Source organism: Pleurodeles waltl, chromosome 2_2 (genome assembly GCF_031143425.1).
Source record: "Pleurodeles waltl isolate 20211129_DDA chromosome 2_2, aPleWal1.hap1.20221129, whole genome shotgun sequence".
In the NCBI taxonomy this organism is placed as follows: Eukaryota; Metazoa; Chordata; class Amphibia; order Caudata; family Salamandridae; genus Pleurodeles; species Pleurodeles waltl.
Window position 1 is genome coordinate 338,113,265 of NC_090439.1, and position 144,179 is coordinate 338,257,443.

At 44.9% G+C, this 144,179-nt stretch overlaps 1 protein-coding gene across 1 annotated transcript; it reads right to left on the reverse strand.

Moving 5' to 3' along the window:
• Positions 1–8,608: 8,608 nt before the first annotated feature.
• Positions 8,609–118,068, reverse strand: ZBTB14 (zinc finger and BTB domain containing 14). Its single transcript, XM_069219807.1, has 4 exons — positions 117,921–118,068; positions 56,174–56,292; positions 30,010–30,109; positions 8,609–10,961 (listed from the first exon to the last, which is right to left on the reverse strand). The coding sequence occupies exons 3-4, from the start codon at positions 30,040–30,042 to the stop codon at positions 9,609–9,611; spliced, it is 1,386 nt and encodes a 461-aa protein (XP_069075908.1). The 5' UTR covers positions 30,043–30,109; positions 56,174–56,292; positions 117,921–118,068; the 3' UTR covers positions 8,609–9,608.
• Positions 118,069–144,179: the final 26,111 nt, after the last annotated feature.

Sequence of the window (144,179 nt, forward strand, 5' to 3'; positions counted from 1 at the left end):
ATCCACTCAGCCCCTCCTTCCCAGGATGAAGCACACTGGGCACAAGGCCCACTCCAGAACCAGTGGAGAAGCTATCCACTTGAGAGACTGTGGCTTTGCACTCCCCAGGACCAAGCAGTGGGCAAACAACCCACTTGAGAGACTGTGGCCTTTCACGACCCAGGAGCAAGTAGTAGGCAAACCACCTACTTGAGGGACTGTGGCCTTGCACTCCCCAGGACCAAGCAGTGGGCAAACCACCCCCTTGAGAGACTGTGGCTTTGCACTCCCCAGGAGCAAGCAGTGGGCAAACCACCCACTTGAGAGACTGTGGATTTGCACTCCCCAGGAGCAAGCAGTGGGCAAACCACCCACTTAAGAGACTGTGGCCTTGCACTCCCCAGGACCAAGCAGTGGGCATGGAGCCACCTCCAGGAGCAGTGGCGCTGTACCATCTTCCGGCTGAGGTGCCCCCCATTCCCCACCTCCCTGAGGTGCCTGTGTGCTTTCGACCTGATGCTCCTGCAGTGCTCTCTCCGTATTGAGGCAGGAGTCAAGTGTGGCCTTGGCCTATGTGTTTTGGCCCAGTGGGCCACGGACAATTTTTGAGTGGGCATTGTACCGCCTTTTGTATATATTGTACATACTGTTTTTTCTTCATGAACGTATGTCTAAGAATTACTAATGTTACACTCATTTTACTCCATTCCTTTTGTCCTTGCTTTATTCCAGAGGGTTACGGGGTGTATATGTAATGTTGTTGCATGTGTTTGTGTGTATAGTGTTGGGAGTGAGGGTGGGGGTGGGTGTGTTGCATGTGTCACTCTATTTTTCCTCCCCCCTCCCCTGTGTGCTAGGTGCAGTACTCACCATGGTCGTCGTCGCCGGTGTTCATGTTCCTGGTGTATGAGGAGATGCACCAGCATGGGGAAACACCTGCAGCTCGGGCTCCATGGTGTCCTGGTTCTTCCTTGAATGTTGAGAGGTGAGTCGTTTCCCTTCTGTGTTCTGTTTCTGCCGTGCTTTTGATGGCATTGGTACCGCCCCAGAAAAGCTGGTGGATGGGCATGTTGTAATGCAGTGGGGGGTACGTTGTCTTCCGCCTGGCTGTTGGTGGTTACCGCCGCGGTGTTTGTTGCTACCGCTGTGGTCATGATTCCATTTTTTTTCCCGCCGCTTTATCACCGACCGACAGGGTTGTAATGAGGGTCACAGTGTCTTGATGATGAAGCCTGATTGTCCTAAGGATCTCCAGCACAAATGAAGCAGGGCCTTTACTGCACCTGCAAAAAGATCAATGAAGTGAACTGCTAGGCTGGTACGAGAACTGGCTGTGAAGAGCATGAAGCCATCCCTCCAGTAAGTGGAGATGGCTATGACCCAGGCAGCCAGAATGAAAGAGGGGTGGGAAACCACGCTGCTCCACTACTTGCAACATAGCGACCTCAATGATCACGCAGAACCTGCCACTTTCAAGACAGTGCTGGGACAATTCTCAGGCCTCTTCTCCATGACTTGTGGATTGACAAAGGGGTGGACACACAACATCAACAATTAATGAATACATTCTGAATCGACAAGCACAATGCTATTGTAAGGTGTCCTGCTACAAAGGATAGATCTTCTTTGAAGAGCAGAATTTACAGGAAGTCAGACAAGGTCCATGATTGCATAAAGGCAACAATAAATTGCACCCAATCTATATAAACTTAGGGTAACACTCAAACTGGTTCTTGCACTGCAGTCCTTGCAACAGGGTAAAACCTTTGAATTACCTGCTTCCTGTAACTTAGTTTTACTGATCTGAAATGTAGGAGTGTATATATATATATATATATATATATATATGGTGGCACCAGGCAGCATTAGATTATATGGAGGTTGTCTTTTTGTACTTCCTTTCCAGATTTTGCATCTTTCCTAATAGTTGATTCTTCTGTGTTATTTTGGTTTTTTTCTGCCTCTTTGCTCTGCAGAGTTAGATCCTCCAGACAATGCCAAATCATAGTTTTTGTATTCTTTTCAGCCTTTGGAAAATGGGTCATATCCCGTTACTACGCATGTACATTGGTTCCCAATCAACATTTTGAGTTCTGGGTGGTTTGGAAGCCCATTCACAGTGTTGCCTCTCTGAACTTGCTAAATCCCATTTTTGCTTCATCGACTGGGTTTTTGACCTTTAGAGTTAAAAGCACTTATGGGGTAACGTACATTGAATTACTGTCTATTTCTTTCCAAATTGCTTTGATCTTTGACTGTTATATGAATGTTCTGTTTTGTATATTAATTGCGAGTTTCATAGAATAACAAGTTACTTACCTTCGGTAACAATTTATCTGGTAGAGACATATTCTAGTTGTAGATTCCTTACCTTAGAATTTCCCCAGGCGTCAGACAGGATTCAGAGATTTTTTCTTTGAGCAGTACCCTTGCGCGCCGTCAGGTAGTTGGTCGACTCCACATCCGTCTCTGGCATCGTGGGCACCGTGATGATGTTGGGGTCGAATATAGACGCTGCCTCAGTGCAGTGACGTCAGTTTCTTTTCACGACTTTCCAAGCCAAAGCGCAGAGCCATGAAGAACACTAAAATGGTGCACCAGAGCTAAGGCCCTTAAAGGGGAATCCCTGTCCCTAGAAATCAGTTTGCAAGGGGGGAGGATGTGGCGGGTCGGTAAGAAATTTGCAACTAGAATATGCGTCTACTGGTTCATCTGATAGAGACTTCTAGTTGCAGATTCCTTACCTTAGAATTGATAACCAAGCAATGCAATCCTCTGAAGTGGGCTACGAACCAAAATCATACTAAAATGTCCTGCAGGACTTAACGACCCAAGTAGCTGTCTCTGCGGACCTAACTGTCCAGGCAAAAATGTTAAGCAAACGTGTGCAATGATGCCCACGTTGCTACCCGGCAGATGTCCAAGACAGGAACACCGCATGCTAACGCCATGGTAGCAGCAGTTTCTCTGGAGGTTGCTTCTTCGCCAAAGTGTAGCACATGTTGATGCAGAGAATCACCCATTGTGAGATGGTACGCTTCTGCACTGCCTTTCCTTTATTCACATCCACATACCCAACAAAAAGTTGATGGGCCACCGGAAATCTTTAGTGCAACTAAGATAGAATGCCAATGCTCTTTTTGGATCCAGACAGTGGAGTCTCTCCTCCTCATGAGAAGGATGTGGGGTTGCATAAAAAAGTAGACAAAGTGATGGATTGGCCTACGTGAAAAGGTGTGACAACCTTGGGAAAAAAGAAGGCCCTTGTGCATAGCACTACATTGTCAGGATGTACAGACAAGAATTGAGGTTTGGAAGAAAGAGTCTGAAGCTCACTCACTCTGCAAGCAGAAGTGATAGCCACCAGGAAGACAGTCTAGAGGGTAAGGAGCCGCAAGGGACAATTGTGTAACGGCTTAATGGGAGCACACATCAAATAAGTGAGGACAGGATTGAGATTCCACTGAGGCATGATAAATGGAGTGGGAGGATACAAGTGGGTTAGAACTTTAAGAAATCTACCAACAATAGGGGATTTGAAAAGAGAAGGTTGATCTGGCAATCTAAGAAAAGCCAAGTAGCATTTAAGAGGGCCCAAAGCAAAACCTTACTGGGCTAGTGAAAGAATGAACAAAAGAACCTCAGAAAGAGGGGCAGATAGAGGATCAACAGACTTGTCGTGCACCATGCCACAAATTTGTGCCAACGACAGGTGTATTCCATCTTGGTGGAGAGACGCCTGGCTGGCAAGATAACATCGCAGACTTTGGGCGGAAGGTCAAACGCTGTCAATTGCACTCCCTTAACCTCCATGCAAGAAGACAGAGACTGGACAGGTTTGGGTGAAGAACCATCCCCTGCTGCTGTGACAGAAGATCCTCCCGAAGAGGCAGACTGATTGGAGGATCCCTGGCCATGTTCAGTAGCACTGGGTACCAAACTCTTCATGCCCAGTCCGAAGCCACAAGAATGACTTGGGCCCGGTCGTTCTTGATCTTCTTGAGAACTCTGGGCAGAAGTGGTATTGGTGCGAAGGCCTACTGGAGGCCGGAGCTCCACTCGAGACAAAAGGCGTCGCCGAGCAAGAACTGCCATGGAAACTCCAATGCGCAAAACTCAGACATTGCATGTTCTCTGCGAAGGCGAACAGATCTAACCAAGGGTATCCCCACTGTTGAAAGAGACCTTGCGCCACCTCTGGATTGAGACGCCGTTCGTGATTGTCTAAGCATTGACAGCTGCGTTTGTCTGCTCTGACGTTCAGAGAGCCAGCCAGATGTTGAACCACCAGGGAAATGCCCTGATGTTCCAGCCATGTCCAAAAGTCTTTGAAGAGCCTTTTGACAAAGGGTCCATGACCCCACTCCGTCCTGTTTCTTGCAATACCACATGGCAGTGGTGTTGTCGGTTAACACCTGCACCGCTTTCCCTTTGAGAGAGGGAAGGAATGCTTTTAATGCAATTTGAATCGACCGGAGCTCCAAAAGACTGATGTGGAGCTCAGACTCGGCCTCTCCCATGTGGCCGCCTCATCCCAGAAGTGACGCATTTGTCACGACTGTGATATCTGGTTGGGGAAGGGAGAGGGATCTGCTGTTGACCCAATCCTGATTCAAAAGCCTCCACTGCAGATCTTTTGCAGTCCCCTTCGAGATCTGGACCATGTCGACGAGAGTCCCCTGGTGCTGCACCCACTGGCACTTCAGGTCCCACTGCAGAGCCAGCATATGCCATCTGTCATTTGGTACTAATAGGATGCAGAAGGCCATGAGGCCCAGCAGCCTCAGAGTCATTCTCACCAAAACCCGGGCTAGAGGTTGAAATATCGGAATCATAGCCCGAATATCCCAGACTAGCTGATCAGGAGAATAGGTCCAAAACTGCACTGTTTCCAGAAGGGTCCGATGAAAGGGAGCACCTGAGAGAGAGTCAGGTGTGACTTCGGCATGTTTATAGTGAACCCCAGTGAATGCCGGAGGTTCACCAAAGTCTGAAGGTGGGAGACGACTTTCTGAGGCGTGTCTGCCTTCAACAGCCAGTGTCAAGGTAGGGAAAGACTTAAATTCCCGACCTGCGCAGATGAGCTGCAACCACCGCCATCACTTTTGTGAACATCCGAGGGGCACTGGTAAAGCTGAAGGGGAGCACAGTAAACTGAAAGTGCTTGTGACCTACCCGTGGGCAGGCAAGACTGGGATATGAAAATAAGTGTCTTCCAAATCCAATGCCACCATTCAGTATCATTGGGGCCAAGGCAGAAAGGACCTGAGCCAACATCAGCATTTTGAACTTCTCCTTCCTGAGGAAGAGATTGAGGGTTCTGAGGTTGAGGATAGGACGCAGACCCTTATCTTTCTTGGGCACGGTTAAGTAGCGGGAATAGCAACCACGGCCTACTTCTGATGCAGGAACCCTCTCTATGGCACCCTTGGCCAAAACAGCTATAATTTCCTCACGGAGAAGTGCCAAATGATCCTCTGTTAGAGGGCCAAATGACAGCGACATGGCAGAAGGGGAAGTCTCGAAGGGGAGGGAGTAGCCCCTTCGGACGATCTCCAAAACCCAACTGTCCGTCGCAATGGATTCCCAGTGGGGCAGGTGATGGCTTATCCTGCCTCCAACTGATCTAAGGTGGGGGGACGGACTAGGAAGGTTTGGAGGCTGCAGCCGTGGTGGGGGTGGACTGGGAAGATCTCTGGTTCCATGTCCCACAAGCCCGTGGGATTCCACGCAGGGACTGTACAGCATGCGTGGCATGGTGGCCAGGGAGGGGCGTGACAGGGAGCCCTTTCTGTGTCCACAAAAGGAGCGTAAGGCGGACTAGTGGGGTTAAGGGGCAGTGGAAAGTCTAAGGGACCGGGCCATAGCCAGGGAGTCCTTGAATCTCTTGAATCTCTCCAGTGCCAAGTTTGCTTAATCACCAAAGAGATGAGCGGCATCAAAGGGCATGTTCATGAAGGTCTGTTGGACATGCCCCAAAAAACCACAAGTTCTTCACCAGGCGTCACGTCGTAATGCCCCTGTCAACACGATGGATCTGCCCAGAGAGTGGGTCATATCCAGCCCACATTTTATAATGAACTTGGCCGCATCTCCCCTATTGACAGCAGCCTGGGAGACAATTGCACGGGCCTCCTCCAGGATCTGCGGAAAAACTTGTGCGACTATTTCCCACAAGGAGTGGGTATAACAGCCTAAAAGGCAAGCGGTATTCACCGACCGCAACACCAGACTGGAGGAAGAAAACATCTTCTTCTCAATATTATCCAGCCTTTTTGATTCGCTATACGGGGGAGTGTAAGGGAATGCACCAGATGATGAGGATGCCTGAATGACCAAGCTCTCACGTGTGGGATGTTGGGTAAGGAATTTAGGGTCGTGTTGGGCGGGCCGATGGCGGCGAGCGACTTCCTATCCACAGGAGCCCCCTGTTCTTGTTCTGGACCAGGTACCCAGTAGGACATCAGTAAGGGCTTTGTTAAATGGGGTCGTGGTCGTGCTCCAGACACCACAAACAGACCCGATGCAAATCAGTCACTGACATCATTCGGTGACAATCCTTGCAAGGCTTGAACCCGGTCTTCGGGGGCATCCTAGATGCGCCAAAAGTAACCAGATAATTCAACAAAAGTGTTGCAGCTGGTCAAAAAGTGGCCAAGGTAGCTCTTCCCCAGGGAAGCGAGTGGTGCGGGGAGAAAATAACTGATGTCACAGTGCCAAGGTGACCCCCAACGTCATCACAGCGACCACAACGCTAACGACGGATGCGGAGTCAACCAACACCACCTAACGGCATGCAAGGGTACTGTTTGAAGAAAAAGTCTCCGGATCCAGTCTGACGCCTGGGGAAATTCTAAGGTAAGGAATCTGCAACTAGAAGTCTCTATCAGATGGCCTTATTCATTTCTGCTATGGTTTGAATAAAGGTAGTTGTGTCACTGCCTTGAAAATGGACTGGACCAGAAATGCTGTGTGATATAAAGCAATAAATAAATCAATCAAATGTCACCCTGGGAGTTTCAGGCTGGGATACCACTTTCTTAACTGGTTCAAGTTGCTGTATGCTGACATCACTGCATTTATTCACAGTGACTCCAAAGCATTTGTTCATACCAACACCACAACCTTTGAGTCACTTCAGACACAAGGAATAACCAGATAATGTTATCTACTTTGTCCCACTTGTTCTATCTTGGTGTTAGATCCATTTTCCAGTTTAATTAGATGATATTTATGCTAATAGGTTTAATTGCCATGGAGAGATGCATTTTATGACTCAGTAAACGAACTACATTTTGTTACACCTGACTGAGCTAGCCAGGGTCTTCACCCAAAACCTCAAATTACCTGAGGATTTTATCTTGGTAACTTGGTCGTTGGTTTAATTTGGTAGACATCATTTATTTACTCCCTCTCATGATCTCAGTCAAATGGACAGCATGAGCCATCAATATCAGTTCCTAGTTCGTCTTCTAAGCCCACATGCATAAAGATAAGCAAAGGATTAAGAGGCATGTACCAACATTTTTAGAAAGGGCTCTAAAGAAGGTCACTAAATATACAAAGCATTTCTTCAGATTGTCAATCATCGTAGGGGTAGCATGAACTGAAATAATATAGCTACTTCTATTTTTGTATAGTAAGCAAATAATGCCAGAAGAAGCCCTACAACCATATTAAGGAGCTGGAAATACAGAACCTCACTTTATACTGAAATGGGGCAACTGCTATAATAGCTTTTTGAAAATTACAACTTCTCTCTGAAGAGGGTGGGCATGTGCAGTGCATTGAATATAACTAATATACTACCACACTGAAACATGCAGTGGAATGGTTTGGGAATAACTCAAGGCACCAAGCTTAAGGGGATGTTGAGTCCGTCCTTGGTGGTTTTGAGCTGGTAAAATGTTCCCATATTTGGTTCAAGGGATGCCAAGAACTGCGTGACCCTATTATCAGGTTACAGGATGTCTGGAATAAAGTGACTTTCCGATCAGGACAACAAAGTACTGTACATCCTGGTTTTCCCAATTGAAGTACATTATTTGTCCATTAACATGAGCACAATGTGCGAGGGGCAATAAAAAAAACCTTGAACCAAGATTGCTGGGCAAAGAAAATGTAACATATCAAGAGAACGTGGGTCGTTTGAGGCATCTGGAAAATATATCTGGGATTTGCATATCCCAGATACTGTATGAAATCTTCACTCTCGAATTATCAATACAGATGTGCTTCATCATCCAGTCCAACCACGGAACTGAATCAATCCGCGCTACCACCCCATGCTCAGTCCACATAGAAAAGAAAGAAATATTTTACCATCCAATCCCCAGTAAATATTTGTACCACCAGTAAATATTTGTAACACCCCCTTCCCCGCCCCACCCAAAACCACTCCTAAAGTCTCTGAAAGTTGCCTTGATATGAATTCAAAACTTTAAAATCAATAATTTAGTGTGTGACACTATGAATGACCCCGGGAAAATTTACATTTGCTTATTTTCAGGCCAACAATTTGCTTACGTATAAATAGTATATTCAATCGTCATGTTTCCCATACTGACTAGCACTGAACCATCAGATGAACTGTGCAGTCCTTATCTGTAATAAAACAATTTAGTAAGTATTTAATAATAAATATATGGGGACATTTATTAACAAATGTGCACACGCACACATACATACAGCATACAGAATATCAGGACCTTATATACATATTTTATTAAACTATTATGAAATGACTAACACCCAGCAGAGGGTGTATCACAAACAACTGTTTTACCGTAGTGACTGAAAAATCATTACAGTAAAGCAACCAGTTACCATTTGTGGAACATGAAAATGCATATAGTTGGAACATGAAAACGACGGTGTTCAGCTTACTTTAAAAAACGTAAAAATTGCTGTGTTTCTGGAACACATGGTTGACAAATCGTGCAAATACTCAGTTATGGTCAAGTAGTGTGGTAAGAGAATGTATAACTGTCTCAAGTCAAGAAATGGGGAATTGTAAGATCAGTCACATAAATGTAGACAGTAAACTAATGTTAGTTTACCAAAAGGGCTTTGAGGGATAAATAAGGAAATACATTTAAAACAGTTTCGTTGTTTTAAAAAGAAAGTATTTTTCTCGTTGTTTTTCTGTGGCTGTAGAACTAGTACATTGATTTATCCAAAGTTAGTATCTTACCAAAAATGTTCTTCTCTTAAATAAAATACAGTCTGTGTACACATATGATTTGATATCTTTAAAAAAAGGTTACAAAGTTAGTTTTCTATGAATAAGAGCACTGTCACTGCCTACATTTTAAGCCTTGATTTTATATTTCACGTAAAACAAATTCACCGAGTGCCTGACGTTTATTTAATTGTAATTAAATAAAGTTATTGTCTTGATGGTGAAGAAAAGTAAACGAGGAACACTCTCGACTCCTTTTTAAGAAAGCATTTTCTTATAAAATGGAACACGTCTGCAGCAAAGTTTATAAAGTATTTATCAAAATTCATCAGCCCAGTAAAAAAGAAAAATGCTGAAACCCATCAACTTACTGGCATATTTTACATATTTTTAAATGGAATTTAGCTTTGTAAGCTACAAGGCAATGTTTGAAAGACATTCTGACATATTAACTGCAAGCTATACTTTCGAGTTGCTGCTCAGCTTCCGCAGCCATTGCTGCTGCTTGCAGCTGCTCTGTTTCACTCTGAATGACACCAGAGACTTGCTTTCTCTCACTATGCATATTGTTCTCGTGACGCTTTAGGTCTGAGGCTTTAGCAAAGGCTTTAGTACAAGAAGCACAGATGAAAGGTTTCTCTCCTCTATGCCTCCTTTCGTGATCCTTCAGATGAGACTTGTGCTTAAAGGCTTTGTCACACATATGGCAGGCAAAGGGTCTTTCATTGCTATGTACTCTTTCGTGCTTCTTCAAGTCTGGCGCCCGAATAAAAGACTTTCCGCACACTTCACAACTATAAGGTTTGTAACCTGTGTGGATTTTCAAATGTTCTTTCAGATGAGCCTGTGTTGTAAAGGCTTTGGTGCACATTTGACACACAAATGGCCTGTCTGCAGTGTGGAGTTTTTCGTGCTTTCTCAGCCGTGCTTCGTCAGTGAATGTTTTTCCACATGCTTGACAGGCAAATTGTTCCCTATGACCGTAAAGCAAATACTCAAATTTCATGTCAGTGGCAGCCGTTGTCCATCCTGGTGTTTGCTCATCTTTTACTTCACTCATACTGTCATTAAATGTCAACGTCTGAGGGGTTGGGGATCCTAAATCCTTAGGCTCTGTGGTGTCCATTGCTTCCACATCCTGACCATAGCAGTTTACTTTCCGTACCTCTTCACTTCCGAGTTCTTTCAAAATGGCCTCTTGTACCCTCAGTGTGGAAGTAGGTGATTTCTCCTCTTCATGACTAGGGGTGGTTCCGTCAACTGTGTCATCTGATGGACTATCATCCGGATCACCAATTTCTTCTACATCATCATCTTGGGTGTCATTAGACTCTACAACAGAACTATTAATTTTTAAGCTTGTGTCATATGAATACTTGTTCTTTGGATCAGTCGTGTTTTCTTCAGAACTTGAAAGGTCACGTTTCTGAGAGCAGAGTTTATCCAAAAATCGTATTCCAAGTATCTGTCCAGAAGACATCATCAGATTTACATCTTCTTTTTTTACAGCAATCTTTGAAGTGTACATATAATTTAGAACCTCTTCAAAAATGTCAGAACGGAGGAAATCTATTTCTATCACTGAAGAACTGTCCACCTCCAGTTTCTTGAAGAGCTTCTTGAAGTATGTACTGCAGGCTGCAAGTACACACCGGTGTGCTCTAAATTTGACATCTTCCACCACAATAGCAATGTCACAAAACTCTCCTTCAAGGCGTTGCTCATTCAATGTTTTCAAGAAGATAGTTTTATGGTCATCGTCATTATATTTTATAGTTTCAGTCATACTGATGAAGAAATCCTGAAGAAAAAAGGCAAGTAAAATAGTTGAGTAAAACAAGTGATAAGTAATAACGTACAGTAAAAAAACACATGACATCCAAAACACAAAAACACTTTGAAAGTGAGCAATATATAATAAAGAGAAACAGATTGATTACAAGATTAAGGACCATATGTACGTAGGTTCAGGTTTGAGATTACCAAATAGCAAATTTTTGCAATTCGCTATTTGGTAATCGCAAAACCCATGTATCAACATTTTTAAAACACTGCACGAGTCGCATTGGGTCGCAAATATACCTACCTCATGAATATTCATGAGGTAGGTCTTGCATTGCGACCCATTAGGAATCGCTAAAATTACAGGGTGGTGGTCTGCTGGGGTCCGCAGACCACCATGTCTGTGGTTGCATTTCAATAAAGCATTTTTTTTTAAATGCAGCCCGTTTAAAAAAAAAATTACCACTGAGACCACTGTCTGCTCCTAACATTTTTTTACAAACATTCTCAAGGTCCCATTTACGAATGGGTTACTACCTACTTGATGTAGGTAGTAATATGCAAATATTTTGCAACCATTTCGGTTGCAAAACATTCACACATAACACTGCGATTCGGTGTTAGGAGGGGATGCCCTAGCCACGCCAGTTACTAATACCGAATCTCAATTTGCGATTCGATATCAGGCTATCGAATTGCATTTAGGACCTTTGTACATTTAAAAATGCCTTTTTTTCTGCATAGAGGACCTTCTGCGACCTAAAAGAAGCTTTGTACATCTGGCCCCTAAACACAGGAGTACAAGACAAAGGGATAAAGAGAGTAAATGAAAGACAGGAGAAAAGAAGGTATTGTTTAGGAAGAAAGTCATTCCCATGCCACAGAAAATACCAAATGATGTGCAACAGGGAGAAATGCCTGACTGGTTACTACCCAGTTCTGTAATAAATGCTGCAATGAGAAAAACAAACCCATATATCAGTCAGCTATGAAACAAAGCTCACTTAAACTAAGGAACTATACTGATGGTCAGTGTCACCAATACTAGATTCAATCGCTGAAATGTGTAAATTCCTAGTGGCATGTAGCATAAAATGATGCAAAAGTGTAAAGAGAGACCAAAACAATATCTGTATTATAGCAACAGTCCTACATACAGAAAATTCAGACCACACACAGCAAAGTCAATGAGTCTATCAGCTTGAAATACTACTAAAAGCAGGTTCGGATAGAACAGCTCCTACCATTAATCATAGTTCTAACCTGAACATCTTCATCTATGGTACTACAAGAGTCAGGACCAGATTAAGGTCTCTATGGGGCATCACAAAAGGAGAGGTGGAAATATATGTTAGAGCCCTTTTAAAAATTGCACCACAATAGGCGACTTGAAAAGAGAGGGCTGACCTGGCCAACATAGTAAGTCCAAAGATGACCCTTAATTGCGCCCAAAGTAAAGCCTTGCTAGGCAAAAGGCAGATAGAATAACAGAATGTCATATAACTAGGACTGAAGGGGGTCAATCTGGCAAGACCCACACCCAGCCACAAACTTGTCTCAACAACAGAGGTGGTCAGTTTTCATCAGGGGGTGTCTGGCTGCTAAGATGATATCAACCACCTCGACAGATCGAAGGTGTTCAGCTGTCTCCACTCAAACTCCAAGTATGAAGGTGGAGATTAAGAAAGCCCAGGTGCAGAACCATGCCCTGTCGCTGTAACTGCAAGCTATCCCAAAAAGGCAGCATGATTGAAGGATATATGCGCAAGCCCAAGAGTTCCAGATACCAAACTCTCCATGCCCAATTTTGAGCCACTAGGATGATTTAGGCCCAGTCTGCCATGATCTTCTTGATACCTCTGGGCAGAGATAGTACCTGCGGCTAGGCATACAGAGGTCCTGTGTTCCACTCAAGGCAGAATGAGTCTCTGAGCGATAGTCACCTTGGAAACTCCAAAGAGCAGTAGTGCTGATATTGGGCATGCTTGGCCATGGCAAATAGATTGAGCTGAGGTTCTTCCTATTCGCAGAAGAGACCTTGCTCCAGCTTAAGAGTGTAGCTTCCTATCGGGATCCACTAGGTGGCGGAGGCTGAGCGTGTCCACCCTGGTATTCAAAGGCCCTGCCAGATGGTTAGCTACCAGAAAAATCTATTTCCAGAAGCCCAAGGCCTTCTGGCACAGGTTCTGTGACCCCCTAACCCACCCTGTTTGTTGTAACACCAAATGGCGGTGGTGTAGTTCATAAGCACATTTACCAGCTTCCATTTGGTGGGCGGCAGGAAGGCTTTCAGTGCCAAGCAGTTGGCCATTAGCTCCGGAATGTTGATGTGGAACCATCTCTGCCAGAGATGAGAAGCCTCTGATCTCCACATCTCCTAAATGGACACCTCAACCTAGAAGCGATGTATCAGTGGCCACTGTTAGCTCTGGGTGGGAAGGAAGAGGGGTCTGCCGCGGACCCAATTGCAGGCCAGCAACTCCACTGCAGATCTCCTGCAGTCCCTTCTGAAATTTGAACATGGCTGGAGACGCCCCCATGATGTTGAGCATTGCTAGGGTTTCAGATTTCACTGCAGAGCCTGCAAACGCCACCTGGCGTGCTAGACCTGCACGTCGCAGGAGGCCATCAGTCACAGCAGTCTCCAAGTCGCCCACACTGAAAGGCAGGACTGATGGTGAAAGATAGACATCATAGCCTGAATGTCCTGGACTCTTTTCCTGTGAAAAGGCACAAAAACAAACCATGTCTGGATTGGCTCCGAGAAAGGGGAGAGTCTGAGAAGGAGTCAGGTACGAACTTAGCACGTTGATAGTGAAACCTAAGGGTGACATGAGGTTCGCCATAGTGTGGGGGTGGTTGACGACTGCATCGGGCGAGACCGCCTTCAACAGCCAGTCATCAAGGTAGGGGCAGATTGATACCCCAGACCTTTAAAGATGAGCTGCCACCACCGCCATCACTTTTGTGAATACCTGAGTTGCACTAGTGGGACGAAAGGGGAGCCGAGTGAACCACAGGCAGCACTGATGGGCCGTCACAACAGGAATATGAAAATAGGCATCCTGCTGGTCCAACGTCACCATCCAGTCTCCAGGTCAGGGGCAGACAATACCTAGGCCAGGGTGAGCATCTTAAACTTCTCCTTTTGGAAGAAGGCGATGAGAGGGTGCAGGTCTAATATAGGTCTCAAGCCTTGGGCACCAGAAAGTAGCAGGAATAGCAACTACACCCTGCTTCTGGCACCATCTCAATAGCCCCTTTTGGCCGAAAGAGCTTGCACTTCCTAGCAGTAAATGCAGAGATGATCTTTCATCTGTTGTGGGAGGTGAGGCACAGTGGAAGGTACGATGGGGAATAAAGGAATAGGAGACCATACCCCCTACCAACTATCTGCAGAACCCACCTGTCAGACGTGATGTGCTGCCAATCTAGAAAGAATCATCAAATTCTGCCTTCAACAGGCTGTGCTCAACCAAGGGCAGGCTAAAGAGATTTGGCAGGTGGAGCTGTGGGGTGGTGGACTGATTGGCACGTGGGTGGGTAGACCTCAATGGCGAAACTGCAGGGTCCCCTGAGGGGCTTGGACAGGGGGGCTATAAGGATGCCTCATCAAAAACCACAAAAGGAGTGTTGAAAGTGGTGCAACTGGTGAGGAGGGGACGAGAAGCCTAGAGTGCGAGCTGTACCTCTGCTCTCTATAAAATGCTTGAGGGAGGAGTGCGCCTTGTCCCCAAACAGGCATGTCCTATCAAAGGACATGTCCATTAGTCAGGACTCGACACTGCGAGAGAACCCAGTAGATCACAGCCACATGTGAATGGAAACACTGATACTGACAACTCACCCAATGGAATCAGTGGTGTCTAAGCCACAAAGTACTGTGAACTTGGCCGCATCATGACCATTGTGAACTGCTTGCGTCAAGACAGGGCTAGGGGCATAATAAACACCTGGGAGGATTTGAGCTATCAAATCTTAAAGGGCATGGGATTAATGGTTTGACAAACAGATGAAGCTGTCAGAATAGAGGGCTAGGCTGGTGGACAAAAAGACTATGGGCCTGATTAACACCTTCCTCCAAAGTTGTAATCTGTTCCAAAAGTGACGGATATACCACCAACCGTATTACGAGTCCATTACATCCTATGGAACTCGTAATACGGCTGGTGGTATATCCGTCACATTTGGGACGGATTAACACCTCCTCCAAAGTTGTAATCAGGCCCTATCTTTCCAAATTTTCCATACGTTTAGATTCCTGGTAAGGAGGAGTGGAGGGAAACATGTTTGAAATAGACAGACTTGTGGAAGCCTGAACAACAAGGCTGTCCGGTCATGGATGCTGTGAGAGAAAAGCAGCAGCACCCTGAGTAGGATGTTGGCACCTGCCAATTTGTTGGCTGACAGAGGGCACAGAGCAAGGTTGGGCACAGGCCCCTAATAGAGTGACCGTCAAAGCCTCGTTAAATGGTAGACGAGGCTCAGCAGATGTCTATTCAGGTTGTAGGGCCTCAGTGAAACCATTAGTTTTGATCTCCATAGTGGGAAGATGGAGGTCAAGAACTTTGGCTGCCTATGCATAAACAGCTTAGAAAGCGGATTCCTCTGTGGCAGGTCCAGGAAGAGGAAAAAGGGCTGTCTCAGAGAGAGGTGTTGAGGCCATTAACCTTCTGCGAGCCTTCATACTGATTGTCACTGGTACAGGGCTGAGCGAGCTCAACACCTTACTCATAGTTGTCAAAACCAATGCAAAAAAGGGAGTGCAAGGTGGGTTCCTCCATTGAGGAAAAGGAACGTTCAGTAGAGGAAGTGGCGCCTCAATCTGATTCGGGCTCGACATAGACAGGTATTGACTCAACGTCAGAGAGAATGATAGGTCCTCCTCCTCTGGCGCCAACAGAGTCAGCATGGGCATTAAGGAACCCAGTGCCAGCACAGGTCTCAGGCTAGAAGTAGGGTCAGAAGCGGAGAGGAAGGCAAAACAGGCTTGGAGGGTCCAATGCAAGGACAAATCTGCTGGTAGTATCCTAAATAGAGGGCTTTGCAACTCCTTGGAAACTGGAGGCACGCCAGAGGGAGTTGGAAGGGATCCAAAGAACCCAATCATAGCCACCCGGAACTCTTCGATCTGACACAGTGTGACATTAAGCCCAGGAAACTCAGTTGTGCCGGCATGAAATGCGTGATCGGCTTCAAAGTAGGCTGGCTTTGGGAGCATGATTGAGAAGATTGACACCGTCCCCGCACCTACTCAGGCTAATGCGAGTGGCGTGAGGGAAAGGAATGCCGCATTACCTTCTTGTGTTTCTTTTTAGATTAAACTGAAGATTTGGAACATGACAAAGACCGCCCTCTAGAGCGGCTCCGATGACTCTGGGAACAAGAGTGGGAACAATCTTGGACACAAGCTGCAACAGGAGCGTCCCGGATGCATTTTCTTTATGCTTGGTGATGTAGAGTTTCGCCTTGCAGTCCCTGATAGCCTTAAGGTACATCGATGTGCAACGGGTTCAGGCCTTGGAGTCGTGACTCGACCCCAGGCCTCACAAGCACGCTTAATGGGGATCCATCACAGACATCTGTTTGCAACACTCCTAAAACAGTTTGAAGCCTGCAGTTTTGACGGCAGGGAGATAAAACACCCTTTGTACACTGGTAAATTTTTGAGGTACAAGTCTCAATGCGATAAAGAATGCGCTCAGGATCCATTTTTGGTCGCACAAAAAGAAAGAAACTGACTTTAGCGAGTGGGAGTTGCGCCTCCATAGGCCCTGCATACCATTTCCAAGGGGGAACAGCTTCAGTGAGAAGCCACAAGGTGCGACCTTTTGGCAAGCACTGTTACTGCTGAAAAGTTTCTGGATGAAGTCCTGACTCCTGGGGAATATTCAAAAGGCGAGAAATCAGCAGCTAGCAGTCCCTATCAGAAATAAAGCGTTAATTTACCTAATCTCAAAAGACTGAGTGAACACTAAAAAAAAGATTTGCAGTAAACTGTTAGTACTTTATTCACAAAGTGAAAGAATATTACAGAACATGTAGCCAGAGTTTGTGCATCGTAGTCTAAATGTAGATTACAGACAACTGGTGTGACCGAACTGTTGGGCCTTTGTGGTTCGAAGGTCACACATGTTTGCCCAACGCCAGTCTGGATGTATTTGATTTAGCATAAAGTTGTTAAAATTCAGTTTGGGCACTTTCTGTAAATATTGTAAGTAAGCTGCCAGTAACAGTCCAGAGTTCTGCCTTTCATTTTCATATAAGCAATCCTAAATCCTGACACTTATTCATTTTTTTAAATTACAATACTAATCAGTTAGATTGAGGCGAACAACTATGGCAAGTGATTTAGTGATGAAGACATTGAGAACTTAAAGCAGAGAATCAGAATATGCTATGTGAGAGTACAGAGTAATGAAATGGAAGTCTCTTTTCAATTTCCTCAGTTTGCTAACTAGACAGCAATAAACAATAGCTAGCTACCATGACAGAGTGGGAGCGGAAATGACATTTCATCACATGGACTGATCGGACCACACCTGAAGGATCAGTGTGGGTGTGTGAAAGCTAACATTAATATTTGGTCTGATGGAACAAAGAGACTTTCCTTGAAACAGCTGCCATAGTCCTTTCACTTTAGTAACAATGGTCAACTGCTCGCTGGGATACAAAACTGTATGCTACAGTACCTTATTAGCAGATTCTTCTAGGTCTGTAATTGAAGTTATAATACCATGTCTATTTATTTATTTGACAGTTCAGATGCTTAAAATCCATCAACAACACACATACAATTTCATAGTACGTGTTAAAAATATAAAAACAGCTAAAATTTACATAATACGTTAATTAAATAGAGCTCAGTTGTGTCCAGTCTTTGTGCAAATTACATCAGATATGTCTCATTTTGTCAATGTAACATTTGGTGTTTGTGCACGTATTAATGCAAAGGGCGCTAATTGCTTACTGTTTACAATACTTTTGTTCTCATATACCACACTACTTAAAGGAATTTCTACACTCCAAATACTATGCTGTAGCTGGTTTTCCATTTGCATATCTATAGGAGGCTGGCCTGGCTTGTAGTGGGTATCAGAGGTACTTACACCTTGTGCCAGGTCCAGTTATCCCTTATTAGTGTAGAAGAGGTGTTTCTAGCAGCTTAGGCTGATAGAAGGTAGCTATGGCAAAGCAGCGTAGGCTGAACTAGGAGACATGTAAAGCTCCTACTATACCACTTATATCATATGCACAATATCATAAGAAAACACAATACACAGAGTTACTCAAAATAAAGGTACTTTATTTTTATGACAATATGCCAAAAGTATCTCAGTGAGTAGCCTCAGTAAGAAGATAAGTTATATACACAAGTTATATGTACACAAACCAAAATTAGGTCAGTAAGGGCAAGAAAAGTAATGCAAACAGTGTAGAATTACAATAGATTGCAATAGGAGCACATAGGTATAGGGGCAACACAAACCATATACTCCAAAAGTGGAATGCGAACCACGAATGGACCCCAAACCTGTGAGCTTGTAGAGGGTCGCTGGGACTGTAAGAAAACAGTGAGGGTTAGAAAAATACCCCACCCCAAGACCCTGAAAAGTAGGAGTAAAGTACACCTACTACCCCCAGAGAGCACAGAAGTCGTGATAGGGGGATTCTGCAGGAAGAACAAACACCAGCCATGCACTGACAACAGATTTCCGGACCTGAGTACCTATAAGACAAGGGGACCAAGTCCAATAGGCGCGACAGTGTCGAGAGTGGGCAGGAGCCCAGGAAATGCCAGCTGAAGGTGCAAGGAAGCTGCCACCGGTTGGAAGAAGCTTGGAGTTCTGCAAGAAAGAAGAGGACTAGGAACTTCTCCTTTGTAAGACGGATGTCCCACGTCGCGATGAAGCTTGCAGAGGTGTTCCCATGCAGAAAGACCGCAAACAAGCCTTGCTAGCTGCAAGGGTCGCAGTAGAGGTTTTTGGGTACTGCTGTGGCCCAGGAGGGACCAGGATGTCGCCACTTGGAGGAGGCGACAGAGGGGGCGCTCAGCAACTCAGAGAGCCTTCACAGAAGCAGGCAGCACCCGCAGAAGTACCCCAACAGGCACTTAGAAGAAAAGTGAACCAGAGTCCACACGAAGTCACAAAAGGGGGTCCCACGACGCCGGAGTACAACTCAGAATGTTGTGCACTGCGGGATGGAGTGTCGGGGACCCAGGCTTGGCTGTGCACAAAGGAAATCCTGGAAGAGTGCACAGGAGCCGGAGCAGCTGCAAATCACGTGGTACACAGCTTTGCAGTCTAGCGTGGGAAGGCAAGGACTTACCTCCACCAAACTTGGACTGAAGAGTCACTGAACTGTGGGAGTCACTTGGACAGAGTTGCTGTGTTCCAGGGACCTCGCTCGTGAGGACTCATCCTCTCAAGGGGACCGAGAGGACCAGTGTTGCAGTCTTTTGGTGCTTGCGTTAGCAGAGGGAAGATTCTATCGACCCACAGGAGATTTCTTCGGAGCTTCTGGTGCAGGGTGAAGGCAGGTTACCCCCAGAGCATGCACCACCTGGAAACAGTCGAGAAAGCCGGCACGATTAGGCGCTACAATGTTGCTGGTAGTCATCTTGCTACTTTGTTGCGGTTTTGCAGGCGTCTTGGAGCAGTCAGCGGTCGATCCTTTGGTAGAAGAGGGAGATGCAGAGGAACTCTGGTGAGCTCTTGCATTCGTTATCTGAAGAATTCCCCAAAGCAGAGACCCTAAATAGCCAGAAAAGGAGGTTTGGCTACCAGGTTAGGAGGATTGGCTACCAAGAGATGTAAGAGCCTATCAGAAGGAGCCTCTGACATCACCTGCTGGCACTGGCCACTCAGAGCAGTCCAGTGTGCCCCCAACACCTCTGTTTCCAAGATGGCAGAGGTCTGGGACACACTGGAGGAGCTCTGGGCACCTCCCCTGGGAGGTACTGGTCAGGGGAGCGGTCACTCCCCTTTCCTTTGTCCAGTTTCGCGCCAGAGCAGGGCTGGGGGATCCCTGAACCGGTGTAGACTGGCTTATGCAGAGATGGGCACCATCTGTGCCCATCAAAACATTTCCAGAGGCTGGGGGAGGCTACCCCTCCTCAGCCCTTCACACCTATTTCCAAAGGGAGAGGGTGTAACACCCTCTCTCAGAGGAAATCCTTTGTTCTGCCTTCCTGGGCCAGGGCTGCCTGGACCCCAGGAGGGCAGAAACCTGTCTGAGGGGTTGGCAGCAGCAGCAGCTGCAGTGGAGACCCCGGAAAGGCAGTTTGGCAGTACCCAGGTTCTGTGCTAGAGACCCGGGGGATCATGGAATTGTCCCCCCAATACCAGAATGGTATTGGGGTGACAATTCCATGATCTTAGACATGTTACATGGCCATGTTCGGAGTTACCATTGTGACGCCATACATAGGTAGTGGCCTATGTATAGTGCACGCGTGTAATGGTGTCCCCGCACTCACAAAGTCCGGGGAATTTGCCCTGAACAATGTGGGGGCACCTTGGCTAGTGCCAGGGGGCCCATACACTAAGTAACTTTGCACCCAACCTTCACCAGGTGAAGGTTAGACATATAGGTGACTTATAAGTTACTAATGTGCAGTGGTAAATGGCTGTGAAATAACGTGGACGTTATTTCACTCAGGCTGCAGTGGCAGGCCTGTGTAAGAATTGTCAGAGGTCCCTATGGGTAGCAAAAGAAATGCTGCAGCCCATAGGGATCTCCTGGAACCCCAATACCCTGGGTACCGCAATACCATATTCAAGGGAATTATATGGGTGTACCAGTATGCCAATGTGAATTGGTAAATTTAGTCACTAGCCTGTTAGTGACACATTTGGAAAGCAGAGAGAGCATAACCACTGAGGTTCGGGTTAGCAGAGCCTCAGTGAGACAGTTAGGCATCACACAGGGAACACATACAGGGCACATACTTATGAGCACTGGGGCCCTGCCTGGCAGGGTCCCAGTGACACATAGACTAAAACAACATATATACAGTGAAATATGGGGGTAACATGCCAGGCAAGATGGTACTTTCCTACAATATCCTTAACACTTTGTGGTACTGCCTTACTTCCAAATTTAAGTAGAGGTTTAATCCATCTGGCTCTGGGCTCCTTAGATACTGGGCAAAAGAACAACACATGTTCTTCAGTTTCATCAGCGATATTACAGATAGGGCATGTTCCAGATCGACGAACAGATGTCAGCCAGGGCTTGCAAAAGATGCCAGATAAAGCATTCCCAGGCTGAACTTCAATAAGCTTTCTTCAAAGTTATAATCATTTTTCATGTTTAAAAAAGTACTAGTGAATTTTCCAAATGAGGCAGAGTTTGTTTGTAAGTCCTGAACACGGTGCCAGAATCGCCTCTTCACAATGAGAGGAACATCTGATGGAACAGACACAGTGTTTGACCAATAACCCCCTACTCTCAGGTCAGCCAGTGAAGATTTGACATACCTCAGCCAAGAGATATTGGTCGTAGGTGATCTGCTGATGACATGACATAAACACATTCTAATATGATACAGTTCTTTTGTGGGACACATTTTTATACAGTACAAGATAGGTTTTAGCCTAGCATATTCAGGTTTTGGCTTTAAGGCTAGATCTAATAGCAGTGGCATGAGAGGTGAACTCCATGGCAGTCTCAACAAAGACCTTATAAAGTGTGTTCTCACCTCTCCCAAGGTTTTCAGCTCCAAAGTGATCCCATAGTTCTGCACTGTATAGGGCAGCACTAAGAGCCTGTGCTCTGTAGATCTCTAGATCCGGGGATGCAGGATAAGTTGAGGCTCATCTAACAAACTTAGTTATGGCAGCTGCCCTGTGATTTAACAGAAGCCTGCTCTTTGCAATTTGTTCATGCCACAAGTTGGTGTAAAATAATCTTAAACCCAGGTAGTCAAATTAATGTACTCTTTCAAGGGTGTTACCATCCAATGTCATGCTGCATCGTGACTTCCTGTTAGAGTTGAATTCCAAAAGTTTGTTTTTTGGTTATGTATCTCCAGCTCCTGTTAGCTACACAAGAAACCAAACTTCGTGAATAATATCTGGAGACATTTCTGCGTTTTGGAGATCAATAAAGTGCTGTCTGCAAAGAAGAGCACTGGTACCTTCAGCCCTGCCGATATGGATGAATCATTCTCGCAATCTGCCAGGAAGTCTACACAGTCATTAATGAAAAAAAGAAAATGTGTTGGAGCTAGAATGCATCCCTAGCAAACCCCGTTTTCAAAATCTATTGTTCCTGGAAGTCCGCCATTTGGACAACAACAGACCAGTGCTAAATTAAAAGTGCACATACGGCTGATTGGTTTTAAAACATCAGATGGAATTCTCAGCTCAGAAAGCACCTGCCACCGTTTAGCTCTTAGGTCTGTGTAGAAAGTTGCTCACATGTCAACAGAAGATATGTATAAGCTACCCCGACTCATGTCTACAACCTTCCACCTGATCAAAAAAATAAAAATGTCTTGTTGATGGTGCTTTTCTTCAGTCTAAATCCTGTCTGGAATGATTCTCCATCATCAAGGCAGTAAGCTTATCAAGTACCTGTCTGCAGAATATTTTTTGCACGTTATCCATCAGGCTTATTGGTAGTAGTTGCTTGTTGCATTACGAGATCTCTTTTTAAATATGGGAACGATCTCTGCTCCATTCAATGTGGTTGGTATAGTGACGCCCGCTAGTACAGCATTAGCTGGAACATTTAATTTTGCCACCCATTTGTAAAGTTGGGAGCAAAAAATAATGGCTGAGAACTCGCCTGGGCTTGGAGCTTTACCTGGTGTCTGGGTCATAACTGCCAATAGTGTTTCAGAGAGAGAAGGTAGTCATACATTTCGGGATGAAATCATTCTGGTGAGGGAAAGGTTTGGTAATGATAGCAGTGGCTGTTTCATCTATGTCTGCAAAATGAAAGGCACTAAAGGAAGCAACCCATTTTCTCACAAGAATGTGTTCCTCAAGTCTTGTAAGTTCTTTCCAAACCCTGTGGAGCACTCGGTGCATAAAAAACTCATATCATTGCTTTTCACCACTTTTGAAATCTTCTGCTAGCTTGCATTTTCCATTCATTTTTTTGCCATTTGCAAAGCAAAGTTTTTCTATCGGAGACCCTCATCGCCTTTATTATATCTCGGTCACCCAACTTGCTAGTGTATATAAGATTGGTCTTTCCAGACCGGTTGTTAGAGTTGAACCATTCTTGGGCTCTCTGAGGTCCCAGCCCACAGTGGTATTCTTCATAAAAATCCCCCTAAGGTCATTGAACAGCTTTTCATGGATGTCTAGTAGTCTGGCTAGAAAATTCGTATTAACTTTAAAGAGGTCTAACGCTGAAGTGATGGTTTCATAGATTAATTTTAGTGCTGCTTCGTTGGTCCGGATGGGGCCCCATTTAACATTTTTCTTATTGTTTTTAATAATGAAATCATTGCTCCTATAATTGGTCCAGGAAATAAACCATTCATCAATGGGCCAGAAATGTAGAGGACCAAGCGATCATGAACACACACGTCTCGGCACCACCATCATGTCAACCATCTCATCCACAGTCCAACATTGATAAATATATAATCTGTGTTGCTCCCATAAGATCTCTGTTTAAAGTTGGAGCAGGGTTTCTATCTGAAACAAAACGTCAGTTGCAAAGGACAGCGATAAAGGCGTCTATAAACCGTATTTTAGTGATGCCCATAATTGTGCAACTACATCTGACAATCAGCTCATGGGCATCGAGTGAATGTTTATGGCCCAAGGAACTACAATTTTACTCGAACAGGGAGAGTTCTCAAATGCTCATGGGAGTTTTATTCTGGCTGAGTTTAATAAGGGGATGTTTTCTAACTTCATACCTTTGGTGGTAGCAGTGCATGGGAAAATAGATTCACCTTTTCCTGTTCTAACACTCTTGAGTATTACTTATATCTCTTTAAAGTTCCTCTGAATCCTGTCCCATAGATGACTCACGACTGGTTATTATTGTAGACGTTGCTTGTATATTAATTAATGTTAAATGGTGTTCTGGGCACTATGGTATACACCTGTTTCAGTCTCCATTTAGACTTGGACCCCAATTGGAGTTTGGTAGACTAGTTACTCAGTCACAAACATCCTTATAGATATATACATGTTCTATGGCACTCTTAGAACACAGACGGAATATCCATCATATTTCTGACAGAGTAACCTGTTCGCCAAACTTAAAATGAGGCACTTGGTTTTTTTGATGTGAGGAACCCCTGAAGTGTGTCCTGGTAGGTCAGCTGGGTTTCCTTCAAACACCATTAGTCAGGTAAAAAAGAGTCTACAAAGAGCATTTACAGTTTCCAGAGCCGCCTTTTTAAAAATAATGTAATTGTTGATTTGTTAGAATGGTTAATGGCTTTCTGATTCTAAGGATCTTAGCACGAGGCTATGTGCGCTATTCCTCACTGAAACACCAACTTTTCAACAAAGCAAGCCACCTATCATGAATATTGTGATATTTCTTCCATATTATCTAGGTCTACTTCCCCATCGCTGATATTGTCCACAACCTGAAATGGATTAGCCCTTACTTATCTGTTAGCCTTGCCATTTCCTCTGTTTTAGTTGGTACTTTGATGTTCTGGGCCCTCAACTACATGACTCGCAAGCTGCACAACTCTGTCTTCCTTGTAGCACACTACAAATGTTGTTAACACCATCCTTTCCACTTCCTCAGTCAGCCTTTCTTTGGTTGATGTCGTTTCTGATATTATGTGTCTTTCAGGAGGGACTGCCTTATGTATCTGCGCTCTCATTGTTTTTCCCTCATTGCTCTATCCTACTCCCTACAAAGAAGCATTAAATAAGTTGATCATGGGTTGTGTAGTCTATTCCAATATATCCATCACTCTTTTTTTTTTAACCAAGAAAGCAAAGACGTTAATTCACGCATTTTGTAACCTTTGTAAAAAGCTGAAAGGCCCCTCTTTTAAGCTCTTACTGTCAATAATGGCTGACGAATTTCTTCCAGCAATAGTATACACAAGTGCCGCCCTGCATGGGAAAGATGCATTGATCCTGGACAATTGGCAAATTAATAAAGTACATGATAGTGTTTGGTCTCCAAAAAAATGCCTTGCCAGCACAGGTTTGCTTGGAATTTGGTCTTACACTCCAGCTTCTGGGAAAAATATATACCACTATAAAATCTTGGTATAAAATTAGAGTGGCCCAGGGCAATTCATTCACCAACACTCTAGTCTGCCATGGATAGTGATCCTTCTTCCGGTCACCATAAATATCTCTACACGTCGCTAAAACAAAACGAATACGGTGGAACTCTGTGATAAGAATTTGCCTTTTCAGCATTTAATCAAGTGGTAAATAGAGCAGCAAAATTTAATTTCATCATGGATGATAAAAATACCTCCAGTGACCGATCGCACGCTTGGATGGTAATTAACAACTATGATAGGATGAAACAGCTACATATTTAACCCAGTCATTTTCAATTCACGTCACGCGAAGGCTGTGATGGTGATACTTTTTGGTCAGCTCCCAGCATCAGTAGAACCACTGCCCTCGAAATATAAGGGACCAATAATACCTATGCGGATCAGAAAAAGAAAACTTTATACACTTAATCTATATCTGCCCCATGCTAATGCAGACCAGTGTGACGTTACTTGAAAAAAGCTTCTTGGAAAGAGACATACGCACGTGAAGGCTTGCAATAATCAGAAGCCTCGACCTGGATGACACTCAAATAAACTCTTAACTGATCAAATTACTGTTGGTATGAGAGAGTGTAGTTAAAATATTACATATACTAGAAGTAGTGCTTATATCAATGCTTAACAAAGCCGCATAGAAAACGACAATAAACAGTGATTTGCTTAACGTGCATTTGAATTATAACGTACAGTTATTATTGCGTACACAAACTAATGACGGTTATAAGAAATGATTGTTTGCATTATGATTAGTCAAGTATACATTAGCGCTTTTACCATATTGCATTTGTACTAAAACCTATAGGCCTTAAGTTAGCGTGAGCTGTGGATTTAGCTGCCTAGCTCTCATATTAAAAGCATTTTTCTCTGTTTTTCAGTGTGCTGACTCACAAAGGGCCATGACCCTGCATTTGTTCCTTTTTCTCCATATCATGTATCTATACCAATTCTGTTCCCATCCGCATACTAGCTGTCTTAGTATGAGTTTTATACAATGTTGAAACAAAAGTAGATTAAAGAAACGTACAAGGACATTTGACCATGGACAAAGGAACTTACGACCCGAGGAACGTGCCAAAAACGATGAAGTAACCCCGGATGTGCCACCTCCGAAGACGTCAATTATGAAGACCAATCAAAGTGTTTTGAATTATCGTGGGGTGACAATTGGAATTACCTAATGTATAATTTGATAGGTTAAAGATAGTGGGGTATAGTGAATATCCAATAGAATTTTGGGGGAAGGCATTATGAAGAAGGGATAAAATCCCATGTCACAGAAGAGACGTTGGAACTAGGTAGGGAATGCTATTGATTTCATCCAGAAACTCTGTCGCTCTGTTTGGTGATTGGAGACTTATTAAACCATCCTCACCTATATACTGCCCCTTGAACTTCACCTCCTTATGAGGGAAGTGTCCCCTGCCTTTGGTGAAGTTAGACTGAAGGCGATTTTGACTGATGTCCTGAAGACGAAGACTGATCCTGTGTGCTGACCTATTCCTGGAGGGTAATTATGACAATGCAAATTATAATTTGTCTGTTTGCTTTTCCTTTCTAGGTACCAACTGCTGTATTTTGAATAGAGGCCATAGCTAGATGGTTTATCCAAATTTGTGTTCTAAATTGTTTTGCATGAAGCCCAACATGCTGATGCTAATTAGGGGTTAGGTTAGGAGTTCACTCTTGACTGACGCAATAAACAAATGACAGCCTTGCTGAACTAAGATATAATTGACTCTTACTGTGTTCTGATCTATGTTTACGCCGTGCTATGTTCTTATGTTTGTGATCCTCGCATTAATGAAATCTTATCATAGTTGCCATATTGTGACTATACTCTTATGCTTCTTAGTTTTGAGATTGACTCTGCTGCTCGTAGATTGTAATCAATAGGGAATAAAATTCATAAAAATTCTATCAACAGGTGTGGTTTTTCATGACTGAAAGGTCATGGTTGCGTCGATAATTTGATTAATGCCTTACTCCAAAGTGAAGTACATTGTGGTGATAAATATTGATGAAATTATTGATATATTGCTTGACATATTGATCAGTTATCTCAGTGGTTCCCAAACTTTTTCGATCCCCGGCTCCTTTGACCTATTGGCCGTGTTGGCCACGGCTCCCCATTATGTAACTTTTTTTTGGCAGGTGGGGGAACGTAATCCCAGCCTGTACCTGTACCTACACTATTTACAGTTTGTCTTCTTTATTCTCTCCTTCAGGTTGCTGAAACCCATTTATTGGAAACTATTTTTGTTCTTTGGTCATAGGGATATTATTAATGGTACTTTGGCGCCCTCCGCTGGTCACAATAATTAATGCAGGGGGTTTTGTTTCCAATACCACGATGAAAAGCTGCCGATTCAAAGCACCTCCGAGTGGTTTCCAGACTGTGTGCGGCGCCCCTGGCTAGTTTTGAGGGCGCACCAGGGAGCCACGGCGCACAGTTTGGGAACCACTGAGTTATCTCGTCCTACAGTGTCTCTCCACTGGGTCACAAGATTCATTGGCCTAAAACGAGTCCTAATGTGTATAAAATTGACATAAAAGGACGCGTTATCAGATGCACAAAAAGGCAGTGAAAAGCATGCAGGAATAATTTAATTTGAAAAGAACTGCTCAAACAGCTTTTATGGTGGACTTAGGCAAATCGATCAAACTTTAGCTGTTCAACGAATTGTACATGAAAAGCAAGTTGAAACAATGCAAACTGGAAAAGGTGGATTCAGGCAGCTCTGATGTCAACTAATTGTCTCTTTTTTATACTGCGAAGATAAGAGAAACGATAAGTAAGATAATTATGAATGATCTGTTTTGACCTAAGGACGGTTTGAATCCTTTTAACGGGTGATTTTAGATGTCTTTTATGATAGATGAGCTAGTAGCAATGGCTTTAAAGAATATTACTGACTTTTGTAACATAATTCTAGTTTTAATTAACTAAACAAAGATTTCCTTCCACCATCACTCATGCTTTCTGGTTCCTTTCATAGGCGGTAAATATGCCTACTTGTGGAGAACAATGAGTATTTACTGATTTTGCCATGTACTGGCGTTTCTCTTTATTTATTTTGTATCTCTCTTTCAGTCATCATTTCAGTGTAATTTAATGGAAACATATGTCTTTTCATCTTTCTTTTGTAAAGGCTCACTTTTGAATGATTTGTCAGTTTTGGGACTGTAACTTTTTGGAACGAGTAGGCCTGAAGTGGATATTTCTAGTGGGGTAGGTTCTTCCACTCTATCTGCAATTAAGATTTCCTAGTCTATGTGTGATTACACTCACTACAAACTTTACATCAAGGCTACAGCCGGCATACTTGTAAATGAGAGACAGAGGTGACCTCACTTTGAGAAGTCCATCCACTTCGGTTTCACTCAGTTCAAACACTATCTGCAGATATGATTTTTCTATTTCTCTGTAACTTCACCTGGTGACCCCCTATTCAATATAGTTACTTAACAACACATCACATGAGTGATACATACAGTGAGGCAAGTTGCACAGCTAGCACTAAAAAGGGGATGATGGTATGCCTATAAAGCATGACTGTCACCTTTCCTCATGACCTGGAGTATGACTTTTAACTCAGGAGGGGCAGGAGTGTCCTGCTACAATTCTGTTGATGAGTTACGAGATGCCAAAAAGTGGGGTGCAGCACTGGCTTTGCTGACATGCAAAATGCCTAGTGTAAGCAGAAAGTCTTGCAACTTTGTTGGTTCATCTCCCAATAACGTCAGCAATAAGGAATGTGCTAGTTCTTTCAGGTCTGATCTTGGGAATACTTTACCAGGCCTAATTTTGGGGTTGTAGGTTGCACTTTCGATAAAAGGTGCAGGCAACAGTTTCATTCCTCGGAGGCTAGTGTGGAAACATTTCGTGACCTCCAGTACCAGCTAGGAAAGAAGCAAAAGCTCCCTCTAAGCCAGAAAAACAGCTTAGTGAGTGAAGCATAACATGTAATATGGCTCTGCAAATTAAGAGCTCAATGCTCGCATTTGGTTTACAAATACTTTGAATCCCGTTGGGGACAAATCACAATTGTAGCCTTAAAATGCTGAGAAACTATGAATAATTACACTGAGTTATAGTAACACCTGTTGTTTACATTGCTAAGAAACAGCAAAAAACACCACGATATAAAGCAGGATATGAAAAACAAGTTATTGTTGTTATCAAAGCACAGGCCTTAGTGGGAAGTTCCATATCCATACTAAGTGACAGAACAATAGTGCATTACGTTATTAATCATCATTTAAAGTGGTAAAGTAGGATAAAATGAACGGCTAGCAATAAAAAAGGACTCATTATATATTTACAAAGCACGACTTATCAATCATTTGTGTTACTGCAAGGCCTTGAACAATATTACAGGAGCCTATTTGTTATTCTGTGTCATAATTTGTCATTTTCAGCATCTTTTGTGCACAAGCAACTTAGGCCTGTGCGTATTACTGATATTTATTTTCTTGTTGATAGCATTCAGTATCAAATACATACCAATCTATTTTTGAATACTGGTTTAAATTACACAAGATAACAGCTTAAATTCTAGCTTAGAGATGCGGAAAGAGTTACCTAAGAAAGAGCTAGAAACATATAGGGAAGGTTTAAAGAAAACTTTCTGTTAGACAGACAAAAGCTAATCCCAGGCCCAGAAAAAGTTCTGGTTACAGCATTTTTTGACTCTAAAGATTTGATCTTTCAACCCTGGAAACAGCAAATATTTCATTAGGAAGGGTCTCAAGAGTGTGGGCATGTCACTTTCTAGCAAATACCAAAGTCAATGCCAACATGAGGACGGCATCAGTGCCAGATCTAACTCACCTCTGCAATGGTAGGAGAATTCCATGGATTCATGAGGGATCGGGTTGTGTAAATGTTTCCTCACACAAATGATCCGATTCCGAAGAGAACATCCGGCAATCTGAGAATACAAAGTACACCTGGAAATGAGTTCTCCTTGTTTCCCATCTTTCTTTGCCAAATATCCCCACTCCCCAAGCGAACAGATCCTAATGTTTAAAACAACCCACATGCATAAAACCTTGTAAACTCCCCTATCACATAATTTATGTAGTGCATGTTTCTAATTCCTAGTATAAATCACTGGGGCCACAACATCCGAGTTCACTTGCTGGCCAATAACATTGTCTCCTTGTTTTTGACGAGGGAGGGCAGTTTTAAGATCCGGACAAATGCCTGGTACATATAACATTTTTAAGCTGAAGTATTTTGACAAAGTTTAATGTTCCAAAGAGAGACTATACTTCAATCCTGTAGGAGGCTGGACTGGCTTGTAGTGAGTACCAAGGGGTACTTGCACCTTGCACCAGGCCCAGTTATCCCTTATTAGTGTATAGGGTGTCTAGCAGCTTAGGCTGATAGATAATGGTAGCTTAGCAGAGCAGCTTAGGCTGAACTAGGAGACGTGTGAAGCTACTACAGTACCACTTAGTGTCATATGCACAATATCATAAGAAAACACAATACACAGTTATACTAAAAATAAAGGTACTTTATTTTTATGACAATATGCCAAAGTATCTTAGAGTGTACCCTCAGTGAGAGGATAGAAAATATACACAAGATATATATACACAATAGCAAAAATATGCAGTATAGTCTTAGAAAACAGTGCAAACAATGTATAGTTACAATAGGATGCAATGGGGAAACATAGAGATAGGGGCAACACAAACCATATACTCCAAAAGTGGAATGCGAACCACGAATGGACCCCAAACCTATGTGACCTTGTAGAGGGTCGCTGGGACTATTAGAAAATAGTGAGAGTTAGAAAAATAACCCTCCCCAAGACCCTGAAAAGTGAGTGCAAAGTGCACTAAAGTTCCCCTAAGGACAAAAGAGTCGTGTTAGAGGAATAATGCAGGAAAGACACAAACCAGCAATGCAACAACTGTGGATTTCCAATCTAGGGTACCTGTGGAACAAGGGGACCAAGTCCAAAAGTCACAAGCAAGTCGTAGATGGGCAGATGCCCAGGAAATGCCAGCTGCGGGTGCAAAGAAGCTTCGACTGGACAGAAGAAGCTGAGGTTTCTGCAGGAACGAAAAGGGTTAGAGACTTCCCCTTTGGTGGACGGATCCCTCTCGCCTTGGAGAGTCGTGCAGAAGTGTTTTCCCGCCGGAAGGACGCCAACAAGCCTTGCTACACGCAAATCGTGCGTTTGGCGTTTTTGGACGCTGCTGGGGCCCAGGAGGGACCAGGAGGTCGCAAATTGGACCTGCAGAGAGAGGGGACGTCGAGCAAGACAAAGAGCCCTCACTGAAGCAGGTAGCACCCGGAGAAGTGCCAGAAACAGGCACTACGAGGATGCGTGAAACGGTGCTCGCCGAAGTTGCACAAAGGAGTCCCACGTCGCCGGAGACCAACTTAGAAAGTCGTGCAATGCAGGTTAGAGTGCCGTGGACCGAGGCTTGGCTGTGCACGAAGGATTTCCGCCGGAAGTGCACAGGGGCCGGAGTAGCTGCAAAGTCGCGGTTCCCAGCAATGCAGCCCAGCGAGGTGAGACAAGGACTTACCTCCACCAAACTTGGGCTGAAGAGTCACTGGACTGTGGGGGTCACTTGGACAGAGTCGCTGGATTCGAGGGACCTCGCTCGTCGTGCTGAGAGGAGACACAAGGGACCGGTGATGCAGCTTTTTGGTGCCTGCGGTTGCAGGGGGAAGATTCCGTCGACCCACGGGAGATTTCTTTGGAGCTTCTGGTGCAGAGAGGAGGCAGGCTACCCCCACAGCATGCACAAGCAGGAAAACAGTCGAGAAGGCGGCAGGATCAGCGTTACAGAGTTGCAGTAGTCGTCTTTGCTACTATGTTGCAGGTTTGCAGGCTTCCAGCGTGGTCAGCGGTCGTTTCCTTATCAGAAGGTGAAGAGAGAGATGCAGAGGAACTCGGCTGAGCTCGTGCATTCGTTATCTAAAGTTTCCCCAGAGACAGAGACCCTAAATAGCCAGAAAAGAGGGTTTGGCTACCTAGGAGAGAGGAAAGGCTACTAACACCTGAAGGAGCCTATCAGCAGGAGTCTCTGACGTCACCTGGTGGCACTGGCCACTCAGAGCAGTCCAGTGTGCCAGCAGCACCTCTGTTTCCAAGATGGCAGAGGTCTGGAGCACACTGGAGGAGCTCTGGACACCTCCCAGGGGAGGTGCAGGTCAGGGGAGTGGTCACTCCCCTTTCCTTTGTCCAGTTTCGCGCCAGAGCAGGGGCTAAGGGGTCCCTGAACCGGTGTAGACTGGCTTATGCAGAATTGGGCACATCTGTGCCCAACAAAGCATTTCCAGAGGCTGGGAGAGGCTACTCCTCCCCTGCCTTCACACCATTTTCCAAAGGGAGAGGGTGTCACACCCTCTCTCAGAGGAAGTTCTTTGTTCTGCCATCCTGGGCCAGGCCTGGCTGGACCCCAGGAGGGCAGCTGCCTGTCTGAGGGGTTGGCAGCAGCAGCAGCTGCAGTGAAACCCCAGGAAGGGCAGTCTGGCAGTACCAGGGTCTGTGCTACAGACCACTGGGATCATGGAATTGTACCAACAATGCCAGGATGGCATAGAGGGGGCAATTCCATGATCATAGACATGTTACATGGCCATATTCGGAGTTACCATTGTGAAGCTACATATAGGTAGTGACCTATATGTAGTGCACGCGTGTAATGGTGTCCCCGCACTCACAAAGTTCAGGGAATTGGCTCTGAACAATGTGGGGGCACCTTGGCTAGTGCCAGGGTGCCCTCACACTAAGTAACTTTGCACCTAACCTTTACCAGGTAAAGGTTAGACATATAGGTGACTTATAAGTTACTTAAGTGCAGTGTAAAATGGCTGTGAAATAACGTGGACGTTATTTCACTCAGGCTGCAGTGGCAGGCCTGTGTAAGAATTGTCAGAGCTCCCTATGGGTGGCAAAAGAAATGCTGCAGCCCATAGGGATCTCCTGGAACCCCAATACCCTGGGTACCTCAGTACCATATACTAGGGAATTATAAGGGTGTTCCAGTAAGCCAATGTAAATTGGTAAAATTGGTCACTAGCCTGTTAGTGACAATTTGAAAGTAATGAGAGAGCATAACCACTGAGGTTCTGGTTAGCAGAGCCTCAGTGAGACAGTTAGGCACCACACAGGGAACATATACATGCACACCTATGAGCACTGGGGCCCTGTGTGACAGGGTCCCAGTGACACATACATATAGGCCACAAACCTATGAGCACTGGGGTCCTGCCAAGCAGGATCCCAGTGACACATAACAAACATACTGAAAACATAGTGTTTTCACTATGAGCACTGAGGCCTGGCTATCAGGATCCCAGTGAGACAGTGAAAACAGTGACAAACACCCTGACATACACTCACAAACAGGCCAAAAGTGGGGGTAACAAGGCTAGAAAGAGGCTACCTTCTCACACAACCCCCCCCCAAACGAAGGACAATAAGGCTAACCTTGGCCAGTTGAGACTTTATTGTCTAAGTGTTGATAAGTAGAGAGTAGCTCTGCAATAGACTGGTTACTCCCTTTATCATCCACTATATGGTCACTTCCCTGTGGGGATGTAAACCACCCTGTTTGAAGTTTTTTTAGCTAACCAACAATGTGAAGATGTATTTTCAGAGTTTCTATCAGTAAGTTTTAGTTTAGAGCAGTGGGAATTATCCACTGAACCTATTTGTAATGATGGAAATGCCAGACAGGGATGCTGTCTCAGAAAAGCCATGGCTGGGCAAAAACTTTGTCCATATGGCTGGAAGAGAGAACAGGGATGCTGTTTCTCTTGAGTTGGAGCAGGGCAGGGATGCTGTCCTATGAGCTCCACACTAGGGCAGGGATGCTGTCCTAAGTGTTGTGAGGCAGTGCAGAGTTTCTGCACTAAAGTTTCTCTGGGAGGGTTGGAGGGATGCTCCATGTTAACTAAAATGGTGCTCTTTTTCTCACCAATGTTAGTTATCCCACAGAGAGGTACTTCCACCTCAGGGAGTACAGTTTTGCCAACTGATTCCCTTGGAACAGGTGCCACCCCAGGAGAGGTTTCTCCCACCACAGGAATGGTATCCTGAATGGCAGGGTGGTTAGGGAATACTGTGATACCCTTTTTACCTGTTGATGGAGAGGGATCCTGAGTTTTCAGGCCTTCTCTCCTTTGCTTTTTCATTTCACTTGAAATGAGAGGGAACAATTCCTCAGGGATGCCCAGCATGGCTGCATGGGCATAAAACTCTACATCAGCCCAACCTGAGGCCTCTAGGTCATTACCTAAGAGACAGTCTACAGGTAAGCTAGGTGATACCACCACCTGCTTAGGGCCAGTAACTCCACCCCAACTAAACTGAATTATAGCTAAGGGAAGAAACTTAGTGGAGTTATGGACATCAATAATCTTATACTGTTGTCCAATGATGTGTTGTTCAGGAGGCACTAGGTTTTCAGTCACCAAAGTGAAACTGGCACCTGTGTCCCTGTAGGCCAAGGCCTCAACACCATTTATTGAAACTGTCTGCCTGTACTTATCCATTGTAAGGGGACAAGCAGCCAGTGTGGCAAGGCCAATGCCACTAGGTGTGACAGAAACTGTCTTGGGAGTGACTACCCCAGTTTCTACTATGGACCCAAAAGTGAACCCAACTACACCCTTAACTTGACTGTTGCCAGCAGTCCCACCACTAGTACCACTACTGCTAGGGGCACTAGAGCTTGATGTATTAGTGGTGGTAGGCTCAGGGGGTTTACCTGGACAGGACTTATCCCCTGGCCTATGGCCTCTATTTTTACACACAAAGCACCAAGGCTTTTTAATGTGTGCAGGTTGGGAAGAAGAGGAAGAATTAGTTTTATCCCCACCCTCTGAAGAGTGTTTAAGATTTGAAGTGGGATCTTTGGTTTTACCCTTATCCCCATGCTTATCTTGAGATTTTTCACCATCTTTCTTCTTATTGCCATCTTTGTCACCCCCTGTATGAACTTTTCTGTTCACCCTTGTTCTGACCCATTTGTCTGCCTTCTTTCCCAATTCTTGGGGAGAGGTCAGATCAGAGTCTACCAGGTACTGGTGCAACAAATCAGACACACAATTATTAAGTATATGCTCTCTCAGGATTGTGTTATACAGGCTTTCATAATCAGTAACTTTACTGCCATGTAACCACCCCTCCAAGGCCTTCACTGAATGGTCAATGAAATCAACCCAGTCTTGTGAAGACTCCTTTTTGGTCTCTCTGAACTTTATCCTGTACTGTTCAGTGGTTAAGCCATAACCATCCAGGAGTGCATTCTTAAGAACTGTAAAATTATTGGCATCATTTTCTTTCACAGTAAGGAGCCTATCCCTACCTTTTCCACTAAATGATAGCCATAGGATAGCAGCCCACTGCCTTTGAGGGACATCCTGTACAACACAGGCCCTCTCAAGTGCAGCAAACCACTTGTTAATGTCATCCCCCTCCTTATAAGGGGGAACTATCTTGTGCAGATTCCTGGAATCATGCTCTTTTGCAGGATGACTATGGGGAATACTGCTGCTGCCACCATGGGTATCTAAACCCAACTTCTGTCTTTCCTTCTCTAATTCTAAAGACTGTCTATCCAAATCCAGCTGTTGCTTCTTGAGCTTCAGTCTGGTTTGTTCCACTCTCAATCTATTGAGCTCCCTTTCTAACAATCTGTCATCAGGGTGGGTGGGAGGGACATTTCTAGATACAGAGGTATGATGGGAATGAACAGAAGGAGACCTGTCCCTTACAGAGGGCACCCTAACAGCTTGGCTACCAGCATAATGTGAGAGCACACCATCAGTATGGTGTGATTCAATTTCTGTACCAACTATGCTAGACTGTCTAGTAATGGGCAGGCTGAAAAGTTTCTTTCCTGAACCTTTTCCTGGGGGAGTCCCTGGATCAGATTGAGAACCATTAGCTACTTTTTCACCAGATTGGGCACTTATGGCCTTATCCTGTACTCTAAGCATATTAATTAACAGTTCTAAGGAAGGATTCTTCCCTACACTCAAACCTCTCTCTATGCAGAGACTCCTTGCTCCTTTCCAGCTAAGGTGATCATATGCAATTTTGGACAGTTCAACATTTTGGCCTGCACCAGACATTTTTTAGAGAGAGTTAAAGTGATAGAAAAAGAGAAAAAAGTTTTCAGAACTTTTTGGAAAGACAGAAAAAAACTTTTTAAACTTTTAAGAACTTTTTGAAAGTTTAGGAGTACTTTTCAGCACTTAGAAAAGAGTGAAAAGAGGAAATGCAAAACTTTTTGGCTATGTGTATATACACTGACCTTGTTTTGTATATTTTTCTCTTATGAAAAGTACAATGACAAGAGTGGTAAGTAGTCTCAAGCACTTATCCCACCACTGCACAACCAATGTAGGAGGCTGGACTGGCTTGTAGTGAGTACCAAGGGGTACTTGCACCTTGCACCAGGCCCAGTTATCCCTTATTAGTGTATAGGGTGTCTAGCAGCTTAGGCTGATAGATAATGGTAGCTTAGCAGAGCAGCTTAGGCTGAACTAGGAGACGTGTGAAGCTACTACAGTACCACTTAGTGTCATATGCACAATATCATAAGAAAACACAATACACAGTTATACTAAAAATAAAGGTACTTTATTTTTATGACAATATGCCAAAGTATCTTAGAGTGTACCCTCAGTGAGAGGATAGGAAATATACACAAGATATATATACACAATAGCAAAAATATGCAGTATAGTCTTAGAAAACAGTGCAAACAATGTATAGTTACAATAGGATGCAATGGGGAAACATAGAGATAGGGGCAACACAAACCATATACTCCAAAAGTGGAATGCGAATCACGAATGGACCCCAAACCTATGTGACCTTGTAGAGGGTCGCTGGGACTATTAGAAAATAGTGAGAGTTAGAAAAATAACCCTCCCCAAGACCCTGAAAAGTGAGTGCAAAGTGCACTAAAGTTCCCCTAAGGACAAAAGAGTCGTGTTAGAGGAATAATGCAGGAAAGACACAAACCAGCAATGCAACAACTGTGGATTTCCAATCTAGGGTACCTGTGGAACAAGGGGACCAAGTCCAAAAGTCACAAGCAAGTCGTAGATGGGCAGATGCCCAGGAAATGCCAGCTGCGGGTGCAAAGAAGCTTCGACTGGACAGAAGAAGCTGAGGTTTCTGCAGGAACGAAAAGGGTTAGAGACTTCCCCTTTGGTGGACGGATCCCTCTCGCCTTGGAGAGTCGTGCAGAAGTGTTTTCCCGCCGGAAGGACGCCAACAAGCCTTGCTACACGCAAATCGTGCGTTTGGCGTTTTTGGACGCTGCTGGGGCCCAGGAGGGACCAGGAGGTCGCAAATTGGACCTGCAGAGAGAGGGGACGTCGAGCAAGACAAAGAGCCCTCACTGAAGCAGGTAGCACCCGGAGAAGTGCCAGAAACAGGCACTACGAGGATGTGTGAAACGGTGCTCGCCGAAGTTGCACAAAGGAGTCCCACGTCGCCGGAGACCAACTTAGAAAGTCGTGCAATGCAGGTTAGAGTGCCGTGGACCCAGGCTTGGCTGTGCACGAAGGATTTCCGCCGGAAGTGCACAGGGGCCGGAGTAGCTGCAAAGTCGCGGTTCCCAGCAATGCAGCCCAGCGAGGTGAGGCAAGGACTTACCTCCACCAAACTTGGGCTGAAGAGTCACTGGACTGTGGGGGTCACTTGGACAGAGTCGCTGGATTCGAGGGACCTCGCTCGTCGTGCTGAGAGGAGACCCAAGGGACCGGTGATGCAGCTTTTTGGTGCCTGCGGTTGCAGGGGGAAGATTCCGTCGACCCACGGGAGATTTCTTCGGAGCTTCTGGTGCAGAGAGGAGGCAGGCTACCCCCACAGCATGCACAAGCAGGAAAACAGTCGAGAAGGCGGCAGGATCAGCGTTACAGAGTTGCAGTAGTCGTCTTTGCTACTATGTTGCAGGTTTGCAGGCTTCCAGCGCGGTCAGCGGTCGTTTCCTTATCAGAAGGTGAAGAGAGAGATGCAGAGGAACTCGGCTGAGCTCGTGCATTCGTTATCTAAAGTTTCCCCAGAGACAGAGACCCTAAATAGCCAGAAAAGAGGGTTTGGCTACCTAGGAGAGAGGAAAGGCTACTAACACCTGAAGGAGCCTATCAGCAGGAGTCTCTGACGTCACCTGGTGGCACTGGCCACTCAGAGCAGTCCAGTGTGCCAGCAGCACCTCTGTTTCCAAGATGGCAGAGGTCTGGAGCACACTGGAGGAGCTCTGGACACCTCCCAGGGGAGGTGCAGGTCAGGGGAGTGGTCACTCCCCTTTCCTTTGTCCAGTTTTGCGCCAGAGCAGGGGCTAAGGGGTCCCTGAACCGGTGTAGACTGGCTTATGCAGAATTGGGCACATCTGTGCCCAACAAAGCATTTCCAGAGGCTGGGGGAGGCTACTCCTCCCCTGCCTTCACACCATTTTCCAAAGAGAGAGGGTGTCACACCCTCTCTCAGAGGAAGTTCTTTGTTCTGCCATCCTGGGCCAGGCCTGGCTGGACCCCAGGAGGGCAGCTGCCTGTCTGAGGGGTTGGCAGCAGCAGCAGCTGCAGTGAAACCCCAGGAAGGGCAGTCTGGCAGTACCAGGGTCTGTGCTACAGACCACTGGGATCATGGAATTGTACCAACAATGCCAGGATGGCATAGAGGGGGCAATTCCATGATCATAGACATGTTACATGGCCATATTCGGAGTTACCATTGTGAAGCTACATATAGGTAGTGACCTATATGTAGTGCACGCGTGTAATGGTGTCCCCGCACTCACAAAGTTCAGGGAATTGGCTCTGAACAATGTGGGGGCACCTTGGCTAGTGCCAGGGTGCCCTCACACTAAGTAACTTTGCACCTAACCTTTACCAGGTAAAGGTTAGACATATAGGTGACTTATAAGTTACTTAAGTGCAGTGTAAAATGGCTGTGAAATAACGTGGACGTTATTTCACTCAGGCTGCAGTGGCAGGCCTGTGTAAGAATTGTCAGAGCTCCCTATGGGTGGCAAAAGAAATGCTGCAGCCCATAGGGATCTCCTGGAACCCCAATACCCTGGGTACCTCAGTACCATATACTAGGGAATTATAAGGGTGTTCCAGTAAGCCAATGTAAATTGGTAAAATTGGTCACTAGCCTGTTAGTGACAATTTGAAAGTAATGAGAGAGCATAACCACTGAGGTTCTGGTTAGCAGAGCCTCAGTGAGACAGTTAGGCACCACACAGGGAACATATACATGCACACCTATGAGCACTGGGGCCCTGTGTGACAGGGTCCCAGTGACACATACATATAGGCCACAAACCTATGAGCACTGGGGTCCTGCCAAGCAGGATCCCAGTGACACATAACAAACATACTGAAAACATAGTGTTTTCACTATGAGCACTGAGGCCTGGCTATCAGGATCCCAGTGAGACAGTGAAAACAGTGACAAACACCCTGACATACACTCACAAACAGGCCAAAAGTGGGGGTAACAAGGCTAGAAAGAGGCTACCTTCTCACAAATCCCAAAGATCCAATAAGACCCTAAAACCTCCCTCATCTTTTATCACACCGTATGACACAGCTGCAAAGCCAGTATTTTTCCTGAACCAGGGCTGCACCATAGATGTACAAACTCACAAACACAAACAGAAGTATCCTCATTTGCACAATCCCTAAACCAGAAGTGTCGCCGTTTCCCATTACCGTTCCAGAAGTTCCACCTCTAGCCCTAAGAGGGCCAATTATCTTCTGCCAAGGACACTAACTGCATAAATCCGGTTCGCCAATGTACCAGATCGCTCATGCTGCAGTGCTGTAAATTAGAACTGGGATTATAACAGCAAGTATCAACAAAATAAGCCAGGGAAAGTCCTGCAAACTTTTGACTCAACCACAGGTAAGTGTCATGCCTTATCATGATTTAAAAATCGTTTTAGTGGTTTTAAAAGTAATAAAAAGTATTCAGCAATAAGCATCAGTAAATATGTCTACATATATACGTCTTATGCATCGAAACAGAAGAACACTATTCTTTTCACTGGTCCAAATAAAGCGGTTCTGCTGTATCTGTATGTCGTAGCTTCCCAGTCTCTCTTAACTTCATGGTACTGTGCCCCAGTCCAGGCCCATTGCATCTTCTCGCCAGGTACCTGTTTGATGTCATATATGTAAGACCATAACTTTCTATTGGTTTCAATGTCACCCTGCCAACCAATTATTCAAATTTAGGATCAAGAAGTGCGTCTGAGAGTGCTCATCAGTCTTACACCGACAAATAGAACATACTTGTCTGGTCAATAATTAGGCAGCTGCCCACTTTACTATGCCATAAGGCCAATACCTGATCCAGGTCTGTCCTGTTCACCAGCTAAAATAAATTCTCAGTACATAATGCCAGAACATGGGCCTCTTTGCTAACTGTATCGTTGAATCTTAGGAGACCTTGATAAGGCCTAAAAAGACAGAGTGATGGGGTTCTTGGAAAAAGTGAAGTAGCCGACTCCACCCTCATCCTCCTCTGGGATCCCAAATGGAATGTTAATAAGTGTTTTCACAGTTCCTAAAATGGGCTGATAATAGTCTGCCAATGAAGACGTTTTCAGGGAAATTAACAATGTTACTCTTTCTCATTTCTTGCATGCGTCTCAGCTGTCAGGTCCCTTAAGGCTTCATATGCAACTGTTCTAGCCAAATTAAAAACGTCTTTGGTCAAGTACATCAAAGAACACAAGGTAAGACTAAGGTCTCATTTAGAGCATGGTTGAGTGGGAGCCCTGTAAGAACCTGACCCGAGTTCCTTCGCCTCGTTTAGAGGTGTGGAAACTGCTTTGCTTTCAACAACAGAGGCTCAGCTGGCTCCGCCGTCACACTCCTTTGATTGGTGGCCCATCTGCCACCAGGCGTGCTCTATTCTATTTTCTATGCCCTTTTATCCTGCCCGGACCACAAATGTGAAATTGTGCAGGAAAAATCAGAGCATGAACAAATTAATGCCACTCACGGGCACTGAGACATCTCCTTACACATCAGGGCTTTTGGTTTTTTTGTTCTATAAAAGAACCCTCTCCAATTTTGACAGCTTGTCTTTTTATAGAGTGTATATTTAGTTGTTGTTGAATATCATCTCAGCATACTGTCTTTAATATCAAACATATAGTGATGGTACGCAGGTTTTGGTAAAGATACAAGGGGAGAAGGCTGATTTAACACACTTTTGACAAACACACAGAAGATGAAATCCTGGATGGCTAATGGAGCTTAAATGGAGCCCTTAAAGTGACCGCTTGACATGTGGCTGAAGGCCTCCCTCCCCTGGTCTAAAACACTTGCAAGCATTGGCAAATATTGACTTTTGGATTGTGCAGAACCATCATCGGGCCTCGAGCCGCCTTTTATTTTTCTCAATGTTGGCAGCCCGTAGTTCGGCGTTGATGTTCTCGCTGTCTTCCTCTTTGAAGCTAAAGAGACTTTTTTTTTACAAATCGGTCATCACGCTTCTATGGTCTGAGCGCAACCTTTCATGTTTCGGCTTTGAAATATCTTTTCCTTGTACGAGTTCCTTGTATGAGTTTTTCCTCCTGCGGTCTCTCTTTCAAGGGTTCTGAAGAGTTCCTTGTCTAGGGTCACGGATGTGGTTGTTGAGTGTTTCGACGTCAAGGCTCCCTTTGAAGCTCTTAAGTTGGTTTTATGTGACTCAGGTATGGTTTTCGAGGTAGATGGTCCTCTTACCTCAGGCCTGAGTGTATTTTTGCCCCCCTGGCTTTTACATCAACAATCTTTAGGTTGACCTCTATTAAATCCCTTTCTGCTCCTTCGACGAAGCTCTCCTCCTTGTCACTCTTGAGGCCGAAATCTCGTAGGGGGTACGCTGTCCCTGCATGGTGTGGTGGGCTCCCCTCTGCTCTCTCTCACTCTCAGTGTCTTCAGTGTAAATGCGGGGCAGGTGTTGCAGTCCTCACTTCGATGGTCTACTGGTAGAGGTTGCAGACCCGGTGTTTGTCCTTCTGCAAGAACTTGTGATGGCAATTTTTGCAGAAATGGAAATGTGCTTCCTCCATTAGGCTGCCCACTTAGGGCATTTTCTCAAACCTTTGAGAAACTTCTTCTCCTTCCCTTGATATCCCTACTGGTTCCTTTTGTGGACTTTCGGTGCTCTTCTCCCGAACTTCAGTGAAATTCTTCTACTTCCAATTGTTGGGAGACCCTTCAGCAAGCATCCAGACCCAGAAGCGGAAAAAATGAATCTGAAGATGTCAACCAAAGGCGGGTGCTTCCGGAGGAAGTACATAGACATCCCAAGGGGCATCATTGGAGGTACATCGACAATCAACAAAACAAAAAATGAAGAAGGACTAAAACATTTCGGAGACACTTACGGATCCCACCAGTAGATGGTGGAATAATGCACAGCATGAGAATCGAGAAAAGATTCACGCTGCAAAACCTAGTGGCTCACACTTCTTGCAAACTATTCTCTATGGGATGAAACCGTTAATGATGCTATGGGGCTCCCTTCTGAAATACCTTCATACCTCTCTACAATCTGAGGTAAATTTCTTAATATTAAGACACAAACATAAATTATACCACTTCAAATTGTAAGATCAATGATTGTGTAGCCCATGCTTTGAAACAGCTTTGCTTGATAAACGTACTGCATAAGCACAATAACATAATATCAAACCAAGTGCCCTCCTTCAACGTCTAAGGCATTAGAGAACACACCAACAGCAGCTAGCTATTTGATGCAGGGAATCACTTTCCATCTGTGCAAAGATGGGCCCTAATAAAAGGTATCTTTTGGGCTAAGACCAAGAAAGACTTTGCCTTAATCATGAGGTTAAACTCTACAAGATGTCACTTGCCAAAGCAAATCCAGAAAAATACGGCCATCCCCAATCAGTCTTCCAGGCAGCCATACATGGGTATATTCCAAAATCTGAGACATTTTCCACCTACCTAAACATGGCAAAGAAATGCCTGATAAACTTACGCCAGACGAGAATTTTTTTTACTGATTACTGATCATGTACCCCTGGAGCACACCTGAGATACTCGTCACACAGTCATCACTGTGGTTCAGAGTGCACACACATTCTCCTACCACGCCACAAGTCAAATCTACACCAAAATCAATAGCACTAGGAGACATTGAGAGGGTGTGGTCATCAGAGGCGTTGAATTGATGAGGTGTAGAAAACCACATACTTGGCAAAAAAATAAATGTAGAAAATAAAAGTGTTTTCTGTTTCAACAGAAGAGCTAAAGACACCAGCTCAAGGTTACTGGGCCTGGGTGAGAAAGGCTGAAGGAGAGGAACAGGCATGATATGGGATTTCATCCCATGCTTGTCCACCAATCAGTCATCAGTCTTGGAGAGTGAGGGAGAATACTGGAATGTACTTGCCAATTTTGATTGTCGAGCTCCATATGGAGAACAGATGCAAAACATTCTCTGAAGATTTTCAGCTTCTCATCAACAAAGTCCTGAGAATGTAGAGAAATGTCCAATGACTGATGGTGGTGCAGATGACTTGTCATAACTTCAGTCAACGGTCACCCCTAAAACATCAACACTAAAGCTCTAGGTCATGCAGGACGAACTAGCATGGTCAAATTTTCAACGATTTTGATGTGCAAAATTTCCATTCCTTGAAACTAGTCTCTATGGCAGGTGTGGAATCCAGGAAATATGCAAATATGTTAATGGTAAAGGAAAATTTCCCGTTTTCTCTTCTTGAGTGAAGAAAGGGAATTGACTGGGAAGGAAACTAACAACTCGCTTGTGCTACAATGCTACCATGAGCCACAGCATCCAAATTTTACGTTATGCTTCACAAAAGGCCTCTACTCTCTGTTCTTAGCAACGACATTATCACTATTGACTAATGAGAGAGGTACTTAATCATCAAGATCTTTATAAAAACTGAACCTCACAGAGGGCCTTTTTAAGATTTTACCGATGATGTGCATTCACCAAAAAGTTATGGACGACCTATACTCCCTATTTGAAGTGTACTGGGCCTCTACGCACTCTTAATAGCGTGACATAGAGGGACAACTGCCACTTCTCCGACATTCTCCAAACTATTAATGTTGAAGATCATTTTTTCAGGAAATAACCACTACCAGAGACTGAGACTTTTAACTGTATTCTGGATAAGGAGCTTAACAAACCTGTGATGGGTGGTAGATTCGGAGGTCAGTGTACAAATATTTAATGCAGATCATAGAGGCTTAGGGTTAGTGCTGAGCTATAGGCTGCAGTACGACTATACTGAAAAAGCAACAAAAGGCTTCCTTCCACATATATTTGGTAAACACAAAGGTCTACTCTTTCCTCGCTGTTGGACCTGGCCCTTTTTGCAGGGCTATCGCCAAACTTGTTGCCTTCTTCCTCCTATTCCTTCTGCTCTGTTCTTGTTGCTAACCAGTGCTAAAGTACATTTGTTCTCTGTCTAAAATGTATTGATGATTGGTTTATCCACGACTGGCATATCTAATTTACTAGTAAGCCTCTAGTACAGTGCACTCCATGTGACCAGGGCCTGTAAATCAAATGCTGCTAGCGGGTCTGCCACCCACATGAGTAGCCTTGCAAACATGTCTCAGGCCTGCCACTGCAGTGTCTGTAAGTGCAGTTGTTATCTGCCATTTTGGCCTGGCAATCGCGCCCACTTGCCAGGCCCAAACCTTCCCTTTTACTACATATAAGCCAACCCTAAAGTAGGCCCAAGGCAGCCCCGTGGGCAATGTGCAAAGCATTTATAAGGTAGGACATATACTGGTGTGTCATGTCCTCATATGAAATACTGCTAAATTTGATTTTCACTTTTGCAAGGACTATCTCTCCTGTAGGGTAACATGGGGAATGAAATCTCTTTTAAGTGTAATTTCCCAATGGGAGCAGACAGAGATGTGGAGTTTGGAGTGTCTGTACTCACAATTTAACAATACATCTTTCAGTGAGGTTGTTTTTTGAATTGGAAGTTTGAAAATGACACTTTTAGAAAGTGGCCATATTCTTGATTAACCATTCTGTGCCTCTGCTGTCTGTGGAATACTCGTCTGGGTCAGGACGATATTTGGACAGTTTGTGCATTCACTGTAGGCAGTCACACAAAAGGAGCTGAGGTGTGCCCTGCGTACCTGATGGCCCATCACCAGGCTTATGGGTCATCCTGAGAAAGAGTGGTGGGAGGAGCTGACACGTGAACCTGGAGAGGGCTGTGCCTGTCCTCACACAAAGCAGTCTCCAACCCCCTGGTGTGTGTCTGGGGCCAGGGAAGGGATGGCAGGGTATTGTGCACTACAAAGACTTCTCTTTGAAGTTTGCCTACTTCAAAGACAGAAATGAGTATAAGTAATGGACCTCTGCCACCACATAGAACACTTTTGGAGTGAGGACATTCTGCCGAGAAGAAGAACTAGATGTTTAGTAGAGACTGCCATTCTGCCTGTAGCTTTGCTGTGCTGGCTTGCTGCTTCTGTCCTGGGAGTGAAAGGACTAGACTTTGCTTTCTACATTCTGCTTTTCAAGGTTCTCCAAGGGCTTGAACTGAGCCTGCTTCCTGTTAAGAAGTCTCAGGGCCATCAAAAACTTCACCTGCTAGCGACTGGGCTCTCTTGTTAAGAGTCCTGACTTGCCAAGTGGTGCCAAATCCAGTTCTCAGCCGTTGGAAGTGAGCTCTGGTGCAACCAAGAAGAGATTGAGCACACTGACTCCATAGCAACTTTGGAACCCACGCCACTCGCCAACGCTGTGCTGCTGCCTGGAGCTGTGAACTCAGCTGAGTGCAACTACCATAACCTGAAGCCTGTCGCAGTGCCTCCAGGTCCAGCCAAAGCCTGAGTCCTGAGTGCTGTTACACTGACGTCTCTGACACCCGACTCTGACTCCACTGCAGCACCTGTGGTGTGTCTGTGACACCGCTATGTCAACGGCTCACATCTTGACCTGCTGGATTCATCGACCTTGCCTTGTCGTAAGGAACCAACACCTCGCAACCATTGCCGCTTCACCTCCTCTACCTAGCAGTAATTAACCAATGCCTCGCCTCCCCGGTAGAGGGAACCGACGCCGCACCAGCTCCAGCAACACCTTACGTTTCCCACAATGTGCAACGCCTTTGTTTCCTCATCGTTTTCCAAGGCACTGTACCCGGTATCCATGCAACTCTGTGACCTGCTTGCATTCCCTCACCAGAGGCATTGGATTGTTGGAAGCGACTCCATCAAGACGCTGTGATAGCCCCAGCTGGAGCTATTGTGTTTCTAAGTGCTATACTAAGATTGAATCTTTGAAAATGTGTATCTTTACTTGAGTATGTTGGATTTTTGTTGTTTTGGTCTTGTTTTACTTAGATAAATATTGGTTATTTTTCTAAACTGGTGTGGAGTACTCATATGGTGTTTCCACTGTGTTACTGTGTGTGTGTGTGTGTGTACAAATACTTTACACACTGCCTCTGAGATAAGCCAGACTGCTCGTACCAAACTACCAAGGGGGTGAGCAGAGGTAAGCTTAGCTGTGTGTCTCCCTGACCCCGATTAGAGGGAGGGTCCCGACATAGACAGGGTGTAAACCACTGCCAACTAGAGACCCCATTTCTAACACTCACTCAAACTACTTGGATAGATCTGTCAATGATCATGCAACAACTTCCATGTTGAATGGACAACATAGTCAGTCTGCAGTATATACATTTTTCCTTGACATCCAGTTAGACATGCTTCATGTCTTAATCATTTGTTCAATGCTTATGGCAGGTTGGGGAAGGAATATTGCAATTATAATTGTTTTTATAGAGCACTTATTACCTCCTGACGAGCCTTTGATGCACTTTTCGGTGAGTAGCACACAACTCCAGAACCTAAAGGATTAGTGGTGGGCTAGTGTAGGGAAATATGAGTACAGTATTAGTATAGGGAAATATGAGTCTGTTAGTTAGACTGAATAGAATAATGGAGAGACAGAAGAGGGAAGAATACAGAAAGTGTTAATTGGAAGATTACAGTAGTAGGATGAGGTTTGGAATGAGTAAAGGAGAGATGGAGGAGGGATGAGTCTGCAGAAAGGGATTAGGCAGATTATACTACTAAACTGAGGTTTGGGAAGAGTCAAAGTAGAGATACATGAGGGAGAATTTAGTACTGTTGTTTTGGAGATTATAGTAGTAAACTGAGGTTTGGGGTGATCCAGGAGGGTCAGAGGAGGGAAGAGTCTAGGAAGGGTTATTTTAGAGATCACAGTAGTAGACTGTAGTTTGGGATGAGCCAGAGACTGGAAAGTGAAAGACTGAGAGAGGTATAGAGTGAGAAATAGTAGTACATTGGAGAGAGTGGGTTTTTTGGTTAAGTTCAATGAGGGTGCAGGTGGAACCCATGGTGGAACAACTCTCTTGAGCTCCTCCATGAAGGCTTTAATGACTGGTATTTTGAATAAAGAGATATGTTGTCTATAATGTAGCTAAGCAGTCATTGCAGAGGTATATAATGCTAAGGCTCTGAATGCCAGTCCAGATTTTTGTAAATGAAGAAGGTAGCAGACAATGTCTTGTACATTGGCTCTGAAAGGATCAATAGGTTTTGAATGACAATAAGGGACAAACCTTTTCCATTTTGCAGTATAGCATGCTCTGGTGGTAGGTCTACGGGCTTCATTAAGAATGGTGATGCACTCAGGTAGTAGACTGAGGTCACCAAACTATGACCTCAGGAGCCAGATCGCTAAGTTGAGAGTTTTGGGATCTGGGTGCCTGCTTTTTCCATGGTTCTGAGGGACAAAGTCTGGCCTGATGGGGAGCTTCACAAAGGGAACTACAGAGAGGTCCTGCAATAGCGTGAACCAGGGCTGACAGGCCCAAGTGGGTGCCACTGGTATCATTGTAAGAGATGTTTACTTGAGCTTCCAAACCGGAAATGGAAGGAGAGGGAGAAAGCATAGGCAAATATCCCTGACCAACTCACCCATAGTGCGTTGCCCATGAATAGTGGGTATGGGAACCTGGGTGTGAAGTTTGGGCATTTTGCGTTTTCTGCAGTTGCAAAGAGACCTATTTGAGGGAAACCCCATTTGTGGAAGTATGGGAGGAGGACTTGTGGATTGAGTTTCCACTTGTGGACTTGTTGCTGCATACTGCTGAAGAGGTCTGCAAAATCATTGTCTGTACCCGGAAGGTAAACCTCTAACAGGTGAATGTTGTGATGAAGAGCCCATCTCCAAATGGTTTGGGATAGGCAAGACAACTGGGGAGAGTGTGCCCCTCTTCCCCGCATATGTAGATAATAAATGGCTGTCAAACTATCTAGGCTAGGACAACCTTGTGAATCAGGTGAGGTAAGAATGCTTTCAATGCACAGTGAAAGGCTTCAAGCTCCAGGTAGTTGGTGGAGACCCCAGTGTTTGGTGTCCCAGAGACCCTGTACTGTGAGATCCCTCAAATGTGCACCTCATTTTGTGAGTGATGCATCCGTTGCAACAGTTAGGTGGGGAACAGGCTGCACTTTTAACAAGTTGTTGGTATCCCACTATTCTAGAGAGTGATGAGTTTGGCAGTCTATCAACACTAAATCCTCTAACTGACTCTGTGACTGAGACCACTGCCAAGGTAAATATTAACGTAACGGACACATGTTTAGTCAGGCATGGGGTACTTTGGCAATGCAGGAGGCCATCATCCCAAAGAGGCGCATGACTGTTTTCACTGTGAGTTGTTGATTTGTCTGAAATTGAGGTAAAAGTGTTTGAAAATTCTGGGCTCATGCAAAATTTGGTTGGCTAAACCTATTTATGTGTTTAGAACAGCCCCTAAAAAGAGGGTGTAGGTGAGACCTGGTAACAATGAAATGACAGTGAACCTCTAGCAGTATTGTACTTGGAGTGTGTTGCTGACACTGTTGAGGAGTGTTGACTGATAAGCCAATCATCCAGATATAGAAATAAGTGGACTTTCTGTCTGCGTCGATGGGCTTCTACCACCGCTAGGCACTTGTTGAATACCCAAGGTGCAGTAGTCACCCCAAAGGGGAGCACTTTGAACTAGTAATGTTTGAGGCCTACCACAAACCTCAGGTATTTGCGATGAGGTGTGTTTGGTATGTGGAAATAGGCATCCTTTAGGTATATTGTAGCCAAAACTCCTCTTGTTGAAGGAGTAGAATCACATCTCGCAAGGTGACCATGTGGAAGCGCTCTGATAGGATGTACTCTGTTAGTGGCCTGAGATCTAGGATTGGCCATAAAGATTTGTCTTTTTGGGGTATTAGGAAGTATAGAGAGTATACTCCTGAGCCCTGGTTTTGAAGAGGAACAGATTCTATGGCTCCTTTGAGAAGAAGAGCTTGGACTTCCTGTTTGAGCAATGTCTCATTTTCCAGTGGTAGCCTGTGAGTGCAAGGTTGAACACTGGGGAGGTTTGATAGTGAGTTTCAGACAATAGCCATGTTGGATAATGTCTAACACCTACTGGTCTGATGTAATTATTTGCAATGTGGTAGAAAATCCTGTAATCGGCATCCGACAGGTGTTATATGTTCAAGGGGTAGGAGAGGAAAGTTGTTGTTTAGTGGTGGGTGTTGCTCCACGCGGGTAGGCACCCTTACCTCTACCTTTGGCATAGTTACCTCTGTAGGAGCCACGGTAGTAGCCCCTTGAGGAGGTATTTTGGCCCTAGTGCCTAGGGACATCTGAGGAGGTTACATTTGAGCTTCCATGAGAACAGGGACGGTGAAGAGGCCCATATGTGAAAGGGTCGAAACGTGTCAACCTAATAATTGGAGAGGTTGCAACGAAAACTAATTCGACCTGTAAGGTTCTTGGTACAACATCTCTTCTTAAATAATGACAGGAAGTGAAAAAAGGAGTAAAGATGTGATTAATCAAGCAACCATCTCCGATAAGTGGATTATTATTACTACTAATGAAGATACACACATTGATCGAAAACAAGGAGATCTGTGAAGGACCTTGTATATATGGAAATTTGCCAGTTTGTATATTCGTCTTTTTGACTAGCCTTGATGTTGGAGAAAGAAAATGAAATAATTTATTGCTCAATTAAATTGCAATCTCAAGGAATGATTTATAGTTTCATTGGATGTGAATCATTGTTTGAATTTTTCCCTACTATTTGACCATTTGTCTTTATATGTCGAACATTTATTTAAGCAGTTACAATACATGCCGATTTGAAGAGGATAACATATCAACACATAAGTAGCACAATGTGTTAGTAGGGAGAAGGGCTAGACCACATTTGATGTACAATAGGTCTTAGGTATGAAACTGCCTCAAAACTAAAATTTAAAGCATTTTCACCAGTTTTTTCATTCAAGTATATACAATAAACAAAGAAACGTTATGGAGGATACAGTGACATCTGGTAAGGCAGGTGGGGTACCAAAGATGTTAGATACAAAATGGGGAATGTTTAAAGATCGGAATAGAATTGAAGATACGGTTGGCAATTAAAAATATGGTATGAAAAATACACCGATTTTTTGTTCTAGAACAGCTTATAAGTTATCTATGATGAGTTTTATTGATATCAACGAGTCAAATGGATTTACTCCTCAAAACCTTAGATGGAAGGGAAGGAATGCAGGACAGATTGATGCCTCTGGTTGTTGAATCGCACCACCACAATATTGAGCACTATATTAGTTGGAAGTCTAGTGGAGAAGATAGCAAGAGTAATCCATGAAGAACATATGCAGAACCAGGCAATCCTTTGTAGCTGGCCTTTTGCACTGCAAAATAACTTAGTGCACCAATTTTTCTCTGAATTGACCATAACACACCGTCTCTCTTTATCTAGATGTTGTGCTACTTTCTATAAAGGAATTATCAGCTAGCGCAAAGCTTCTGCCACACAGCGGGCCTTATGGTCAACTGGTGTTGGTTGATTCTGGACTCAAATGTGGCAACTGAGCCCTACACATTAACACACTTTCCACTTAAAATGTATAGTGGCGGGTTTAGGCACTTGGAGAACAAAGAGGTGTTTTTCTCATAATGTAGAGAGTGCTAAATAGGCTGGTGAAGTGCACAGAATTCTATATAACACAGACCATTCCTTGATGTGCAGGCTTGCTCTGAGACACACTGAGGTCCCATTCCTCTTCCATCATTTTGTGGTTCTGACACTGTATATGGCAACTTTTTTTTCCAAAGAGACTGAACCTCCTTATTGATAAAACTGCCAGCAGAACATGCTGTCTCTAAGGTAAATAGATGTCTAGGGCCAGAAAGTGGAAAGAGTATTTTGGAAATATAAGGGCCGACTTACAACATCAATTCCTAGTGTAACTAAGTGGGAGATATATAAAGTTCTTCGTGACTGACATATTAGAGGTGCCCTTGCTCACACACGCCAGTTTCTCAGTAGCAGCAGTTTTATACTGCCACATTACATCTCTCAAACCTGTGTAAATCACATTTCTCTGAAACACAGAATAGATCAGAATAAGGCCACTACCTTTCTAAGATGCACAGACAGAGAACTTTGTTTCTGCCTACATCGTGGATTGTGCAAAGTCCGTCCTTTCTAACAGAGTGTTCTACAAGCTAGGGATTCAGGCTGAAGAAATATTTATCCCTTCTTGGCCTTGGATTTACGACTGGTGTATTGCAGGGACGGCCAGCAGTGAAGACCAGGGGCCAGATGTCCATAATTCATGAATTGCGACTCGCAAATTGAGAGTCAAAGAGACTTGCAATTTGCAAATCGCAATTCAGTATTGTAGGAGGCTGGCCTGGCTTATAGTGGGTACCTTGTGGTACTTACACCTTGTGCCAGGTCCAGTTTTCCCTTATTAATAGATAAGAGGTGTTCTAGCGGCTTAGGCTGATAGAGGTAGCTATAGCAGAGCAGCTTAGGCTGAACTAGGAGACATGCAAAGCTCCTACTATACCACTTATATCATATAGCACTATATCATAAGAAAACACAATACTCAGAGTTACTAAAAATAAAGGTACTTTATTTTAGTGACAATATGCCAAAAGTATCTCAGAGGATATACTATCTTAGGAGGTAAGTAATATACACCAAATATATATAGACACAAACCAAAATCAGGTAAGTAATAGTTATAAAAGTAGTACAAACAATGTAGAACACAATAGAATGCAATAGGGAGAAATAGGCCTAGGGGCAACACAAACCATAAACTCCAAAAGTGGAATACGAACCACAAATGGACCCCAGGCCTAGTGTAGTGTGTAGAGGGTCGCTGGGAGTGTAAGAAAACACTAAGGCTGTCCAAGATGCCCCACCTCAAGACCTTGAAAAGTAGGAGTAAATTTACCCTACTGCCCCAGAAAGACAGTAAAGTCGAGATAGGGAATTCTGCAAGGACAACAACTGACTGCAAAACACTGAAGACGTATTCCTGGACCTGAGGACCTGTAAAGGACGGGGACCAAGTCCAAGAGCCACGCAAGTGTCCGGGGGGGCAGGAGCCCACTAAACCCCAGATGAAGGTGCAAAAGGGCTGCCTCTGGGTGGAAGAAGCCGAAGATTCTGCAACAACGGAAGGTGCCAGGAACTTCTCCTTTTGTCAGAAGATGTCCCACAGCGTGCAGGAGGATGCAGAGTTGTTTCCACGCAGAAAGACCGCAAACAAGCCTTGCTAGCTGCAAGAGTCGCGGTTCAGGATTTTGGGTGCTGCCAGGGCCCAGGAAGAACCAGGTGGTCGCCTCTTGGAGGAGGAGACATCGGGGGCGCTCAGCAACACAGAGAGCCCATGCAGAAGCAGGCAGCACCCACAGAAGCAAAGGAACAGGCACTCAGAAGATCGGAGGACAACGGTCGACTCAGAGCCACAAAAGAAGGGTCCCACAACGTCGAGTCCAACTCAGCGAGTTGGGCAATGCAGGACTGAGTGCTGGGGACCTGGGCTAGGCTGTGCACAAAGGAAGTCTTGCAAAAGTGCACAGAAGCCCGAGCAGCTGCAGTTCATGCAGTACACAGGATTACTGTCTGGCGTGGGGAGGCAAGGACTTACCTCAACCAAATTTGGACAGAAGGGCCACTGGACTGTTGAAGGCACTTGGACCCAGCTCCTGTGTTCCAGGGACCATGCTCGTCAGGATGAGAGGGGCCCCAGAGGACCGGTGATGCAGAAGTTTGGTGCCTGCGTTGGCAGGGGGAAGTTTCCGTCGACCCACGGGAGATTTCTTCTTGGCTTCCAGTGCAGGGTGAAGGCAGGCAGCCCTCAGAGCATGCACCACGAGGAAACAGTTGAGAAAGCAGGCAGGATGAGGCGCTACAATGTTGCTGGTAGTCTTCTTGCTACTTTGTGGCGGTTATGCAGGCATCCTGGAGCAGTCGATTTTTGGCAGAAGTCGAAGAGGAAAGTGCAGAGGAACTCTGGTGAGCTCTTGCATTCGTTATCTGGTGAAATACCCACAGGAGAGACCCTAAATAGCCCACAGAGGAGGATTGGCTACAGAGAAAGATAAGCACCTATCAGGAGGGGTCTCTGACGTCACCTGCTGGCACTGGCCACTCAGAGCTGTCCATTGTGCCCTCACACTTCTGCATCCAAGATGGCAGAGGTCTGGGACACACTGGAGGAGCTCTGGGCACCTCCCTTGGGAGGTGCTGGTCAGGGGAGCGGTCACTCCCCTTTCCTTTGTCCAGTTTCGCGCCAGAGCAGGGCTGGGGGATCCCTGAACCGGTGTAGACTGGCTTATGCAAGGAGGGCACCAACTGTGCCCTTCAAAGCATTTCCAGCGGCCAGGAGAGGCTACCCCTCTCAGGCCCTTCACACCTATTTCCAAAGGGAGAGGGTGTAACACTCTCTCTCTCAGAGGAAATCCTTTGTTCTGCCTTCCTGGGACTGGGCTGCCCAGGCCCCATGGGGGCAGAAACCTGTCTGAGAGTTGGCAGCAGCGGGAGCTGCGAAGAAAACCCCGGAAAGTTAGTTTGCAGTACCCGGGCTCTATGCTGGAGACCCGGGAATGCATGGAATTGTCACCCCAATACCAGAAGGGCATTGGGGTGACAATTCCATGATCCTAGACATGTTACATGGCCATGTTCGGAGTTACCATGGTGACGCTACATATAGGTATTGACCTATATGTAGTGCACACGTGTAATGGTGTCCCCGCACTCACAAAGTCCGGGGAATTTGCCCTGAACAATGTGGGGGCATCTTGGCTAGTGCCAGGGTGCCCACACACTAAGTAACTTTGCACCTAACCTTCACCAAGTGAGGGTTAGACATATGGGTGACTTATAAGTTACTTAAGTGCAGTGTAAAATGGCTGTGAAATAACTTGGACGTTATTTCACTCAGGCTGCAGTGGCAGTCCTGTGTAAGAATTGTCTGAGCTCCCCATGGGTGGCAAAAGAAATGCTGCAGCCCATAGGGATCTTCTGGAACCCCAATACCCTTGGTACCTAGGTACCATTATACTTGGGAATTATAAGGGTGTTACAGTGTGCCAATCAGAATTGGTAAAATGAGTCACTAGCCTGTAGTGACAATTTTAAAAGCAGAGAGAGCATAAACACTGAGGTTCTGGTTAGCAGAGCCTCAGTGATACAGTTAGGCACCACACAGGGAACACATATAGGCCACAAACTTATGAGCACGGGGGTCCTGGCTAGCAGGATCCCAGTGACACATATCAAACATACTGACAACATAGGGTTTTCACTATGAGCACTGGGCCCTGGCTAGCAGGATCCCAGTGAGACAGTAAAAGCACCCTGACATATACTCACGAACAGGCCAAAAGTGGGGGTAACAAGTCTAGAAAGAGGCTACCTTCCTACAAGTATGCAGGATGGTGTCCCTGACACCATCTGCGACTCGCAAGGGGGTCGCAAAGGCCCACCTCATTAATATTAATGAGGTGGGTCGTAATTTGCGACCCCCTTGAGACTCACAGCACTCACAGGGATGGTGGCCTGCTGGAGACAACAGACCACCATGTCTGTGACTGCTTTTATATAATATATATATATATACCACTGCCTGCTCTGAAAAAATGTTTTCCATGCCATTAAGGGGAAGGGGTCCCGTGGGGACCCCTTCCCTTTTGCGAATGGGTTACCACCAGTGTGACACTGGTAGTAACTGCGATTGCTTTGCGACCGCATTGCGCTGCGACTCGGGAACACCCCTTCCTAATTGCGACTCGCAGTCCCGTTTTACGAGTCGGTAACCAGGTTACCGACTCGCAAAACGGGGATTGGGTATCGCAATGTGCTTTTTGCACATCGCAAACAGTGAAATTTGCTGTTTGCTATGTGCAAAAACGTTGCTACATCTGGCCCCAGATTCCCCATGCTTTGCTGATGGGTTATGTGACCTGAAAAAATAGCTTTTTGTGGAAATGGATTTGCTGCAAACGAGGAGTGGGGAGCAAGGAGGTGAGATGGGCTTCAAAATATGGGATGAATTCAGACTAAAGGTCAAAAACAGGAACTTTCTACTCTTAGAGTAACCTGGCAGTTAGTATAACGTTAGTGTCTGAGAGCTCTGAAGATATGAGAGGTTGCAATTGTGAGAAGCAAAGTAAGAGGATATTAGTGTCTATACATGTCTATACATCTCTGTAACAGGAGAAGAAATGGTAAATTATGATTTTACTACGGTGAGACAGTTACATGGCAATAATTACATGTCTTTAGTGAATATTTTACTAGCAACCTGAAATTATCCAGTCTAACGGTTTGTAGACCCTTGTCAACCAAGTGATGTTATGATACATTTCATAACCTGTAACAATTTTGAAGCGGATTTCAGTTACCAGTGTCTTTTTTTGCATGCTTAAGTTATCTTTTTTACAACTAGATGTATTGAAAAAGTAATTGGAAAAAAATGCAGTTTATCTGAAAAATTGCATGTTGCTTTATTTATTCTAAGGTGCAGAAAACATATTTCACATATTCACTTTTAGTTGGCTTTGTATTAAATTCCATACAGTCACGAAGTAAAATGTTGTTCAAAAAATGCCGTACTATACCATGAACAATAGAGTGTCCTCTTCTCAATTATCAGCAGATTGTAAAACTTCTATCCTTGGAATATATCAGATAAATATATTCTGATGAGTCCAATACTTTGAGCTGGGCGCTGACAAATCTAGAATTGACAGAAAACAGAAATATAAAGGAAAGTCAGAAGTATCAATACATTATAATTCATATGAGTAACATCTGTGGTACAGACAGACTGCAGGATTTATCTGTGGTAGAGAAGGCAAGTTGGAGTTACCTATAAATGTATAAATGAGCATGTCTATTGCCTGTATACTATACGGTGGTGTGATTTTTGATGCTGACAAATGAATATGTATTCAGATGTTTACTCCATAATAACGAGCTTAGAAACCATGTGTCATAACATGCGGACATTTGATGGCTGCTACTCCAGATGTGTTTTGGCCGTCTGTGATTTGCAAAGTGCTAGCCTCATGAACAGGTTGCATATAAACTCTTGCTCTTCAATCATAATGTCTGAGGAAGCTGACTGCAGTATGTTCAGGAGTTGAATAAGTTAGTGATGTTAGGGAAGGCATCTGGAAAGAGACCTAAAAGATGTAAGTGATGTATCCAGTTAAAAGCTCTTCTCAAGGGTTCTGGTCTACTGCCCCTTGTTGTGAATGGAGGCATCAGGACAAAAGCTAAGACTTTGGCCTTGAATACAAGTATGGGATGAGCTCATGGTGGCTTTCAAGTTTGAGACTGCACTAAATAATAACTGATGGAAAGGTTACTGCAGCCAGTTCGCTATAAAGATCAGGCTTATGTCTGCATATTTGAAAAAGTTTGAACAAACAAACAAAGAACAAAGATTTCTGATACATTCACAAAAGGAATATTTATCTTCTACGATACATCAGTTACTTTGTCACTAGTGTGTTGCCGACTGAACCCTACTTTGCCTACAAGCCATTCATAGTATAGGTCAATGGATAAAAACAGTATGGGTAAACATATGGCAAAGAGGGGGTTAAAATACTGCTTCAAAGATGGCTTGCTAGCATGGAGAAATAGTCTAAACTTTTTACAATGGCCCAAGTGATGAAGTTCACAGTTTCAACTCAAAGACTTATTAGCCTTACTGCAAAATGTATTTACCTAAGAAAACGTGTCAGAAAGGAAGGCTAAACTTTCATCTAAAAGTGGCAACTTATCAGTATAAAGGTGAAAATGTTAACCATTTTGTAAAGTTAGGTGGTGGTATGAAGTTTTGAATTTGTGGAGGTGAATGACTGAATTGTTAAATGTTCAGGACTGATGCCATTACATTGGCATACTCTCACTATATTGCATGTTTTATATCAGATGACAATAGTAATGCATCCACTACATTGGCTTTACCACTCCACTACAGGTAAGTAGATGTAGAGGTAAGAATTGTGATGACATTGAATACACTGACCTCCATTTTGAGTTCATCACTGTCTCTACAGAGTGATACCCACAACTGAATTAACGATTCAGGCGCAGATATGCCTATGAGGTAACAGGGATTATCAGTCCCGGGAATGGGGAAAAAGCTGCCAGACCCAAAATGACCAGGACCTTTTGTGCAGATTGTTCCTGATTCCAAGGAGTTTTATGTAGGGTTTTAGAAGATTAACTGACAAAGTAATAAATATGAAAGAATGGCACTGCCACTCCCAAAGGAGAATCCTGGCGCTAAGTGGCAATGAATGCATCTACATAAAACAGGTTGACCTGAGTGGAGTGTGCATCAGAGGAATGAGTGAGTAACACAAAGCATTAGAAATACCAAAAAGCCATGTCTTGAGCTGCCTTCAAAAGATGGCTTCCGATTCGATAAATCTCAAATGCCTGGGGAGATGATTCAAAGCCTTTGTACCCTAGACTGTAAAGGATTTCCCTCCTCGTGTTTTAAGTCTGAACGTAGGAGGTTTAAAAATGTTGGCTTGTGAGCAACTAAGCGTCTGTACAGTTGGGTGGTGAGTTACTCTGTAAGCTCTGAAAGCAAATAAGATGACTTTAACAAGCATTTGCAATGCAATGGGTCTTGCATTTGCTCGAGTTAGAGCTAATAACCTTGTAAATTACTAACTGGACTTTTCTTGCCACACAAACTGAAACAAAAGTAAAACAGTTGACATAAGTGAGCTGATTTAAAGTGCCACCATTAGCGTGAATTAGACACACAAAAGGAAAAAGAAGTTTGCTCATTGTCAAAGTTATTGGCAAACGTGCAATTATCCATGTAGCAGGGTCGATGGCCAAGGCGGTAACAAAACCGCCCTATGGAGGGACAAAAGTAAAGCCGTTACCAACGAAAAGAAAGGATTTTTTAAAGGCAAGCCCACAAACGAGTGATAGTGATAGGAATGCGGTGGGCATGGTTAAAAGCCCAGATACATACCAGCATGTCAGAAAAGCAGCGCTTGTGCACTATATGCTCAACTTAAAGAGGACCCTTTTTAGGTTGAGCATAGCAGCGCACAAGCGCTGCTTTTCCAAAGTTTTGGTATCAATGTGAACGTTTAACCACGCCCACCTCATGCCTATCATTTTCACTTGTTCGTGGGCTTGCCTTTTAAAAATACTTTGTTATCCTTAGTAAAGGCTTTACGTTTGCCCCGTTTTGGGGAGGTTTGGTTAACGCCTCGGACACCCTGTTACATGGATAATTGCATGAATGCGATATGTTTGACTATGAGATAACTTTTTTTTTTCCTTTTGTGTCTCTCCTTCGCTATCATGCTTGTGGCAGCCATGGCACTTTGAATCAGCGTGCTTATGTCAACTGTTTTACTTTTCATTTTCAATTTATGTGGCAAGAAAAGTCCAGTCAGGAATTTACATTGCCAATAGCTCTACCTGGAGCAAATGCAAGACCCACTGCATTGCAACTGCTTGTTTCTTTCAAAGTTAAGGGAAGGCTGTGTTTAGTTTGCATTATTATCATCAGGCTGCAGATAGCAGGGCCTGATAAGCAGCAGTGATAGAGTAAGGTACAGAGGTGAAGAATTGAAGCCCTAAGGTATTTATCTCTTAAATAAAAATCCTTGTCAACTCAATATTGGAGGTGAGAACAAAACGTTTCTCAATGCTTTTAAATCAGAGAAAGTTAAAATGAATCATTAAGTTAACTTTTCATGTTAATATTGTTGAATCTTCTTTTCAAAGTGTTGCAATTACAAACAGCAGGCCACTTGCATCCAGTGGCCAGTAGAACACTGTGCCATATTTATTACTACAGTCATTTTTAAATGAGAGAAATTTAAAGTGCAAAAAAATGTTCGCCATTATGAACGTTTTTGCACTTTTAATTTCACCCATTTAAAGAAATGGTTGTTTCATTTGTGTTATACATGTAACGGTGCCACATATGGCGGAAGGTATGTCCTGTGCCAAAAGTGCGTACGATACAGGCACTCACTTACCCATACACATATGTCCCATTCATATTCACACATGTTCATACATCCCCAAAGCTCTCACTGACACACATAGCAGCCCTGTCATTGTGCCCCTAGTCAAGGTATTTTGTTCAGACCACAGTATCTTGCTCTATGGACATTAGGCTTATAGTCAAGGCAGGCGGGTGTGGAAGTGTCTGGTAATAATACGCATGTTGTTTAGCCTTCGGTAGTTCATGATGATTTTCACTGATCAGAATTAGATCACGCTACAGAAAAGGTTGGAGACCCCTAGCATAGATCAACTATCAAGACTTTCTTTCCAGATCAGTTTTAGTGATTAGAGGGACGTATCACAGATTACCCTTGTCTCCACTCTTGATTCTTCTCACCCTTCAACCATTTAACCAAGCTTAGCCTGCGCATATAGGCAAACTGAAGACACTTATGTGCAAATGATATCATGCTCATTATTACGTCGCTGTGAACCACAATGCTGGCTCGATGTCTTTGATACAGTTTTTCTCAGAATGCTCACAATATAAGATTAATTGGAGAAAGGGCAAAGCATTACCAATGTCATTTGCAACTACCAGAGCCAGTATGCCTGACTATGACATGAGATTGAAGTCCAAAGGTTTGAGATGTCTAGGAGTTAGTATTAACAGAGGTCTTAAAAATATGGTGAGAGATAATCTAGATCCCCTAATGACACAAATTAAAAATCACTTTACAAGGCAGTCTTAATCTTTCAATGTGGGACAGGGAACAGCGAGCTAAATATGGTTGTCACCCCAAAATATAATTGACTTCTGTAGGCAATATCCAAGTCCATGCTTTCTAATATCAATGTGGTTATGAAACAATTTGTCTGGGGAGGATCAAGGCCTAGAGTGAACACATGCAAGTTGCTGGCTCATAGCATGATTGGGGGCTCACGCTAGCCACATCTGGGTACATGCAATTTGGAACACTAACACTCAATTTGTGTACTACATGCTGCAGGCTACTTTCCCTCTGGAATGGTTGATTTTGAAGTGAGACTTACTGTCTATGTGGAGAGAGCAAGCGTGCCTAATAAGTTTATGGTTCTGCCCTAACATCTGCTACTGGTGGGGCATCTGGGATGTACAGTATGTCACCTGTACCCTTCTGATGATCCTTTTGGTGTAGCTGACACCACTGCATTTCTGGCACAGCCTATCTAACTACAGCTGCAGATGGCAGGCCTAGGCCCCTGTGGATGCCAAAACATGTATTATGAAAGACAGGAGGAAGGCTACTATCCCTGATCAGTTACAGTGGCTTACCAAAGTGATGGCGTATCTACCAGTCACTGTATGGTTTAGAAAGTGCAAGATCCAAATCAAGCCTTCACACAATTATAGGACCGTTTTTATATAATCCCTCGTGTGTGTAAATGATAAATAACTTATATGGCTACTATAGCTATATCAATAAGGACAAAGATGCGCCTCTGCTGGACACATGGGACTTTGCGCAATATACTGGCACACTAGTTCAGCAAATATTTACTGCAGAGTTGTGAATGTCAACTGAGAGTCCCCAAATACTTTATCTGTACATATATTTTCAGATTTGCATCCCTCTGCATGAAAGATTCAACATATCACCTCCACTCATTAACTTGCATACAGAGATGAAAGTCAGCTATATAATACAATGCTGTGCTGTAACATAATGGACCGGTAAAACTTTGATGAAAGCATACATTTTATGCCCCCTTATCCTTCACCTCTTTAACTCTGTCAGTAGTACACATATGCTAAATTGAAGTAATTTGTTTGATTCCGCTGATTTAGTTATCTTTGTATGTCATTTTAATTAATAATGTTATATAGATTGTATTGATATGTCCGTACAACTGCTGCAGGGTTAAATAAATGTCCTACTGTGGATGTTCATCCTTTGTATGTAGGCTCTATATCTCCATTATGTTACAGAGACACCTATCACTGTTTCTTCTGACCATGTCATCAATATTGCTTTTTTAATTAGTTCAATAAAAAATATAGCAAAAAAGAGGGTTTCAGTATAGGAGAGCGAATGTAATGGCAGAGGCAGGGTAGTTTATGACATACCTAGAACACACACTCACACACACTCCCATACTGGAGCGATGGACTCCAGTGACAAAGATGGGAACCCAGGGTCCGGTTCACAAAGCATTTTATGTGTTTAAGTTTGGCCTGAGCAAGCAAGTAGCCTCTTTTAATAGCATAAAACTACTTAGAATTAAGACTATTTTTTGTTTGAAAAGAATTTACTCACAAAAAGATTTTCATGTGAATACATTTAATTTGAGGGTCGAAGAGTAGGTGGGCGAGGGCTGGAATACCCTGCACGTTTGTGCACAAGCATAAACCTTTGAATGTTTAAAAATGGAGACTGCAAATTAGAACACTCTGGGGTTGCCCCAGTATGTATGAAATCCAAACTGCGATTCGCTAAAACACGATACTGAATCCCTATTTGAGTTTGTGAACAAATACCGATTTGGTATTTGGAAAGAGCATACCATCCAAATACTGAAAAAGAATGGTATGTATTAATGCTTTGCAACCAAATTCCGGTCGCAAACACTTAACTGAGCATAAGCACGTACTGGTGACCCATTCGCAATTGGGAAGGGGGGTCCTCCTGTGACAGCTTTCCCTTTGTGAATTTAAAAAAAAGAAAGATTGTTTAAGAGGCAGCTCTGGGACACAGGACCACTACATCTTCTTAACAAACAAACAAAATAAAGAAAACAATGCATTATTAAAAAGCATGCCATCTGCTGACCCAAGCAGGCCATCATCCAAGTGACAGAAGCAATTTTTAAAGAAGCTCAATTTGCGGTCTTACTTATTAATATCCAAGGCATAGGTCAATTTAGAAATCTCTAATTTAAAAAGAGAACTTTCATACATTTAGAATAGCACCCACCAAATAGCGAATCCAGATGCCCTGAGGCACTATCACCTGAACTGCAAAGATATCTCCTATGACAACCAGTCTGTTAACCTTCGGTGAAGTGGCATGAAGATGCAGGCACTGCACCTCCTTGCAAGACTAATCTTTTAGGCTACCGATGAGGGGATTCAGGACTACTCAAACTGAGAGCAAGATATAAAGATACTTAGCAGACAAATAATTTCAGCAGGTCATGGGTAAAATGTTTTTTATATGGGAAGAGGGGAAGTGTAAAGTAATATTATAATTAAGAGCAGTAGCCCTCATTCTTTAACTGTGAAACTGAAAAACTAAGTAAATTTTTAACTCTTAATGTGTTTGTCATCTAGCTTAGGAAGCAAGGTAAGTTGTGCCTCTCTCCAAGGGTGAGGACCAGTCCAAGAAGGCAGTATCGACTGGGTAATTATGTGTCTTCTACTTTTGTTTGCTTCATGATAGATTATACACCTGCCTCATATTCCACATACACACATATCTATGATTGCTAAAACGAGGGGTTAAACTGTTACCCTCCATTGTTACTATCCCTAATTGGTGTAATGAACAGAACGTTTGTCTCTATCATAAAAACTACCTTTTACTTTTACCTATAATTCATAAAGTGTGAAAATAAAGATTAATTCTTGGTCATGAAAATGGGTTGTTTAAATATTAGTGCAAATTTTTGTTAATCCAAAGAAATTGATCTCAGAGCAACAGTAATTTCAAAAGGCCACTCAGAGTACAACAATATACCAAACACTTTAGTTCTCTTTTTTATATCTGATATCTTGAATATTTCAATGCCTCCAACCAGGACATTTACATTATTATTATACGAAATAGACAATACTGTTTTGCAGGACTCTTTCTTAATCTAAACTTTGCTTACAAATGTTCAAGTGTGAAAAGAGACTATACCTAAATTAGAAGATCAGTTCTAAAACATAATTGGAATATGCAGACTAAAAGAGGCACACCTTATATTGGATGAAGTGTTGATATATTGAAGAGTAGTATTCCTTATTGTGAATTACTCAGAGTTAGAAGGAATTGTAGTACTCTGGAATTGTAGAAGGAGGAGGAGAGTAGGGTGATTAGGAGACTACAAGCAAGGGATTATCCTGATAAGGTATTACAAATGGCTTGTGAGAAGGTAACTAATATTAAAAGGGAAGCTCTATTGGTCAAGACCGAAAAGGAATATAATTGTATCCCTGAAATGAGGATGATTACGACTTATAACACTGCTAGTCCAATGGTTAGGAGGATAGTGATGAGACATTGGCATTTGGTAAAGCATGATCCCATAACTGGGAAAACATTGTCTCCTTGTCCTCAATTTACGTATCGTAAGGCAAAATGACTGCAAGACATTTTGGTTCATAGCTATCTACGGCAACAAGAGAATAGAAACATTGGTTGGTTCAACCAGCAGAGGGGTTTCTACAAGTGCGGTAGATGCAAGGCATGTAGGAATAGTAAAAATGTTAAGATGTATAAAACAGTCTTCGGTGAGACTAAAAGAATTAACAAAGCTATTTCATGTGTCTCGGATTACCGCATTTATGTATTACGATGTCCCTGTGGTTTACAGTATGTTGGCAGCACTATTGGCCCTGTCAAAAAGAGGATTTGGGAAAATTACAGGGCCATTAAGAATTATGACACCTCATATCCTGTGGCGAGACATTGGTCAAAGATGCATAATAGGGATGCTGATTGTTTGGTATACTTTGACATTGATAGAGTTGAGAGGAATTTACGTGGAGGGGACAGGGAGAGGCTCCTTAGGATCAGGGAATCGGAATACATTATTCTTCTTGGGTCTAAGACACCGGGGGGCCTCAATGAGGATGAGGAGCTTCATGTGCAAGTTGGACAAATGTGAACATTAATTAATGGCAATGTTTATTTTATTCTTCTCTGTTCTCTCCGGTTAGGCGCTCCCGTACTGATTATAACCTGTGACATTTAGATACCAGTATATTATTATTTTTTTATATTTGATATTCATATTATGAGGATCACTCTTGAATTTGTTATGGTATCACCCCTAAATTGTTATTTTGTATTGGAATTTCCAATTTTGTGACATTGACAATTGTATATGGTTTGGAGAGAAAATAATTATTTTGTATAAAATAGGGTGATATTGCATTAATCTTTACAAATATTTTACTTAAAATGTATTTTAGTATTTACTTTGTTGCCCCCTTTGATATAATTGTAATTATCCTATATGAAGTAGTATTTTTTCTGTGTTTAACAACAAGGGGTATTTAAGTCTAGCTGGGTAAGTGAGCAGGTTTTTTTCAATTTGGCCATGATGTGTTGAAACGCGTTGCCATCTTAGTAGTAAATATATTTTTTTTCTTTTTACATCAGTTTGCTCTTTGGAATGATTTAATATTTTGTTCAAATAAAGCTTTATGCTTGAGGAGTGGACATGTTGAGTGTGACTCTTTCTTTCTGCCTTTTAATGAAGTGGCAGAAATCTTTTTTGCATTTATAACGGGCTCCACTACCATTTGTTTGCACCAGCCTCGTTTTGTGGATGTAGCCGGTTGAAGTGGATTTTCATTTGTAAATATATATATATATATATATATATATATGGAAAATGTCACTTACCCAGTGTACATCTGTTCGTGGCATGAGACGCTGCAGATTCACATGCTTTGCACATCCCACCATCTAGTGTTGGGCTCGGAGTGTTCCAAGTTGTTTTTCTTAGAAGAAGTCTTTCGAGTCACAAGATCGAGGGACTCCTCCCCTTTCGGCTCCATTGCGCATGGGCGTCGACTCCATCTTAGATTATTTTCCCCGCAGAGGGTGTGGTAGGAGTTGTGTATTATAGTAATAGTGCCCATGCAATGGAGTAAACATGTATGTACATAATGTAGTTTAAAGTGATATATTTACAAATTTACAAATGTTCAAGATCAACTTCGAAACGGCTACAGGCTCCCGGGGAGGTGGGTGGGCGCATGTGAGTCTGCAGCGTCTCATGCCACAAACAGATGTACACTGGGTAAGTGACATTTTCCATTCGATGGCATGTGTAGCTGCAGATACACATGCTTTGCATAGACTAGTAAGCAGTTATCTCCCCAAAAGCGGTGGTTCAGCCTGTAGGAGTTGAAGTTGTTTGAAACAAAGTTCGTAGTACTGCTTGTCCTACTGGGGCTTGTTGAGCTGTTAACACATCCACACAGTAGTGCTTGGTAAACGTATGAGGCGTAGACCATGTGGCTGCCTTACATATTTCAGTCATTGGAATGTTTCCTAGAAAGGCCATGGTAGCACCTTTCTTTCTAGTTGAGTGTGCCCTTGGTGTAATAGGCAGTTCTCTTTTTGCTTTGAGATAACAGGTTTGAATGCATTTAACTATCCATCTAGCAATGCCTTGTTTGGAAATTGGATTTCCTATATGAGGTTTTTGGAAAAGCAACAAATAATTGTTTTGTTTTCCGAATTTGTTTTGTTCTGTCAATGTAGTACATTAACGCTCTTTTGATGTCTAATGTATGTAGTGCTCTCTCAGCTACAGAATCTGGCTGTGGGAAGAACACTGGTAGTTCCACTGTTTGATTCAAGTGGAACGGTGATATGACTTTTGGTAAAAAATTTGGATTTGTCAGTAGAACTACTTTATGCTTGTGTATTTGAATAAATTGTTCTTGTATGGTAAATGCTTGGATTTCCCTAACTCTTCTTAGAGATGTGATGGCAATTAGAAACGCAACTTTCCATGTTAAATATTGCATTTCACATGAGTGCATTGGCTCAAAAGGTGGCCCCATGAGTCGTGTTAAGACAATGTTGAGGTTCCATGAAGGAACTGGTGGTGTTCTTGGTGGTATAATTCTTTTTAGGCGTTCCATAAAGGCTTTTATGACTGGTATCCTAAACAGTGAAGTTGAGTGGGTAATTTGCAGGTAAGCTGAAATTGCAGTAAGATATATCTTAATGGATGAAAAAGCTGGTTTTGACTTTTGCAAATGTAGCAAGTAGCTTACGATGTCTTTAGCAGATTGTATTTGATTAATATTGCAATAATAAACAAAACTTTTCCACTTATTTGCATAGCAATGTCTAGTGGTTGGTTTTCTAGCTTGTTTTATGACTTCCATGCATTCCTGTGTAAGGTCTAAGTGTCCGAACTCTAAGACTTCAGGAGCCAAATTGCTAGATTGAGCGATGCTGGATTGGGATGTCTGATCTGTTGATTGTGTTGAGTTAACAGATCTGGTCTGTGTGGTAGTTTGATATGAGGCACTACTGAGAGGTCTAGTAGTGTCGTGTACCAAGGTTGTCTTGCCCAAGTTGGTGCTATGAGTATGAGTTTGAGTTTGTTTTGACTCAACTTGTTTACTAGATACGGAAGGAGTGGAGAGGGGGAAAAGCGTATGCAAATATCCCTGACCAACTCATCCATAACGCATTGCCCAGAGACTGATCTTGTGGGTACCTGGATGCGAAGTTTCGGCATTTTGCGTTTTCTTTTGTTGCAAACAGGTCTATTTGTGGTGTTCCCCAATTTTGGAAGTAAGTGTGTAGTACTTGGGAGTGAATCTCCCATTTGTGGATCTGTTGGTGATCCCGAGAGAGATTGTCTGCTAATTGATTCTGAATCCCTGGAATGAACTGTGCTATTAGGCGAATGTGGTTGTGTATCGCCCAATGCCATATTTTCTGTGTCAGGAGACACAACTGTGTCGAGTGTGTTCCTCCCTGTTTGTTTAGGTAATACATTGTTGTCATGTTGTCTGTTTTGACAAGAATGTGTTTGTGGCTTATTATTGGTTGAAATGCTTTTAACGCTAGAAATACTGCCAATAGTTCTAAGTGATTTATGTGAAACTGTTTTTGCCGAGAGTCCCATTGTCCCTGAATGCTGTGTTGATTGAGGTGTGCTCCCCACCCTATCATGGAGGCATCTGTAGTTATTACGTATTGAGGCACTGGGTCTTGAAAAGGCCGCCCTTGGTTTAAATTTATATTGTTCCACCATTGAAGCGAGGTGTATGTTTGGCGGTCTATCAACACTAGATCTAGAAGTTGACCCTGTGCCTGTGACCATTGTGATGCTAGGCACTGTTGTAAGGGCCGCATGTGCAATCTTGCGTTTGGGACAATGGCTATGCATGAGAACATCATGCCTAGGAGTTTCATTACTATTTTGACTTGTATTCTTTGGTTTGGATACATGACCTGTATTACATTGTAAAATGCTTGTACTCTTTGTGGACTTGGCGTGGCAATCGCTTTTGCTGTGTCGCTTGTTGCCCCTAAGTATTGCTGTGTCTGACACGGCTGAAGGTGTGACTTTGTGTAGTTGATTGAGAAACCTAGTTTGTGTAGGGTTTCTATGACGTACTTTGTGTGTTGTAAACACCGTTCTAGTGTGTTGGTTTTGATTAACCAATCGTCTAGGTACGGGAACACATGTATTTGCTGCCTTCTGATATGCGCAGCTACTACTGCCAGGCATTTTGTAAAAACTCTTGGCGCAGTTGTTATTCCGAATGGCAACACCTTGAATTGGTAATGTACCCCTTGGAATACTAATCTTAGGTACTTTCTGTGTGAAGGATGTATTGGTATATGGAAATATGCATCCTTTAGGTCTAGTGTTGTCATGTAGTCTTGTGGTTTGAGCAGTGGGATTACGTCTTGTAATGTCACCATGTGAAAGTGGTCTGATTTGATGTAGGTATTTAATGTTCTGAGATCTAATATAGGCCTCAGTGTTTTGTCCTTTTTGGGTATGAGAAAGTACAGAGAGTAAACTCCTGTTCCTTTCTGTCGAATTGGTACTAATTCTATTGCTCCTTTTTGTAGCAATGCCTGGACCTCTAGTCCTAGAACATCCATGTGTTGTTTTGACATATTGTGTGTTTTCGGTGGAACGTTTGGAGGGAATCTGAGAAATTCCATGCAATAACCATGCTGGATAATTGGCAGTACCCAAGTGTCTGTTGTTATCTCCTCCCAATGTTTGTAAAAATTGCTTAGTCTCCCCCCCACAGGTGTTATGTGTTGGGGATTTGTGACTTGGAAGTCACTGTTTGTTTTGAGGAGTTTTAGGGCTTTGGAACTTCCCTCTATTCTTTATATTGCCCCCGAAAACGTCCCCGCTGATATTGGCTTTGATAAGTGGGCCTTGTTTGTGAGGTTGTGGGTTCTGTTGCTTGTCCTCGAAACCCCCCTCTAAATTGTGTTTTGCGAAATGTGCCTCTGCTCTGTGGGGAGTAGAGTGTGCCCATGGCTTTGGCCGTATCAGTGTCTTTTTTAAGTTTTTATATAGCAGTGTCCACCTCCGACCCAAACAGCTGCTGTCCATTAAAAGGCATATTCAGCACGGCTTGTTGTATTTCCGGCTTGAGTCCTGACGTACGCAACCACGCGTGTCTCCATATTGTTACTGCAGTATTTACTGTCCTTGCAGCTGTATCTGCTGCATCCATTGCTGACCGTATCTGATTATTTGAGATACTTTGTCTTTCCTCCACCACTTGTTGTGCCCTTTCCTGGAACTCTTTGGGTAAGTGTTCTATGAAATGCTGCATTTTGTCCCAATGAGCCCTATCATATCTTGCCAGAAGTGCTTGTGAGTTGGCAATGCGCCATTGGTTTGCTGCTTGTGCTGCAACCCTTTTCCCAGCAGCGTCAAATTTGCGACTCTCCTTGTCTGGAGGTGGTGCGTCTCCCGAGGTGAGAGAGTTTGCTCTCTTGCGAGCTGCCCCTCCTACCACAGAGTCTGGTGTTAATTGCTGCGTGATATACACAGGGTCTGTAGACGCTGGTTTGTACTTTTTCTCCACCCTTGGAGTTATGGCCCTGCCCTTCACAGGCTCCTGAAACACCTGTTTGGAGTGTTTTAGCATTCCAGGTAGCATAGGTAAGCTCTGGTATTGGCTATGAGTGGAGGATAGTGTATTAAACAAAAAGTCATCCTCAATTGGTTCTGCATGCAAGGTGACAAATATGAAATGCCGCTGCCCTCGAGACCACCTGCGTGTAGGATGTACTGTCCTCAGGTGGGGACGGTCTCGCTGGGTAACAGTCTGGGCTGTTATCCGATACTGGCGCATCTTAAAGGTCCCATACGTCGGGATCGTCCTGACTCATTGCAGTATGCGTTGGGGATTGCATCAGTGGTGGAGTGACTACCGGTGATGTGTGCATTGATGGTGGTGGAGATGGTGGCGGAGTTGTCTGTCTTGCCACCTTTGCCTGTGGCTGCTTTTCCTTTTCTTGAAAGGCAAGTCTCCTTTTCATTTTAATTGGGGGAAGAGTGCTTATCCTCCCTGTGTCCTTTTGAATGTGGAGCCTCCTTTGAGTGTAGTCTGGCTCCATTGATTCTAGTTCTTGTTTGAACTTATGTCCTTGCATTTGGGAGGACAATCCCTGTTCCTCTGTGTAGGGACCTGATTTCGGTTCAGAGGCTGGATGTTTCGGAATGGAAACCTTTTCGGTAGTCTGTTTCGGCTCCGACGACACTTTCTTTATTTTCGGCGTCGTGGTCTCTCGGTGCCGACCCATTTCGGTGCTGCTGTCTCGGTGCCGAACTTGCTCGGAGCCGCTGTCTCGGGCTCGAGATTGCTATGTGCTGGTATCTCGACCGGAGTCGGATGACTTCGACACAAGCGTGCCCTTTTTCGGTGTCGATGATCAGTCACCTATTTTACGGGTTAAGCCATGGCCTGTTGGCGGTGGCGTCCCCTGGGCTTTTGTGGTCTTCTCGTGAGTTTTATGTTTCGACGTCTTACTCACGGTTTTAGGCGTTTCTTCGGGATCAAGTTCGTCCGAGTCCGACTCCTGGATGGAGAAGGTTTCCTCTTCCTCCTCCAAATGCCTTTGTCCTGTCGGCGCCGACGCCATTTGCAGTCTTCTCGCTCTTCGGTCTCTTAATGTCTTCCTCGACCGAAACGCTCGACAGGCTTCACAAGTATCTTCTTTGTGTTCTGGAGACAAACACAAGATACAGACCAGGTGCTGATCTGTATAGAGATCATTGTTGTGACATTTTGGGCAAAAGCGGAATGGGGTCTGTTCCATCAGCCTTGAAGAGACACGTGGCCGGGCCGACCAGGCCCCGACGGGGGATCGAAAAAACCCAGAAGGGCCACCGGAGCTCTTCAAAAGTCGGTGTCGATCTGTAGTAACTAACCCGATACAGGACGCAAACAATACCGTCGAATTTTCCGAGATTCTAACTAACTTTCCGAACCGAAACACGGAGCGAAAAGGAACACGTCCGTACCCGATGGCGGAAAAAAAACTATCTAAGATGGAGTCGACGCCCATGCGCAATAGAGCCGAAAGGGGAGGAGTCCCTTCGATCTCGTGACTCAAAAGACTTCTTCTAAGAAAAACAACTTGTAACACTCCGAGCCCAACACTAGATGGCGGGATGTGCAAAGCATGTGTATCTGCAGCTACACATGCCATCGAACATATATATATATATATAAGCCACATCCACATTTCTTGTAACACACACTGTTTTATTCATGAAATTTAAATGGACGGTATTGATAACAAGCATTGGCAGAGTCAATAGGACTGGAGTTGGCTACCAGATTTTGGCTTTCACAATGCTTGTTTTGTCTAGTCACTGCTTTTGTAAAACTTAATTGCTGAGGGATCTCCATGCCTGAAAACATTTTTGTGGTTTTTAAAAGCACACATTTCCATAGTAGCCTCTAGAACTAAGGGAACGACTTTGGGTCCTGGTGTGCACCTTGAGAAATAGTAGAAAGCGGTTATTCACAGTGAAGATAGTCAATGGCTGAAGCGGGCTGAACAATTAGCCCAATGCTGTATGTATTTAATTTGGGTATATATAGCACTTATTATTCCTGAGATGGAGTAAAAGCACTGAAAGAAGAGTGGCATGCTACTCCGGAACCCAAGGTTAATAGTAATCCAGATTTCTTTGATTATCATTGTTCACAGGAATTAGACAGGTGCTGCCAAGAAAATCAATCCGTATATTCACTCCAGATTCTTTGTGGTAAATTAGATTGACAGGAGTTAGGTGTGCATCTTAGTCAGGGATATGTGATTATTGTAAAAAGCAATTGCATTGGTTGGTGGGATTAATAGATAAACTAGAGGATATTAAGTATTCTTAGGTTGCACAGACATGGTGTCAAAGAAAGGCAGGTTGTGATTTATGAAATGAGGAGTAGGCAAGTTGCAGAAATACAATAAACGATTATTAAAGGAAACAAGCATGCAACACAGTAGATCATACTCAAAGAGGAGGCATACAAAGGATGGAGGTAAGGGGAGTAATTCAAAAGAAAAACAGGGACTATTGAAAGCTTTAAGTCATGGTAAGATTTTAATGCAGAGATTTAGAATACAATGGGAGGAGGCATTAAAAGATGGCATACAATCTGAGGATTTAAAATAAGAGTAAAAACTAGAATTGGGTGAAATTTAAATTGTGCCAGTGTTATTTGTGTTGGTTCAGGAACTTCTTGTTACACTTCTTATGCTAAAATACAGAAATTATGCCATTGCATTACTATGTGTAATTACATGCCATTCATGATTAAAAAAAATTACCACAAAAGCATGGGGCAGCAAACAAAGGGAGCTTCTGTTTGCAGTGCACTCTGCAATATTTTTTACAAGCACAATGTGTTTTTGCATCGAAAAATTGATGCAATGGCGCATTCTGTGCTAAAGTATAGCAAAATATGATAGATTCCCATTTTGCATTATCGTGTAGCTTTGCCGAAATTTTGTGTAAGTACATGAAAGCAACTTACGTGAATTTCACTCACCTCTTATAAGAAATTGGAGGCAGAAAACAACATTATTTGCATGTGAGATAATGTTGGATGAAGTATTTTGGTAGGCACCAGAATCAGAAGGACAGCCTTTCTGCCACTATGACAGATTTCTGCACGGTATACAGGTATGCACCCCTGTCCCGATTGCCTGACTTCATGAGCATCGGGTTACCTAACTTTTGTTTTGGCTCTGGCGTCATGCTAATGTACCCTGTGCAGAGGCTTAGATCTGTCCATGACTATACAAGATTGAGCACCTGTGTGACCTGGAGGGGTACACCAAGAGTGGACAGACGACTACTGTCCCTGTCTTTGGTTTAGCACATAAGCCATTGCTGGCAGCATATTGTGCTTTATTTTCCTATGCTGAAAAAATTATGAATGACAACAACAGACCAATGGGTGTTGGCTAAAGGAAAGCCCCTATAAATAATGTGTATATATCATTTTAGTATTATCAAAAAGTCTTGGCTAACACTAGACTTAAAAAGAGTGTTCCTGAGCTTCAATCCAAGACCAAGTCTTATTTTGTTGGTGGATAACCTTTTCAGTCGAATCTGGTGAATGTGTCAGAAACCTCAGTATTTTGCACAGTGTCTGGGTCCTTTTGTATCAATGCTTGTAAAAATGAAAATATTGTGAATACCAGAATGAGTCACATGAACTTTTTCAATTTGCCATTTCTTGATGCTTAAGTGAGTCAATCATACTGCACAAATGCAAAGAATACAAATATAACTTAGCGATCTTGAAGGATTAAATGAGTGAGGCTTTCCTTTGACAGGGCAAGGTCTTGTCCCACTGCCAGGGAGACCCTGAATCGTGCCTGCTCTAGCAGGCTCTGTGGGGCTTCTCATCTCTAAAACTTCAAACATAGGAAATGAGGCATGTGCCCGGCAACCAGCCTCAAACAGGAAAGTCAGTATCTACCAGTTCCCAACAGTGCATAATTTGTAAATAAAACATAAGTGACAGGGCCTTGGTCGGGAGACCTCTGCAGTTTACACCACTCATTGCCCCTGCCAGCGCCTCCAAAGACAGAACCAACACAACCAATAACCATCCCACCCCACCCCACAAGTGTGACAATTCAGACTACTTAGGACCCTAAAGATAGAGGAATAGCTTAAGCAGCAAGCATTAGTCATTGTTAATGTATAGTCAATTAATGAATAACTGTTGTTGTGTTCATCTGTAATTTAGACAAACAGTTCTACCATGTGGCACACTTTCCTATGTGCCGGTGCTGAGCACTGGAAACCAATGGCTCAAATTAGGAGCTAGTTCCCAGGGGTGGAACCTCCGAGTCCTGTGCCAGGTATGCCTGGCTATCAGCCTAAGACTCTTGAGGCCTTTTCTCATTGACTGGGAGTGGAAGAAGAAGCAGATAGCTGCAGACTAAGAGAAAAGACTTACCCATGAGAAAAGAACCATAACAGAGCAAACAGATTGGGCATCTGTTCACGGCAACCACAGACACTGCATACAATTAAGACTCCAGGGAAAGGTTAGCACAGTCACAACCCAACCCCTAAGCATGCTGGCGGGCATAGAAGGTAAGTTCAAGTACCAAAGCCCATACACACTACTGCTTTTTAGGAAGAAAGGCTAAGACATAGTTCCACTCCTGCTAGTCACAGTATAACCAATGTATCAAAAAAGAATCATTGGCAAAACCAATCACCTTCAAAGCTTTACTAGATCCCCTCTTAGTTTAAAAGCAAGTGCTTAGCAACTATCACAAAACTGCAGGACCTGAAGTTGTTACCTGATGTCCCTCTCGAGTCAGATGCAACTTCTTTAACTGTCCTTCACAAAGTTGAGGTGTGTAACCTTAGCATAAAACTTTGGATATACCCTTTCACTACCCTAGTTTATTGACCTTGTTTTCTAAATATGCCCAAGGGGGTCTACGATGGTGAGAGTCAGTACTGCAACTTTTAAATGTCTTTTACTATACAACATTTGTCATGAGAAACAAGGACACACAGGTACTAGTAGTCTCTGGTAAATTCATGCATAGTGTATGGGTGACTCACAGGCAGGGCCACTGGAATTATGCGGTTGTGCATCTGCAGTGTTTTTTGCATAGTTATGGATTTGACGCATTTGCCACACATTCCATCATCTACTGCAAAATATGCAGATTTCAACAAAAAAATGATTCCTAGCTCGAACAGTTCATAAATTACTAAAGACGCAGCAACACATATTGCCTTGTAGTGTAAGGCCCTTTGCAAAATTCGACTGGTCACCTTTCCATTGCTTAATGCTAAATTTAAGTGTTCAGCTGCTATTTATGAGGTGCAACCTATGTCCAGACAGTGTTAACAAGTGTAACAAGCATTGGCAAAGCCAATATGTCTTGCTTATACAAGAGCTATTGGGTTGGCAATGTGACAGGTAGTACACCAGTGTGGCGTCTGCTCAGCATGGATAAAAGTTAGGGGTGTGGCGTGTCAGAGTAAAGTTGGGGGAAGTGTTGAGGAGTTAATTTGTTGGAGCAGAATGTGCTAGGATGAGGTGAGGTAGACTGTATTGCAGTGGGGTGGATTGGACTGGATTGAGGTGGATTGGATTGGGGTAGAGAGGTTTGGGTATGGTGGGGTGGATTGGAGTGGGGGGGACTGTAGTGGACTTGATTTCAGTGGACTGGAACTGAGTGGGATGAATTGGACTGTAGAGCAGCGGGAAGGACTAAGGTGGGGTGAATTGGATTGGTGTGTAGATTGAATTGGAGTGGGGGAACATTTTGAAGTGGGGTCGATTTTTGGAGTGGGATGGATTGGAGTTAGGTGGATTGGTGAGGGGTGGATTAAATGGGGGTGGGGTGGATTGTGGTGGTTTTGAGTGTGGTGGATTGGATTGAAGTGGGTGGATTAAAGTGGACTAGATTGAGGTAGATTAAGGTGAACTGAATTGGAGTGGGAAGGGAAGGACTGGATGGGTGTGTAGGTGGTTTGGAGTTGGGTGGACTGGGTTGCAGAGAACTGGATTGGAATGAGGTGGATTGTTTTGAAATTGGGTGGAGTGGATTTGAGTATGTAGATTGGGTTGGACTGGACTGGAGTGGGTTGGATTGGACTGGAAGGAGGTGGACTGGATTGGAATGGAATGCATTGGCATGGTGTGGGGTAGACTGGTGTGGGCTATATTGGACTGGTGTGGGGTGAAATGGGATGGATTGGCATGGGGAGGTGGATTGGATTGGAGCTGGGCAGACTTGAGTGGTGAAGACTGGAGTGAGGCAGATTGGAGTAGAATATACTGTTCTGGGTTGGAGTGGGGCAGATTGGAGTGCGACGGATTGTTTTTAAATGGAGGGGAGCGGACTGGAGTGTGGCAGATTGTTTTGGACTGGAGTGGGCTGATTGGAGGGGGTCAGATTGTTTTGGATTGGCGTGGGACAGACTGGAGCGGGGAAGATTGTTTGGGATTGGAGTGCAGTAGATTTGAGATTGAGAGTAGGGCAGACTGGAGTGGGACACATACTTTTAGATTGGAGTGGGACAGACTGGAGTGGGCAGATTGTTTTGGATTGGAGTGGAGCAGATTGTTCGGGGCCGGAGTGGGGCAGATTGTTTTGGTTTGAAGCAAATTGTTTTGGATTGGATTGGGGAAGATTGTTTTGGATTGGAGTGGGACAGATTGTTTTAGATGGGAGTGGGTCAGATTAATTTAGATTGGAGTGGGGCAGATTAATTTAGATTGGAGTGGGCCACATTGGTGTTGGGCAGATTGTTTTAGATTGGAGTGGGGCAGATGTTTTAGAATGGAGTGGGGCAGATTGTTTTGGACTGGAGCAGCGCAGACTGGAGTGGGGAAGATTGTTTTGGATTGGATTGGAACAGATTTTTATGGATTGGAGTGGGGCAGATTGTTTTAAAACTGGAGTGAAGTAGAATATTTTAGATTGGTGTGGGACAGACTGGAGTAAAGCAGGCTGTTTTAGATTGGTGTGTGGCAGACTGGAGTGGGGCAGAATGTTGGGACTTGAGTGGGGCAATTTGTTTTGGATTGAATTAGGGTAGATTGTTTGGGATTTAAGTGGTTTGGGAAGACTGGGGTGTGGTGGATTGGAGTGCATTTGGGTGAGTGGTTTGACTTGAGAGTGGGGTGGACTGGATTGGTCTACGGTCAAGTGGGTTGAGTAGTGTGGTTTGTTCTGGGACTGAGGTGAGGTGGATTGGAATTTGGTGGATTGGGGTGTACTGCATGGTTATGTGCTAAAGCATAATTTTTGAAATAACACATAAGAAAGAAACAATGTTCATTTGCAATATTTAGAACAAGATAATTGTCACCTTTTGAGAACAGTGCCCACGTGCAAAAACAAAACAAAAACAGAGTGAAAAGTGAGAAAAGAAGGCTTGGCAAAGTAAAAGAAAAAAGTTAAGTATAGAAAATAAAACTTAGCAATTTTGTTTGTCCTGCAGGGCACGTTTTTGCCAGCCACAGGCTTTCTGTTTGTAGGGTCCTAGAACTTAAAAAGAAGTACCTCAATCACGTCAGTAGCAGTGGACAGGCACTAATTAAGTTGAGTCAATCAGTGCTTGGTCCCTGATGCACATACAAGAATGGAAATTATGCTTGGCCTGCAGTGACAAATTACAAGGCTTTAAAAAGAGTGCCACGCAAGCCAACAATAACGACGAGTGGGATCCGATGTCCCTTTTTACACCGCGAAATAATCTTGCATGAGAGATGCATGCACTAGCACATTCTCTCGCAGACTCGACCCTAAAAATGGCACAATAGTGAAGTAATATAATTACAGAATGTGCCACATTAAGCAGCATAATTTGCCTGTACGTAATGCATTACTTGGTGAACCTTGCTGCATAATGTCACTCTCTTCTGTCACATAATTCAAGGGGCCCTGCTTACAGGTGATGCATATCACAGTATGATTGTAAGCGATTGTAAGTCTCGTTAAAATGTTATACACCATAAAGTTCATTTCAGGAATATGTATTAGGTATTTTTACATAGTACTGAGAGTTGTCCATAGTGACTGGGAGTACATGCCTTACATGGCTAGTATATAGAAGTGAAGTCACTGACTTCAAATTCTATGTCAGAAGAGATATTTAACACACACCTCTTGAAGTTAAATAATAACCAAACTGCTTTTGAATGGTATTCAAGGTTTGAGTTGCTAATGTGACCTATGTCTAAACAGCCATTATATACCTTATGCAACTTATTGGCACTATATAAAGGAGCTATACAGGTGATTTCACACATACATTTCATATTTTGCTTTTTCTGCTTGTTGCCGAAAGATATGCCCATTAGTAGTACACATGTTATGGAATATTGGATCTGCGTGTACATTACTTTAATAACTTCCAGTATGAAAGGGATAGCAAACTGACATATATATTGGATAATGTGATCAGTGTTGTCATTTGAGATGTTATCAGAAATGTCACTTACCCAGTCATGAATGATGTAATATGTGAGGCCACAGAGAGTACACAGTGGGGATGTAAGTTATAGGTATGTTAGTAAAGTATAACTTTTGAACTTAAGTGTTTTTTTAGGTTTTTAAACGTTAGTTTTTATATTATTGCAAAACCTAACTATAATGTCATTTTAACCTTTGGTTTGTTGGGTGATTTTCAAGGTTTTTTTTTGTTTAATGGAGTGAAAATCTTATAATGAGATCTAACTATAATGTCACTTTAACTTTTGTTGTTTAGAGAATTTCTGAGGGTTTTTTAACATAAAATAAAATGTTACTTACCATACTTAACTACAACAACACTTTAACCTTTGTTTATTTTTACTGAACTTCCGGGAGATTTTGATCATATTCACCGAACTAAATATTGCATTACGCCATGGGTGGCGTATGGCCAGGCCATGTGCCCAACACCTACCCCAAGCCCCACCACTGTGTAATATATCATATTTCACTGAAAACAAAGGTTAAGGTGACATCATAGTTGAATGTTGAAATGAATGAGATTAAAGCTAATGTTTAAAATACAAAAAAAAACTTCAATATACCAGTTATAATTTACTAAGCTAAAAATAAATTGTGCCCCTGAAATACAATAATTATTTTATTTACATTTGACAATATGATATCACTCATGAAATGTTAAATGCCATCATTGACGTCAATGATAACATCTCAAATTACATAATTGATGACATCTCAGATAACACCATAATCAATTGTAGCATATACTTACTGTGAGTACACACATGGATGCATAGAACGTAAATAGTGTGAACTCTGAAGGTAAGAGCGGTTGTGCATGTTTAAACCTATATGGCGTACAGTTTACAAATCTCAGAAGTTGGGTCCAAGCAGTACTCCATGTTAAACAGGATAAAGGATGAGTGCCCTGATGTGAGTTGCACTTAATGTTTCACAGTAGGCTGTTGCTTGAAGCCAAGCATTTGCAAACAATCTGTTAGAAATGTCGATAACAGATTACCCACTACTGGATATTTGGACACATGCCCATACTGAGTAGTTGTAGTTCAGTGCTGTAGACAAATTTTATGTACCAAGGATGTTTATAAGATGCGGATGAATATTTTTTCAGAACTTTGCTTAAGATTCTGAGGCTTTTCAGATTTTTGAATAATGTAGAATGTAGGGATGCCCCAATTAAAGATAGTTCCTCTCACACAAGGCTTGTAAGCATGGCTATAAAGCTGTAGGAGATTGTGCCCATCAGAGGAATGCATGTAGCGTATTTTACCAAACTACGGAGGGTTGTCCAAAGGGCATGGAAAAAGGTGCCTGTTCAGTGGCAGATGCATACCTGGCAACCTCTTGACTTAAAAGTCCAGGTTATGTGAAGTCTTTAAGAGGGTAATGCGGTTAAGGTAAATAGGGTACGAACCCTTTTCTCAGGGGTGTTTGAGGTTTAACAATATGGTGACTCCATTAAATTCCATAGAGACACGTTGGCGGTCATTACAACATTGGCGGTAAATGCCGCTTACCGCCATGCAGAAGACCGCCAACACACCGCCGTGGCCGTGGAAATCCGCCACAGCTATTATGACCCACAACTCGGAATCCGCCAAAATTCAGGCACCCACACAAGTCCGCCACACCAAAGGTCAGTGATAAACTGGCGAAAGAAAAACCTCCACCGTCAGGCCATCAGAAATATACCCACACTATCACGACACATGAATCCACGCGGCGGTCTTTCAACCGCAGTATTCCATTGGCGGTACACACCGCCGCGCCTAAAATACACACACGTCTACAAAACACAGCCAAATTGGACAATTCAAAATACACACACCTGATAACATACACACACCACTCCCACACACCCATTACAATATAAAACACACACCCACATCACCCACAAACCCCTACGACCACAATTACAGAGAGAAGGCCAGAGAGAGACTCTACAAACAACTACCAAGCATCCACAGGCACACAATACCATCACCCACATAACTTCCACGCACCTCACACAACACACCACTAAATACCACCCCACTTATCACTACACACACACCACCCCACACATCACCCACACCACCCCATGGCACGGCAAAGACACCCCAGGTTCTTTGAGGAGGAGCTCAGGGTCATGGTGGAGGATATCGTCCGGGTAGAGCCACAGCTATTCGGATCACAGGTGCAGCACACCTCCATAGCTAGGAAGATGGAGCTATGGCAAAGATAAGTGGACAGGGTTAACGCAGTGGGACAGCACACAAGAAATAGGGATGACATCAGGAAGAGGTGGAACGACCTACGGGGGAAGGTGTATTCCATGGTCTCAAGACACCACCTTGAGGTTCAGTGGACTGGCAGCGGACTCCACACCTCCTCCCCCACAACTAACAACATGGGAGGAGCAGGTCTTGGCGATTCTGCATCGTGAGGGCCTCGCAGGAGTAGATGGAGGAATGGACTCTGGTAAGTCAAATCTTAACTATTACATCCCCCACCCTATCTGCATTCCATCACATACCCCAACCCTCACCCTCACCCCTATCACTCCAACTCCTCACAAATGTCCCAACTTCACAAAACACACATCCTAACACCAAGCCCTGCATGCATCAACAAAGCATGGACACCCATCACCAAATCATGGCCACTGCACATACCCATACACCCCCCTAAACCACCATCACACAAGGTCCCACACAGGAATGCAAGCACTGGGGTACACGGTCACCCACCTATTGCATACCATGGCGCACACAGATGTAATAAACATCCTTTTATACCCCTGCAGGACCCCTACCCAACGTCACCGGACAGGAGGGTCCACACATGTCCACACCAACAACAGAAGAGGCCCACAGTGATGACAGCAGCTCTGTCCAACTGGATCTAGATGACCAGCCCGGCCCATCGGGGACCTCGGGATAGTCGGTTCCCCTGACACAGTCACAGGCCACTACAGAGCTTCCCCCCTCTGGCAACACCAGCACAGCACCCACCGAGTGGGCCCATACCTCTGTCCCCAGGACACGTCAATCAGCAGTGTGTCCACCACTACAGGGAACCCAGGCTAACCCACCACCCCAACAACAACAGGGACCCGGGGGCAGTGGTAGTGGGCACACAGTCCAGGGGACGGAGACCCAGGAACACAGGGGAACTGGGAGGGCTGCGGTGCGACAGGGGGAGGACAGGCCAAGGGAACCCACTCTCCAAGAGGCCCTCTCCAACATCATGGGAGCCTACCACCACTCCCAGGAGACGATGGCAACGGTACTGGCCAAGTTTCAGGAGACCCAGCGCCTGCAGGAGGAACAGTATTTGGGCTTAAGGGAGGAACTCAGATCTATCAATTCCACCCTGGGCACCATCGTACGGGTACTGAAGGAAGTACTCAACACCAGGAGGGACACTGTGGCACAACAAGGGGCCCCTGACACTAGCCTGGACGATGAACTGCCCACCACCTCCTCCGGCACTAGTGGACAGGAGGCACCGCCACAGGACCACCACACCAGCACCCCACCCCCTGCAGAGGGAGAACCACCCCGCAAACGGTCCCTGAGATCCAGGACAAAGACAGAGAACGATGCCAAGACCCCCGCCAAGAAATGAGACCACCCTGATTGTCATCCTACTGTCCCACTTTGTCACCCTTTCCATGCTCAAACTGCCCCAGCTCCACTTCCTACGCCCATTTGGGCAATGCACCTGTGAGACTAATAGACTGGGCTCTGCCATGGACATTCCTCCACCATCACCCCTCACCTTTTTACAACCCCCTCCAATATTCAGCACTTAAATAAACACCCTTGAAGCACAAAACAATCTGGAGTCAGTCTGTGATTTTTAAATAGTGTATTAGCAATTACAGTGACAAAATGCTCTTTCAAATGTAATGTCAACATACCTATGTCACACAGCTCTAGTCCATGAGGAAACAAAGCAGATGACACATTGTGGGTCCCACATCTGTGAAATCGTAAGGGAAAGTGACAACTCAGTGACCATACACTGGGTGAAAACGACAGACAGTAGAGAGGTAGTAGTGTTAAAGTACATGTAGTAGGCATGTTTATATTCTTACCTGTGTCTCACTGGAAATATTGCAGGATCACCGAGTTCCTGTTGTCGATGTCCTCTTCTTGTGCTTCCTCGTCTTCACTGTCCACAGGCTCCACAGCTGCAACAACACCGCCATCTGGACCATCCTCCTGCAGAAAAGGCACCTGTCGTCGCAAACCTAAGTTGTGAAGTGTACAGCCGGCCACGATGATCTGCCACACCTTCTTTGGTGAGTAGAATAGGAATCTACCTGTCATATGGAGACACCTGAACCTGGCCTTCAGGAGGCCGAAGGTCCACTCTATTATCCGCTGAGTTCGCCCATGGGCCTCACTGTAGCGTTCCTCTGCCCTTGTCCTGGGATTCCTCACTGGGGTCAGAAGCCAAGACAGGTTGGGGTAACCAGAGTCATCTGCAAATGGCGAGGGACAACTGTTAGACACACACTAACCAGTAGGGATATCCCCAGACCCAGACAACCATTCCGACTGACTTGCTTCCAGGTGCTCACCTAATAGCCACAGACGGTGCCTCTGGAGTTGACCCATCACATAGGGGATGCTGCTATTCCGCAGGATGTAAGCCTCATGCACTGAGCCAGGGAATTTGGCATTAACATGGGAGATGTACTGGTCTGCCAAACACACCATCTGCACATTCATGGAATGATAACTCTTCCGGTTTCTGTACACCTGTTCACTCCTGCGGGGGGTACCAAAGCCACATGTGTCCCATCAATGGCACCTATGATGTTGGGGATATGTCCCAGGGCATAGAAGTCACCTTTCACTGTAGGCAAATCCTCCACCTGAGAGAAAACGATGTGGCTCCGCATGTGTTTCAGCAGGGCAGACAACACGTTGGAAAACATAGGCTGGGACATCCCTGGTGCTATGGCCACTGTAGTTCGAAAAGACTCACTTGCTAGGAAATGGAGTACTGACAGCACCTGCACTTGAGGGGGGATTCCTGTGGGATAGCGGATAGCTGACATCAGGTCTGGCTCCAACTGGGCACACAGTTCCAGGATTGTGGCACGATCAAGCCTGTAGGTGATGATCACATGTCTTTCCTCCATTTTCGACAGGTCCACCAGCGGTCTGTACACCAGAGGATGCCGCCATCTCCTCACATGTCCCAGCGGACGGTGCCTATGAAGGACAACAGCGAGCACAGAGTCAACCAACTCAGAAGAACGTACCCACAGCTTGCACAGAACAAGAATCATAATCCGAAATTTGGCCTGTATGAGTGTTGAGGCAAGGCCTAGGTATGTGTGGCGCAGTTAAAAATTAAGCCATGTGGGCCCCTGAAATGGCGGCTGCCTGACCTGTAAAGTGGGACAATGGGATGTGAGGTAACTGCGCTGGCGTTGTACACCGTCGCGGTAGGCGGTCGAAGACCGCTGCGCAATTCTGCATGGGTTAACATTGGACCCTATGGATCCCAGGAGCCAATGACGATGTACGCCAGCGGTGATGGTACGCTGCACCACGGACGTGACCGCCATTTTCTATCTGTGCAATCACTCGATACCTGATCTGCGACAGGAGAGGACCTACACTGCAAGTGCTGCTGTGACCTCGGTATGGAAGAGACAATGGCTCGTGCGTCTGGGGAAAGGGCCCCTGCCTTCACATCGGAGGAGTTGGAGAAACTCGTGGATGGGGTCCTCCCCCAGTACACGCTACTCTACGGTCCTCCAGACAAATAGGTAAGTACACTGGGAGCATGCTGTATGGACTATGCCTGTGTGGAGTGGGGTGGATGAAAGATGAGGGGGGGGGATTGAGGCGTGCATGAAACGACAGTGAGTGCGTGTGCATCATGGCAAGGGTAGGGATGGGGGCCAATTACTGTGACGGTCCATTTGGTAATAACTTTTCTTTTCCCCCTGTACAATTCATGTAGGTCAGCACCCACCAGAGAAAAGATATTTGGCGTGCCATCGCCAAGGACGTCTGGACCCTGGGGGTCTTCCACAGACGGAGCACCCACTGCCGTAAGAGATGGGAGGACATTCGCGCCTGGAGCAAGAAGATGGCAGAGGCCCAGCTGGGGATGGCCTTCCAACGTGGGAGGGGTGCCCGTCGCACCATGACCCCTCTGAGGTTCAGGATCCTGGCGGTGGCATACCCGGAGTTGGATGGGCGCTTGAGTGCATCACAGCAGCCACAAGGGGATGAGTACACTCTCATTCTGCTGAATTTGTGCGCAGTGGAGGTGTCTGGGTGGGGAAGGTGGGCTGTGGGTTTCCCTAGGCCAGGGCAAGTGTGCTAGTTAGGTCCCCTTGTTCTGGCAGACCCTGTGGCACCCCACCTCACCTGTGTACAGTGCAAAGTACACCTAGTCAGGCTCCTGTGTCATCCATGTGTGCAGATGTCGGCCATAGCCTTATAGGCCATGTCCCAGGGATTGAACAGTGGAGCCCAAGTGCGCGGCGTACTGCAGGGGGCCTCTGTGTCTGTCGTGTCCGCCATCGGTAGCGGTAATGCATACAATCAAAATGTCTTTCTTCTGTCGCCCCCCCCTTTTTTTGGTCTCCCTGTTCTTGTGTGCATTAGCATCATCAGGCGGAGGAGCAGTTGCACCGGAGCAGGAGGGAGCTGCATCCCACATGGCCCTGGAGGGCGACACTACGAACTCAGAGTTCACCAGTGGGACGGAGGACGAGGGGAGCTCCACAGCGGGGATAGAGCTGACACCAGGGACACGTTCTCTGATGGGAGCTCCCTTGTGGTGGCGGCAACATCCGTGCACCCCGCATCTACAGGAACAGTCACCACCACCCCTACCAGCACCGCCCTCCCAGCTCCCCTCAGCCTTTGCCCTGTGCCCGCTCACCTAGGAGGGTGGGCATCACCTTCGCCCCAGGCACCTCAGGCCCTGCCCCAGTCAGCCCTGCTGCCCTCAGTGAGGAGGCCATTGACCTCCTCAGGTCCCTCACTGTTGGGCAGTCTACCATTTTGAATGCCATCCAGGGTGTAGAAAAGCAGTTGCAACAAACAAATGCATTCCTGGAGGGCATTCATTCTGGTCAGGCGGCCCTTCAGCGAGCTTTTCAGACTCTGGCCTCAGCACTGATGGCAGCCATTGTCCCTGTCTCTAGCCTCCCCACTCCAACTTCCTCCACCCAGACCCAATCCCCTCTACCTCAGCCTATCCCAAGCACAACCTCAGACCAGCATGCACACACACCAACACACAAGGAAAGCTCTGGCAAACATAAGCACCACACATCCCACAGGCACTCACGCAAGCATCACACACATGCAGACACACCAACATCCACTGCCTCCACTGTGTCCCCCTCCTCTTCGTCTCCCTCCTCCCTCCCAGTCTCGTCTACACTCACACCTGCATGCACTACCTCTACAGCCACTACGTCCCTCTCCAGCACACCCACCACCACACCCTGATCATGTGCAGTCACCACCCCCACTGCCATTCACACGTCCCGTGTCCTCTCCCAGTGTGTCTGTGACGCCACCTCCCTAGATACACAAATGCAGGCACACACCCACCCAACAGCCATCCACCTCATGACAGCCTCCAGCGTATGCACCTTCACCCAAAGTCACCAAACAAACACCTCCTACAACCACAACCTCTTCCTCCACTCCCAAACCCCCTCCAGCTACCGTCCCTGTGTTCCCAGGAAACTTTTCATGTCCAACCTTGACCTCTTTCCCTCACCTCCCCAACCCGTCTGTCTCATAGGGCCCGACTCTCCAGGTCCCAACCTAGCACCTCAGCCGCAACATCTCCGGGACCAGTGGTGCCTGTAGTCACCGGAATCTGGAGTGCACCAGCCACCAGGGCAGCCAGTGTGGCACGGAGCCACAGCACGGACAGTCCCCCACCTGTGAAGCATCAAAAGTTGGCCAGTGCCTGGCGGGAGAGGGGGAAGACTCCTGCCACCAAAGCCTCTCCCAGGGGTACAGATGGGAGGGTGGAGTCAGCTGCGACACCTTCCAAGGTGGGGAAGAGCCACAAGAAAGTCAGCAAGTCTGGGAAGAGCAGCACGGCGGAGAAGACTGCCATCATCCCCGCTGCCCAGGAGGCCACAACCAGCACCAGCCCAGCTGCCCAGGAGGCGACCGCCATCATCCCCGCTGCCCAGGAGGCCACCGCCACCAGCCCTGCTGCCCAGGATGCCACCGCCACCAGCCCTGCTGCCCAGGAGGCCACCGCCATCATCCCCGCTGCCCAGGAGGCCACCGCCAGCACCAGCCCCGCTGGGCCATGAAGGACCGCCAGCACCAGCCCCGCTGGGCCAGACAGGACCGCCAGCAGCAGAGTCACTGCAAAGGACCCCGCCACCACAAGCACCGCTGAACAGGGCACCGCCGCCACAAGCACCACTGAACAGGGCACCGCTGCAACAAGCACTGCTGAACAGGGCACCGCCGCCACAAACACCACTGAACAGGGCACCGCCACGAGCTGGATGAAGCACTCTGGGCACCAAGCCCCCTCCAGAACCAGTGGAGTGTCACATCTACTACCTCAGTCCTTGGTAGGATGAAGCAGTCTGGGCACAAAGCCCCCTCCAGAACCAGTGGAGTATCACACCCACTACCTCTGTCCTTGGCAGGATGAAGCACTCTGGGCACAAAGCCCCCTCCAGAACCAGTGGAGAAAGGCATCCACTTGAGAGACTGGCTTTGCACTCTCCAGGATTGAACAGTGGGCAAACCACCCACTGTAGAGGCTTGAGAGACTGTGGCTTTGCACTCCCCAGGTTTGAACAGTGGGCAAACCACCCACTGTAGAGACTTGAGAGACTGTGGCGTTGCACTCCCCAGGATGGAACAGTGGGCAAAACACCCACTGTAGAGACTTGAGAGTCGGTGGCTTCGCACTCCCCAGGATTGAACAGTGGGCAACCCACCCACTGTAGAGGCTTGAGAGACTGTGGCTTTGCACTCCCCAGGATGGAACAGTGGGCAAACCACCCACTGTAGAGACTTGAGAGACTGTGGCTTTGCACTCCCCAAGATTGAACAGTATGCAAACCACCCACTGTAGAGACTTGAGAGACTGTGGCTTTGCACTCCCCAGGATGGAACGTGGGCATGTGACCCCTCATGGATATGGCATTGTGCACTCAACCGGCTGAGGTGCCCCCGCTTTCCCTTCCCCCTGAGGTGCCTGTTTTATTGCTATCTGATGCCCCTGCAGTGTTTTCTCCGTCATGTTCGGGGATTGAGTGTGGGCCTCGCCCATATCGTGTGGGCCCAGTGTTCCACGGACTTCAATGGAGCACTACTTTAACTAGTATTCTTGGTGTACATTTTGTTTATAGTGTATATATATATATTTGTGCGTACTGGATTTTAATATATTACAATGGTTACACTCATTTTCTTTGGTCTTTGCATTCTTCCGGGGGGCAGTGGGGGAGAGGTTGCGGGGTGTAACTGTAATGTATCATGCTGTATTAGTGTGTGTGTTGTCGTGGGTGAGGGTGGGGGTGTTGCGTATTGCGTGTGTGTGTCCCTGTTTTTTTCCCTCCCCCATCCCCTGTGTTGTAGGTGCAGTACTCACCATTGTCTTTGCCGCCGGCGTTCGTGCTTCTGGTAGAGGAGCAAGAAGATAAGGGCTGGCAGGATCTGGAGCTCGGGTTCCATGGCGTCCAGATTCCTCATGCGGTGTGTAGAGGTGAGCGTTTTCCCTTCGAAGTGCTGTTTCCGCCGTGTTTTTGTCCACAGTGAATCCGCCCCGGAAAAGGTGGCGGATTGGTAGGTTGTGATACTGTGGGCGGTACATTGTCCTTCGCCTGTCTATTGGCGGTGACCGCCAAGCTGTTTGTTTGTACCACTGTGGCGGTCTGAGTGTTAAAGTGTCTGTCTTTGTAGGCGGTTTCCGCCACGTCGTGATTAAAAAAAAATTCCGTCGGCCTGTTTGCGGTTTTATCGCCTCTTTAACACTGACCGCCAGGGTTGTAATGATCTCCTTTGTTTGTTAGATGGGTAAATGTCACTAAAGCAAGAGTAACATTTACCAAATAGGGGTGACTTGACAGATAAGCTATGTGTCCAGCATTTAGTCAAGGATTATGTTCATTATTATGTGACTTGTGATAGAAACTTTGCCACAAATACAGTATGGTAAAGGACTTCAAGTCCACGGTCCCTATTATAAGCTACCATAATGACTCCATGATGTCATCATTGATGTAAACAATGTCATTTGAAATGTCATCAATGATTGAACATGTCACGAGTGATGTAACATGTGAGTGCATGACAGGGGTGAAAGTTAAAGCTAGTTCACTTACTATAAATGGTGACTTTCAGCGATTTAAAACATTTTTAAACCTCCTTTCTATGCCTAATTATTATGTCAATTTAACCTTTGTTTTTCAATTTTTTTTTCTCACATTCAAAGTCAAAGCATAAGCCTATCACCCTCACAGAATGTGCAGCCAACATCCTGGCTGTGTGTGATTCAAGCCCCAGCTCACAGGAGGCCACCCATGTGCATCAATTGGTTGGCCGGAAGGCCTGGTATATGGCTGAACCCTACACCCAACCTGCAGTCTCCCCTTTTTTTTTCTTTCAAAAAAATATATTCTTTTGGGCCCTGCTGTACTTCCGGAGCATTGGCCATGAAAACTTCAACCTCATAGTACTGCAGTACTGTGCAAGCTTCATCAGGGAAACGTGCATGGCACCATGGGGCAGAAGCTTGTGCAATGGCTCCTGCAGTACCCCGCGGGAGATCCTGCGCCATTACACCATTAAAGGAAGTCCGAATGTATTTATTATATATATATATATAAAAAAATATATATTCACTGAAAAATCAAAGGTTACATGGACGTTATAGTTGGAATCAGATTTTACACACACAAAAATCATAGAAATTCAGGCGTATTAGTTACACTTATCTCAAGAAACTATACGGAGTGCCCTAAGGTAACTATAACTCGCACCCCCACCATGCATAGTTTTCTCATCAATACTTTTGCAGCAAATGATGCACTGATATGATCAATGATTTCATAGAATGATCTTCTGAATTTCTATGTTTTTTACCGTAATTTATATTTAATTCCATAAGTTAATTCACCGCCTGTCGAGTGCAGCCTTTGGTTGTGAACAGAGGGGGGTTTGGCACTGCCGCCAGGCCCTGCAGCCACACAGCGGGGCTCGATGGAGAGTGCGGGGTTGGCCACAGGGCCTGGCGGCCTACCTCCTACCTCAAAGGAAGTCAACACAGGTGGGGGCACGCAGCCCCCTTCCTCAGACTAATTTCAGCCCCGGAGCCACATCCCACCGTGGCCAGCCATTTTGTGTTTTGTTGGGGGTTATGTGGCTTTCCTCTTCGGCCCGTATTTGTCCCCTTGGAACCAATTACCTCATGCACCCACTCACAGAACCACTCAGAAATTTACACACCCACTCAGACCCTCATACACCCACTCACAGACCCAATCAGCACTGACGCACACACTCACAGACCCAGAGACTCAAGCACACACTTACAGACCCACTGATACTCATACACCCACTCACAGACTCACTCACACACTCATGCACCCACTCACACACCCACTCAGACTCACGCACGCACTCACAGATCCACTCAGAGACTCACACACCCACTCACAGACTCTCACACCCAGACACCTTCTCACACCCACTCACACATCCACAAACACCCTAAACACCTATTGTCACACCAAGGAAGACAGACCCTATAGCCAACTCTCATAATTACCCTAAATATTACAGTGCTCATGACAACTTTTATAATGTCAATAAAACTTTTATAACATCAATAAAAATATCAATGATACATTAGCAGTCAAATTATTGAAGAAAAACTGTGCATGACGGGGGAGCGAGTTATAATTACTTTAAATAATTCTAACTGCGGAACTTCTATGGCTTGTATGACCAAATTCAGAGCCTAACTGTAACGTCCCTGTAACCTTTTGTTCTTCATGTGAATTTCTATGATTTTATTGTTCTATTTCCTAACTTTAACATCCCTGTAACTTTTGTTTTATATATATATATATATATATATATATATATATACGTGATATATAGACATATATATATATATATATATATATATATATATATATACATATATATATATATATCATTTATCTTCAAATATCAGTTTGCTAAGAGTTAATTTGAATTTACCTGTTTTTGCTGGTGTATACTAGAATGTCATGGTGATGTTTTCGAAAAGCTCAGTACTTCAAGTGATTACTGGTGTCCCTCTGGAACAGATCTAACTGAAGTCTCTACAAACTTGCAGTTAATCAAGGGCCTCATTATGGGACTGGTAGTCTTCAGACCGCCAGACTCACTCTGGCGGTCAGACCGCCACATTATGATTGTGGCAGAAACGCCACGATCGGACCGTCGACACTGCCAGGCTGCCGCCAGCCTGGCGGTCCCAGTGGTTGTAATCCGTGAACCCCCATCCGCCAGCCTGTCCACAGGTGGTTTGCACTGCAATGGAAAAGCTGGAGGAATGGGGGTGTTGGCGGCCCCTGGGTCCCCTGCACTTGGCATGGGTAGTGCAGGGGCCGTCATGCACAGCCCCGTCGTCCATTCCACTGCCCGAATTACAGGCATTGGAATGCGCGATGGGTACTGCTGCGCCCACCCCGCCGCCACATTGCAGCCAGCTCAATTACGAGCTGGCTGCAATGTTATGGCCCTGTTCCCCGCTGGGGAACAGTGATTCCGCCTCCGGCCCAGCGGGAAACTCAAAATAGGACCGGCAGGTTTTAGCCCCCAAGGGAAGTGTAGTGGCGTTATGAGTTTGGCAGGCAGCCTCCGCCACCCGCCAAACTCATAATGAGACCCTAAGTCACTGCTAGCGGTCCCTCTAGAGTAAGAAGTCAAGGACTGAAAATTCTTTCATCAACCTTAAGGAACTCAACTGGTTACTAGGTGTCTCTCCCAAGCCAAATGCTAGTGCTTCAAATGATCTTCACACTGCTGAGGAGGTGTAGCTTCAAAATAGGAATATCATATGCTTCTGCTATTTTAATGACTTGTGTTTGTTTTCATAGGATAAATAAATATACCAAGGTGGTTTAATATAACGAGTCAACACTGCAGTTTTATGTAAATATCCTGAGTTTTATCACAGTAAGTGATGCCAAATTACTCTATAGAGGTACTAGCAGTCACTCGTAAATAGAAGTGCCTTGAAATGACCAACACTGGGGACTATTTTTGAGGTCGATACCTGCATGAGCACAAACAAAATGCAGTCACTAAAAAAGTGAATGCGCCCAGTGGCTAAAGTGAACCGACCCCTTGTCCTGTGGTGTGGTGGCTCGGAGCATTATTTGAGTCACATATGTATTTGTATTTTGTTGCTTTTTAAAAACCATGATGATAAACCTGTCCTTAGGACAGAACTAAATCACTCAACAGCAATGGGACATTGATGAAGCTGGGGAATGAGGGATTAAATACACACCTGACTGTTGGCATGAGACAATTAATGGCCCTAGTCTATGGGCTCAGGAAGTGTGACTCCTGAAGGTATGAGAGCTGGAGGACTGATAAGAGCAGACTACATGTCAGGTGGCAGAACCAATGACGGACAACACTATGGATCCTCTACAGTATATGGCTAAGCCTCAATTACACAAGGGCCCGGATCATTGAAACGGGAAGTCACTAGACCTGCCAAGTGCAGTAGAACATTTACCCAGGGGCCGAAATGCATTGTCTGGGTCGTCACTGACGGCCACACAGATGACCGCAGGCAGAGGTGGGGGGAGATTCGAGATAATGGGGGGGTGATTCAGGATTGGAGACGGGGCTAAGTTGGGCAGGACATGGCATGGAGGGGAGTTTGGTGGACAAATTGTACTAAGTGGAGAGAAAACATGTATGGAATTCACAGAAGTAGTTCTTTAAATGAACTACTACAAAGATTACGAGAATGCTCCATTGTCAAACAAAGACGTAGATAGGTTTGAAATATACCCATTCCAAAGAATGTTCACGTAAATCATAAAAAATGTGGTATAAATCAACACATTGATGTAAAATGTCTTCTATTCTGATAAAAAAAAGTAGCATTCCGATTAGGTACTTAATGCATTCTTATTATTAGGCACCACTGGTAATGTTGGAGAAACGTGAATCAAATTAGAATTCAAAGACGAAAAGTAGCTGAGGTATAATCAGTTCCTGTACATTATACATCAATATATTCAGTGAAGAAGACATGCAGAGTGCTCTCCAGTGTGCAAGACTTGCAGTGCAAATCCCCCCATCTTGATGCTGCAAAAGGACTGTTTCTCTGATTTGAAAGCCGTTTAGTGAATACAGAACAGTGTACTAAGGCACACAATGCAGGCAAGGTCTTTTCCAAGGCACAGAGTTTACACACTAATTTTACACTTGATGCCCCCAATGAATTTCCTGTACTCTGGAACCATCTCAGCTTGTGCTCTTTTCAAAGCAGGACGTTAAAGGTTCCTTGCACGAATCATCCGTGGATTTTTTACAAGCCTGAAAAGTGGAGTGAGAACTCAAAAAGGATAAGCACACAGATTGAGACTCAACAACATTTCCAGAGGTTTTTCAACCCTCTGGGTTAAAGCCTGCAACTTGGGAAAGTGTGTGAGATCATCTTCCAGCTCCTTTCAGAACAGGTCAAGTTTGCTTTCAAACGAATATATGGCAATAATCATTGAGGACATAACCTTCTGTCTACCTTTAAGAGCCAGATTGAGGGTGTTAAAATTTGAGAACATTTCATACAGAAAATGAAGCATGGTGAGCAACTGCAAGTCATACAATTCTAGGAAGGACTGTCCTCGGCTGATTAAAACATAAGTGTCCAATTTCTGGAAGCAAAGAATAAATCTTTCTAGAACTCTACCTTTGCTCAGCCACCTTACTTCAGTGTGCAACAACAGGTCTACAAATTCAGTTTCGGCATCTTTCAGCAAAAATTTGAAAAGTCTGCTTTTGCTTCAATAAAATTAACAATTCTTACTACTTGCTTCATAATAATCATTTAGTTGTCCTTGTTTTATTTTCACGCTCAATGCTTCCTGATGAATTATACCATGATAACCAATGAAAGTGAAAGGTGGAAGTTTTTTTCTTAACAGAGATAAAAAGTCCCTCTCATGTCCAATCATGGAGGGTGCCCCATCTGTGGTGATACTAACAAGATTATTAAATGTCAGGTAATGAGATTCGAAGAAATGACACATGCTGGTCAATACATTCTCTCCTCTTGTGTGACCATGCAATGGTAAAAGGCAGAGGAGCTCTTGCTTTGGAATGATTTATTGTTTCAAATGCCTAAACTATTAACTGAGCCAAATCACCTACGTCTGTTGACTCATCAACAGCAATGCTAATGTAAGGCAACAGTTTGACTACATTGATGACCTGTGCTAGAACACTATCACTAATTGACTCAGTGCTACACGTGCATGTGGAACCTGACAGTTGTAATGTCCAGATTTCCTTCATAATGTTTGATTTATTAGCTTGGTTGGGAAATAAAATGTCTGCTGCCAAAAGAAAACATTTCTTAACAGTTCTGCCTCTGTAAATGTTTTTTTTTAATGTTTTGTCAACAAGTAGCATATTTGGAAGGATGCCTCAGTTACAGCCTCAGATTCTTTCATCTGGCACAGAAAGAGCTTTTACTAGGATGGAAGGGCTTGATTCATTGATGCCACTTTCGTATAACACAGTTTTGAGGACATTGGGAAGTTTTCTGTGAAGTCAGAATGCTAGGGCTTATAGTGCCACTGCAGGTTACATCTTTTAAGAACATTAACCCTTCCTTTGCAAAGGATACAAGTAGCTTTATCTTTTGGACACTCCATAAAAAAGATATTCTGCTTCCCACAAAGCCTGGAACACCCTATGTTCACTCTGTATGAACCTGGGTCTTTTGCAAGACTATGTTACCGGCCTGTTTACCACTTCCGTTGGGTTCCCTAAGAACACTGCAGGAAAACAGGATTTGTGTTCATGACCAACGGCACGATCTGAATGGAGATGTATGGTGGAGGTAGAGCCCTGTTCCTAAGACGATCTGAACTTCCTTTAGAAAAAAGCACAACCAAAAAAAAAAAAAACGCTAATGTGTGGCTACAAAAACTGAAGAATGAAAAAAGGCCAACAAGATATGTTTAATCCCTCGTTAAACAGTAAAAATGTCGAATTTTTAAGTTAAGCATATTTTAACAGTTATAGATAATGCACATGCCTCCTTAATACCTCGTCTCTATACCCCTGCAGTTTGAATACTTGAACACTTTACTTCATTAAACCCTTCATCCACGCTCCACACTGTTTCCTGGCTGCCTCCCATCTCCTGGCAATGTTTGGCAGTCTTACTGCTGTGGCACCAGTCCCAAGAAGACTACTGAGTTGGTAGTTTTAAGCCTGACCTATTATGATGTTTCCATTGTGCCTCCAGCCTTCTGGCGGGGGTCTTCAGACAGAGGTGGACCGTTGTGCTATGGCCTCACTTTCTGTAGGTATTATTCCACAGTGCAAATACATATATGGGTATGTACACAAAGCAAGTGTGAAAATACACACACATGAATTTCACCTATTGAAAACATACCGTGTCCAACAGCATGGGTCAACAGCCATTGTAACAGTGATTAAATGTATAAGTGGATTACTTTGTGAGTTGACCCCGACAGTGTCGATTTTCTTTGTGGACAAGTGTCTGCTGCAAATGGAATGCCCTGAAGAGGGGCTCTGTGATGGGAAGATGAGTGGAAACTGGATGTAAGGTGAGTAATTACTGTATTTCTCTTGTTTTTCGACAGGTCTAGTAGGATGGTCTTCCTGCCACAGTCAGTGTGGAGGTTAGCCACATCGTAAAACCACTGGCGGGAACAGGGGCTGGACTCCAGCTGTCAGACGCTGACCATCGTTGATACGGGCAGCGAGAGACTGTCAGTGGGACCGCATCAATCTTTCATCTATGAAACTGCATGCATCGTAATAGGGTGGTTGGAACACTGACGACTCTGCAGCAATTCCAATGTTGCTGCGACAGTAGTACCAAGAACGCCAAACTCGTAATCAGGCCCCTACTTTTCAACGAGGCACTTCGACTCCAGATCTTCGAGTATGTGCCTTTTCCTTTTGCAGGCAGCTTGGCATCAGAGGGGCTGAACGAGACAACAACAATGTCTGTGGGTAAGGCAAAGCTGGCAATAGTGTGGGCAAGGTGAGGCTGAGGGCAGGTAGGTGCGCTGGGAAAGAAAGGCAACGATCTGTGTGCCCTCTTTTAAAAGCCTCTTCACCTCTGCTGCGCCGCAAGTGATGTCACAGAGGACAGGGAGCGAAGATGAGCTTGCGAAACACTGATTGTCCACACATGCCACTTCAATGCTTTCCCCAGAGAATGCAGCCCCCAGGCATCACAACATAGAGAAATGATTCCAAATCCTTGACTGTTGTTTTCCACAGTGGCCATATGGAAAGGCCTGGTGATCCGCAAGCGGTCCATGGGCCGTACTTTGAGTACTGTGGCCGTAGAGTGATGAGGTGAGTGTTAAAACGTGGTGAAGAGAATGCAGGTTTAGAATAATGAGTTTGTGGTTACATGCAGATGCATAAAGACATGTAATACATAGCTCTGTGTGTGGTGTATTCACTGGCGAATACCCAGACTGGCGAGCATGATACAACTGGCAACAAGATAAGGGATAAGCAACCCAAAGATCGACAATGCTTTCCCAGAGAGTTTGTCATGTCCAAGCAAACTGCTTGTGCGTGTCATGTGTACCTTCATCGAAATGCAGAATCAACATTAGGTGTATGTGAAGTCAAAACGCAACTCCAGCCCGCGTGAATAGTTTGAAGATAAAGAAAGCTTCACTGAGAAGTATAAGCATCATTGACCAAGAAAGAACAAGCAAGGCTATACTGAAAGATACTGCGCTATTACGCAATTTAAAGCTATACAGTGCACGTTGTAATAACACTAAAGGTAGCCACAGATATGCAAAAGAACGCTAGCTCACAGAACACTTAATAACAAAGCATACTGCAGTTACACATATCTAAGCCAAGAGAAAAAGAGCTCTGCGGCCTCAGCATCGGGTGAGGATACCCAAGAAGCAGCACTGGGGCTGTGCTTACTGAACTGTACTATACCTGAAGTGGCACACCACCAAAGCTGCCAGGAGGTGGCTCAGCACAACTCCAGAATGTGTAGGGTGCCAATGGAGAACAAGAAAGAGGTCACAGTTCCACAGACCATTCGAGATGACCCAGAGGCCAGGACGTCACAAGGTCTCAGACATGGTATGCATGAACAAATTCACCAAGATCACCAGATGGAGTCAGAGAGAGCTCCAGTCGCAGTGTCAGCCACTTCCCTGAACATTTGTAATCCTGCCACCTTGCTAGAACCACCACCACCCTTCAATACCGCTAAAAAGCAAAATATTGGCAACAGATGAAGTGCTTGGATAGAAACATTTGATGAGTTCACTGATGCCCTAGAACAAATTTAACCAAAAGGTTATAAAGTGCCTGAAGAATTTTGCTGGTAGTGGTGTAAAAGAAGTTATAAAGAAAATACTGCAAGTTATTGACGGATGCCTGTCAGATTCAGACAACGAATGCTGAGAGAAACCCTTAGTCTGGAGCGAATCTGCAGCTGATCGACAAGCTGCTGACATGGAGGCCGGAGGTGCCCACTGTGAGTCATTCAACATAAAAAGCAAGCAGAGACACAAAGCTGAAGCACACAAAGTGATGTCTCCATGGAAAAAAGAGTTGTGTTTCACATGTGGACAGTCGTTTCAACACAAACGTAAATGTCTCACGATTGTACAGATATGCAAAGGGTGTGGGTAAAGAGAAACATTTTGCGACTGTTTGCAGGGCGAAGGGAAAAGTGTGTCACGGCGAGGAGGCAACATGGCCGATCGAACATTCCAGACGCGATGCTTGATGTACGCCCATAGGCCAAGCGACATCAGTTGAGACAAATCAACTGCAAACGAAGTTGTTTCTCATCTAAATCATCTTTGGAAAGTTTGTAAATGTCAGTATCAAGTGAAAGTGAATAAGATGACGGTGCAAAGTCAATGTTTACCTCAGAAAAATGCCCATATGTTGGACTGGCCGAATATGAAGACAAATATCAGTCAAAGAAAATCCCACATGAAAAAGTGCCCGTTGTTCAAACGCTGTCCCAAGATTACACTGAAGACAAATGGTTGTTCACTGCCTTTCGTCATCGACAGTGGAGCATCGATAAACATTATGAATGAGGAGGAATATAATGAACTATCTCCACTGCCATGACTGGAGCCATCGAAAACCAAAGTGTACACATGGGCTACATCAACACCCTTGAAAATTAAAAGCTAATTCGTAGTGACTATGAAACACAAGAAAACAAAAGAGCAAAAGCCCATTCACATTGTTACGGGACACCAGGTAATGCCTATTTACTCTGTTTCAGCACAGCTGCTGATATGGGAGCAATCTCAGTGAACTACAATATGAACGCTCATCATGAAATAACAAGTCAGTACTCTTCATTGTTCCATGGATTGGGAAAACTTAAGACTATGTGTAGGAAGTTGGCTCTGTATGTGCTATTTCAAAGTAAGGAATAGCATGCACAGAGTCCAAGGGTTCCCCTTAGAGGTAAAATAGTGGTAAAAATAGATAATACTAATGCTCTATTTTGTGGTAGTGTGGTCGAGCAGTAGGCTTATCCAAGGAGTAGTGTTAAGCATTTGTTGTACATACACATAGACAATAAATGAGGTACACACACTCAGAGACAAATCCAGCCAATAGGTTTTTATATAGAAAAATAACTTTTCTTAGTTTATTTTAAGAACCACAGGTTCAAATTCTACATGTAATATCTCATTCGAAAGGTATTGCAGGTAAGTACTTTAGGAACTTCAAATCATCAAAATTGCATGTATACTTTTCAAGTTATTGACAAATAGCTGTTTTAAAAGTGGACACTTAGTGCAATTTTCACAGTTCCTAGGGGAGGTAAGTATTTGTTAGATTAACCAGGTAAGTAAGACACTTACAGGGCTCAGTTCTTGGTCCAAGGTAGCCCACCGTTGGGGGTTCAGAGCAACCCCAAAGTCACCACACCAGCAGCTCAGGGCCGGTCAGGTGCAGAGTCCAAAGTGGTGCCCAAAACACATAGGCTAGAATGGAGAGAAGGGGGTGCCCCGGTTCCGGTCTGCTTGCAGGTAAGTACCCGCGTCTTCGGAGGGCAGACCAGGGGGGTTTTGTAGGGCACCGGGGGGGACACAAGTCCACACAGAAATTTCACCCTCAGCGGCGCGGGGGCGGCCGGGTGCAGTGTAAAAACAAGCGTCGGGTTTGCAATGTTAGTCTATGAGAGATCTCGGGATCTCTTCAGCGCTGCAGGCAGGCAAGGGGGGGGTTCCTCGGGAAAACCTCCACTTGGGCAAGGGAGAGGGACTCCTGGGGGTCACTTCTCCAGTGAAAGTCCGGTCCTTCAGGTCCTGGGGGCTGCGGGTGCAGGGTCTCTCCCAGGTGTCGGGACTTTAGGTTCAAAAGAGTCGCGGTCAGGGGAAGCCTCGGGATTCCCTCTGCAGGCGGCGCTGCGGGGGCTCAGGGGGGACAGGTTTTGGTACTCACAGTATCAGAGTAGTCCTGGGGTCCCTCCTGAGGTGTTGGATCGCCACCAGTCGAGTCGGGGTCGCCGGGTGCAGTGTTGCAAGTCTCACGCTTCTTGCGGGGAGCTTGCAGGGATCTTTAAAGTTGCTGGAAACAAAGTTGCAGCTTTTCTTGGAGCAGGTCCGCTGTCCTCGGGAGTTTCTTGTCTTTTCGAAGCAGGGGCAGTCCTCAGAGGATGTCGAGGTCGCTGGTCCCTTCGGAAGGCGTCGCTGGAGCAGGATCTTTGGAAGGCAGGAGACAGGCCGGTGAGTTTCTGGAGCCAAGGCAGTTGTCGTCTTCTGGTCTTCCGCTGCAGGGGTTTTCAGCTGGGCAGTCCTTCTTCTTGTTGCAGGAATCTGATTTTCTAGGGTTCAGGGTAGCCCTTAAATACTAAATTTAAGGGCGTGTTTAGGTCTGGGGGGTTAGTAGCCAATGGCTACTAGCCCTGAGGGTGGGTACACCCTCTTTGTGCCTCCTCCCAAGGGGAGGGGGTCACAATCCTAACCCTATTGGGGGAATCCTCCATCTGCAAGATGGAGGATTTCTAAAAGTTAGAGTCACCTCAGCTCAGGACACCTTAGGGGCTGTCCTGACTGGCCAGTGACTCCTCCTTGTTATTCTCATTATTTTCTCCGGCCTTGCCGCCAAAAGTGGGGCCTGGCCGGAGGGGGCGGGCAACTCCACTAGCTGGAGTGTCCTGCTGGGTTGGCACAAAGGAGGTGAGCCTTTGAGGCTCACCGCCAGGTGTGACAATTCCTGCCTGGGAGAGGTGTTAGCATCTCCACCCAGTGCAGGCTTTGTTACTGGCCTCAGAGTGACAAAGGCACTCTCCCCATGGGGCCAGCAACATGTCTCGGTTTGTGGCAGGCTGCTAAAACTAGTCAGCCTACACAGATAGTCGGTTAAGTTTCAGGGGGCACCTCTAAGGTGCCCTCTGGGGTGTATTTTACAATAAAATGTACACTGGCATCAGTGTGCATTTATTGTGCTGAGAAGTTTGATACCAAACTTCCCAGTTTTCAGTGTAGCCATTATGGTCCTGTGGAGTTCGTGTAAAACAGACTCCCAGACCATATACTCTTATGGCTACCCTGCACTTACAATGTCTAAGGTTTTGTTTAGACACTGTAGGGGTACCATGCTCATGCACTGGTACCCTCACCTATGGTATAGTGCACCCTGCCTTAGGGCTGTAAGGCCTGCTAGAGGGGTGTCTTACCTATACTGCATAGGCAGTGAGAGGCTGGCATGGCACCCTGAGGGGAGTGCCATGTCGACTTACTCGTTTTGTCCTCACTAGCACACACAAGCTGGCAAGCAGTGTGTCTGTGCTGAGTGAGAGGTCTCCAGGGTGGCATAAGACATGCTGCAGCCCTTAGAGACCTTCCTTGGCATCAGGGCCCTTGGTACTAGAAGTACCAGTTACAAGGGACTTATCTGGATGCCAGGGTCTGCCAATTGTGGATACAAAAGTACAGGTTAGGGAAAGAACACTGGTGCTGGGGCCTGGTTAGCAGGCCTCAGCACACTTTCAATTGTAAACATAGCATCAGCAAAGGCAAAAAGTCAGGGGGCAACCATGCCAAGGAGGCATTTCCTTACACAACCCCCCCCCAAACGAAAGAGGATGAGACTAACCTTTCCCAAGAGAGTCTTCATTTTCTAAGTGGAAGAACCTGGAAAGGCCATCTGCATTGGCATGGGCAGTCCCAGGTCTGTGTTCCACTATAAAGTCCATTCCCTGTAGGGAGATGGACCACCTCAACAGTTTAGGATTTTCACCTTTCATTTGCATCAGCCATTTGAGAGGTCTGTGGTCAGTTTGAACTAGGAAGTGAGTCCCAAAGAGGTATGGTCTCAGCTTCTTCAGGGACCAAACCACAGCAAAGGCCTCCCTCTCAATGGCACTCCAACGCTGCTCCCTGGGGAGTAACCTCCTGCTAATGAAAGCAACAGGCTGGTCAAGGCCATCATCATTTGTTTGGGACAAAACTGCCCCTATCCCATGTTCAGAGGCATCAGTCTGCACAATGAACTGCTTAGAATAATCTGGAGCTTTGAGAACTGGTGCTGAGCACATTGCTTGTTTCAGGGTGTCAAAGGCCTGTTGGCAGTCCACAGTCCAGTTCACTTTCTTGGGCATTTTCTTGGAGGTGAGTTCAGTGAGGGCTGTCACAATGGATCCATATCCCTTCACAAACCTCCTGTAATACCCAGTCAAGCCAAGGAATGCCCTGACTTGAGTCTGGGTTTTTGGAGCTACCCAGTCCAGAATAGTCTGGATCTTGGGTTGGAGTGGCTGAACTTGGCCTCCACCTACAAGGTGTCCCAAGTAAACCACAGTTCCCTGCCCTATCTGGCATTTGGATGCCTTGATAGAGAGGCCTGCAGATTGCAGAGCCTTCAAAACCTTCCTCAGGTGGACCAGGTGATCCTGCCAGGTGGAGCTAAAGACAGCGATATCATCAAGATAAGCTGTGCTAAAGGACTCCAAGCCAGCAAGGACTTGATTCACCAACCTTTGGAAGGTGGCAGGGGCATTCTTTAAACCAAAGGGCATAACAGTAAACTGATAATGCCCATCAGGTGTGGAGAATGCTGTCTTTTCTTTTGCTCCAGGTGCCATTTTTATTTGCCAGTACCCTGCTGTCAAGTCAAAGGTACTTAGGAATTTGGCAGCACCTAATTTATCAATGAGCTCATCAGCTCTTGGAATTGGATGGGCATCTGTCTTGGTGACAGAATTGAGCCCTCTGTAGTCCACACAAAACCTCATCTCTTTCTTTCCATCTGTGGTGTGAGGTTTGGGGACTAAGACCACTGGGCTAGCCCAGGGGCTGTCAGAGCGCTCAATTACTCCCAATTCCAGCATCTTGTGGACTTCCACCTTGATGCTTTCCTTAACATGGTCAGACTGTCTGAAGATTTTGTTCTTGACAGGCATGCTGTCTCCTGTGTCCACATCATGGGTACACAGGTGTGTCTGACCAGGGGTTAGGGAGAAAAGCTCAGGAAACTGTTGTAGGACTCTCCTACAATCAGCCTGCTGTTGGCCAGAGAGGGTGTCTGAGTAGATCACTCCATCTACTGTGCCATCTTTTGGGTCTGATGACAGAAGATCAGGGAGAGGTTCACTCTCTGCCTCCTGATCCTCATCTGTTACCATTAACAGATTCACATCAGCCCTGTCATGGAAGAGCTTAAGGCGGTTCACATGGATCACCCTCTTGGGGCTCCTGCTTGTGCCCAGGTCCACCAGGTAGGTGACCTGACTCTTCCTCTCTAGCACTGGGTAAGGGCCACTCCATTTGTCCTGGAGTGCCCTGGGAGCCACAGGCTCCAGAACCCAGACTTTCTGCCCTGGTTGGAACTCAACCAGTGCAGCCTTTTGGTCATACCAAAACTTCTGGAGTTGTTGGCTGGCCTCAAGGTTCTTGGTTGCCTTTTCCATGTACTCTGCCATTCTAGAGCGAAGGCCAAGTACATAGTCCACTATGTCCTGTTTAGGCTCATGGAGAGGTCTCTCCCAGCCTTCTTTAACAAGGGCAAGTGGTCCCCTTACAGGATGACCAAACAGAAGTTCAAAGGGTGAGAACCCTACTCCCTTCTGTGGTACCTCCCTGTAAGCGAAAAGCAGACATGGCAGGAGGACATCCCATCTCCTTTTGAGTTTTTCTGGGAGCCCCATGATCATGCCCTTTAATGTCTTGTTGAATCTCTCAACTAAGCCATTAGTTTGTGGATGGTAAGGTGTAGTGAATTTATAAGTCACTCCACACTCATTCCACATGTGCTTTAGGTATGCTGACATGAAGTTGGTACCTCTGTCAGACACCACCTCCTTAGGGAAACCCACTCTGGTAAAGATACCAATGAGGGCCTTGGCTACTGCAGGGGCAGTAGTCGACCTAAGGGGAATAGCTTCAGGATACCTGGTAGCATGATCCACTACTACCAGGATATACATATTTCCTGAGGCTGTGGGAGGTTCTAGTGGACCAACTATGTCCACACCCACTCTTTCAAAGGGCACCCCCACCACTGGAAGTGGAATGAGGGGGGCCTTTGGATGCCCACCTGTCTTACCACTGGCTTGACAGGTGGGGCAGGAGAGGCAAAACTCCTTAACCATGTTGGACATATTGGGCCAGTAGAAGTGGTTGACTAACCTCTCCCACGTCTTGGTTTGTCCCAAATGTCCAGCAAGGGGAATGTCATGGGCCAATGTTAGGATGAACTTCCTGAACAGCTGAGGCACTACCACTCTCCTAGTGGCACCAGGTTTGGGGTCTCTGGCCTCAGAGTACAGGAGTCCATCTTCCCAATAGACCCTATGTGTTCCATTTTTCTTGCCTTTGGACTCTTCAGCAGCTTGCTGCCTAAGGCCTTCAAGAGAGGGACAGGTTTCTTGTCCCTTACACAGCTCTTCCCTGGAGGGTCCCCCTGGGCCTAAGAGCTCAACCTGATAAGGTTCAAGCTCCAAAGGCTCAGTTCCCTCAGAGGGCAGAACTTCTTCCTGAGAAGAGAGGTTCCCTTTCTTTTGCTGTGTTGCAGTTGGTTTCCCAACTGACTTTCCTGTTCTCTTGGTAGGCTGGGCCATTTTTCCAGACTCCAGCTCTACTTTTTCACCCTGTGCCTTGCATTGTGCTCTGGTTTTCACACACACCAGTTCAGGGATACCCAGCATTGCTGCATGGGTTTTTAGTTCTACCTCAGCCCATGCTGAGGACTCCAGGTCATTTCCAAGCAGACAGTCCACTGGGATATTTGAGGAGACCACCACCTGCTTCAGGCCATTGACCCCTCCCCATTCTAAAGTAACCATTGCCATGGGATGTACTTTTCTCTGATTGTCAGCGTTGGTGACTGTGTAAGTTTTTCCAGTCAGGTATTGGCCAGGGGAAACCAGTTTCTCTGTCACCATGGTGACACTGGCACCTGTATCCCTCAGGCCCTCTATTCTAGTCCCATTAATTAAGAGTTGCTGTCTGTACTTTTGCATGTTAGGCGGCCAGACAGCTAGTGTGGCTAAATCCACCCCACCCTCAGAAACTAGAGTAGCTTCAGTGTGGACCCTGATTTGCTCTGGGCACACTGTTGATCCCACTTGGAGACTAGCCATACCAGTGTTACCTGGATGGGAGTTTGGAGTGGAACCTTTCTTGGGACAGGCCTTGTCTCCAGTTTGGTGTCCATGCTGTTTACAGCTATGACACCAGGCCTTTTTGGGATCAAAGTTTTTACCCTTGTACCCATTGTTTTGTGAAGAGGCTCTGGGCCCACCCTCCTGTGCAGGTTTTTGGGGGCCTGTAGAAGACTCTTTACTATTTTTAGTTTTGGTTGTCTCATCACCCTTCTGCTGGGGAGTCTTTGTGACCCCTTTCTTTTGGTCACCCCCTGTTGAAGTCTTGGACACCCTTGTCTTGACCCAATGGTCCGCCTTCTTTCCCAATTCTTGGGGAGAAATTGGTCCTAGGTCTACCAGATGCTGATGCAGTTTATCATTGAAACAATTACTTAACAGGTGTTCTTTCACAAATAAATTGTACAGCCCATCATAATTACTTACACCACTGCCTTGAATCCAACCATCTAGTGTTTTCACTGAGTAGTCAACAAAGTCAACCCAGGTCTGGCTCGAGGATTTTTGAGCCCCCCTGAACCTAATCCTGTACTCCTCAGTGGAGAATCCAAAGCCCTCAATCAGGGTACCCTTCATGAGGTCATAAGATTCTGCATCTTGTCCAGAGAGTGTGAGGAGTCTATCCCTACACTTTCCTGTGAACATTTCCCAAAGGAGAGCACCCCAGTGAGATCTGTTCACTTTTCTGGTTACACAAGCCCTCTCAAAAGCTGTGAACCATTTGGTGATGTCATCACCCTCTTCATATTTAGTTACAATCCCTTTAGGGATTTTCAACATGTCAGGAGAATCTCTGACCCTATTTATGTTGCTGCCACCATTGATGGGTCCTAGGCCCATCTCTTGTCTTTCCCTCTCTATGGCTAGGATCTGTCTTTCCAAAGCCAATCTTTTGGCCATCCTGGCTAACTGGATGTCCTCTTCACTGGAGTTATCCTCAGTGATTTCAGAGTTGTTGGTCCCTCCTGTGAGGGAACCAGCATCTCTGACTATTATTTGTGGAGTCAGGGCTTGAGAAGCCCTGCTCTCCCTAAGTAGGACTGGAGGGGGGGAATTTCCCTCCAAGTCACTATCTTCATCCTCTGAGTTGCCATCCTCAGAGGGGTTGGCCTTTTCAAACTCTGCCAACAGCTCCTGGAGCTGTACTTTGGTAGGTTTGGGGCCCATTGCTATTTTCTTTAGTTTACAGAGTGACCTTAGCTCTCTCATCTGTAGATGGAGGTAAGGTGTGGTGTCGAGTTCCACCACATTCACATCTGTGTTAGACATTATGCTTCTAAAAGTTGGAATACTTTTTAAGAAACTAAAACTGGTTCTAGAATCTAATTCAAACTTTTACAAACTTTTAAACTCTAAAAGAAATGCTAAACAGGATCTAACCCAAGGCCCTAGCAGGTCTTTTAAGAATTTAGAAAACTTTTCAAATTGCAAAAATCAATTTCTAATGACAATTTTTGGAATTTGTCGTGTGATCAGGTATTGGCTGAGTAGTCCAGCAAATGCAAAGTCTTGTACCCCACCGCTGATCCACCAATGTAGGAAGTTGGCTCTGTATGTGCTATTTCAAAGTAAGGAATAGCATGCACAGAGTCCAAGGGTTCCCCTTAGAGGTAAAATAGTGGTAAAAATAGATAATACTAATGCTCTATTTTGTGGTAGTGTGGTCGAGCAGTAGGCTTATCCAAGGAGTAGTGTTAAGCATTTGTTGTACATACACATAGACAATAAATGAGGTACACACACTCAGAGACAAATCCAGCCAATAGGTTTTTATATAGAAAAATAACTTTTCTTAGTTTATTTTAAGAACCACAGGTTCAAATTCTACATGTAATATCTCATTCGAAAGGTATTGCAGGTAAGTACTTTAGGAACTTCAAATCATCAAAATTGCATGTATACTTTTCAAGTTATTGACAAATAGCTGTTTTAAAAGTGGACACAGTGCAATTTTCACAGTTCCTAGGGGAGGTAAGTATTTGTTAGATTAACCAGGTAAGTAAGACACTTACAGGGCTCAGTTCTTGGTCCAAGGTAGCCCACCGTTGGGGGTTCAGAGCAACCCCAAAGTCACCACACCAGCAGCTCAGGGCCGGTCAGGTGCAGAGTCCAAAGTGGTGCCCAAAACACATAGGCTAGAATGGAGAGAAGGGGGTGCCCCGGTTCCGGTCTGCTTGCAGGTAAGTACCCGCGTCTTCGGAGGGCAGACCAGGGGGGTTTTGTAGGGCACCGGGGGGGACACAAGTCCACACAGAAATTTCACCCTCAGCGGCGCGGGGGCGGCCGGGTGCAGTGTAAAAACAAGCGTCGGGTTTGCAATGTTAGTCTATGAGAGATCTCGGGATCTCTTCAGCGCTGCAGGCAGGCAAGGGGGGGGTTCCTCGGGAAAACCTCCACTTGGGCAAGGGAGAGGGACTCCTGGGGGTCACTTCTCCAGTGAAAGTCCGGTCCTTCAGGTCCTGGGGGCTGCGGGTGCAGGGTCTCTCCCAGGTGTCGGGACTTTAGGTTCAAAAGAGTCGCGGTCAGGGGAAGCCTCGGGATTCCCTCTGCAGGCGGCGCTGCGGGGGCTCAGGGGGGACAGGTTTTGGTACTCACAGTATCAGAGTAGTCCTGGGGTCCCTCCTGAGGTGTTGGATCGCCACCAGTCGAGTCGGGGTCGCCGGGTGCAGTGTTGCAAGTCTCACGCTTCTTGCGGGGAGCTTGCAGGGATCTTTAAAGTTGCTGGAAACAAAGTTGCAGCTTTTCTTGGAGCAGGTCCGCTGTCCTCGGGAGTTTCTTGTCTTTTCGAAGCAGGGGCAGTCCTCAGAGGATGTCGAGGTCGCTGGTCCCTTCGGAAGGCGTCGCTGGAGCAGGATCTTTGGAAGGCAGGAGACAGGCCGGTGAGTTTCTGGAGCCAAGGCAGTTGTCGTCTTCTGGTCTTCCGCTGCAGGGGTTTTCAGCTGGGCAGTCCTTCTTCTTGTTGCAGGAATCTGATTTTCTAGGGTTCAGGGTAGCCCTTAAATACTAAATTTAAGGGCGTGTTTAGGTCTGGGGGGTTAGTAGCCAATGGCTACTAGCCCTGAGGGTGGGTACACCCTCTTTGTGCCTCCTCCCAAGGGGAGGGGGTCACAATCCTAACCCTATTGGGGGAATCCTCCATCTGCAAGATGGAGGATTTCTAAAAGTTAGAGTCACCTCAGCTCAGGACACCTTAGGGGCTGTCCTGACTGGCCAGTGACTCCTCCTTGTTATTCTCATTATTTTCTCCGGCCTTGCCGCCAAAAGTGGGGCCTGGCCGGAGGGGGCGGGCAACTCCACTAGCTGGAGTGTCCTGCTGGGTTGGCACAAAGGAGGTGAGCCTTTGAGGCTCACCGCCAGGTGTGACAATTCCTGCCTGGGAGAGGTGTTAGCATCTCCACCCAGTGCAGGCTTTGTTACTGGCCTCAGAGTGACAAAGGCACTCTCCCCATGGGGCCAGCAACATGTCTCGGTTTGTGGCAGGCTGCTAAAACTAGTCAGCCTACACAGATAGTCGGTTAAGTTTCAGGGGGCACCTCTAAGGTGCCCTCTGGGGTGTATTTTACAATAAAATGTACACTGGCATCAGTGTGCATTTATTGTGCTGAGAAGTTTGATACCAAACTTCCCAGTTTTCAGTGTAGCCATTATGGTCCTGTGGAGTTCGTGTAAAACAGACTCCCAGACCATATACTCTTATGGCTACCCTGCACTTACAATGTCTAAGGTTTTGTTTAGACACTGTAGGGGTACCATGCTCATGCACTGGTACCCTCACCTATGGTATAGTGCACCCTGCCTTAGGGCTGTAAGGCCTGCTAGAGGGGTGTCTTACCTATACTGCATAGGCAGTGAGAGGCTGGCATGGCACCCTGAGGGGAGTGCCATGTCGACTTACTCGTTTTGTCCTCACTAGCACACACAAGCTGGCAAGCAGTGTGTCTGTGCTGAGTGAGAGGTCTCCAGGGTGGCATAAGACATGCTGCAGCCCTTAGAGACCTTCCTTGGCATCAGGGCCCTTGGTACTAGAAGTACCAGTTACAAGGGACTTATCTGGATGCCAGGGTCTGCCAATTGTGGATACAAAAGTACAGGTTAGGGAAAGAACACTGGTGCTGGGGCCTGGTTAGCAGGCCTCAGCACACTTTCAATTGTAAACATAGCATCAGCAAAGGCAAAAAGTCAGGGGGCAACCATGCCAAGGAGGCATTTCCTTACACTATGGAAGTGCAATTGCATGTTAATAAGGATGTCCATCCTGTTGCTCAAAGAAACATAAGAATTGCATTTCATTCACTAAAAGCTGTTGAAAGGGAACTCAAATCATTAACTTAAGCATGACATCATTGAACATTCTCCTGGTCTGATGCTATGGATTTCTCCCATAGTGGAGGTGTCCAAAAATTACAGTGAAAAAGCTGTACACATCTGTGTGGATAAGCACCAAATGAACAAGGCAACTGAAAGAGAACATCCAGGTCCGCACATTGCTGTCATGATAACACAGTTGAATGGTGCAAACGTTTTCTCTCAACTTCATTTGAATGAAGGATATTATTAGTAGGTACTCAAGGAGAATTGCAGGTACATTACGATCTTTTCTGTACATATTGGTCTGTTTTGATAATAAAAAGACTATGTTTCGGTGTGTCATCAGCTGCAGAGGTTTTTCAAGATGTCATTAGATGTACCATACAGCCTGTTGTGAATCATTTAAACTACAGCAATGATATATTCGTTTTCAGAGCTACGCAGAAGGAGCATGCTAAAGCCCTCAGGCAAGTGTGTTGTTTACTCACTAATACAGGCTTAACGCTAAATGCTGAGAAATGTGAATTCAATAAGACGAAGCTAAAATTCTTTGACCATATCTTTTCAGATGGGGGCATGACACCAGATCCAGCAAAAGGACAAGCTAGTCCTTCGCAAGATGTTTCCATGCTATGCTCATTCCTTGGCATGGCCAGTTATAGTTCTAGATACCTACAAGACTTTGCCACTGTGAGTGCTATATTGTAAGAGATGACAAAAAAGAATGTGTCGTGGCACTGGTCACATGTGCGAGCAAACTTTTAAGGGAATCAAACAAGCTATTGACAAGCCTACAGAAATGGCAGATTTTGATCCAAAGTTATAAACAGAAATTGTTGCTAATGCTATCTCAGTAGGGTTAGGCGTAATTCTTGCACAGCACAACAGACATACAAATGCTCAAAGACATATTGTAGCATATGCAAGCATTAGGTTGTCCCAGAATGAACATGCTTATTCACAACCTGAAAAATAAAGTTTGGCAATGGTGTGGACTTGTGAACATTTCCACATGTTCCTATACAGAAAACCTTTTAAGATTGTGACAGATCATCAAGAACTGCTGACCATCTTTGGCAATCTAAAGGCCAAGGTTCCTCCGTGCACTGAATGTTGAGCTCTACAATTACAAGAGTACAACTACACAATTGTGCATTATCCACGGAAAAATCAAAACCCTACCAACTACTTTTCCAGAGTGTCTGTACAGTGTTAACGTTTCCATCTAAGACAGCTGAGGCCCACATAAATGTAATTGTGAAATCAAACAAACCATCAGCTATTTCATTGGAACAAATTGTCAGGATAGTGGCATGACTGAAAGAGCAAATTATTACACATCAGTCATGAAACCAACATACTCACTTCTTACTAGTGACAGAGGATACCAGAAGTTTAAAAATGTCTAAATGAACTGTCCATGACACAAAAAGCCATTATCCTGAGAGGTTTGGGAATTGTCATTCCGGAAAGTCTGCAGCAACAGATAATTGAAGTAGCCCATGAAAGCCATTGTGGAATCGTTGACACAAAACAAGCTCTATGAGATCAAATCTTTTTTCCTCATCTCAATGAAAGAGTTCAAAGAGAGCTGAAGGCCTATCCTTTATGCAACTGCCTGTCATCAAACACTACTCAGCACTTAAATATCCCAAAGCATGCATGGGAAAGAACTGCTGTTGAATTTTTCGGTCCAATGAACAATGGACATCACCTGAAGAGTCATCGAGAGATTAGATGGCATTTTTGCGACATAGGGCATTCCTGTAATTTTAAAATCTGACAATGGCCCACCTTTCAATAGTCGAGAATTCAGAGAATTTCTCTATCTGGGTAATGTGAAGCATCAGAAGACCACACCTCTCAGGCAAGACTAATGGCCTCGCTGAACGTTTGATGAGTACATTAAAGAAAGCTATTCAGTGTGTTGCATTAGAAAAGCTCAACCTCAAGGATGTCTTGAAGTCTAACCTATGTGCTTACCGTTCAACTCCTCACTCGACCACTGGTGCAAGCCTGCAACTTTGATGTTCAGAATAGCAATGACGACCAAGTTACCTCAGTGGATCAACACAAGATGAAGAATAGATGAAGAGACTTATACGAAAGACTTGGATCGTAAAAAGAAAATGAAGGCCTATGCCAACAAGAGAACAACAAGCCAAAGACATTGTTTTCACAAGAGGAGATCAAGTACTTGTCCGTCAGCCGAGAAAACATACATCTGATGCTTCATTTGATACCAAGACATTGCTAAATATTAACAGCAAAGGACACATGGTGACTGTCCAATGTCTTGGGAAATCCAACACGTGAGATTCCTCGCATTTCAGACATATGACTCACTGCTTGTCAGATACCGATGTTGACACAGTGACTGGTTCCAAAAAGATGATTGGAAAACCAGACTGCTGCTCCCCCTGCATTGCCAACACAGATTATGGACATTCCTGTTGCTGATTCCCAGTTTCCGAAGACATGATTGGGACGAGTCATCAAAGCACCAAGAAGGCTTATTGAAGAGTTTTGATTGTGCAAATGTTTGTAAAAAAATGTTTTTGTTGTTTTTTTTTTGTTTTTACAGAGGGGGAGATGTAGAGCTGTGTGAGTGTGAATGACAGAAAGCTTATGGCTCCTGAAAGACTCCGTAGAGTGATGATGTGAGTGTTAGAACGCAGTGAAGTGAATGCAGATTTAGAATGCTGAATTTGCGGTTATATGCAGACGTATAATACATTGCTACTTGAGTGCATATTCATTGGTGGGTACTCAGGCTTGGGAGCATGCTACACTATCCTTTTTTGCTATTATTTGTTTTAAAAAAAATCACTATGCAAAGCTGCTATGCAGATGTATAGGGAAAGATGACATCCAAATGCCAGAAAAGTTCACCAGTGGTTTGGGCCTGGCTCCAACACATAGGCCAGCGACCATAACGGGGGCTGTAAGTATTGGCAATGATAACCACACTTATTTTTACAGATCTGCAAAATATAGCACTCTTAATCATGGCTTCCTAACTGACACAGTCCATGAGGTTGAGGTTAAGAGACTGAGCTCTATGTCAATCAGGGAGTTTTCATACTGGTCACATGAAAAGGGTGTGAATTTAAAAAAATGCTTTTTTTGCCCTGGGATGTCCCTGGACCAAGGGAGGTAGAGTAATGGTACCCTACTCCCTTTTCTTTTTTTTCATTTTTCTTTTTAGACTCAGCTGAAGCCGAGTCTCAAAATGACTGCCAAAACTTCCTGGTTGAAATGTTGGCAGCCAATCAGATCACTGCATGAGATCAGGAGGATTTGTGAACACTTTGCGGGCCCCGCCATACAATATATATATATTTTTTTAATGTTTCAAAAACTATTGAACGATTTACAGAAAATAACAAAAAGGCTTCTTCCAGGACCAAAATTTACCTTTCTGCTAAATCTGGAGTATTTCCGTTGAGCAGTTCAGACTGTATTCGTGTTCCCTATGGGAATCAACATTGGAAACACACTTTTTTTTAACACCCTCCCCACCCCCCCTTTTTTTTTCTAACCCCTGCTTGATGGATTATCTGGAAAGTTTTCATGTACAACAAAACCCAACGTGACACTTTTTTGGGGGAAAATTTCGTTAAGATTTATCAAACGCTGCCAACGATACAAGCAAGTCAAAAAATGATTTTTCTATGGAAACTAGGACCTAACTATAACTAACTACTGGCAACCGTATATATTAGAGCTCAATGTATAGTTTCTACATAAGCTGTTTGATTAGATACTTGTGAGTCTCTGTTTTATTTATCTATCACAATAGGTAACTATTATCTTAACTATCTACAAGCATTTCACAATTGAAATATTGAGGAAAAGATAAATACATTCACATACTGCAACACTTGAAAGTCTGTTTATACAATACAACTTTAAATCTCAATATATTATCTTTCTTATACATATATTCCCTTTCTATACAATCATGTAAATATATATTTAGTCCTATTGTACAAGAAATATACATATACCTCACTCTCTCCAATGCACTACTCGGTCTCCCCCTATACCTCTCCCAATCTATCCTCTATCTCCACTCTCTGACTCATCCCAAACCTCATTATACTACCATGATCTCCAAAATAACCCTTCCTAGACTATTCTCTCCTCTATCCTTCCTGGTTAACCCCAAACCTCAGTTTACTACTATGATCTCCCAAACAGACCTAATAAATCATCCTCATGTATCTCTCTTTTGACTCATCCCAAACCTCATCTTACTACTATGATCTCCCTAATCCCTTTCTACAGACTCTTCCCTTCTCCATCTCTCCTTTACTCATCCCAAACCTCATATTACTACTATGATCTCCCAATTAACTCATTCCAGATCCTTCCCTTTTCTATCCCTCCATTATTTTATTTAATCCAACAAACAGACATGCATGCCCACTGCTCAAATTAACTCATATTTCCCTATACTAATCCACCACTAATCCATTTGGGTTCTAAAGTAGTTTGCTACCTGCCGCAAAGAGTTTCAATGCCTCATCAGGGGTGGTAAGAACTATATAAATACAAAAACAATACCTTGTGCCTGCCTTTGTGTGAGGGGGATTCCCGGTCCTACCATCACACCTGGTATATTCTTCCCCTGTCAATAGCACCAGACTATCTGGATTGACAAAAAGACAGGGAAGGCCTGGTGTAAGATTCCTTTGGGTGCAGGAGGCAAAGGCTTTGAAATGTAAATGGGGCTCGGGACAGCACCTCCCTGTCATCCTGCCAGGATGGTCCATCCTGTCCACACCTATGCCCAACCCCAACAGAAAAGCTATTCGCAGTCATACATCCCTGGACACTGGCAGAAGGCACACATCTTTAGGACAAGAAAATGTCAACTTTCTAAAAGTGTCATTTTCAGAATTATGACTTAAAATCTGAACTTTGGTGTCATCCAGTTCTACCATGTTTGAAGGAATGAGCACAAGCAATTTAGCACTTGTTAGGAGTGGTAAAGTGCAAACAGTCCTAATGCCAACAAAAGCAAATTCAGCAATATAGGAGTGAAGGAAAAAAGGTACTGGGGAATACGGTGCCAATGATGCCAAGTCTAACAGGTGATAAGTCATATTTTTAGCAACATTCAATGGAATCTGAAAGTGCTAAATTTCAACTTAGTAATTTTTTGTCAATCGCTATAATTCAAAATATCTTTAAAATGCAATAAATGCACACTGAATTTAGTGTAGAGATTTGTTTTTTCCACTCATTATGCAGTTGAGACAATTACGATTTTAGTAGATTGGACTACCTCATTAAAAAAAAAACACAAGTAAATTTTTGTAGTTTCCATCAGTGTCTTTGACATTAAAAGAATGTATTTAAATGTATGCTCTACATATAGGTTTGCATTGATGCCATGAGTATTACTAGTTTGAAAAGTGAGGGCAATTGGTGGGATGCTTTCTCCATCGTTCTTAGGGCAGATTTTTTCTTCAAAATAATCTCCAGAGAACGTAACTGCAAAACATTTGGACATCTTTGGTTTATATGAGGCACTAACTCATCAAGAATTACATTGATTTTATTCAGTAATGATTGCGTCTACACCATGTTTAGACCATATAGAGAAAGAGAAATTGGACAATTCAAGAAAGAACAGAAGTCATTGGATGTGTGCTTGCACTGAATATAATTTGTATAAATTATTGCAACTCCTACATCAGATCTACCCTCCTGTTTGCAACTAATAGATTAATCAGGGCTGGTGGAAGGTAAGTCCATGATGTTGTGTGAGGATTTGAAGACGTGTCTCAGTCTTGACTAGGAGATCAAGACTGACACTATAAAAAGATAACAGTAAACTCTAATCCATGCATCAGACCTGGTGTGAATGTTTAAAGACACAGTGATGACTTGGCACTTTTAGTAAAAGTCGTAGCATGGGGCCAAGCAGGATCTGAATATGTTTTTTTAACCTTTTTTATATTATTAAATTCGTTTATTTAGCATTACATCAGCCAGATACCAACTCAGGCAACATAAGCATTGTTAAACATCCAGATGGCTTCAAATTAGATGAAAAAATAAAAATAAAAAATTGATCAGACCCAATTATAACTTTAGAACTCTAACATGCCCTCCCTAACCCATCCCACAAGCATCCAAAAACGTGTCAGCATATTCCAATACTAGATACTTAATGTAGCCATTCTCACACTGTTCCATACTGTTATCATAGTGTCTCATATATGGGTACCAAGGACAATCACCATACCCTTCTCTGTGCCCCGGAATTATTCCAGCCCTGCAAACTTGGGTTAAGGGGAGTTGGGGTGTGTGCCATTATATTCGAGCAGAGTTTTAGTCATGTCCGACCAAGCCCTTAATATGTCATGTGCCTTTTGGGATTTTCTGGTCTGTTGGATGTGGACTTCCTCAGCCCCTGCCAAATCTATTATATCTGCTTCCCAAGAAGCTCTCTTCGGTGCCCAGGGGCTTACCCAATGAATGGTGTTGCGCAGTTTTGCGACCACTAGACCCAACATCTTAAACATCCTACTGTTTTTTTGGCTGGGTTTTCTTGGATTAGATGCAGCAAGCACTGTTCAATCCCAAATGATACTACCCAACTTGTTGCTGCTTCAAGTTGCACCAGGATCTTCTCCCAAAAAGTACGTATTTTGGGGCACATCCATGCTAGATGAAGGAAGTCTGCTTCGCCTCTACCACATTTAAGACAACTATGGTCATATGCAGAGTAAATGCCATGCATACGTTTGGTGGTTAGGTATATCATGTATATTAAAGTTATAATGGACCATCTTGAATCGGGCACAGAATGCTCCCTCCCTGACCCCTTTATGTATTCTGGCCCATTCCCCTGATGTCAAGGATCTAAATACGTTTGTTGTGTTCTTTCTCCTTTGAAATTCTTCTGCTGGGCAAAAGGCCATGAAAGGCTGGCGGAGAGGGGGACTCGTAATCCCCTGGGCAGCGCTGCGCTGGAGGATTACTTCTGCCAGGACAAAAGTGGCGGAAAACCGCAGGTCCCGGCGGCGCGACCGCGGTCGGAATCCCCCATGGAAGCACCGCCAGCCTGTTGGCGGTGCTTGTAATGACCCCCATATTGTCTTAGGAAAGGTAAGATCCTGTAATTTATGGGTACAGGACAAAGAAGCTCATGGGAAATGTGTGTATTAAGATTCTAGTTGCAGCCAGGACACAAGTGATCATTCAAATGAAGAAAGGTATTAAGTTTAGACACTTCAAAGGAAAATATGATATTGATCTTGAGAGAAAGGTGACCTAAAGGGAGAGAAACATCTGTGTCTTGCTGCACAAACAATATCACTCGGTTGATAATATAAATCAACTTCAATATCCTTTACCCTTCGTACTCCCTACTAGCCCTGCAACTATTTCTGATTAGGAACTTACAACCATTTACAAACTTCTGGATACAATAGAAAAGGTTCTATAGAAAATTAAATGAATTAGGATAAACAAAGAAGAGTAGAGTCATACTTTTTGGTGAATTTCCTTGCAATGTACAGAAAGACTTGGCGACACTCACAAAGGATCCATAAAGGAACATCTGTTTTGCTTTAACTTGGGCTCCCCTACTACCTCCTAGATGTCCTTTCAATAGGTAGTATACAAAATGCATTTCCAGTAGTGAAAGGTTCTAATAATGAGCTCTCAACACTACCTAGTAGCCACACTCAGGAGGGTATCTCACGCATCTAACAAGGCTGGTTGCATAATGGTTGCCTCTTTATCACTTCACTTTGGACCCATAAATAATATGCAATAAATGGTTGTATATTGCATAGTCCTATCGATATGTTCCTATCACACCTGAGTGAATTCCTCTGGCACTTTATGTGGTGAATAGCATAAGGATTATTCCCCTAGAAGTCCACGGAGATCCATCAGAGCATATTATAAGGCTGACATCCTGTTGGTTGCATGCCACTACCTAGTGATTTTACCGCCAGTATTAGGGGGATTCTTCAGAGAATATATCCATGCTGGGTTTGTAATGCCCATTTTTATAGACTGCTTGATTGACACTGTGTAAACCTTAAAACATACATGCAAGCTGATGCAAGATGGCACCACTAAAGGTATAATCTTTCACCAATGGGCATTTTGTCTGCCCAAATTCAGTGTGGTTTAAGCTGTATGATACAAAACAATCCAAAACTGGTAGGTATCCACATGCTAACATGACTGTCTTTTCTCAATTTTATCCTAGAACAACCTCACTTTCTTAAAAACAAACTTACTGAACTCATCACCTCGGCCTCCTCTCATTTGGCACTATCTTCTGGAGGTTTCATTAACATTAGGAACAAATACTCGGAACCTACCACATCTGAACTGACATGTTTCCTCTCATCCAACGATTTTGTGCAACCCTGTAGCAAACCTACAAATGGAAAAGGCCCAATTCTGGAGCAGATAATTTGTAAACAGGGCTGATTCCAAAGATTTCCGGTCATCATGAACCATTCAACCTCCTTATTTGTACTTTTCTACTAATCTTGCTCTACCACTGGAACTCAAATTTAAATGGAACGACGGTACACCAAAGCCCTGTTTACGCATCTGACCGAATCAAGATGCTACTTATGATATTTATTGCACCTCATAATTAACGCACCCCGGGGCATATTTGTTATGTATCGGGTGCTATAAACATCCCCTATTCTGAGGTTTTGGGGAACAACAGGAGGATTTTGATGATTAACCCAACAAATTCCACAAGATATTGTAAATAAGGTATTATTACAACCTATCACGACAGAGAAACAGTGTGTTTCCATCTCCTCCACCTGCCTCTAGTGACGCTAATCTACTCCCAGAAAAAAAATATATATATATTTCCTTCTGAGCCATTGTAGCCATGTGCCTGTATGCTGTCCGTCAAGAAAAGCGCGTCAGCACCGCCTCCGAGGGCTAGGAAGCACAACATAAATGCAACTACATTTCAATAGCTAGTGTTAATTAAAATGGCAATAGTAACATTTAACCATCGCTACTTGTTATCCAAGCCCCAACAAATGTCTAAGTGCCACTGAGCATTCTAATTACTAAACTCTGATATCTAGCTATCAGAAAAAATAAGCTGTTAGTATAAGTATGAACAGCAATACAAACTTCTACAGAAAAAAAGGACACCATGAGTTCCGCTTCGCAAAAACATTACAGATACCAAGCCCCATATCTACATCTACTTTTCTGTAGAATTAAAACTACTTACTACTTCAATTTTATATTTGCCACTTACTATATATGCAAGACTGGGGCTATGTTTTATTTCGTTAAATCTTTTTCAATTTACTCGTGATATATATATATAGTTAAATTAGTAAATAGTCTCATGAAACCCGGAACTTATTTCAGCATTCGTGCGGCTAGGCATTTGTGTAGGAACATCGTATCTCAAAAAAAAAAAAAAAAAAAAGTTGATTTATGTACAGATGTAATTGAGAAAAGTGACACTATAAACTGCTCATATAGCCTTTTTGCCGCTAAAACGTCAAAAATAAACATAATTGTGCTACCAGTGTTGTACAAATGCATTGAAAATAGAAAAATTATTTTAATGTAAAAATTAGGACAATCATGGCGTATCCTGATTCAAAATGGGGGGCACTGCGCGGACCCCTTACGAGAGCAGTAAACAGACAAGCTCTGTGCTCGCGCCATGGGTCCGGACGAAACGGCCTCGCGCTTTGGAGCACAGGCACGAGAAGCTGCGGCGGCTGCAAACACCCGAGCCATGCACAGTCAGCTCCCTATTCTCGCGCTGCGCGGCGGCGGCGAAACGGCCCTGTACAGGAAGAGGCGGCAGCCACCATGCACTCTCCTCCCGATGCGTCCGCGAGAGCGCGCCACCCCTCAACAGAGACGCGCGCGTGCCGGTTCCGTCGTCGGGCCCCCACCTTATTATATTACGGCGCCTTACCTCCGGTGAAGCGATAGGCAAGTGGTAGATGCGCAGTCGGGTGCTGCACGGGATCTGATTCTTATTTTGGGGCGCTCGTACGTTTTCGGGGGTTCGGGTCGTGCACTTCTCTCGATCTATCTAGCACGAGCTTTTGCTCTTTGTGCATGCGCGGTGTAGGACGCGCAAGCACGGAACGCAGCGCAAAGGGGGAGGGAGGAGGGCACAAGTAACACATCAAGGAGTGCTGACACGTTTAATTGAAGTTTGGGTTTTGTGCTCAGATACAGAACGCTAACGATACATTTTTTACAGCCTACATATTGCCCATGTTGAAGTTACTTTATTGTGTTTTGTTATTCCTTCCTGAAAGGCGCAGTCAGGACAGTAACACAACCAAGCCCCGCCGTGCATGACGCAGCGGGCACGCCCACCGTGCACTCAGCCTCGCGACACAGCCAAAGTTGATTGTAGTCTCGCGCGCCTGCGCGTGCAGTAGTAGTAGTAAAGCGTCCTAGGGCTTTCTACTCGCGCGCCTGCGCTTGCCAAAGCTCGAGCCCGGCCGCCCACTCTCGCGCGCCTGCACAAGTAATATGGGGCTGTTGCTGGTGACGCGACATTCTGACGTCGGAGAAGCTTGCTGTGGGAGTCTCCTCTCTGTTGAAACTAGTTTTAGGCCGGGTACCGCTGCCTCCGAAGGTTTTTCTCTGTTACCGTATGTACGTACACCCATCCTAAAAGATGGCGATTCTCAATGACGTTGCGAAAACAACAGCTTTCTATGAGAGGAATGTTGTTCGCAGCCCTACGTGGTAATTATTTGTCTTTCATTATGCTGCAACATTCTGCATTCTCTTGGTTATAATATAGTACACCAGGGATCTTCAAACGGGGCGGGGGGAGCGGTATGTTATTATTGCATTTTTGAAAAGGTACTTAACTGCAATGTTTAAATACGGATAGGCATATTTAAACATTGCCATCTTTATAAAATATTTGTGCAAAATCAAGGGGGGGGTTATATTTCACAGGGGGGCGTGGCATTAAAACGTTTGGAGACCATTGACAGGTTACACAAGGACAGGAATAAAGTAGAGGGGTTGAACCTGTGGTGGAGAGAAAGAACGACGCACAGGAGGAGCACGTGTAATGGTAGCATAAAAACGATGAAAGGACGCAGGTGAGTAAGTCAAAGGATTAGTTTATTCCTTCAAATAAAAGGAGCCCTCAGAGAAATTCGTCGTCCTGTGCTCACCGATCCAAACCGTCACGGTCGTCTGGATTGGAATGCCCAGCAAGAGGAAAATCGAAGGGTAGAGTTTTAAACAACAACACAACGTGAATGACATAACTGTGAGCTGACATCATAATATAGTTAAACTCGTGACAGATAACAAATTACTCACTGCAACGTCTTTCCCCTTTTGAAAAATGATAAAGAAAGTACAATCAATAAAGAAGGAAATCTTTGTACCTAGTAGGTACAGAAACATTACGTGAAGATCTGTTTGCCTTTCCAGATGACAAGTTAACATTTCCTGTGTCAGATAATGTGTCTTGACTGGTTTGAAGTTGACTAGCAACACATGCTTGTGAATCATGATCACCGTTGATTTGCACATCAGAGAACATGTTTGGTTGAGTAACCAGTGGTTCATTAGTATCATGCAAAACATAGGGAGCATTAGAGTGACAAGGAGAAGTATCAACAGTTCTGTTATGGGAACAAGTGACATCAAAAGGCCAATTAAATAAATCACCTGAATCATTTCCTTGCAAGTTCTTGTGAGCCAAAATGCTACAAGCCTGTTCCTGAGTAAGTTTGACCAAACATCTGTTTTAAAATTCTACAAGTTTCTCCTACTCCTAAATGTCCTTCATGAGCCGCTTCAATAAGTTTATTGCACAGCAAGGTAGGTGGAATACAAACATCAGCACGCATCAAAATACCTTTAACTAAGGATAGCTCAGTAGCTACCTGTGCAAAGGGTTTTAACGGGGAGGGAAGTGAACGCTCCTTGGGCCAACCTTTTTTTTACAAAACTAATGGCTGCTTGCAGAATTTCATCCTTCTGTGTAGCCTCAAACCATTCTCTATAACGTATAACACCTAAGGATTCCACCATATCTTCAATATTAGCCACAACACATTCAACTTCATCTTGACAGTCCTCTAATGTGTTATTTTGCAAAGGCATTCTGGATAGACAATCAGCCCTGATATTACGACCTCCAGAAATGTATCTCATCACAAAATTGAATTCTTGTAAACGAGACAAGAGCCTAACCAATCTTGTAGAAGCCTTGCCTGTTCCATTGCCATTCAATAGGTGTAATAACGGTTTATGATCAGTAAAAATTTCAAAATGTGTACCCCACAAAAATGTTTTGAACTTTTCCACGGCCCAAGAACAGGCAAGGGCTTCTCTTTCAATCGTACTGTAATGAGACTCTGCTTGTTTGAGACTTCTGGAAGCAAAACCAATTGTATGTTCTTTGCCTGAAATCCATTGACATAGTACAGCACCTAAACCATGTTGGCTGGCATCAACAGTGAGGTAACATTTCTGACCTGAAGCGTAAGACGATAAACTAGGAGCATTAATAATCAATTTCTTGACATTCTGAAATGCTAAATCACAAGTGGTCTCCCAGTTGAAGGAAACACCTTTCCTAAGCAAGGAACGTAAAGGTTGAACTACTAGTGCATACCCAGGTACAAACCTGGAATAATATTCAGATAAACCAAGGAAGGATCTAAGAGCATCCTTATCTTTAGGAGGAGGAGCATCAGCTATGGCTTGTGTAAGAGAAAACTTGGGTCTGATACCTGTAGAGGTGATAGAATGACCTAAGTAGTTCAAATTATCAGATAGAAATTTGCATTTGTGATGACTCAAAGTGATCCCTACTTCTTTAAAGAGATTTAAAACCTTACGCAAAGTTACTAAGTGATCCTGAATAGTTTTAGAAAAGATAGTACATCATCTTGATAAGCTTGCACACCATCAATCCCTTTCAGAATGTGATCCATAAATTTTTGAAAAACGCTGGCTGCTGAAGCCAAACCAAAAGGTAAACGTAAAAATTTAAATGCTCCAAAAGGAGTGACAAAAGTAGTAAGATCACATGACTCTGGTGCTAAAGGAATCTGATGATATGCAGACTTTAAATCCAAAAGGCAAAAAATCTTGGCACCCCCAATGTTAGCAAGAAGATCTTGAATTTTAGGAAGCGGGTGACAATCAACTACAATGTTCTTATTCAGTGAGCGTAAGTCTGCACATAATCTGATCTCATTATTCTTCTTGCGGACAACCACAATGGGACTAACCCACTCAGAGGAATCTGTGGCCGAAATGACACCTTCCAAAACCAATTTATCCAACAATTTTTTTAGATCACCCATAACACTCAAAGGAATCGATCTAACTTTGTGTGCAATAGGAATTGCATTTTGTTTGAGTTTTATAACATGTTCAAACTTTGTAATCTTACCAATTTTGGAATCAAAGACTTCTCGGAAATTTTCTAAAAGCATTTGTAACTCTGAGTCTTCTAGTTTATCAGAAACTAAAGCAATTTGAGAATCATTCAACTGTACTGGATTTTCAGAACCAGGAACCAACTTTAACCCCATTTTTGCTAAATCTTGCCAGCCGACAATGTTTTTACCTTTCAATGCCACATAGATTTTGGTAACTACTTGTCTACCCAAACATGAAACAGATTCAATAAAATAGCCTAACATATTGATGTCATTGTCTCCATAAGCTTTTGGTGATATATCTGTTTCCAGTAAATGAACTTTGGGAAACCAGAGTTTGTAGTATAATTGATCTGAAATTATGGTGACAGGTGCACCAGAGTCTGCCATCATATTTAAAGAACAATCACCAATCATAACCTGACAAAAAGGACCTTTAACAATGACCTGGTGTTGAGGAGAAACTACAGTATCAACTGTCAAAACCATCTTCTGAAAATCATTTTGCACGCAATCAACATTGTCCTGAACTAGTACATTGCTTACTTGAAGAACATTTTTAGCTTTGCAGACTGCTTGAAAATCACCTATCTTGTGACATTTTAGGCATTTCTTACTTGCAGCCGGACATTTGGGACTATTAGCAACATGAGAATTTGAGCCACATCTATAACATACTGTGTTTGACTTCCTAAATAAAGGTTTGCTGGCCTTATTTTTAATTAAAAGAGCATTGACTGTCTCTGTTTCATGCATTGAATTCACAAAAGAACTACAAGAAGTGTCATTGGAAATGTATTTGGAAGAAATCATGGCACGTTCAATCCCTTTCGCTATATCAATAACTTCAGCAAGAGAGGGATCCCTACAACTCAAAATTCTTTCTTGTATTTTTTTAGAGTGACAGCTATAAACAAACTGATCTCTAATATAGGTGTCCAACGTTGGTCCAAAATTACAGTTTGATGCCAAATTTCTGAGAGCAGATATGTACTCTTCCACAGTTTCATCTACTTCCTGTTTTCTTTTCATGAAATTAAAACGTTCTAGCATCACATTGGGTTCTTCTAAAAATTTCTTATTGAGTCTCTGAATTGCCTCAATGTAAACAGTCCAATTATCACCATCACCAGAAGGAGGATTGAGTACAGGAAGATTGTCAAATATTTGTTGTCCCTCAGTGCCAAGATAGCTGAATAGTAATGCCAATTTTCTTTTTGGGTTGTAATTCTCTGCATCAATTGCTGTCACAAAATTCTCAAAAGAACGATACCAAATCTTCCAAGGTATTTTAGGTTTACTAGGTAATGGCAGAAAAGTAGGTAATTGTACAAACTGATGTGCAGTAGCCATGTCACAAGAAGAAAAATGTTAAAAATAAATGTTGTGAGTAGATTGCCAAGACATACAAGGCAGAGGTGAAATCCAAAATTCAAAGTATTTAAAACGAAGAGTAAGATATATATATATATATATACATATATATATATATATATATATCCCAATTCAAGATGGACGCCAAGCTTGACTTCGTGACATCACAGTTCACATGAGAAGAATCAGCATGAAGGGACTTTCCCAGGAGGGGGCTAAACAGACATGACAGGCATACCTCGAGGAGTTGACTTCCCAGGTGCTCTTTTTTTTTTTTCTGACACATCTATCACAAAGAAACAAGGAAAAAAAAAAAAAGAGAGGCTTGAAAGCACTTCAGGAAGAATCCCAGAAGCAAAGGTGCTTCAAATCCGAACAATCACTGTGCATTCTGATCCGATGGGCTCCTGCTGAAACACCATCCTCGTCATCAAATGTAATGGTAGCATAAAAACGATGAAATGACGCAGGTGAGTAAGTCAAAGGATTAGTTTATTCCTTCAAATAAAAGGAGCCCTCTGAGAAATTTGTCGTCCTGTGCTCACCGATCCAAACCGTCACAGTCGTCTGGATTGGAATGCCCAGCACGAGGAAAATCGAAGGGTAGAGTTTTAAACAACACAACGTGAATGACATAACTGTGAGCTGACATCATAATATAGTTAAACTCGTGACAGGGTGGGGCGTGGCCAAGATGGCGTTCGGAGCGGCAGCATAAACTGCAGCTCCGTCACCCAGCCCGCACAATTATCCTGCTGTTGAGCCCCCCTCCCCCGTTGCAGGGTGGGGAAACCGCTTGGGGGGCCCCGGAGGGCTGTATTGACAACCGCGACTGCGACTTCGCAGCCGCTGTATTCCCAGAGAAAAATGCATCTATAAGACTCGTGCTCGCTTTAAAGACCGCGCTGCCCAGCAGATCGGAGCTGCATGCTCGGTGAACCGGAGCTGCCGCTCAGTCCCCGGCGTTGCCACAAAGGTAGGAGCTCGTCGCTACGCCCCCGCCACGCGCGCCGGGGCTGTTCGTTGGCCCGCAGAGGGCTCCCCAGCGTGCGCAGGGCCGGCCGAGTCCTCCCGAACACAGCCCTGCTTAATCCCTTGCCGCGCCGGAGCGCGTCTGCTCGAGCCGCTACTTCCCCTCGCCCAGGCACCCATCGGACGCCCGCAGTGCGCCCGGAAGACTTGTCCCATACTTGGAACCAATTTAAATTAAGCACCGCTGCCGGCCTGAAAAACGAAGAAAAAAAAAAATGACTTAATCGGACGGCCGCATACTCGGAGTCCGCCATTTTGGGTGATTCAAAACTTTGCGGGGCCGTGATCCTCTGGCTCAGAAGTACCGTACCCATCGGCAAAGGAAACCACACTGCTTAAACACCCCCCACAGACGTTTTGTCTCATACCTGGGACCAATTTAAGCCAAGCAACGCTGCCGGCCTGGAAAATTGCCCGAAAAAGTATCCCACAATTGGAGGCCGCCATTTTGGGTGCTTTAACACTTTGTGGGGCCGCGATCCTTCGGCCCAGAAGTGACGAACTCATCGGCAAAGAGTATCACACTGCTTAAGCACCCTCCCCACAAACGCTATGCACGCCACGTGCACTGTCTGACCATATTTGTGCGACAACATCACCCCAAGCCCCACTGTGACCTCCTAAGGCACCAAGAAAGACAGAACCAGTAAAGTTGAATCATTCTGCATAGTCATTCCGAGCCCACACCAACTTTACCGCACTCCACTCCTTAGTAGTGTAGGGGTAGCTGCAGAACAAATTGCGGACGGATACCTGGGGCACAAGAGGTGCAGCCAATAACGCAAGGTGAGCCTCCTGGCGTCACTCCTCAGACCAAAATTTCATAATACGTCAAATACTCCTTTCAAAAACCCAAAAGGTCAAACACAGACACTGCTCCTATCTAGTCTAAAAGCGCCAAGTCCACGCCTCTTCAACAGCGTGGTACCCGGCTGGCACCACTAACTGCATCCTTCTTAAGCTGGTAGTCAACGCTTCTGGCTGATCCTCCCCAAGTTATTCGTCGGACGTGTGCCCAGATCGGCTGGCTTGCCACAACATCTGACCAAGCGGCTTTCACTGCAGGGACTCCAAACCCAATACTAACTCACGGACACTGCTGCAGCTCTCAAATGGTGAAACCAAAGACCACCAGAGCACCTCTCACCAAAATGGATCACACTATAACACCCCCTCCAGAAGCTCACACCACTGCGCAATCAACGTTACAGAAGCTGGAACTAACTTTACAATCACATACTTCACAATTCGAAAAAATCTTGCAAGCCATTCTAGACACTAAGACCACCTTGGAAGCCAAAATAGGCTCTGTAACAGAAGATCTCAACATCCTTCGTACGGACCAACATGCTTTAGCCGATAGAGTATCCGAACTTGAAAAAGACACGGCGTCCTTACCTGGCTTCATGAAAGACCTGCAAACACAGCTAACGCAGCTGTCAACAGAAGTTGATTTCTTGAAGCGCAGAACGGAAGATGCAGAAGGCAGGTCCCGCCGCAACAACATACGCCTGGTCGGATTCCCCGAACGCACAGAGGGCCTAAGCGCGGAACTGTTCATTGAACAATGGCTCATAGACACAATCCTTAAAAACAATATCCCGAAGTTCTTCTCGGTTGAAAGAGCACATAGGATCCCAGGTAGACCTCCAGCACCCGGCTCACAGCCACGTCCTCTTATAGTAAGACTCCTCAACTACCGAGACAGAGACCTTATCCTCCAACTATTTCGCAAATCAGGTCCAGTGTGCTACGAAAATGCTACGATAACAGCCTATCCGGACTTTACAGCAGAAGTGCAAAAAAAACGCAACTCCTTCTATCGTGTTAAAACATGCCTCCGCAAACACGATATCAAATACGCACTGATGTTCCCAGCCAGACTTCGAGTACAGGATGACTCTCGTTCTTTCTTTTTTACAACCCCAGAGGATGCCTGGACTTGGCTGCATGCTAGAGGCCTAGCGGACCCGCTGGACGCAAGTACTCAGGATGACACTAGATCTCTCTTTACGCTGAACCGCAAACAACGCAAGAGACAAGGAGCCGGACCCTCACCTGAGCAGGCAAAATCCGAGCGCTCTCGGCTCCTCCGGGCAACATCTAATTTTGTCAATGCTTCTTCCGTCGTACTACCTTTGCAAACGGAAATCGAACTGGAACAGGATACAAACTCTGACTCAACCGAGTCCACACGAGGTCCTCTCCTTACTCCACGCACGGCGGATGACATCTGCTGAATGGCCGGACTTGCTTACTCAACGTCTAAAAGCTTTCACCACAGCTTCTTCAATGCTCCTGCGCGCAGTCTTGCAACCAACGGGTGCCCCCCCCCGGCTGGCGCGCTTCGCTTTCTAAACCACAGGAAACCCGGGCAGGTAAGACCGTATTCTTGCACCAACGCTAATCGCCACCCCCCTGCTCCATATGGACAAGTATCTCACACTGGATTTTTCCGGTATTGTTTTCTATATGTTAATAGTTTATTTGTTGTATGTTGTTTTAGTGTGCACCTCTATATTAGGAGTACGGATTTACAGTAGGCGGGTTAAACATAAAAAAAGCGGCAAACACATAAGAAACGCTTACTGTAGTAACGGATGTACAGCTGACAGCTTATTACTTACTGGTCGGCCAATCACAGCGACTGGGTCCCATAACAATGTCAAAATCGGGTTGACAGATAATTATAATTCAGATTATATAATAAACAAAAAACAACTATGGCCACTCACAAGCACCAAGGGACCCTGAAATACAAAATACTCACATGGAATGTTAAGGGTATGGCAAATCCTCGGAAACGCCAAAGGATTCACGCTTTTCTTACAAGATATCAAATACACATAGCTCTGCTACAAGAGACACATTTCACCAAATCCATCCTGGACACTGCACGTTCAAAATGGAAGGGTCAATTATACGGCACCACTTTTTCGTCCTTTGCTCGCAGAGTAGCCATCTGGATAGCACCCAGTGTCCCGTTTGTACTCTCTCGCATACAATGTGATCCAAATGGTAGATATGTAATACTTGAAGGCGCCCTAGACGGGTCCCCATTAGCTCTGGTCGCACTATACTCCCCAAACGCGAACCAGCGTGACTTCTTATCCACGCTCACTACTGGCAACCTTAGCGACCCCACACTGGAATGCATATGGGGGGGTGACTTCAATAGTGTCCTGGACACTCAAATGGATCGCTCATTTCCCCCACTCATTGCAGCCCCTGCTAATCGCGCCTCAGAGACTTTGGCGCAGTGGGCATCAAACAATGGACTAAGAGATATATGGAGGGTGCACCACCCCACTCACCGCGAATATTCTTACTTCTCCCCAGTACATAAACTGCATACTAGGATAGATATATTCTTTGTATCCGCCACTATTAATCATAAAATATGCTTATCTGAATATTTGGCGCGCACAATATCAGACCACAACCCATTATGCCTAACACTGACATGGGGACACATGCACACTCGGATACCAACATGGCGTCTGCAACCAGAAACCCTCCTAGATCCTCCTTTTCAACAAGATATCTCCAAAAGTCTAACTGATTACTTTCTATCAAATAAAAACACAACCTCATCCCGAGCCATTGAATGGGACGCTCATAAAGTGGTGATAAGGGGTCACTGCCTTTCGGCCACGGTAGGTGTCAGAAAGGTACTCATTAAGGAATTACAAGACTTAGAAACAAAGCTCCGAAACGCAGAGAATGCAAACGATAACAGTGAACCCGCACTAGCAACACTACACCTGCTTAGGGCTACTCACAAGGAGACAGACAATAGATTGAGTAAACATGATTATAGACACTACATGACCAGACAACACGCTGAAGGTGACAGATCTGGTAGATTATTAGCTTGGCTGACTCGGCAGCCATCACAATCAACACCCATTGGCGCAATACGCGTAAACTCTGACACCATCGTTAATACCCAAGCAGGCATAAACGACGCCTTCTTCACATACTATCGCACCCTCTATACACCCCCTCCACAACCTCCAGAGCAATATCTTATTAACACACTATACTTGGTCCCCCAAAATCAACTTATCCTTGACAACACCGCCACCCTAGACGGCCCCATCACTATTGAAGAACTGCGGCTTGCACTATCACAAATGGCACGTAATAAAACACCCGGATCAGATGGCCTACCGATAGAATATTACAATTCCCACGCCGCCCTCTTACTACACCCACTTACAGAAGTACTCAATGAAGCACATCGTAAATTACAACTACCGGACTCAATGTGCGAAGCACTGATAGTTGTTCTTCCAAAAATGGGTCGTGACCCTCTAGATGTCAAATCATACAGGCCGCTCTCTTTGCTAAACACAGACTGCAAATTATTAGGAAAAGCACTCGCAAACAGGCTCCTCCCCTACTTATCGTCTTTAATACACCATGATCAATCTGGCTTCATTCCTGGCAGAAGCACTTTCCTGAACATTAGGAGACTCTTACATATAATACACAGCAATGCAAACTCGGAAGCAGTGGCTCTTTCCCTAGATATAGAAAAAGCATTTGACACACTCAGTTGGAATTATCTTTTACACACACTCAAAGCATTTGGTTTCGGCACTGGTTTTATTAACTGGATCAAAACGCTTTACTCCAGGCCCACTGCCCGTGTCAAAAATGGACGAGTCATCTCTGAAGCATTCCCCATAGGCAGGGGCACTAGACAAGGCTGCCCATTATCCCCATTGCTGTTCGCTATTGCCATGGAGCCACTAGCGATTAAACTACGGAGCTACGCACATATATGGGGTATCCCGGAGCCTAATACCCACCACATCGTATCTCTGTATGCAGATGATGCCTTAATATATCTGTGTGACCATTCGGCCCACATGACGGAGGTATTGCAGATACTAGACTCCTTCGCCATCGCCTCTGGACTGCACGTCAATTGGTCCAAATCAAGCATATTCCCTATTTCTCCGTCCCCGGTAGCCCACCATACGACACTACCGCAATATAAATTACCCTGGTCATATATAACCTTTAAATATCTGGGAGTGCAGATTTATCACTCCATTATAGATCTAAAAGAAGGAAACATAGGGTCCTTGCCTCCGTTCGTGGCTCAATATCCTTCTGGAGCTCACTCCCTCTATCACCAATGGGCCGAGTGGCGATAGCCAAGATGCTCATTCTTCCAAGGTTCTTGTATTACTTTACAGCCCTCCCGCTGTGCTTGCCACGTTCCTTTTTTAACAAGCTGCAATCAATGCTAACTGATTTACTCTGGGGTAAAGATAGACGCAGAGTGGCGTTGTTAATAACACAACACCCGCAGGAGATGGGTGGACTGGGAATGCCTAACTTTGAAAGATATTATGCAGCCGCTCAATTATCATGGCTGTCCACATGGTTACGAGACACCCCGTCGGTTGAAAGCAAGATGTTACAGACACATACAGCACCACAGGGGCTGCTGCTCTCGATACTAACTAACGCTCCTCACACGCCTCCCAGACTAATATTACTAGAGGCAGCCCGATTCTGCTGGCGCAGATATGTCCAAAATAAGACCACATCTCTCCCCTATTCGCCCCTGTTGCCACTGCTTCAATTGCCAGGTACCCAAACCCTGTCACTACACCACGATACACTAGAAATGAATAGGCTCCAACTAGGTGATTTATACTCTAGCTCCGTGATGCATACTTTCGCGGAACTGGTGACTGTAGGCATTATGCAAAATGGGGCCTTTCTAACATTTAATGCCATAAAGTTACTGCTCAACAATATCTGGGGCGTAGGAGACTCGGAACCTCCCGAATCCTCACTGCTCACCACTATCCTAACCATTGGCAGCTCAAAGGGCATTATTACCACACTATATAAAGCATTGCTTGAGGCAATATGCACAACACTGCCACATGCGAAAGCGCGCTGGGACTCTGTCCTTTCTACCCCACTACCGCAGAAGACCTGGGTTACTGCCCTTGCAACAATCAAATCAATATCCCGTAATCCTCGCCTACGTTACACCCAATTTAATTATCTTCACCAATCATATCTATCACCAGCTCGCATCCAAAAAATCTACCCCAATACAACACCAACATGTCCCAGATGCGCTACACCAGCAGCTGACTTCTATCATATGGTTTGGAGTTGCCATCCCATAAACTCGGCCTGGCAACGAGTGACGGAGATCACAGCAGAGATCTCATCTCACACCCTGGTACCCACGCCTGACTCCTGTTTACTCGGCATACGTCATCGTGCCAAAAAAGATAAACATATACGCACAGGTTTATAGACCTGGCATTTGTGGTGTATAAACGTTTGATAGCAACACATTGGAAAGCTCCACATGCCCCCTCCCACGCGTCATGGCTACAGGAGTTACATAGCCGATCTCAAGCTGAAGCCCAGACGCTGCACTTGCTACAACACAGAGGTCTCATTCTTTCGGGCCCGGAGGTTTGGGACACGTTTTTGGTGGCAATAGAGGCCAGAGATGACATGTATCCTCCGTGAACAGGATACAACATACAAACAACACAGTTTGAGCTGACACTGCTAATACTTTAGCCACACGGCATCAGATCTGATTGTCCTTAACTGCACTCATCGCTAATATCCTCCTTCTTTCTCAAATGACACTTCCCAGCTGTACCCATCCACACCCCACGAGCTAACACATGCATGTAACATACATTTACAACATGTAAAATATTCTTGCCCTTGAACCTGTCAATACCACAGACACTTTTTACACCCTTGAGGTGTACTCCACCTTAATTACGGATACCGTCAGAGATTGGCCAGACACTCTTAAGCCGCAATCATTTCCCACAATAGCTCTCACGCTAAATGCCACTGTACCCTCCTTTTACCCCGCCCTTAATTTCCTCGCACTCTTAGGGTTGGTTATAAATGTTCTCCCTTTCAGTTACTCTCGTTCCCCTCTTTCTATCCCCCCTTCCCCACCTTTCTCTTTGACATCTTACGGTGTAGCAATGCTGTGTAAAATTATACAATTGTACAAACATATTGCAAAATGACGTACAGCTATTGTATTGTAGTGTGAAGATTGTGTTCAATAAACAGATTTAAAAAAAAAAAAACTCGTGACAGATAACAAATTACTCACTACAGCACGGCCCTTGGCTCACAAAGCGATGCACACTAACACTAGTACACCGTCTCCCAGTTAAACGATAAACTACGATTGTCGAATGAGTTTGAACAGTTTTCTAGGGCAAAAACAACAAAAGGTAAACAAGATGACTGTTGTCCACACTGACTACTGTTAAAGATGTAAAAAGGGTCTTGAAATGCCATTAATAATGGCAGGGCCACATCTTTAATCGACTCGCAATACCACCTGGTCACATGACATCATTTCACCTATGACCTTCAGAAAATAGCACACTCAGTTCTCATATTTCTCTCTTTAGATCATCTAATGGATATCTCACTTCACCATACCCAATTCAACAGTTTCCTTCAGAAACTGTCCCCTATCATTACACTACTCACTACTCTCCACTACATTCTTATATGTAAAATCCACTTTATACACATGATCGTCAATCTAACACATTTTATCACTACGCAGTGGCAAATAAGATTAATCCAATCGCAAAACGTTTCTGGCACATATTCAGTGGTCCATTGAAACATGCAATTTTTGAAGATGGCAGCACCAATCGTTTCTACCTCCATTTGAACTCAGCACCTTACCTAATGGTTTGTATTCTGTTCCTAGACAAATTTCTTTCTCCAGTACATACATTATGTAACGTTCTGCTACACACATTGCTTCTAACAACTTGCCCTCAATCACAGAATAGTTTCAGCTGAGGATACATGATCCTTAAGATAACACTCTCATATCTCTTTTTTTCTGGGATTACACTGCTCCAATACCATATCTTCTTGCATCTACTACAGGTATACACTCCACACCCATAAGATAAGGTTTCAAACAAAGTGTAATAAAAATCAAATTTCTGTTTAATGTAAAACAGTTGCTCTGGTCCAGAGACTGTACATTTCACATGTTTCTTAAGTAACAATCTTAGTGGTGTAATTGTCTACACATCTTTCATAAAACACAGAAAGTCCTAATAAGCATTGGCAAAGCCAATAGGTCTCACTTGTAGGAGAGTGATTGGCTTTGGCAGTGTGTTTTGCCATACTGTACACCAGTGTGGCTGCTGTTTAGCATAGCTAAAAGGTAGCGGCGTGGAGTGGCATAGGGGAGTAGTGTCACAGAGTGCATTTTGTGGAGTAGGGGGAGTTGAATTCAGTGGCAGAGAGTGTCGTGGAGTGGATTGAGATAGTGGGGTAGACTGGAGTAAATTGGGGTGGATTGGATTGTGTAGAGTGGGTTGGACTGGATGGGGGATTGGATTAGGGTGGATTCGAGTGATTTGTGTTGGGTGGATTGGAGTGATAGGACTGGGGTGGATTGGATTAGGGTGGGGTGTGGATTAAATTAGAGTGGGGTGAATTAAAGTGGAGATGGGTGGATTAGACAATTTGTAGGGGTGGACTGAATAAGAGTATGGTGGATTGGAGTGGGGTGGATAGGACGGCAATGGGGAGGGCTGGATAGATTGGATTGAGTGGCATGGACCAAACTGTGGTGCGCTGGATTGCATTGGGGTAGAGCGGGATGGATTGGAGTGAAGTGGAGTAGGGGTCGAGGTAGATTGAAGTGGGGTAGTGTGCAGTAGATTGTTCTGGAGTGGAATGGTGACAATTGGAGTGGATTGGATTGAAATGGGGCCAAGTAAGTAGATTGTTTTGGATTGGAGAGGGGTTGGTTGGAGTGTGACAGATAGTGGATTGGAGTAGGGCAGATTATTTTGGATTGGAGTGGGGTAGATTGTTTTGGATAGGGCTGGGGCAGATTGGTGTGGGGTGGATTAGAGTGGGGCAGATTGTTTTGGAGTGGGGCGGATTGGAGTAGAGCAGATTGTTTTGGACTGCAGTGGGGCAGATTGGAGTGGGTAGATTGTTTTGCAATGAGTGCGGTGAATTAAAGTGTGGCAGATTATTTTGGAGTGGGATGTATTGTTTAGGATTGTATTAGGGCAGATTGGAGTGGGAAGATTGTTTTGGATTGAGCTGGGGAGGATTAGAGTGGGGCAGACTGGCATGGGATGGATTAGAGTGGGGCAGATTGTTTTGAGTTGGAGGGGAGCAGATAGTTTTGGAGTAGGGCTAGTTGTTTTGGACTGAAGTGGGGAAGATAGTTTTGGGTTGGAATGAATGGGTTTGATTGGTGTGAGGTGAGTTGGAATGGAGTAGAGTGGGGTTGGGTGGATTGTGGATTGAAATGGGGTGAATTGGGTTTGGTACACAGGGGTGGAGCAATTGTTTTGGATTGGAGTGGGATGGATTGAAGAGGGGTCAATTATTTTGGAGTTGGGCGGATTGGAGTGTGGCAGATTGTTTTGGACTGGAGTGGGGCTGATTAGTTGAGATTGGAGTGGGGCAGATTGTTTTGGATTGGAGTGTGGATGATTAGAGGGGGTGGGAGGTCTGAGGTGTGGTGGATTGGGGTGAGTGATTTAGATTGGATTTGTCTGCGCTGCATGGAATTAAGTGGGGTGGATTGGTCTGGGGTGGTTCGGAGTGCGGCGGTTTGCAGTGTACTGCATGATTATGTGTTAAAGCATAACTTCAGAAATTATACATAAGAATGAAACAATGTTGATTTGCAATATTTATAACAAGATAATCCTCATCTTTTGAGAACAGCTCCCACAAGCGGGAACAAAAGAAAACCGGAGTGCAACATGAAAAAAGAAGGCTTGGCAAAATAAAAGAAAGTTGTAATGTTGTTTGTTCTGCTATACATATTTTTTGCTCCAACCCCTTATTGATAACAACAGTATCTCGCAAGCAAGACGTTTTGGCGCATGCTTTCGGAGGCTCGACCCTAAAAACAGATGGATGAGAAGTTAGTTGTTTATAACTGAAGTATGCTGCTCCTGTTCTCTTCATAGGTACAGGACATTTCTTGAATTCTGGATCACCTCTAAATTATGTTCCTTAGAATAGCAGTGCAGACCCTTGTGTGTGAAGGAGTGAAGGCAGGGTGCCAGCTGCTCCAGTAGCACTTACCTGCCTTTTCATGGCAAAATGCTGGAAATATTGGGTGGGTTGCCAACTCTGCCTCTGGTATAAAAGTGCTAGTCTGTCTTAAATTGACAGATGTGATGATTTCACGGAATTTGTAAAGCGCACCACTCACCCGTGAGGGTCTTGAGGCGCTGAGGGGGCAGGGGTACTGCTACTGCTCGAACAGCCATGTCTTGAGATGTCTCCTGAAGGTAAGGAGGTCCTTGGTCTGACGCAGGTGGGTGGGAACAGTGTTCCACGTCTTGGCGGCGAGGTGCGAGAATGATCTGCCGCCGGTGGTTGTTCTGCGGCTGAGTGGGACGGTGGCGAGGGCAAGGCTGGCAGAGCGAAGCTGTAGGGTCGGGGTGTAGAAGGAGAACCGTCTGTTGAGGTATTCTGGTCCAGTGTTGTGCAGTGCCTTGTGAGAGTGGGTGAGGAGTTTGAAGGTGATTCTCTTGTTTACGGGGAGCCAATGTAGGTCTCTCAGAAGGGCTGTGATGTGGCAGTGGCGGGGGATGTCCAGGAAGAGGCGTGCGGAGGCATTCTGGCCGCGTTGCAGTCTTTTCTGGAGTTTGGCCGAGGTTCCTAATATGAAAAGCTATGGCAGAAGAGATAATATGCATACGTATGCATCTATGCAGGTTATCTCTTCCAGGACACATCAACATTCAGCACCTAAGATATCTTAGTTTTTTTTACTACTTGGATATTTTCACAGAAGCAGCAACAACTGTGTTTCTGTGTTCAGGAACAGATGGGCAGTGATTCCTCACATAGGAGACACAGTTTCACTCTATTCTATATAATACTGTACTTTGTGTACGTGATGTCTGTAATATTCAGGACAAATTCTGAATGTATAGGGACAAATCCTTAGGGATTAAGAAAAGAACTTTGAACTGTACATTACAAAAGTGTTTGCTTAATGCTTGAGCACCTATGCATTCCCTAAAAAATACACAAAAGATGGAATGTCACAGACCGACATGGTGAGGGGAAGAGTTCAGGAAAAACCTACCTGGTAGTGAGAGACTAACTTTCTCAAGAGTAGACCGCAAGATTGTGCTAAGCATCAACAAAACAAAGTATGTCAAACATGATATTTAAAATAATGTTACTGCGGTTTCCCTCTGACTGTACATTTATAGCACAGAGTAAAACCCGTAGAAGAGGAGTTACGAGGCAGCCAAAAAATCTCTCAGGAGATCCTTCACTGACTGACTCAAAATAAACTCTAAATGAATTCGATACTGTACACACTTCGTCTTCAACATTCTTGTGTAATAGTACATGGGAAAAGTAAGACAGCAACTGCACTATTACACCCCTGTAGAAGGATGCCCTTCAACATAATCAAAAATACATGTACAAGGTGAAGACTACCAAATCAGATTACAAACGAAGCACAAATGTACACAACAAAATGTATGCTGCCTTATTTCCTTGTTATAATCGTATGTTTTAAGGATTCAGGATCAGAAACCATTACATGAAACAACTCTACTGTGGAAGTCTATTAAGGAAAATAGGTAGCTTGTGCACATGACAGCGGAAATAAAAACTTCCATACTAAAAGTAACAGTAAGTGTACAATAGCCTATCTCAGCTTAGGGAAGAGCAGTTCACCCTTACAATATTTACACAGATATCCAGGAAGTTGAAATGTTCTCATGCTTGGATGAATTCCCAAAACGAAAGGTCAGTGGCATCTATTCTATTAGGAGACTGTCAAGATGGCAGGTCCAGCCTAATCAAGAAATGCAGTCATGACAGGCAAAGCTCAACCTTGCAAATAAAACACCTCAGTAGGCTGAGGAGCATTCAGGCACGTAGCTCAACGTTTGATCCAGGACAGCATCGTCCTTTAATTCTTTGGGTGACAATAAGATCAATGGTAAAAAAAAAATTGGCGCCTAAAGATGATTACATTATTTAATTACGTGCCATTGGGGAGCGGACATGAAAGACATTTCATAATGTGCCATTGAAGATCAGGCATGAAAGGCATATCATGCCTGAATTGGCACACAAGGCTCCATCTGACATGTTAGTCCCCACCCTCGATCCAAGTCAAGCCAGGTGAATTTGTCATGCCATGCTGGATCTGATGCCTCAAGCAGAATATAACATGCTAAATATGATTTTAAATTACCACACTGAGAGTTGGTAGAATAAGTCGGGTTTCTGCATAGCACTTCATGCTGTTCCAGTGCAACACACCTAAGTTATTAAAGTTCTCATGTGGTCTGGTCATCAGCGTTCTTTTATTGTCGTGCCTTCTGGATGATAGAGCCATGTTGAGGACGTGATGACTGAGGGAGAGTGCAGCATGACAAGTCAGGCCCTAGCGTCATGGATCTTTGTACTCCTGTGCCATGATGTGCCAGGGAAGAATGAAGCTGCACTTAACCCATGCTGAAAATAACATCTGTGTGCCAGTCAAATAAAGAGAAAATGCATAATTTCTTTAAAAAAAATATGATAAAAAGAACGTGTGCACTAATGGGTGTGGCACTGAAGCACTTCTCTGTTCCTTGGTTAACTGTTAAAGCGTTCGGATGCAGTGCCTACAAACCAAGTACAGTAAGAGTCGTATGAGTAACTAATTTCAGGATACATACTCATTCATTTCCCCCTTATGTCTGTCTTCCACACCACCAAAATTCCCCAGAACGTTTATTTTTTGTGGCTGTCCTTTTTCTTAACCATCTCACAGGGTAACGTTGAAGCTTAAAGTGGAGGCTGATAAAGGAAATTGACTGCTTTGTTTGTGTTCATCTCATAAACACTATGGGGGTCATTACAACCCTGGCGGTTCAAGATCGCCAGGGCTGTTTTGACGGAAGCACCGCCAACAGGCTGGCGGTCATTCGCCTCGGTCGCACGCCAGCCCTGGCGGTTTTAATCCGCCAGGGGATTACGAATCCCCCTACCGCCAGCCTTTTCCTGGCGGTTTGAACCGCCAGGAAAAGGCTGGCGATACAAGGAGTCGCGGGGTCCGTGGCATGAGCAGTGCAGTGGCTCCCTGACAGGGCCCCGTGCAGCTTTCCACTGTCTGCTATGCGCGACGGGTGCAACTGCACCCGTTGCACGGCCGCAACACCGCCTGCTCCATTTGGAGCCGGCTCCTGTGTTGCGGCTGAGATGCCCACTGGGCTGGCGGGTGGAAACCAGGTTTCTGCCCGCCGGCCCAGCGAGGATCTTATAATGGCCGCAGCGGGAGTGTGGCCGTCCGGCGTTCCGATCTTGAGGGCCTATGTTCCAATTACTTAATTCTGCTCTCAGTCTATTATGTGAGTACTTCCAGTAACAAAACAGAAGAAATGCTGTGGTCAAAAGAAATCGGGTGCAAGGGAGGGCAGAGAGTATAGAGAAAAATATAGGGTAGAGAAAGGATAGGCAGAGAAATAGTTCTACGATGGATCTGACCAGATAGGTGGTGAACTAACAGCGTGGGGCGTGGGTGGGGGAACCTGGGAGTCTTAAAGGGCTATGTCCTCGCAGTAACAAGTTCATGTGTGGCAGCTACCACAGATAATGTCTGCTTCCTGATGTTATTCTCACATTCAAAGCGTACAGACCATCTAGCCCACACCACAAGTGGGAGTGTAACATGACACATCAAAGAGAATTTGCCTGAAAGAACCTGACTGCATTCCAAAGAATTCAGCCGGAGCTTAAAATGACAATGCTACACATGGTCTTCCTTTGTTCTTCTCATTTTCCCTAGCGGAAAGCATTATGCCTAAATTATTTAAGCTTGTTGTTTCCCTCTTTGTTTTACACTGTTTTCCTTTATATTTCTCATTTCCCCAGCAGGAAGCAATACGCCTAAAATATTTAAGCTTCTTGATTTCCCGCTTTGTTTTACACTGTGCTCTTTAGCGCAACCAGTTGAGGTTGTTCGCCTGCACATGGCCTGGAAGAATTTACCCAGAACTTTCATCCCCTCACCTCTGTCAATGTTTGTAATCCGTTAACATTGGACGTATAGACCTAAAAAATGGCAAGCTAGATATGCCTCTGCCATATCAAGCTACAAAAGAAACAAGGAAGGATCACAATTTAGGAAATTCTCAATTCGTACATGGGCCACTGTGTCGGCTAGCTACTTCTTAAGTCAAACTGTATTTCTAGTTTAACAGATAACACAGCACACAGATTATATTTCTGTTTGGTAATGCTTGATGACAATACATTGCCAATATATTCACAAGCAATGATGAGGGAGGGGGTAGTGGCAAGGAACAGGCACCCCCTGAAAACAGTGTCTGATATTTGATCTCTGTCTTTGAATGCTCAACAAATGTGACGAGATAAGAACAAGATTTACATTCTAGTTTATAGTAACGGAGCGGGACTCAGAGCGAGTGAAAACAGGGTCGACTGTGTGAATTGTTTTTCAACAAAGGAAAAAGTAGTTTCCAAAACAGATGCTGAAATGAGACCAGTGTATTGATATAGCAAATGGTTTTTGTTCTTGGGGAGGGCTAAACACAGGAAGAGGCATGACACGTGTTCCATGGTCAATTGGGGAGAAAGAATAGGAGAGCGACAATGGAGCCAGCAAATGTAATCCCGGCCCCCTGACATACCTCCATAAAAAATTTTGTCCATAGATTTTCATTTTTGATTTGTGTTTTTGGATCATTAGAGAAGTCATTTAGTTTAGGTAGACATTGCTGATCCGGGCTGATATTTTCTGGACAGCATTTTAAAAAATGGCGGATGTGCTGCAGTGATGATGTAATATTTCAGGAACCATGAGACCTATATACTTAATTTTGGTGTGAAAACATAGGTTTTGGGGATCAAGTAGTCTCAGAGCGACAGAAAATCACTTCTCAGAGCAACCCTTCACCATTTTCCATAATGGCAACTCTATAATGATGTGTTTTAGCCATCATACTTGTTGGAAATGGCCCTTTTTGCAGGTTTATCCCCACACTTTTTGCCTTCTTCCTCCTATTTTTCGAGGTCTGTTTTTGCTGGTTTATTGTCTCTGTGTACTTTACCACTGCTAATCAGTGCTAAAGTGCAAGTGCTCCCTATAGAAATTGTACTGTTGATTGGTTTATCCATGATTGGAATATTTGATTTACTAGCCAGGCTAGCTTGAATCCAGTGGCACAGTGAGCCCGGGACCCATGCCTGGGCATACCCGGCGCACTTAGGCCGGCAAAAGCAAAGCAAAACACAAACGCTGTGGGTTAGCGTAACTGGATGGACGGAATGCTGAACCAATCAAACATTCACCCCCAGTCACAGATCTGGGTTTAATCCATCCATTATTTTGCTCACCATGGCACCCCAGTTTGAACCCAGCAATATGCAAATCAGTCTTGACCCTGTTCCTCATGGGAACAGTCCAGCCCGAACTGCCAGGCCAGGTTCTCCCTGGACCGGAAACAAGCATCCTGGGACTGGTTTCAGGGTGTCACCCCCTCGTCAGCCAGGCTAGCTTCAATCCAGTGGCACAGTGAGCCTGGGACCCACCTCTGGGCATACCCGGCGCACTTAGGGCGGCACAAGCAAAGCAAAACACAAACACTGTGGGATAGCGTAACTGGATGGACGGAATGCGGAACCAATCAAACATTCACCCCCAGTCACAGATCTGGGTTTAATCCATCCATTATTTTGCTCACCATGCCACCCCAGTTTGAACCCAGCCATATGGAATGGCATGGGCAGCAAAAAAACGATGGATTTAGGCCCAGATCACTGTACTGGGGGTGAATGTTTGACAATGTTCAGCATTCCATCCATCACTTGTTGTTTTTGCTTTGTCGCCCTAAATGGGAAGGGTATGCCCAGACGTGGGTCCCGTGCTTCCCATGCCACTGGATTCAAGCCAGCCTGCCTGATGAGGGGTGAAACCCCAAAACCGGTCCCAGGATGCTTGTTTCCAGTTCAGGAAAGACCTGGCCTAGCAGTTCGGGCTGGACTGTTCCCATGGGGTACAGGGTCAAGACTGATTTGCATATGGCTGGGTCCAAACTGGACTGGCATGGGCAGCAAAAAAACGATGGATTTAGGCCCAGATCACTGTACTGGGGTTGAATGTTTGACAATGTTCAGCATTCCGTCCATCTCTTGTTGTTTTTGCTTTGTTGCCCTAAGTGGGAAGGGTATGCCCAGACGTGGGTCCCGTGCTTCCCATGCCACTGGATTCAAGCTAGCCTGGCTGATGAGGGATGAAACCCCGAAACCGGTCCCAGAATGCTTGTTTCCAGTCCAGGGAAGACCTGGCCTAGCAGTTTGGGCTGGACTGTTCCCACGGGGAAAAGGGTCAAGACTGATTTGCATAGGTCCAGATCACTGTACTGGGGGTGAATGTTTGACAATGTTCAGCATTCTCATCTCTTGTTGTTTTTGCTTTGTCGCCCTAAGTGGGAAGGGTATGCCCAGACTTGGGTCCCGTGCTTCCCATGCCACTGGATTCAAGCTAGCCTGGCTGATGAGGGGTGAAACCCCGAAACCGGTCCCAGGATGCTTGTTTCCAGTCCAGGGAAGACCTGGCCTAGCAGTTCGGGCTGGACTGTTCCCATGGGGAACAGGGTCAAGACTGATATGCATATGGCTGGATCCAAACTGGAACGGCATGGGCAGCAAAAAAACGATGGATTTAGGCCCAGATCACTGTACTGGGGGTGAATGTTTGACAATGTTCAGCATTCCGTCCATCACTTGTTGTTTTTGCTAGGTAGCCCTATGGGCAGGTTGCAGTGTATGTTTAAGGTAGGGCATACACCAGTGTGTTTTATATGTCCTAACAGTGAAATATTGCCAAATTCGTTTTTCACTGTGCAAGGCCTATCTCTCTCATAGGTTAACATTGGGGCTGCTTTAAATATCCTTAAAGCGCAGATTCTCTTTGACAGCAGATACAAATGTGGAGTTTAGGGTCTCTGAGCTCACACTTTAAAAATACATCTTTTAGTGAAGTTGGTTTTTAGATTGTTAGTTTGAAAATGCCACTTTTAGAAAGTAGGCATTTTCTTGCTTAACCCATTCTGTGACTCTGCCTGTTTGCGGATTCCCCGTCTGGGTCAGTTTGACAGTTGGGCTGTTCACACCTCTCCTCTAGACAGTGACACAAAGGGGGCTGGGTTGTAGCCTGCATATCTTGATTAGCCATCTGTGCTGGAGGGGAGGAGAGGAGTGGTCACACACCTGAAAGGACTGTGCCAGCTCTCACACAATGCCGTCTCCGACCCCCTGGTGAGTGTCTGGGGCCTGGCCTGGACAAAGAAGGGATCTTGCAAACACTTGAGACTTTGCTTTGGAGTTTGCCAACTTCAAAGGCAGAACAGGGTATGAGAAGAAGACCCAAAACCCCAGACTTTTAGAATCTTTCTGGAATCAATAGGAACCTCTGCCCAGGAGAAGAGCTGAAGGAGGAGTACTGTCCCTTTGCTGTGATGCTTTGCTGGACTGGTCTGCAGTTGCTGCTTCTGCCTGAAAAGAGTGCAAAGGGTGAACTTTGCTGTGTGTCCTGCTTGAGAAAATTCTCCAAGGGCTTGGAGTAGAGCTGCCTCCTGTTGGAAGTCTCAGGGACACCAAAGACTTCAGTTTCCTCGACCTGCAGCACTGGGAACTGTGGGGCATATTTATACTCTGTTTGCGCCGGAATTGCGTTGTTTTTTTTTACGCAATTCCGACGCAAAACTAACTCCATATTTATACTTTGGCGTTAGACGCGTCTAGCGCCAAAGTCCATGGAGTTTGTGTCATTTTTTAGCGTGGACACCTACTTTGCGTTAATGATATGCAAGGTAGGCGTTCCCGTCTAAAAAATTGACTCCGAGGCATGTGCGCCGTATTTACACGCCCGGGCAAAATTCACGCCCGGGAGTGGACGGGTCAAAAAAAATGACGTCCTGACGCTTTTGCTCCGTTTTTTAGCGCCTGGTCAGGGCAGGCGTTAAAGGACCTGTGGGCTCGGAAGGAGCCCAGAGGTGCCCTCCCATGCCCCCAGGGACCCCCCCTGTCACCCTTGCCCACCCCAGGAGGACACCCAAGGCTGGAGGGACCCATCCCAGGGACATTAAGGTAAGTTCAGGTAAGTTAATTTTTTATTTTTTTTGTGGCATAGGGGGGCCTGATTTGTGCCCCCCTACATGCCACTATGCCCAATGACCATGCCCAGGGGACAGAAGTCCCCTGGGCATGGCCATTGGGCAAGGGGGCATGACTCCTGTCTTTGCTAAGACAGGAGTCATTTCAATGGGGGTTGGGAGTCGAAAAAAATGGCGCAAATCGGGTTGAGGCGAAAAATTTGCCTCAGCCTGACTTGCCCCATTTTTTGGCGCCCAAGCTCCATATCCCCCTACGCCGGCGCTGCCTGGTGTATGTCATTTTTTTTACGCACACCAGGCAGCGCCGGCGGCTAACGCCGGCTAACGTCATTGAATAAATACGGCGCCCGCATGGTGCTTCAGAATGGCGTTAGCCGGCGCTAATTTTTTTGACGCAAAACTGCGTTAGCGCAGTTTTGCGTCAAAAAGTATAAATATGGCCCTGTGTGTTTTGTGCTGTTCAAGAGGAGAACCCACTGCGACGCTGGCACGACGCTGCTGGCCTGCACCCTGACCTGCCGACACCACACGGAGTCGCATTGCCCTGCTTCGCACCGCAACCCTGGTCCCACTGATGCCGTCATCGGACAACTTCACCGAGCCACTGCTCTCACCGTGACCTGTGGGCCCGGCACTCTGGCATCGGCCTGCTCACACTGCAGCCTGGACATCCCCGACGATGATGCTCCTGCCGACACTGGCGGCGCTGCCTGCACCATGGCCTGTGGACACCGCTCGTGAGGTACACGAAGCACCGTCCCATCCTGCACTGCAGCCCCGGTCCCCCGACGCCAGCACTATCGACTCCTGTGTCGTCACCAGGCATCCTGCCTGCACCGGGGCCTGTGGACACCGCTCGTGAGGTTCACAAAGTACCGTCCCGTCCCGCACCGCTGGTTTGGGCCTACCGACGACAGCGCTTCAGCAACGACAATGCCGCTGCCTGCACCGTGACCTGTGGATACTGCACATCGCACCGCCCCGCTTCACACCGCAGCCCTGGTCTCACCGATGCCGATGGATGTGTCACTGAGCCGCTGCCTGCACCGTGACCTGTGGGCACCACACGTCGCATCGTCCTGCTTTGCACCACAGCCCCAACGCCATCCACGCCGGCGCACCTGACTTCATCAGCCTGGAGTTCGATCTGCAACGCGTGTGACCTCAAGGGCCCGACGACTCCTGCACCGACTCCGGAACTGACACCGCAACATCAGTGACGCCGCTCTCCCGAGCTCACCGCGAGGATCACGACGCCCTGAAAATCCAAGGTACGGTTTGCAGGGCTTCCCGACACCGTAGCTGGCCAGCAACACCGCGGCCGGCCTGAACTGTTGGTATTGTTGATCACGACGCTGTGATAGCCCCAGGTGGAGCTATCGACTTCAAGTAACTGTAGTTATGAGTAAATCTTGCAGAATTCATATTTTTCTTACTGTACGTTGGATGTTTATTGTATTTGGTATTGTTTTATATAGATAAATATTGGCTATTTTTCTAAAACTAGTGTGGTGTCCTTTTGTAGTGTTTTCACTTATTACTCTGTGTTATGTGCAAATGCTTTACACATTGCTTCTGAGATAAGCCTGACTGCTCGTGCCAAGCTACCAAGGGGGTGAGCAGGGGTTATCTGAGCGGGTATCTCCCTTATCCTAACTAGAGTGAGGGTCCCTACTTGGGTCCCTAAACCGACTGCCAACTAGAGACCCCATTTCTAACAATACTGGTAATTTATTTTAATATTGTTTTTGTTTCAGGTTTTCCGTTGATTTAAATTAGTAAACATCAGCAAAGCAACACTGCTACAAACTGAAGTTCTTGAGTTTGGAACAGAAGCTGACAACATTGTAGTATTGCATCATTCAGTTTTTAGGTCATAGCCTACCAGACAGCAACTTTCTGTTTTGCTAAAGACTTCTTGGGGACTTTCAGAAAGTTGACCTAGGAATGCATTCTGCTTGTTGATTACCACTGACTTTGTGGTTTGTAACTCACACTTTCTGGCTTTCCATTTCCTGGTTTTATTTGCTTTAGGCTCTTCAGGTTCAATTTGTCCCTCCTGTTGTGTAAATCATGTTTTCTGTATTTTTCCACAAATTCGATTTCTGTTAACAGGCCTTTAACTATTGTTCTTATCTTGTCACAGTGCTGTGCTTTCAAAGACAGGTCAAATGTCAGGAGCTGTCT

Bases quoted from the DNA above. Each gene is read 5' to 3' on its own strand.
- ZBTB14 (XM_069219807.1), bottom strand. From the start codon at position 30,042: ATGAATCCATGGAATTCTCCTACCATTGCAGAG. The intron at 10,962-30,009 runs GTGAGTTAGATC...TTTTTTCTTCAG, and splicing joins ATTCTCCTACCATTGCAGAG to GATTTCTTCATCAGTATGAC.